At 42.2% G+C, this 116891-nt stretch overlaps 6 protein-coding genes across 13 annotated transcripts; 4 read left to right on the top strand and 2 right to left on the bottom strand.

Moving 5' to 3' along the window:
• The first annotated feature begins 12647 nt into the window (after positions 1 to 12647).
• LOC117491507 lies at positions 12648 to 34681 on the top strand. The gene is made up of 9 exons (XM_034141521.1): positions 12648 to 12918; positions 13082 to 14041; positions 22383 to 24131; positions 24176 to 24323; positions 24417 to 24561; positions 27304 to 27469; positions 27625 to 27875; positions 33183 to 33354; positions 33489 to 34681. The coding sequence occupies exons 1-9, from the start codon at positions 12753 to 12755 to the stop codon at positions 34376 to 34378; spliced, it is 4647 nt and encodes a 1548-aa protein (XP_033997412.1). The 5' UTR covers positions 12648 to 12752; the 3' UTR covers positions 34379 to 34681.
• Positions 34682 to 38509: 3828 nt separating this feature from the next.
• Positions 38510 to 40153, top strand: LOC117491808 (zinc finger protein OZF-like). Its single transcript, XM_034141905.1, has 2 exons — positions 38510 to 38747; positions 38893 to 40153. Exons 1-2 carry the CDS (start codon positions 38582 to 38584, stop codon positions 40116 to 40118), a joined length of 1392 nt encoding a protein of 463 aa, XP_033997796.1. The 5' UTR covers positions 38510 to 38581; the 3' UTR covers positions 40119 to 40153.
• A 1033-nt stretch (positions 40154 to 41186) lies between these two features.
• On the top strand, positions 41187 to 47043 carry rad52 (RAD52 homolog, DNA repair protein). Of its 3 annotated transcripts, none has more exons than XM_034141907.1 (12): positions 41187 to 41266; positions 42731 to 42803; positions 43638 to 43739; positions 44305 to 44398; positions 44487 to 44554; positions 44714 to 44832; positions 44939 to 45014; positions 45087 to 45310; positions 45415 to 45602; positions 46119 to 46196; positions 46279 to 46482; positions 46805 to 47043. In XM_034141907.1, the coding sequence occupies exons 1-12, from the start codon at positions 41202 to 41204 to the stop codon at positions 46864 to 46866; spliced, it is 1353 nt and encodes a 450-aa protein (XP_033997798.1). In that variant the 5' UTR covers positions 41187 to 41201; the 3' UTR covers positions 46867 to 47043. The 3 variants fall into 3 exon arrangements, with proteins under 3 accessions (XP_033997798.1, XP_033997797.1, XP_033997799.1); XM_034141906.1 differs by having other exon boundaries at positions 45415 to 45608; XM_034141908.1 differs by lacking the exon at positions 41187 to 41266 and adding an exon at positions 42328 to 42464 and having other exon boundaries at positions 45415 to 45608.
• A 198-nt stretch (positions 47044 to 47241) lies between these two features.
• On the bottom strand, positions 47242 to 76847 carry LOC117491801 (serine/threonine-protein kinase WNK1-like). 3 transcript variants are annotated; one of them, XM_034141895.1, is made up of 28 exons: positions 76635 to 76847; positions 73701 to 74935; positions 63904 to 64076; positions 63377 to 63597; positions 61728 to 61885; positions 59525 to 59613; positions 59221 to 59440; positions 59012 to 59113; positions 58520 to 58886; positions 58245 to 58408; positions 57938 to 58021; positions 57532 to 57567; positions 56937 to 57065; positions 55702 to 55775; positions 55455 to 55617; positions 55250 to 55366; positions 54869 to 54982; positions 54710 to 54758; positions 54479 to 54616; positions 53369 to 54267; positions 53194 to 53268; positions 52958 to 53077; positions 52549 to 52855; positions 51678 to 51825; positions 51345 to 51538; positions 51051 to 51221; positions 50736 to 50965; positions 47242 to 50284 (listed from the first exon to the last, which is right to left on the bottom strand). In XM_034141895.1, the coding sequence occupies exons 2-28, from the start codon at positions 74484 to 74486 to the stop codon at positions 49898 to 49900; spliced, it is 5715 nt and encodes a 1904-aa protein (XP_033997786.1). In that variant the 5' UTR covers positions 74487 to 74935; positions 76635 to 76847; the 3' UTR covers positions 47242 to 49897. The 3 variants fall into 3 exon arrangements, with proteins under 3 accessions (XP_033997786.1, XP_033997787.1, XP_033997788.1); XM_034141896.1 differs by lacking the exon at positions 76635 to 76847 and adding an exon at positions 75856 to 75943; XM_034141897.1 differs by lacking the exon at positions 57532 to 57567.
• A 1115-nt stretch (positions 76848 to 77962) lies between these two features.
• LOC117491798 (ELKS/Rab6-interacting/CAST family member 1-like) lies at positions 77963 to 97495 on the top strand. Of its 4 annotated transcripts, none has more exons than XM_034141891.1 (21): positions 77963 to 78128; positions 79461 to 80244; positions 80355 to 80543; positions 82936 to 83227; positions 83984 to 84111; positions 84250 to 84324; positions 84425 to 84580; positions 84751 to 84918; positions 85146 to 85313; positions 85408 to 85545; positions 85668 to 85808; positions 86041 to 86181; positions 86309 to 86502; positions 87079 to 87090; positions 88058 to 88193; positions 88733 to 88864; positions 89797 to 89957; positions 90232 to 90379; positions 92753 to 92848; positions 93861 to 94046; positions 94630 to 97495. In XM_034141891.1, exons 2-21 carry the CDS (start codon positions 79699 to 79701, stop codon positions 94765 to 94767), a joined length of 3345 nt encoding a protein of 1114 aa, XP_033997782.1. In that variant the 5' UTR covers positions 77963 to 78128; positions 79461 to 79698; the 3' UTR covers positions 94768 to 97495. The 4 variants fall into 4 exon arrangements, 3 of the variants coding, with proteins under 3 accessions (XP_033997782.1, XP_033997783.1, XP_033997784.1); XR_004556794.1 differs by lacking the exon at positions 77963 to 78128 and adding an exon at positions 93078 to 93157 and having other exon boundaries at positions 79699 to 80244; positions 94630 to 94656; XM_034141892.1 differs by lacking the exon at positions 77963 to 78128 and having other exon boundaries at positions 79699 to 80244; positions 88058 to 88187.
• A 376-nt stretch (positions 97496 to 97871) lies between these two features.
• On the bottom strand, positions 97872 to 100497 carry LOC117491799 (F-box/LRR-repeat protein 14-like). Its single transcript, XM_034141894.1, has one exon. It carries the CDS (start codon positions 99879 to 99881, stop codon positions 98670 to 98672), a length of 1212 nt encoding a protein of 403 aa, XP_033997785.1. The 5' UTR covers positions 99882 to 100497; the 3' UTR covers positions 97872 to 98669.
• Between the last annotated feature and the right edge of the window lie 16394 nt (positions 100498 to 116891).

Genomic DNA, 116891 nt, shown 5'->3' with positions numbered 1-116891 from the left:
CTCAATCATTCACATGTATTATTACTTTATAAATTAAAAGTACTAGGGGTCTATTACAAAACCTTTGAAGGAATCGCCTCAATTAAAATAAATGTATGGCAAGTATGATCAAATTAACATAATGTCAAGATATAGCCAATAGACAATCAACATGCTTTGAATATAAAGGAAGAAGAACAATAAACAGATGAACATTTAGGTTTTATGTGTAAATTGTGAACAAACCATCTTAATACATCTGGCAGTCTAAGACAGCAAACTAAGCTTCTTTAACTGCTGCTAGAACACAGTTTTACCATGGGGTATTTCTAACAAGACCAAAAAGATATACAAGGCTTCCAAAACAGAAGAAACCAACTCAATACAGTATTTTAATTTCCTTCAAAACGACAAAAGCACTAATAAAAACCAAATAACAATAACATAAAGGAAAAGTAATTGAAGTGGTTGCCTGTTGTAAATACCTTGGTATCTGGCTTGATGATTGTCTCTTCTCTTGCGTTCGGTCCCCTTCCCATACTATTATCGGTCAAAATTGGCCGGTGTGTTTTGCACAGTGATATCTCTGGAACCCCTTATCCCATTTTGATGGTTGACATCTCATTTGAACAGTCAAAGCCAGAATGACAGCAGGGGTGAATTTCATTTTATAATTTTGCAATAAGTCAAAGATATGTTTACTGTATATTATAAAAATACTTGTCATGTAGGCATACTGGAGATGGGAAGGCTTTAGTCAGTGTTGTAGCTGAGATTCTTACCGTTCCAATGATGTATTAATAATAACTTGGATTTATATAGCGACTTTCATGAGACCCAAGGTCGCTTTAAAAAGAACAGGAGTAGAAACAAACATAACAAAAGGCAGTCAGACGAACAGTTAGACAGACAAAACAAATAGATTTGGGGCCAAAGACCTTGGCAGACTTGAGGGCCCTTTTGAAGGCGTCAAGCGTGGGGATGTTGCAGATCTCCGCAGGGAGAGCGTTCCAGAGAGTGGGGGCTGCCATACTGAAGGCTCTGTCCCCGAAGGATCGCAGGTTGTTGCGGGGGGCCAGAGTCTGAAGACCGCAGGTTCCGGGGTAGGGCATGTGGGAATTGTATTGATTTGATACAAGCAAGCCAGTGTTTCATTGTGTACTTTCAACTACAGTATATGGTCCGGCAAGTTCAGCATTCACTGTGATGAATATACAATAAGACACTGATACCGTTTTCCTCAATGAACATTTATTGAACAGAACATCATGTGAAAAATGTTCCTTTTTAGTTGTAGGCTACAAAACAACATGTTGTGGTTTTGCGCTTTGACATCAAAATGTTGGGGGCTGTGGAAATATTGTGCCATGTTGCTGCAGCAGCCGGAGCCATCACTGGAGCGGCCGTCGGAGCCATCACTGGAGCGGCCGTCTGGGCCACCACTGGAGCGGTCGTCGGGGCCATCACTGGAGCGGCCGTCTGAGCCATCACTGGAGCGGCCGTCTGAGCCATCACTGGAGCGGTCGTCGGAGCCATCACTGGAGCGGCCGTCGGAGCGATCACTGGAGCGGCCGTCTGAGCCATCACTGGAGCGGCCGTCGGAGCCATCACTGGAGCGGCCGTCTGGGCCATCACTGGAGCGGTCGTTGTGGTTGCTGGGGCCGCCCCCAACGTAGTTGGATGTTCAGTGCAGCAGTTTTTAAAGTGACTAATAAACATCTCCTTTCTCCCAATGATTCTTGGGCAAAAGCCACAGTGATAATGGCTGCTGGCCACACATTTGAGATGGCATTTATAAACATTATAACCTAAAAAGAGACAGAAAGTGGTTTAGAGGATTCTAGAAACAAACCAACATGAATTTCTTGTAAATATGCAATTTGAAACAAGGTGTTTGTGCGAGAGCAATAAATAATCATGTCACCAACAATAATATTTTTGCCTATTTGCAGATTGAATGTGTGATTATGCTTATATTGTGCCTACCCCAAATAAGGATACTTTTCCAGCATTATTAACACTTCATAACCTGAATATAAATCTAATTTTTAATGTTCAATTTATAATTCAAAATTAATTTACACCAAGGATGTCCTGGGGCACAGAAATAACACATGTATCCATAATGTGTGAGGCATTAAACACATCTAACAAGTAACATGTAATGTAATGTGATGAAGTATACAATGATCATATAGAATTATAGATGTACTTACCTCCATATTTCACAAGTGCCCTCTGGTGGCTCTGCAAATGAGCCATCAGACCAGGGTATGACCCGGTCCTTTCACAAAATGTACACTGGAAGGTGTCCGAGTCCAATTTGTTGAGCTCTGGGTGTGCTCCATCACGGAGTGTTGTGTTGTTTGTCTATAGGTGAATAAAATAGAATACAATTTCAGTGACTTTAATATTGGAAATAGTTAACTCCTTAAACAAGCAGCAATGGACTGGCCTGTATAATCCTATGGGACAAAGCTGGTCATACTTCCTCACTTTCAGAAGGTAACCCTTTAACTGCCAGCACCACCATTTGGTAGAGCACATTTTGTGTCTTGATATCTTGTTGAAAAAAAAAAAGTTTAACTCCATCTGATTCAGCCAGCTCTACCCTTTTGGTTGACATGTTATGCACAAAACAACCTCTAGATGTCACTGTGGTTCGAACAGAAAGCCCTTCAGCTAGTTTAAATCTTTATATATACAGTCTATGGTTTAAATGTCAGGCCTACAGCATGGCCACAAACCCCATCTAAAAACAGAGGCCTGATTGCATCGACCTGGGTTACTTGGCTCTACCCAATAACTATATATCATTTAACTTTAAACCACACATAAAATAATAATATAATTATACATATGTGCATGTCAGTATAGCAGCTAATACATTTTTTTTTTTTTTTAAACATTCAAATGTGAAAGACACCTTCAATGAATATTTAAAACTTACACAAAATCAGATTCTTGTAAAAATGCGAGTACATGCATTGTTCCATCTGTCAAGCTAAAATATATACATATATCTTAGCTCTTAACTTGACATGCTAACTGAACGAGCATGTTCAGTTAGCATATATGCTAACTGAACATCGAGCATGTGTGGTGGCTCTACTCTTCAGCCACCTCCCTTGTGAGTGTGTGTTCCCTTTCCCTGTCTGTGTGGGCGTGGTGGCTGTCACTCCTGGCTCCCGGCTCAATCTCCACCTGCTGCAAATCTCCACCTGGTGCAATCAGCTTTACACACCTGATTCCCATTCAGCCATTTACTAATGGTATATCAGCGGAGGCTCCACAACATGTCAGCGCCAGATCGTTGTTTAAACCCCAGTGGTAACTCTCAGCCTTCTTAGCCGATTTAAAACTATTTCTCTGTACACGGAATACTTTTCTCATCTGTTTCTCTTATGCTCCAGGATCACTATCCAGCCGCCTTGTTACCATCACCTGCCGCCACCAGTCATCATTCCAACCGGATTACTCTCCACGCTCCTCCACCTCACAATAAACCTTTTTCCAACACTCTGCCGTGTCCTGCGTTTGGGTCCTATCGGATATCGTAACAGAACGATCTGGCCAGTATGGACTCAGCGGACACAGGCCACCAGTCCAAGACTGCGGACGAACTCAGCCAAGCCCTGGCCAATCAAGGTGCTCTCGTGGGGCATCACGACGTGGTTCTCCGTGAGGTTGTGGAGACTCTCCGGAACCTCTCCACTAACGTGCAAAGGATCGGCACACAAGTGGAACTGCTCACCTCCCAGTTTTCTCCCCCGCAGCCCGCTGCACAGCCGACAGCTCCTCCCCCCGCTCCTGCCGCACCTCTCCATCAGCTACGAGAGGCTGTTATTCCTACACCGGAGCGATACGCTGGAGATTTGGGTATTTGTAGAGCCTTTTTGTTCCAGTGTTCGTTAGTCTTTGAGCAGCAGCCTAGTACTTATCACACAGATGGGGCTAGGGTAGCATATGTAATGAGTCTGTTGAGGGGGAGTGCTCTAGATTGGGCTACAGCCGTTAGGGAGAGCCAGCCACACATTTGCTCATCATTTGATACTTTCATTTCCGAAATGAAAAAAGTTTTTGATCACCCGGTACGGGGGAGGGACGCTTCTAGGCGCCTTCTTTCTCTCCGGCAGGGCTCCCGTAGTGTAGCCGAATTTTCAGTTGAGTTTAGAACAGTTGCTGCTGACTCAGGCTGGAATAACGAGTCATTGCAAGATGTTTTTCTTCAAGGGCTGAACGAAGCAATTAAAGACGAGCTAGCTGCTAGGGATGATCCAGTTAGCTTGGATAATTTAATTGCCACAGCTATCAAGATTGATAATCGCCTCAGAGAGAGACGCAGGGATAGGAATAGCCGTCACCCCAATCCCAGCTACTCCTCACTTGATCCCCGAATTGGCACTGCCACTGCCCCAATCTCCAGATCCTTTCCGACTCCTTTCTCGGTTTCACCCCCCGAAGATGAGCCCATGCAAGTGGGAAGGGCCCCACCTCTCACCATCTGAGCGGGCTAGAAGGATCCAGGCTGGGGAATGTGTTTATTGCAGCCAAACCAGTCATCTAGTTTCCTCCTGTCCTAATCTGCCAAAAGGTCAGGCTCGTCAGTAGCTGTGGGGATTCTGGCGAGCCCTTCCTCCTCTCTCAACCCCCGACCCAGAACGCAGCTAGAAGCCGTTCTTTGCTGCAACCAACAGTCACTACCCCTGCTCGCCTTAGTGGACTCGGGGGCAGACGAGAATTTTTTGGACATTGACATCGCAGCTCAGGCAGGAATTCCCTGCGAAGTGTTGGATTCACCTCTTAATGCCAATGCTCTTAATGGACAATTCCTGGCCCAAGTCACTCACCGCACCAAGCCAGTAAACCTCATTCTGTCTGGAAACCATCGTGAGTTTATTCAGTTTCACCTTATTTCCTCACCTCATGCTCCCATAGTGTTGGGTCATCCCTGGTTAAGAACACACAACCCCCAGATTGATTGGATAACTGGCAAAATCATTAGTTGGAGTTGTTTTTGTTTATCCTCATGCCTGCAGTCTGCCCTACCGCCAGCAGAGGCCGCCGCTCCACCACCCAAGATCGAGCCGCCTGACCTGTTATCTGTCCCCATGGAATATCATAGCCTAGGAGAGGTGTTCAGTAAACAGCGAGCTCTTTCTCTTCCTCCTCATCGACCCTACGACTGTCCCATTGACCTCCTTCCCGGGGCCCCTCTGCCTTCCTCACGTCTGTTCAACCTGTCTCGCCCTGAGAGAAAATCCATGGAGAGTTACATCCATGACTCCCTGGCTGCTGGTGTCATCCGCCCATCCTCCTCCCCGGTCGGTGCTGGGTTCTTCTTCGTGTCCAAGAAGGACCGCTCACTGCGGCCCTGCATTGATTACAGGGGTCTCAATGCCATCACTATAAAAAACAAATATCCATTACCCCTCATTAACTCCGCCTTTGAACCCCTCCAGGAAGCCACCATCTTTTCCAAACTGGACCTCCGCAATGCCTACCACCTCGTCAGAATCCGTGAAGGGGACGAGTGGAAGACTGCCTTTAACACACCACTCGGTCACTTTGAGTATCTGGTGATGCCTTTTTGGACTGACGAATGCCCCAGCAGTTTTTCAGTCAATGGTGAACGATGTACTCCGTGACCTCCTCAACCGGTCAGTCTTTGTCTACTTGGATGACATTCTCATTTTCTCCCGTAACAAGGAGGAGCACATTATCCATGTCAGGCAGGTGCTGCAGAGACTCCTTGAAAACAGACTCTTTGTGAAGGCGGAGAAATGCGAATTCCATGTCAACACAGTCTCATTCCTGGGCTACATCGTTGAGGAAGGAAAGATTAGGACCGACCCTGAGAAGATCCAAGCGGTGGCGGGGTGGCCCAAACCAACCTCAGTTAAACTGCTTCAACAGTTTCTTGGTTTCGCCAATTTTTATCGGCGCTTCATCAGAGACTACAGCAGAGTGGCGGGCCCTTTAACCAGACTCACTTCCCCTACAACTGGTTTTTTCTGGACTCCAGAGTGCGATGCAGCCTTCTCGGAGCTAAAGAGACTTTTCACCACTGCCCCTGTGCTCATCCACCCTGATTCCTCTCGCCAGTTTGTGGTGGAGGTCGATGCCTCCAACACCGGGGTAGGGGCAGTTCTTTCCCAGCGCTCGGAACGAGACCAAAAATTACATCCATGTGCATTTTTTCTCTCGCCGCCTCACTCCAGCTGAGAAGAACTATGACGTGGGTAACAGAGAGCTGCTGGCTGTCAAACTTGCCCTAGAGGAGTGGAGGCACTGGCTGGAGGGAGCCGAGCTCCCTTTTATTGTATGGACAGACCACAAAAACTTGGCGTACATCCAATCTGCCAAGCGCCTTAACTCTCGTCAGGCTCGATGGGCCCTGTATTTCGGCCGCTTCTCATTCACCCTTACCTACCGTCCAGGGTCACGGAACCTCAAGCCGGACGCTCTCTCTCGCCAGTTCGCTTCCGAAGGACCAGCTGCCAATCCAGACACTATCCTGCCTGCCTCCTGCGTGGTGGCGGCTGTTACCTGGGAGATTGAGTCATTGGTTAAGGAGGCTCAGCGGGCGCAACCTAACCCAGGTAACTGCCCAGCTAATAGTCTTTTTGTGCATACCCCTGTTCGCTCCAAGGTCCTGCAGTGGGCACACGCCTCCCGTCTCTCCTGTCATCCTGGTGTCCATCGCACACTGTTTATTCTAAAACAACGGTTCTGGTGGCCTTCCATGGCTCAAAACACCAGGGCCTTTGTTGCTGCCTGTACAGTATGTGCCCGCGCCAAGTCCTCCCACCAATCTCCCTCTGGCCTGCTTCGGCCGCTGCCGGTACCTAGGCGTCCTTGGTCGCATGTGGCCTTGGATTTTGTCACTGGACTTCCACTGTCACAAGGAAATACCATCATCCTAACTATTGTGGACAGATTTTCCAAGATGGTACACTTTGTTGCTCTTCCCAAGCTTCCCACAGCCCGAGAGACTGCAGATCTTCTGGTCAATCATGTTGTTCGACTCCATGGGATTCCCACCGACATCGTCTCTGACCGGGGTCCCCAGTTCATTTCCCACGTTTGGAAAGCCTTCTGTCAGGCTCTGGGAGCATCAGTGAGCCTGTCATCTGGATATCATCCTCAGACAAACGGGCAAACGGAACGGGCCAACCAGGATCTGGGGGCGGCTCTTCGCTGTGTGGCTTTCAGGAACCCTTCGTCATGGTGCCCACATCTGCCATGGATCGAATATGCCCACAACTCCCTGCCAAATGCAGCCACAGGTATTTCACCCTTTCATTGTGCCATGGGTTTTCCAACCACCCCTGTTTCCATCCCAGGAAGAGGAGGTTGCTGTTCCTTCCGTTCAGACCCACCTTCGTCGCTGTCATAAGGTGTGGAGGGATACCCGAGCCGCCCTGCTCCGCTCCGCTGCCCGCAACTGCCTCATCGCAGACCGCCACAGGACCCCGGCTCCCAACTACTTGCCAGGTCAGAGTGTTTGGCTTTCCTCCAAAGATCTCCCACTCAAGACAGAGTCGAAGAAACTCACGCCACGTTATGTCGGCCCCTTCATCATCGACTCAGTTATCAACCCATCTGCAGTAAAACTCAAGCTTCCCCCACACATGAAGGTTCATCCGACATTTCATGTTTCTCTGTTAAAACCTGTTGCCAGCAGCCCCTTGTCTCCTCCAGTGAGTGTTCCCCCACCCCCCCGCATCATCAATGATCACCCAACCTACACCGTCAGGCGATTGTTGGACGTTCGTCGCCGTGGAAGGGGATTCCAATATTTTGTGGATTGGGAGGGCTATGGTCCAGAGGAGAGGTCTTGGGTTCCCCGGCGAAACATCGTGGGCGCGTCCCTGGTTCGGGACTTCCACCGGGATAACCCTGGTAGACCTGGTAGACCTGGTAGACCGCCTGGAGGCGTCCCTTAAGAGGGGGGTACTGTGGTGGCTCTACTCTTCAGCCACCTCCACCTCCCTTGTGAGTGTGTGTTCCCTTTCCCTGTCTGTGTGGGCGTGGTGGCTGTCACTCCTGGCTCCCGGCTCAATCTCCACCTGCTGCAAATCTCCACCTGGTGCAATCAGCTTTACACACCTGATTCCCATTCAGCCATTTACTAATGGTATATCAGCGGAGGCTCCACAACATGTCAGCGCCAGATCGTTGTTTTAACCCCAGTGGTAACTCTCAGCCTTCTTAGCCGATTTAAAACTATTTCTCTGTACACGGAATACTTTTCTCATCTGTTTCTCTTATGCTCCAGGATCACTATCCAGCCGCCTTGTTACCATCACCTGCCGCCACCAGTCATCATTCCAACCGGATTACTCTCCACGCTCCTCCACCTCACAATAAACCTTTTTCCAACACTCTGCCGTGTCCTGCGTTTGGGTCCTATCGGATATCGTAACAGCATGTCAAGCTAAGAGCTAAGATATATATATATATATATATTCATTCCATTCCTTTACATTTAATATTTAAAATACAAATTAGCAAAATAAACACAATTACACTGCGCTAAACAGCCACATCGACAAACAAACGAGAACCTAAATAAATAGTATGTAATTATATCTAAAACCACAATACGTTAATTACCTGTACTCGGTGCGCCATATTGTTTGTCTGTTCTCTGTAAACCTCATGTCTCCTTAAATATCCTTGCGTCAGTCAGCGTCAGTGTCGTCAATTCGCTTTTAATCTGCCATGTACGGTAATGTCTCTCAGCCACCGTAGTGTCGTGTCAGGTGGGCGTGTCGTGTCGTGTAGTGTACTGGCCGCGGCCGCAGCTAGACCCTTCTCTTTCTTTTCGCCGTACAAGCGTTTTTGCGCGCGCCTTTCCATTCATTTCAATGGAGACGCACGCAACTGTCAGGTCAGCAATCTTCCCCATGATTGTGTTGCCTACTGAACCAGATTGAGAGAACATTTGAAGGCTCAGGATACCTTTGGACAGTAGCGGAGCCAGGACATTTTCAGTGGGGTGGCCAGGATGGAACCAGTGATCATTTGGGGTGGCATTGAAATCACTATTATATGAACATAAAAATACATCTCACTATAAAATAAGGTGTTATTTAATGCACCTACAACACACCTCTACATTATTTGGGATTAAGCTAGCGGTGGAATAGATCAAATAATATTCAGTATATCTAACTATTTTTTTCTTATTCCCGCAGGCAAAGTAACAACGAAGCTTACATTATACAAATGTAATGCAATATACAGACTGTTTAGCTTATGGTGATCAGCAGCCCTATGAGCTCATTCTCTCAGTGTATCATCAGGAATACAGAGACACATCATTTAAATAAGAGTTTTTAAATTAAATTATTGGTTAACAATAAACAATAGCCCTTAACCCTGTAAGGCCCCCGGTTGTAATTTTACAACATTACTTTAAGGTATCCAAAAAAGTCAGTAAATGTTTTTGTTTTTTAAAAGACTACATTTACATAGTCAAAAAAAAAGGTCCTCCTTGTTCAGCCTCACAATGCTATTGGGTAGTAAATGTGTTTATAGGTCCTGCCCTCTGGCCATACATATAAGACTAACATTCCTGACAATAGATCTCAATAGTCATCTTTTATGGTGTAAACGCCTTTTTAATAATAACGTTTTTGAATGGAACATTCTCAACATGAATGCATAAATCCAAATAAATATGGAAAATACTGTATTTGAAATGTATAATTGAAATGAGATGTTAGCTTTTTGTTTTGATATATATATATATATATATTGTATTCCAGTCTCCCTTCAGATATGTTAAGTGGCATGTAATTCAACACAATGCTGCTCACCTCCTTCAGTTGGGAGACAAGCTGGTTCAGGTTCAGCATTATGGGGGGACAGGGCTGCTAGAGATGGATCTGTTGGTCCTGGCACCAGGGGGAGAGGGACAACTGATTTAGTATGAATAGCTGCTAAAAATCTACCTGCATTTGTTAAATGTCAGCTAAAAGAGCAGTGAAATTAAAAACCTCTGCATTTTCTTTATAGATATTAACAGTACTTAATGTCAGCTTAGTAAAAAAAACAACATAAAAATTATTATTTACAATGGACTACGCTTAGCTAACAGACTAATTTCCACCACTCATGGACCACACCCACCTTTTCTTTGAAAAACTGGGTGACATACTGTCGCCCTTTAGTCCCTCTCTCTTGTCTTTCTCTCCTTTCTTTTCTTTTTGAAAGCCTGACTTTGTGAGTCGTTGAGACATGGCACCCTTTATATATACAGTCTATGCATGGCACACATGTAAGTACTAGCATCCCTACTCACATGCTCTCACTCTCTGCTAGAAAGTGCCGTTTGGAGGCGGAGGCGGGACCAAACCATTACATGTAAATAGAAGGGGGTGTACAGAGGCTTTGGATAATTAACTTTTGGAAGAAAATAAGTTAAATGAATTGTAAGTTTAGTGAGTAGCCTACATTATCAATATAACGTTATATTAATGTTAATTATTGATGAATGATGAAAGGTTACTTAAATTTTTTTTTCTTAATGTTCTAAAATTGTTTGGGCCCCCGTGGTGAGGGTGTTTGGGTTGGCCAATAGGGTGGCCAGGATTCAGCTGGGGGTGGCCACGGGCACCCCCAGCCACCCCCCAGCTCCGCCACTGCCTTTGGAGTTTTTTTTTTTTTATAGTTAATAGAGTGGCGAAGTCCCTCCCCTTCCGGTGGACCTCCATGGGACCTTATTTCGGAAAAATGATGTATTGAAGTCAATGGAGAGAGAAAGATTATCTTTCGATCCCGTTTGAATTGTGCCACGAATTACACATATGATGTTTGTCAATTTAAAAGATAATTTTGCAAGTCAAAAAAAATAAAATGTGGCGTAAAACTGTGAAGTAACACATTTGTTTGTGTGAAACGCTCAATGAACTACATCTCTGGTCAACAACACACGTCACCAAGATGGCCGTCACTACTGTCTTGTCAACAAAACGATTGACTACCCTCACTATCACCACAATGAAACACGTCCAGAAGAATGTCATGCAAAGCTGCCTGCCTGCCTTCCTTTGATTCTCTCTGAACTGCCTGGTCTTTTTAATTTCAACCATTTGTGCAGATAGCATGAAGTAGAAAAGATCGCCGATCGCCGATGCTAGCGTTAGCGTTAGCATTTTTCCCACGGGCTTAAATTGTGTATAGAATGATCACACCGGTGACAGTACTCTTCAAAGGGTTCACGAAATATGACTACTACTCTTACTGTTTAACATTTTGGGTTACTTAATGTTACTTCATGTTAAGGCTAATAAAAATGACAAGGCTGTAATGCTAACTAATGTGCTAGCTACTAGCTAGGTAGCTAACTTGATCAAGCCACTCCTGGTCCTTTCATCAGACGGGAAGCAAAAGAACGAGCAAGACCCATTGCTAGTATGATAACAACCTGGTACTAAGCACATAGGCATCTTGTTAAAGTTATCTTATCTTAGCCAGCGCCATATAGATAGATTCTATCTATATGGCGCTGATCTTAGCTATCTCTTAGTGGAGGAAAACAATTGTGACATCACTTACGCGACTCTGGGATTTGTAGTCTTTCTAGTTGCGTATTTTTCATAGTCTTATATTTCAACAGTTTTACGACAAACTGTGACTTTTTTGACATGGAAATTATTTTTTAAGATTGACAAACATCATATGTGTAATTCATGGCACAATTCAAACGGGATCGAAAGATAAGTTTTCTCTCTCCATTGACTTCAATACATTATTTTTCCGAAATAAGGTCCCATGGACCGGAAGTAGATGGGCGTGACTTCGCCACTCAGCTGATTAGAGTGTGACACTGTGAGTCTACAATATTTAACTTTTTTCAATATTCTAATTTTCTGAAATACTGAATTTTGAGTTTTCATTAGCTGTAAGCTAACAATTGAAATAATTCGCTTCACTAAATCTATATAATATATGAAAATAGAATTACTGAAATTAATCAACTTTTCCAATATATTCTAATCTATTGAGATGCACAAACAGTGACCACAGCTCCTCTCTCACAACTCTCAAGTAGCTGAGAGGCAAGATCAGAAAGTTGGCAAACATGGAGACTCAGGATCAACTCATGCAGAATAGAATAATGTACCTCAATACAAATCTTCGTGTGTTCCCCATCCCACATAATCACCCCCTGCCATAATAACACAAGCACACTCAACCTATGCCATATTTTCCAGCATTCTTTGCACTTCGCCAGGAGAGGACGCTGTAACTGAAGCTTTGGGGAATGAACCCATTTTTGAAACAATTGTCTCAAGTGGTTCAGTGCTTCACAAAAGCTTAATTTGCCCATCACTAATCCTTGATGTGGTTTGGAACATAATATGGCATTTAATCACGGCTATACTATACTATACCTATAATATATGACTACAAATAGTATCATATGAGATATTTAATAGTAAAATAGGTCCGTGTGAAGTGAAGCGAAGCAGATGTACATCCTAGCTGCTGAAGTTAAAAATATGAGTGGCGTCTTGGAAACTATGTCAATATATTTGTTAAGTTACGTGTTTCATAAACACAGACGTTTTTAATCAAATGCCATCAGTTAAAGCGGAAAGAAAAGCTACCGCACCGCTTCCCGTCGGATCTCCACAATGGGACACACACCGGAAGTAAACAGCGCAAGCTCTTTAAATACGTCGAAGTTTGAATTAGCTCAAACGGACATGTTGTAGTCGTACTACTGACATTGTTTAGGTTGCAGCTAAACCCTAATAATGTCTAAAGTTCATTGCTTGAGAGAATTTGTCAACAAGAGACTGACTGCTGCTGCTGAAGAAATATTAGGAGTTTTTGAAAGAACTATCGTTGAGTACGAGGAAGAGATTGATCGTCAGCGCAGACTGTTGAACATCTTACCCACAATAAAGTCACACAGGATAGGTGAGTACGCGTATTCCCCCCCCCCCCCCCCCCTAAATATCACGACACTGATGTTGTCGCTTAATAACATTACTGTTCAAATATATACCAGAACTTAGTGGGTCCCATTTGTTTCCTAATGTTTACAGTAGTGTCGTATTTACTCTTGTCTCTCTCCTTCCAGAGCTCCCTCAGCAACATGTCTGTAAGGAGGAGGAGGTTCTCTCTGAGCAGCAGCTCTGCATTCAGGAGAAAAACTACAGTGTGAACCAAGAGGACCCAGAGCCTCCACAGATTAAAGAGGAGCTGTGCAGCAGTGAGGAGCAGCTTGTACTGAAGCAGGAGACTGATGACTTTATGTTGACTCCGACTTATATGGAAAGTGATCACAGTGAAGATCAGACTCTGAACCTGAGCATCAGTGACACTCAGAGTCAAGGCGAGGAAAATCCTCCTGGGCAGTTTCCACTTCAATGCTATGAAGCATCAGAAGAAGGGATTGTATACACAAACAGGGACCACCAGCTCCTCTCTCACAACTCTCCACTAGCTGAGAGCCAAGATCAGAAAGTTAGCAAGCATGGAGACTCAGGATCAACTCACGCAGAGCCAGAAGTAAACCAGAGAGATAACATTATTCAAAGTCCAAGCTACAATGTTAACAGCACTACTAAGTCAACATTTCATAAATTAAAATGTGAGATATGTGACAAAGGTTTTAAGTGCAAGTCTAAATTGCAGAGTCACATGAGAATCCACACAGGTGAGAAGCCCTATTCTTGCGAAATATGTGGGAAAGACTTCAGACGTAATGGTCACTTAACCCTCCACCTGAGAGTCCACTCAGGTGAGAAGCCATATTCTTGCAAAATATGTGGGAAAGACTTCATACGTCAATATAACTTAACCCTCCACCTGAGAGTCCACTCAGGTGAGAAGCCGTACCTTTGCAATACTTGCGGAAATAGATTTAGTGACAGTTCAACGCTGAAAAAGCATTTAAGAATCCACACGGATGAGAAGTCGTGTATTTGCACAACATGTGGGAGTGCTTTCAGACACAGCAGTGGTTTATTAAGACACAATAAAAAAGTCCACACTCTACTCACACCTGAGGATCAATATACACAGGAGAAACCATCGAGCTAAAACTGCTGTGGGAAAATGTTCACAAACTCCATTAATTCACTTTGCAGAAGCGACATCTCTTTAACCCAATCAACAAAAGGTTTTAAATGAAAGATATTTAATACTTTGTATTAAATGTTCCCTTTGAGATAACTGTTTTGTTGTTTGAATGGAGGTTTTTTTTAAATGGAAAAAACCTGAAGTTTGGTCAAGTTGAAAAGGTACCGAGGCTTAATTCCATTGTTTCTAAAGGACGTATTAAAGAAACCTGACTCCAGATGCCGGTAGCCTTGTGTTTTCTGAACAGATGTAAGAAATTGGACTGTCACTTCCTGTGATGAGTTTCAACAAATGTTTTTACAATATCTCCTCTGACAAGTCTTCTCCTCCTCCTCATGTCAAAGTGTACAATAGTTAAAATGTCATGAAAGAAAATGTTTTAGCATTGTATCGGACATGTACTTAAAAGGTAAAATACCATTGAACAGATTATAACGTTTGAAGGTAAAAGCTTTTAATTTAAGATAATGTTTTAATTTAAGGTTAATGCAATATGTGTGTGTGACCGGGACTCAAGGGGGTAAATGCATGGATGTCATCCAACCTGAGGGTCAGTGGTTCAACATGCTCTATTGTTTTGCTATTTTACCTCACTCAGCTGCCGGGGAGGAACTGGTAAACTCCATTGCATATCTTATGGAAATAAAGATGCTGTGGTAATTGAAGTGAAATAAATAAAAAATAAAAACTGAAATTCTGTAAAGTTAGAAAGAAACTGAGGCTTAAGTCCAGTTCTTTCTAAATTACTTATTCAGGAAACACGGCTCCACACTTCCTGGTATAGCCTTGTGTTTTTCTGGAACAGATGTGAAAAATGAATGGTTACTTCTGGCGATGAGTTCAAACAAAAGTTAATTAACAATATCTTTGTCTCGCCTTGTAACCCTAATACAAGTAGAAGCCAATCTGGAAAATGTTGACAGGAATATGTACTGGTGTCTTTGGCTGAAGGGGTAAATGGATGCCTAACATGCTGGTGGTTCGCCTCCTCGCATGGCAAAGTGAAGTGTGGTGGGAGGCAAGATGGCATGCGTGTGTGGGTGAAATGGTCAAGGGCGGTCAAGGGTGCTCAACACGAGTAGAGAGTAGCTTTACTGGAGGCCAGCCTTAGGTAGACGCCCCCCCCTACACCTCCGGGGGCGCAAACATTGGTTTATTGGTGACAGTAAAACAATTATTAATAAATAATAAATATTACATTGTAAATAAAAATGGGTAACAATAAAAATATGCTTAAAACAAATGTAATAAATAAATTAAAATGTAATAAATAATATTAAATAAAAACATTAAATAAAAAAAATCATGGTACAAACATAAAAAAGACATACAATAAAGTATGATAAAAAATTAAATAAATAACAAAGAATAATAATTTAATAAATACTTAAAAAGTAATATAATAAGGAAAAAAATACTAAAATAATAATACTATATTTAAATTATAATATTGAAAAAAATCAATAAAATACGTAGGTGTGGTCTGCCTGGGTAAAATAATGGTAGTAATAATAAACCTCCGAAGGACGCCCCACCACCTCTGAAATATTCAGTAATACAGATCTAATGAGCATACAATTGTACGGCTCAGTGGTTACGGCAGGCAGACCGCAACCAACGTCACTTTGGGTATGAGGGTTCAAATCCAGAGTATGGCAATATATTTCAAATTTGTACCCATCCATCAACACTGTCATTTTGGTGGGAATGTGGGTTGGAGAAATGTCTTGTATACAAAGATAAATAATTAAACCAGCCTATGGGGGACGCCCATACATGATTAATATTGGTAAAATAATAATAATACTTAAATAAATAATAATAAAAACAATAATAATAAAATAATTCAAAACTAATAACAGAGGGAGATGCCCCCAACACCTCCGGGGGACGTGAACAAAATGTAATTGTAATTATAATAATTAAAATAATCAAATACAATAAAATTATAATAAAATAATAATATAATAGATAATACAATCATAAAAACTAACTTGAAAAAAAAGATTAAAAGATATTTAATATGGAAAAAAAATGTTTGACTAATACTAAACAAATAAAGTAATGAAAATAGAATTAAATAGAATTAAAAAAAAAATCCTTGATGCAAAAACCTTTATACCTTAAACAGATGTTATTAGGGTAGTAAAACCACCAGGGGAAGTGTTAGGAGATGTGTGAAGTGATTTTTTTTTCTTTGAACATGCTTCAGACTGAGGTTAGGACCGCCCTCATTAGCATACGGAGACAGAAATACATGAATGTAAGTGAACGTAAATGTAGAAATATATTAAAGGGCCCATGTCATGGCCATTTCCACTGATCATAATTACATTGTTGAGGTATACTAAAATAGATTTATACTGTGCAATTTTCCAAACTCACATTGGTTTCGCATACAGCATCTCTGTCAAGCATGTGTATTCAGCAGTATTCACTTTCTCCACTAAACGACTCGTTGGAGCTCTTGCCCCCCCCTCCCTGTGAGCCTAGTGTGCTCCGATTGGTCAGCTCGGCCACTTGTTCTGATTAGTCAACCACCAGAGAGGCTGCGCCCATGTCAGTGCTTTTCCCGGCTGCTCTCAGCGTAACATCAGTCTTATCATGGCGTCGGTACAGCGGTATATTTTATATACATATATATTTTAACTGTTGTTATAGAAGAGTGTGACGGCCCCAGGGCCTTTGTCTTACGATGGGGTGGAGCTGAAGAAGCTAATCAGCACGATCACGGACACCTCCGGACACTACGGCCCCAGTCTCTCTCCAAAGCGGCTGCAGGAAGACTAACTCTGCGATCCTCTCAACCACCTATCTTTGCATTTACCACAATAAATGTGCCGTGGTTTTGTAAACTCGTGTATGTCTCCTTGTCTTTCCGTTGTGGCCTACGAGCTACTCTCATAACAAAGAGTAAGTTATTTTTACCCGTTATAAACTACTACTGTTTGATGAGAAATCAAATCATGGTTTGCTATATATGAATTCAGGGAAGAAAGGATAGGCCTACTAAGTATTTCCATTAAACTTTATTTTTAGAAATGTACAAAATGAACATAAATATACATATATACACGGTATATCATCCATTCCTCCTCCTCTTGCCTGCGCACAGCCGGTGCGGTGCGGTGCCTTTTAGCACGAGGCCTCAGTAGTAGTAGAATCCCTTCCCCGTCATGGATTGTCCGCCAGGATCTGGCTGGACGAAATCAAATGCAAATCACAAAATATTAGAGAAACTTAGTTGTTTTAGATTCGTTAGTAGTAGTTGTGTAATGAACAGCTTGCCTGCTAATATGCTAACCTAGCTTTGTTTACCTTGGTAGCTAACACGATATGAACGTTAGCTTGGAGGAAAGGCAACTATAATGCAGTGTAATAAAACTACTATGAACAAAAGCTAGTGGTTCATATTAGGCTAGCAATAACGTGTTTATAATTGCAATCGTATACGGGTATTCTGCTACCATACAATGTAACTTGCATGAATACATTGTTTTGCGCTAGCATACAGCTAGCCTCGTTAGCTACATGCAGTATATGTACGGTCACAATGTACGGTAAACCGGAGTATACTGTATGAGTATTCCGTGTGTGTGACTGCAGACATTCTCCTGCCATGACAAACATGTAAGGCCATCTGCTGACATTGTAGTTGATATATTTAAACGCTAGCAACGTAGCATCACAAAAATGTTTTTTCTGACCAAAACTAGCTCAAGCTCCGTGTGTTAGATCGCTACGCCAGCTATAATGTAATTACGTTTCGCGACTGACCGGCAAATCACCCGCAGTATACTGTCAATAGGTATTTTGTGTGTGAATGCAGACATTCTCCTGCTATGAGATACATGTATGCAAGGCCATCTGCTGATATTAGAGTTGATATATGGAAACTCTAGCAACTTAGTTAGCACAGTTAGCACTGTGTCAATGGCTTAGCAGTCCAACACAGTTTACACATTTAAACAGTCTTGTTTGATAAATACACAAATAACAATGCAAACTTACAGGTTGTATACCCAGATCTTCCCCTGCTCCAAACGGTCCAAACAAGCTGTGCATATCCGGCCTCAAACTGGGCAATGTTTTTGGAAGCTTTCGTCTGTGAAATGCCGGTTCTTCGAACCTCTGGAGGAGGAACACGCCGCTGCTGGTGTGGCCATAGCTCTTCGGGATTGGTCCATTTCGTTCCGGGTACCGCATGACATCAGGCGGTACCCGGAACTAAATGGAAGACTCAAATGGGCAGTGACGTATCTCCAACGAGGCGTTTTGGGGAGGTATTTTCTGTGTTAGAGTTTTACTCGCTACAGGGTGTACTTTGAGGGTTTTGACTCTGCACACCGTTTACATGCATAAAAACCTTCATAACACACAAGGGGACGGGTAATAACCGGAAAAGCATGACATGGGAGCTTTAAAGATTTATAATAATGTGTGTTCTGTTTCATTCTCAACTTGTATTTATTTATACATTCATACATTTTTTTCCATATTTATTTATGCAATATTTTATTTATTTATTCATGTATTTATTTCCACATTAATTTTTTTCTACATTTATTTATTCATTTATTCCTGTAATTGCTCATTTATTTATTTATTGCCGTATTTATTCATTTATTTATACATAGGCTAATATGTATTATGTCATGTTCCCTCCTCCATAGCCCCGGGTACAGTGGTAATATGAGTGTGGTAAAACTGTAAAGCAGGGACGTGCACATTATGGCGCAGTTCCACTGCAGCGCGGAGCTCGCTTTAAGCGTGCCGTGTCGTGCCGTCCCCTTTTTTGGTTGTGCTTCCACTAGGCCAATTACCGGCGCGGCACGGCGCGGGGCCACTTTTTCACCTCTTTTCTGGCCCTAGAAAATTGTGGTTCTATCGGGGCCAACAAACAGGGCTGAGTCGGGCTGAGTATGCTAAACTAGAGAGAGGAGCGCTGGCAAGAGGGCTAGAACTACAACAAGATGGACATATTTGACCGTGATTTAATTGTAATACACGTTTCAAAATGATGCCGAAGTAACAACATACTGATACCGGTTAGTAAAAACCATGAATTAATGCTTTGTCAAGTCTGCAGACAGACGGCAGGCGAAAAACCTTTTAAAATTCGTGTTTTTCTAGATGGAGATTGGCTAAGCTAACGCAGTATATGCCCCGACCGTCCACACTCACAACAACGGCCTATACAGACATAAATAAAGCAGCGACTGTATTCACCATGACACAGGCAGTCTGTGGTGTGTACTTGTTTAACTTTTGTCGAGTTTCTGAACATATATAAGGAGCTGTGAGCTCTGAGTGCTAACAGCTAACGGCTGTGTTGTGTTTCTGGATTTCTCATTGAAGATGACGTCACGGCTCCGCCTACACTGCGTTACTATAGTAACTACCCCAGTTCCTAAACTGTAATGGAAGCGCAGCATGAAGTGAGTCGGCCCTGTTAAGGCCCAACGCGGCCAAGCCGTACCGAGCCGTACCGAGTGTGGCCGAGGCCGACCGTGTAGTGGAAATGCGCCATTAGTGATGGGAATTATGGCTCTTTGAAGGGAGCCGGATCTTATGGCTCCGTTCCTTTCAAAGAGCCGTTCAAAAGAGCCGTTCAAAAGAGCCGTTTTTTTAAGGTTACTAGGTTTATCTGCAAAATAATCACCAGGATAATGATTGCCAGACCTAATGTCAATAATCGGCATTGTAAACATGACACAAGGTGGCGCCATATCCATGTTATTCATGTCAGTGAATGTACTTTGAATTTACCCTCTGTATGTGTTAAGTAAATAAAGTTGCCTTGCCTTGAATGAAATTCATGCAACTCTTAATATTAGATACTGTGTTTTTAAGTGGCGATGGAGATTATTTGTTGACCCTGCTTTAAAGGATATTTTGCCTTTACAAATGGTGCGCTTTATCACTGCCTGGGTTTTGGTTGAAGTGCATCCAAATGCTGCTGCGTTTTCGCGTTTGGCTCATTTTCCATCCGAAAAACACGTCGTCTACCTGTCCTGTACCACTTGTTATGACTTCTCTCTCGCGCGTATTCCGTTAAGACCCACCCCATCTCACTCCTCGTGCTGAAACCTACCAATCAGAGTAGTGGCGGGTCTTCACAGAATACGTTTGGGGAACAAAATCAAGCTTTTTAAAAGGCGAGTGGATTTTGGCAGGCAGTGAGTGCGGACCGTGCGGACCAACGATTGAACGATAACAAGAACGGCTCTCACCAAGTAGGACTCGGTTCCCCTCGTTCGTACCAAAGAGCCGTTCAAAAGAATCGGCTCGTTCGCGACCGACACATCACTAGTGCACATACATTCTGGGGGGCGGGATCTCAAGTGACTGTCTGTACCGACGCTGGCGTGTTTTTCGCCGCTCTTCATGCCGACGCTTACTTCTCGTGTCTACCACTCCCTGCCGTCAATCTATTTAATTCCCATACACAGCGAAAAGATTGTTCTCCTCTCTGGTTTTGTGTGTCTGCCTTCTCCGTTGCTCAGCCGATTATGTTTGGCTGCTGTTTAGCTCCTAGCCTCTGCCGTCCTGCCATTAGCAAAACAAGCTCACCGTCGTGCTCTGCTATCCGCGTAGTCCCCGTTCCGGAATTCTCCGACTGGGCTCCTCTCTGCCACACTCCCAGGACTATCCATGAACCCTCCCTCAGTCCTGCCATCCCAACTGGGCTGTTTTCCATCACCGCTGCTGAGGTTCGAGGTCCGGTTTCTGCAGGGCTAATGGTGCTAGCTGCTAGCTGGCTCGCCGCTCTTCTCATGTAGAGATGGCAAATCCGGATCCTTTTACGGACTCAGGGTCTTCTGAGTCAGTCATTGAAGAGATCCGGATCATACGAGTCATTTGAGTCATATGAGTCAGCATCACCAAGACCGTAGAAATCCTATCGGTGAAACCGAAAAGTTGTTGCATTTCACGAGCATATTATTATTCCATATATTTTGAATATATATATATATTTGTATATATATATATATATAATATCTGCATGTATATTTTCTATTTCGACATGTATATTTTATATTTTATTTTATTTTTATTTCTATTCTTGTATATTTTGTAGTTTTGTTTTATTGTAAAATGCCTTTTATGCTGCTGTAACAACAACAATTTCCCAATTTGGGATCAATAAAGTACTATCTATCTATCTATCTATCTATTAAACTGACGTTATATTAACCTCCGCTACACAGTGTATTTTGCTTTAATAAAAACTGTTGATCACAAAAAAAAGGGTTATTTTGCGATTTGGCAAATCTGAGTCTGCTGTTGACTCGTGCATGAGGACGAGTCTGCTGGATCTGCTGCTATATACGGCTCCGAGTCCGCACGAGTCTGCTCTGCTGTGTGTTGCACAGTGAGTCAGGATTTGCGAATCTGAGTCTGCTGTTGACTCGTGCATGACGACGAGTCTGCTGGATCTCTGGATCTGCTGCTATATGGTTACGGCTCCGAGTCCGCACGAGTCTGCTCTGCTGTGTGTTGCAGCGAGTCAGGATTTGCGAATCTGCGAATCTGCGAGTCTACTGTTGACTCGTGCATAATATAGCGCGGGAGCCGGGTGCTGGAGGAGGGGCTATGCTCGTGCACATGGCGAGTATGGATCGCTGGATCTGTTATGCTATTACGGTTAGGAGCCGTCGGCTCCTCTGAGTCCCCACGAGTCTGCAGGAAGTTTCACTGATCCGCGTCCCCTCCCCTGAGCCAAACGATAACTTCTGGCAGGCAGCTATCCTGTATACTTGCTAAAGGGTAGGCAGATGGACTGGGGTACGTTGTAATGTGATTTTACATGTTATAAAGAGAGTAGCAAGTGACGCAATTTATAGTTTTAATTTGTACGTCACACCAAGTGTGGGACTCAAGGACTCGGGTTAATGGAGAGGGGAGACTCGTCACGACCAGCTCATTTCTAGGATCCGGGTTAATGATCCGGATGAATCAGGACTCGCCCATCTCTATTCTCATGATGCTCCTCCAATACTCCCCGCTGGAACTTCGTAACTTTTTCTGCCACACTATCCCCGACTGCCTTGCAGTTATCAAATCCCTTGGGCTTCTGCGTCGTCCCCGCTACATACACCGGGCATCCAGATGCAAGTTTTTCTACTCCGAAACTCCTATCCCCGCAGTTGTTTCTGACAGACGGTCTGTCGCACGGCGATGTCGTCATCACAACAAACGACGTCATCCGACCAAACCTCCCGTTCGCTCTATCTACCTGAGGTCCCTGGCCTGTGCTGACAGTGTGCTGGTTTCTACCTCCTTGTTCCCCCCAGCATCTATGAACAACTATGTGACATTTATGCTGCTGAATACCCGCTCCCTCAACAACAAAGCACTACTCATCCACGACATTATAACTGACAGAAGCATTGACATCCTATGCTTAACAGAGACATGGCAAAATCAGCAGGACTTTGTGACACTCAATCAAGCTACACCCCCAGGCTATCTGTACATCCAGAAGCCCCGCTCCCTGGGTCGTGGCGGTGGATTGGCTGTTATCCACCGAGCTGGCATCCTGGTTAAAGAACTCCCAGTACCTACTACCACCTCATTTGAGTGTGTTGTCTTCAAACTGGCTGGGTCTGCTCCGCTCCAGGTTGCCCTCATTTACCGCCCACCCAAAGCTTCCACTACCTTCCTGTCTGAGCTGTCTGAGTTACTCACCTCTCTCTGCTCTATGTCTCCATCAACTCTCCTGCTCGGTGATTTTAACATTCACGTGGACTCCAGTAACTGCACATTCGCTGCTGAATTCCTCTCACTTCTGGACTGCTTCAGCATCAAGCAACATGTCCAGGGCCCCACCCACATCAAAGGCCACACGCTGGACCTGGTGTGCTCTACCGGCTCTCCGCCCCCCGACCTACAGCGCCTCGACCTGGCTGTATCTGACCATCACGCCATCCTCTTCACTGTTCCGGTCTCCCTGCCCAGGCAGCATCCTAAACGCACCATTATGTTTAGGAACATCAATACTGTGAGTGCACCGGCCCTATCCGACCTGATAGCTACCCACATGGCCTCGCGTCCTTCCGACTCCACCGTGGACGGCCTGGTAGCCCACTACAACACTGCCCTATCCCTCAGTCTCAACTCTCTCTCCCCCAATAAAACCCGGACTGTTTCCTTCACCCGCCCTGCCCCCTGGTTCACCACCGAACTCCACCACTTGAAGGCCTCTGGTCGCCAGCTGGAGAGGCTCTCCAAAAAAACTGGCCTCACGGTCCACCTCCTGGCCTTTCGTGACCATGTCAAAACATATAAGGAAGCTCTCTCCCACGCCAAGACTCACTACTACTCCCGTCTCATCGGTGCCCAGCAAAGCAACCCCAGAACACTGTTCTCCACCATCAACCGCCTACTCCGCCCCCCTGACGCCCCCCAGCCCTCAGGGGCTCCCGATCTGTGCTCCAAATTCCTCGACTTCTTCCAGGCGCAAGTCGAGGCCATCCATCAGCAGCTCCTGGCGACTGGCCCTCCCCCCCTACCTGCATCTCAGCCACCTGGTAACGCACCCCCAGCGCCGCGCCTCTCCCACTCCAACCTCTCCTCCTTCTCCCTTGTGGATGCTCTCCAAGTGGCCAAACTGGTCAGCTCGGCCAAGACCTCCGCCTGCTCCCTGGACCCCATGCCCACAGCCCTGGTCAAGGACTGCCTACCCACCCTCTGTCCTTACATGGTGGTCATCATCAACGCCTCTCTGGCTCCTGGTATAGTCCCCACCAGCTTCAAAATGGCCTCAGTCACCCCCATACTCAAAAAACCTGGCCTGGACCCCGACGACCTCCAGAACCACCGGCCGATCTCCAACCTTCCCTTCCTAAGCAAAACTCTGGAAAGAGTGGCCACCGGCCAACTCCATCTGTACATGTCCAACCATGAGCTCTATGAGCCCTTCCAATCCGGCTTCAGACAGCAACACAGCACTGAAGCGCCCTCATCAAGATCACCAACGATCTCCTCATTGCTGCTGACTCTGGCCGCCTCAGCATCCTCATCCTCCTGGACCTCTCTGCAGCGTTTGACACCATCTCTCACAACATCCTCCTCACCCGCCTCTCAGACCTCCTAGGTGTCACTGGCACAGCGCTGTCCTGGTTCACATCCTACCTCCATAACAGGAAACAGTTTGTCTCCATCAATGGCTCAAATTCACCCCCGGCCCCAGTCCACCACGGTGTACCCCAGGGCTCTGTGCTTGGCCCCCTCCTGTTCACCATTTACATGCTCCCCCTCGGCCAGATCATCCGACATCATGGACTCAATTTCCACTGTTACGCTGATGATACCCAACTGTATCTCAGCACCACTCCATCCTCCCAGCTCCCCCCTCAGTCTCTCATCAACTGCCTGCATGACATCAAAGCATGGATGTCTTCCAACTACCTCAAACTAAACAGCAAGAAAACAGAGCTCATGGTTGTGGCACCCAAAGCGCTGCTCCAGAAGGTTGGTGACTTCATCCTCGAGGTCGACAGCTGCTCCATCTCCCCATCTCCTGAAGCCCGCAACCTGGGTGTCATCCTAGACTCCACCTTTTCCTTCCACTCCCACGTCAAGTCTGTGACCAAATCGGCCTTTTTCCACCTAAGGAACATTGCCAGACTCCGACCGTCACTCTCGGAGTCGGTTGCCGAAACCCTAGTTCATACGTTTGTCACCTCCCGCTTGGACTACTGCAATGGTGTCCTGTTTGGGGTTCCCAACAAAACCCTGGACAGGCTCCAGTATGTCCAAAACTGTGCTGCTAGGGTACTCACAAATACAAAGCCGTGGCAGCACATCACTCCCACCCACCTCCACTGGTTGCCGGTCAAATCCCGCATATCATACAAAATCCTCCTCCTTAAGTCCCTCCATGCCCATGCCCCCCAGTACCTATCGGACATCCTCCACCCACATGCCCCACCCCGGAACCTGCGGTCTTCAGACTCTGGCCTGCTTACCAACCCCCGCACCAAACTGCGAACCTTCGGGGACAGAGCCTTCAGTGTGGCAGCCCCCACCCTCTGGAACGCTGTCCCTGCGGAGATCCGCAACGTCCCCACACTTGACGCCTTCAAAAGGGCCCTCAAGACCCATCTGTTTACTAAGGCCTTTGGCCCCTAAATCTATCTTTGTTTTGTTATGTTTGTTTCTGCCCTATTCTTCTTTGTTAAGCGACCATGCGTCCCATGAAAGGCGCTATATATATCCTGTTATGAACTGAGACACAGGACACAGGACCCAAAAGCAGGACTCGGAGACAGTTGTCCAAAAATAGAATGTAGTTTAATAACAAAAACTAAGTCGTACTTCAAAACAAAACTTCAAGAAATATTTCTCAAAGTAAAGTTTCAGGAGTCAAAAGGCCCAGGTTCTCACGGCATGAAACATAACGAACTGACAAGGGAACAAAGAAACACAAGGGCTATTTATAGGTGAGGAGGATGGGCACAGGTGAAAAGGGCGGGAAACACACATGTGGGATCTGGAATGAGAGGGAAGGATTACTTTCAAAATAAAAACAGGAAGTGACAAGATCAAAACACAAGAGTAAAAAACATAACTTAACCTAACATAACTGTCGAGTCACAACAAATCCAAGCTATTATTATTATTATTAAGTGAGAAAAAGGGCACTTCCCATAACAATTGATAAAAAAATGTTTTAAAACCAAAAGTTAAATATAGTTGCACATCTCTGACTTACTGACCAATTTATTTTAATACCCTCACAGTCACGCAATTGTTTAATACTCAACAGAATTCTACAAAATAATCAGCTAACACAGAGACAATGGTCTTCTTTAGTATTCACTTATACGCACAAGAGCAGACAACAAACTAGTACAATTAATAGTTATTAAATGAGCAGCCAACAATCAAAATTATGAAGTTACTGTTTAAGGCAGGACATTACAGGAAAAAATATCGTTTTTTCATGTACTTGTACATTTAGTTATTTTGGTCTATTTTGCTTCCATGTTTTCTTTCACTCTAATGGAAAGAAAACTTCCAAAAAACACATATAAATGGTGTTCGTTTAACTACCATGTCTGAATTCATCTATAGATTTAAAGCTAATCTGCATATTTAAACATAACATTTCAGGGGAAAATACTGACTTGACGCAAGTAACTACCGGGGGAAGTTGTGAGGTGATATGTTTTTTTGTTTGTTTTTTGTTTTATCCTTTTCACCTGCAATGCCTTGGTAATTAACTGCATGCAAATTAGTGCATTTGAATTAAGATAAGAGATAAGATAGTAGGCTACTTTATTACTAATAGGCTATAGTTAAAGCCTAATTTGCATATCAATGTGGCGATTGTGATGACGTTATTAGATACACATTTTACTGTATTCACCTTTAGTGTCTCCCCTTAAGTACAGTGCATTATCCTGTATGCCCATGATAAATGTTTTTGTCTTTTGGCTAATTAGCTGTAAACTCGAGGCACTGGCAGTTTAGTCATTTGTTCATCACCAGTCACCACTCACCGGCTTCAAACAAGCCAAGAAAAGCCCGCATAACATGGGATGGGACAGTAAAGTGGGAGGTACTGCACCTGTCTGTCTGAAGTGACTGCTGATGTCCGCTCCGCTGTGCAGGAGACGTGGAGGGAGGGAGGGAGCATCGGAACTTCACTCTAATCTAATCTCCCGACCTGATATTTTTATTTTGTATTCAATCAATACATTTTTGGAAAGGGAAACTGTGCGCAAACATTAGTAGATATATATTCATTTATGTAAAAAAAAAAAAAGGGGGGGGGGGGGGGGGGGGGGAAAGGGCACTTTCTCTGGAAGAAGAAAAAGGGCAGGGGCTCAAGCCCACTTTGATGTCTATGTGACTGAGTGTGCACGTACCTGCTGTGAAGTGTCAGTGCCACTGAGCGGTTCAACCGGTTGAACCACTGAACCGGTTGAACCACTGAACCGGTTGAACCGATCTGAAGCACCATCAGTTAGGTGGTATCGACGGGCAGCGGGGTTTCGTTTGTCATCGTCACTGGCCTAAATCGATACTGCCTCGATACCATAGAGTAGGCTATAATAAAAACGCTCGATACACGCTTCACCAACAACTTCCTGGATTACTCGAATCACGCTCTTTAAACTTAAGCCACGTCGAAGTTTGAATTTGCTCAAACAAACGCATATATTGTAGTCGTACTGACATTTTTTCGGTTGCAGCTAAACCCTTATAATGTCTAAAGTTCAGTGCTTGAGAGAGTTTGTCAACGAGAGACTGACTGCTGCTGCTGAAGAAATATTAGGAGTTTTTGAAAGAACTATCGTCGAGTACGAGGAAGAGATTGATCGTCAGCGCAGACTGTTGAACATCTTACCCACAATAAGGTTACACAGGATAGGTGAGTACGCGTATTTGTCCCCCCATATCACAACACTGATGTTGTGATATGGGGGGACACATCTGTTAAAATAGGCCTACCAGAACTAATGGGGTCGCATTTGTTTCCTAACGTTTACAGTAGTGTGTGTCTTATTTACTCTTGTCTCCTTCCAGAGCTCCCTCAGCAACATGTCTGTAAGGAGGAGGAGGTTCTCTCTGAGCAGCAGCTCTGTATTCAGGAGAAAAACTACAGTGTGAACCAAGAGGACCCAGAGCCTCCACAGATTAAAGAGGAACAAGAGGAGCTGTGCAGCAGTGAGGAGCAGCTTGTACTGAAGCAGGAGACTGATGACTTTATGTTGACTCCGACTTATATGGAAAGTGATCACAGTGAAGATCAGTCCCAGGGTGTTTCTCAATCGCGAGTACGCTTGCTTGGTAGCACTTGTCTGCCGAGCATCTTGCTTCAGAAGCGAGTCAAGAATACTTCCTGGCATTCGGAAAACGAAGTGTGGAACATGCTAGCAAGTGTGTAGGTGTGCGTCATATGAGAGGTCCCGCCTTACATCTTCCGCCACAGATTTGGGGAAATTGGTCCGTGCGCAAAGCATTGTGGGGATTTTAAGACCGCGAAGTCTACTCATGTGCAGCCTCGATATTTCTCCAAACGGAGTACGCCGGGCTCGGTAGATTTCCAAGTATGCTGGAGATTGGAACAGTACTTCGGCGGCACTCGATGACGTAGTATGCTTGAAATAGTGGCTCTGGAGCAGCTTTACTCGCGATTGAGAAACACCCTCTGAACCTGAGCATCAGTGACACTCAGAGTCAAGGTGAGGAAAAGCCTCCAGGCCAGTTTCCACTTCAATGCTATGAAGCATCAGAAGAAGGGATTGTATACACAAACAGGGACCACCAGCTCCTCGCTCACAACTCTCCAGCTGAGAGCCAAGATCAGAAAGTTAGCAAGCATGGAGACTCAGGATCAACTCACGCAGAGCCAGAAGTAAACCAGAGAGATAACATTATTCAAAGTCAAAGCTACAATGTTAACAGCACTACTAAGTCAACATTTCATAAATTAAAATGTGAGATGTGTGAAAAAGGTTTTAAGTGCAAGTCTAAATTGCAGAGTCACATGAGAATCCACTCAGGTGAGAAGCCCTATTCTTGCAAAATATGTGGGAAAGACTTCAGACGTAATAGTCACTTAACCCTCCACCTGAGAGTCCACTCAGGTGAGAAGCCGTACTTTTGCAATACTTGCGGAAATAGATTTAGTGACAGTTCAACGCTGAAAAAGCATTTAAGAATCCACACAGATGAGAAGTCGTGTATTTGCACAACATGTGGGAGTGCTTTCAGACACAGCAGTGGTTTATTAAGACACAATAAAAAAGTCCACACTGGACACACACCTGAGGATCAATATACACAGGAGAAACCATTGAGCTAAAACTGCTGTGGGAAAATGTTCACAAACTCCATTAATCCACTTTGCAGAAGCGACATCTCTTTAACCCAATCAACAAAAGGTTTTAAATTAAAGATGTTTAATACTTTGTTTTAAATGTTCCCTTCATTTGACTGTTCTTTTTACTATATATATTACTTTAAAACTATTTCCATAATCGAGATAGCTGGCTCTGTCATTGGCATCAAACATTCCTGCCTACTGCCATAACTCTATATTAGGGATGGGAACGATTAATCGAATATTCGAATATTCTTATATTCTTATGATCTCTCTCTCGCGTCCCGTTATACTTCACTCGCGCTTATGTCCAAATCCATCAGATCTAGTTCTAGCTAATGATATGGCTGCTGCCCCTCCCTACACGCAGATCACGCAGACTCAAACCTCATCTTATGCCCAAATTCCAGCTGAGAGGGTCTTCTCTACAGCTGGCCTGATTGTGAATCGCCTCCGCACCCGCCTCTCCCCTAAGCATGTAGACATGCTCATATTCTTAAACAAGAATGAGTATTGAATAGCTGCATTCTGTGCATAGGCCCTGTTATAGGTTGTTGGTCTCTGTTGTAATAGGGTTACGTTACCCTAACCCGTTATGTTGTTCGTGTATGATCCCTCTTTAATTTAAAAACCAAGTTATGTTTTAAGCATGAAAGCTGTAGGCCTATAGCTGTCAACGGTTCAAACTGTGATCACCAGTTCAATACATTTGACAAATTCGACTTGGTTTCTATACTTATTTGAACAAAATTACATTTTTTTAAAGTTTTTTTTTGTTGTAATTTTGTTTACCACATTTTTTTTTTATAGGATATGTACCTTTTGGTTAATCGGTTAACCGTTTTTTGGGGGGGTCGAATATTCGAATATACATTTGCTTTCAAATTCCCATCCCTACTCTATATAACAAATGACCTCTGGCTGGCAGAGAACTCTCTGCTCCATAGCTTCTCTTGGATAACTGGACTTAAACTCACTATGTACATTTTACATTTATATTCAATTAATATTCCTTACACACTTAATGTATATATAATATTCTGTTTTATATTTTGTTTACTGTAAATTTGTATTTCAACATGTATATTTTCTTCTTTTTTAATGCTATTTTATTTATATTTCAGAAATATTTTGGATTGTTTATTTCTAGGGTTTTAATTTCTCTTATGAACATTGCCTTGTCTTTTTTTGCTGCTGCAATGCAAACATTCCCCAAATTCGGATCAATAAAGTACATCTTATCTTATCTTTATCTTGTCTTATCTTATAAATGTTAGTTCTACAGTGAGTTCACAGTAGTGACTGTAGAAGCAATGGTGTGATCTTGATGGATGCTGGTTTTGTCTGAATGTTTTTTGATGAAGCAGCTTTGAATATTTTTTTATAAAAGTGCAACAAGGACTTAAAACCTATTTCTGTCAAACAAAAAATCACATGAAAAGTAATGCATTTGTAATGCCATCAACTGCTAGTTTTTTGAAAGTGGTTGTGGTAGGATTGACTATATGCTCCTCTTGGATTTTCAATAAAAGTTTTGAGTCAGGTTTGCCGTGTTTTGATAGTAATTGTACAGACACATTTTTTTTTGTTGCATCTTAAATGTAGAGTTTGTCTTTAAAGAAATACAAAGGTTTGGAGCAGAAAACGTGTCTTATTGTCTGATGTGGGTCGGTTGCAACGTTAAAGGTCCCATGTCAAGGCCATTTCTACTGATCATAATTCCATTGTTGAGGTATACTAAAATAGATTTATATTGTGCAATTTTCCAAACTCATATTGGTTTCTCATACAGCATCTCTGTATAGTATGTGTATTCACTCTGTCCTAAACGGCTTGTTGGAGCTCCTGCCCCCCGCTCCCTGTGAGCCCAGTGGCCGTCTGCGAGACAGCGAGACACAGCGAAACCCAGCCCGAGCATACACACACACCCGCAGCCTGGCTGGGAGTTTGTGTGTGTGCTCACACACAGACTCACAGCCTCGCCGCTTCCCGCCGTCTCAGGGAGGAGAAATCGGCGGAGCTGCAGCTGAGAAAAGATTGAGTGTGTGTGTGTGAGGAAGTCCGCGGATTGGTCCATTTGGACCAATCCACGGACTTAACGTAACGGCTCCGCGGATTGGTCCATTTAGACCAATGGGTCCATTTGGGTAAGGGCACGTCACCATACCCAGGAAGAAAAAGTGAAATCTCCAACGAGGCGTTCTGGGGCAGCATAGACAGGTCTTTTCTGTGTTAGAGTTTTACTCAACAATTTCCCAATTTGGGATCAATAAAGTACTATCTATCTATCTATCTATCTATCTACTCGCTACAGGGTGTACTTTGAGGGTTTGTGACTTTGCAGACCGGGTTTGTGACTTTGCAGACCGTTTACATGCATAAAAACCTTCATAACACACAAGGGGACGGGTAATAACCGGAAAAGCATGACATGGGACCTTTAAGCCTTTAATGAAGTAATCTTAAAAGCCTATAGCTCAGTGACCATCAACTGGCGGCCCGCAGGCCAAATCTGGCACGCCAGACATTCTCATCCGGCACGCACTGTGGCGCTGGAGGAGTGGTTAGTGCTTTCCCCCCCCACTCATTTTTTTTTTACAACGTCTCGTGAGTAATGTGCAGTGTCCAACAGAGAGGCAGCAGCTGCGGGACAGTAGCCTGCGTACTGCGTAGCCTTCCCTGCCCTGAAGAAGAAGTGATCCTTCGTTAGTGTGAAGAGTCTGCTTTATGCGCTCCGTAGTAGCCCCCACTGCGAGGCTCCGGCGAGTTGACAGTACATGAGCGTGCTCCACCAGCACCCACCCCCCAAACAGAGTCCAACAGAGAGGCAGCAGCTGCGGGACCGTAGCCTTCCCTGCCGTGAAGAAAAAGTGATCCTTCGTTAGCGTGAAGAGTCTGCTTTATGCGCTCCGCAGTAGCCCCCGCTACGAGGCTCTGGCGACTTGACAGTACATGAGCGTGCTCCACTAGCACCCCCACAGGGCTGGAATAGAGGGGTATGAGGCATGGCTACAATGGGTGATCTGTTTGGTATTTTAAGCAAAGAACTTCACAGACATGTTTTGTATAGGTATGGCCCCACAATATATTTGTCAAATATAGCATAATAGGTCCCCTTTAAGCTACGTAAAAGTTTGAATTAGCTCAAACGTTACAGCGTTACAGGTTGAAATGGGGGAAATGCCTCTTGAAAAAAGGATGCAAATAGCAATAACTTACTGGGCAAATATAAAAGGACATAATAATAATCATCCAGTGCATAACGTAGCCTACTAAAGATTTATCAAGAGTGGGAAAAGCGGCAAATTAAAAGTTTTGGTTGGACTATAGGAAATAGGGTGCATGAGCTAGGAGTAGCTAACGCAGAGATAAATCCAACAGTGCCCCTCCCAGTCATACCGCCTTGGACGTTGCAGGAGACATGTGGATTTCAGATTATTAGATGAGGCAAAAGGAAGTTCAACAAACAAAGTACAGGTCAATAAACATTTAGAATATAAGTACCCGGATATTACAAAAGTATATACTGACGCGTCCAAAACAGACAATAATAAAGTGGGGATAGCATTTATCATTATAGAATCTGAGGTTATGAAAAGCGAAAGAGTTAGCGATGGTCTGGCTGTGTATACTGGGGAGCTTCTGGCTATTCTTCTAGCTCTGAATTGGGTGGAAGGAGGTCGTATGAAGAAGTTGTTAATAGGATTTGACTCCAGCAGTGCATTGAAAAGCATTCAACAACTGAATTCAGAGGCAAGACTAGATATAATCCTGGAAATAGCAATAACATTACAAAGAATATCAAGAGCAGGAAAAATAATTTACTTCATATGGGTCCCTGCACACATTGGGGTGGAGGAGAATGAGTTAGCAGACAAGTATGCAAAGTTGGCAGCAAGGAAAATACAAAGTAGTATGAATGTGAAATATAGTAGCCTAGGCCTACTTAAGGCTGAAATCAAAAGCAACATAAAATCCCAACTCAAAAAGAAATGACAGGAAGAATGGGACAGAGGAGTTAAGGGCAGACATCTTTATAGTATTCAAAAGAAAGTTGGAGAAACAACAGAAGTAAACAGGAAATATAGTTAGAATTTAGATTAAAACCGTGCTGATCCACACTCCATTCCAGAAGGTGGCGGTAAATGTACCTGATAGCTGTTTGCCAACCGCCATTAAACCAGAAGAAGAAGAAGAATTAGCTCAAACGCATATATTGTAGTCGTATTACTGAAATGTTTTCGGTTGAAGCTAAACAACAATAATGTCTGCAGTTCCGAGTTTGAGAGAGTTTGTCAACGAGAGACTGACTGCTGCTGCTGAAGAAATATTAGGAGTTTTTGAAAGAACTATCGTCAAGTACGAGGAAGAGATTGATCGTCAGCGCAGACTGTTGAACATCTTACCCACAATAAATGTACACAGGATAGGTGAGTAAACGCCCCCATAAATGTCACAACACTGATGTTCTCGGTGTATAACATAACTGTTAAAATATATACCAGAACTAATGGGGTCGCCCCGTTTACAGAAGTGTTATTTAGTATTTTGTCTCTTCTTCCAGAGCTCCCTCAGCAACATGTCTGTAAGGAGGAGGAGGTTCTCTCTGAGCAGCAGCTCTGTATTCAGGAGAAAAACTACAGTGTGAACCAAGAGGACCCAGAGCCTCCACAGATTAAAGAGGAACAAGAGGAGCTGTGCAGCAGTGAGGAGCAGCTTGTACTGAAGCAGGAGACTGATGACTTTATGTTGACTCCGACTTATATGGAAAGGGATCACAGTGAAGATCAGACTCTGAACCTGAGCATCAGTGACACTCAGAGTCAAGGTGAGGAAAATCCTCCTGGGCAGTTTCCACTTCAATGCTATGTACCATCAGAAGAAGGGATTGTATACACAAACAGGGACCACCAGCTCCTCTCTCACAACTCTCCACTAGCTGAGAGCCAAGATCAGAAAGTTAGCAAGCATGGAGACTCAGGATCAACTCACGCAGAGCCAGAAGTAAACCAGAGAGATAACATTATTCAAAGTCAAAGCTACAATGTTAACAGCACTACTAAGTCAATATTTCATAAATTAAAATGTGAGATGTGTGAAAAAGGTTTTAAGTGCAAGTCTAAATTGCAGAGTCACATGAGAATCCACTCAGGTGAGAAGCCCTATTCTTGCAAAATATGTGGGAAAGACTTCAGACGTAATAGTCACTTAACCCTCCACCTGAGAATCCACACAGGTGAGAAGCCGTACCTTTGCAATACTTGCGGAAATAGATTTAGTGACAGTTCAACGCTGAAAAAGCATTTAAGAATCCACACAGATGAGAAGTCGTGTATTTGCACAACATGTGGGAGTGCTTTCAGACACAGCAGTGGTTTATTAAGACACAATAAAAAAGTCCACACTGGACACACACCTGAGGATCAATATACACAGGAGAAACCATTGAGCTAAAACTGCTGTGGGAAAATGTTCACAAACTCCATTAATCCACTTTGCAGAAGCGACATCTCTTTAACCCAATCAACAAAAGGTTTTAAATTAAAGATGTTTAATACTTTGTTTTAAATGTTCCCTTCATTTGACTGTTCTTTTTACTATATATATTACTTTAAAACTATTTCCATAATCGAGATAGCTGGCTCTGTCATTGGCATCAAACATTCCTGCCTACTGCCATAACTCTATATTAGGGATGGGAACGATTAATCGAATATTCGAATATTCTTATATTCTTATGATCTCTCTCTCGCGTCCCGTTATACTTCACTCGCGCTTATGTCCAAATCCATCAGATCTAGTTCTAGCTAATGATATGGCTGCTGCCCCTCCCTACACGCAGATCACGCAGACTCAAACCTCATCTTATGCCCAAATTCCAGCTGAGAGGGTCTTCTCTACAGCTGGCCTGATTGTGAATCGCCTCCGCACCCGCCTCTCCCCTAAGCATGTAGACATGCTCATATTCTTAAACAAGAATGAGTATTGAATAGCAGCATTCTGTGCATAGGCCCTGTTATAGGTTGTTGGTCTCTGTTGTAATAGGGTTACGTTACCCTAACCCGTTATGTTGTTCGTGTATGATCCCTCTTTAATTTAAAAACCAAGTTATGTTTTAAGCATGAAAGCTGTAGGCCTATAGCTGTCAACGGTTCAAACTGTGATCACCAGTTCAATACATTTGACAAATTCGACTTGGTTTCTATACTTATTTGAACAAAATTACATTTTTTTAAAGTTTTTTTTTTGTTGTAATTTTGTTTACCACATTTTTTTTTTATAGGATATGTACCTTTTGGTTAATCGGTTAACCGTTTTTTGGGGGGTCGAATATTCGAATATACATTTGCTTTCAAATTCCCATCCCTACTCTATATAACAAATGACCTCTGGCGAGAACTCTCTGCTCCATAGCTTCTCTTGGATAACTGGACTTAAACTCACTATGTACATTTTACATTTATATTCAATTAATATTCCTTACACACTTAATGTATATATAATATTCTGTTTTATATTTTGTTTACTGTAAATTTGTATTTCAACATGTATATTTTCTTCTTTTTTAATGCTATTTTATTTATATTTCAGAAATATTTTGGATTGTTTATTTCTAGGGTTTTAATTTCTCTTATGAACATTGCCTTGTCTTTTTTTGCTGCTGCAATGCAAACATTCCCCAAATTGGGATCAATAAAGTACATCTTATCTTATCTTTATCTTGTCTTATCTTATAAATGTTAGTTCTACAGTGAGTTCACAGTAGTGACTGTAGAAGCAATGGTGTGATCTTGATGGATGCTGGTTTTGTCTGAATGTTTTTTGATGAAGCAGCTTTGAATATTTTTTTATAAAAGTGCAACAAGGACTTAAAACCTATTTCTGTCAAACAAAAAATCACATGAAAAGTAATGCATTTGTAATGCCATCAACTGCTAGTTTTTTGAAAGTGGTTGTGGTAGGATTGACTATATGCTCCTCTTGGATTTTCAATAAAAGTTTTGAGTCAGGTTTGCCGTGTTTTGATAGTAATTGTACAGACACATTTTTTTTTGTTGCATCTTAAATGTAGAGTTTGTCTTTAAAGAAATACAAAGGTTTGGAGCAGAAAACGTGTCTTATTGTCTGATGTGGGTCGGTTGCAACGTTAAAGGTCCCATGTCATGGCCATTTCTACTGATCATAATTCCATTGTTGAGGTATACTAAAATAGATTTATATTGTGCAATTTTCCAAACTCATTGGTTTCTCATACAGCATCTCTGTATAGTATGTGTATTCACTCTGTCCTAAACGGCTTGTTGGAGCTCCTGCCCCCCGCTCCCTGTGAGCCCAGTGGCCGTCTGCGAGACAGCGAGACACAGCGAAACCCAGCCCGAGCATACACACACACCCGCAGCCTGGCTGGGAGTTTGTGTGTGTGCTCACACACAGACTCACAGCCTCGCCGCGTCCCGCCGTCTCAGGGAGGAGAAATCGGCGGAGCTGCAGCTGAGAAAAGATTGAGTGTGTGTGTGTGAGGAAGTCCGCGGATTGGTCCATTTGGACTAATCCACGGACTTAACGTAACGGCTCCGCGGATTGGTCCATTTAGACCAATGGGTCCATTTGGGTAAGGGCACGTCACCATACCCAGGAAGAAAAAGAGAAATCTCCAACGAGGCGTTCTGGGGCAGCATAGACAGGTCTTTTCTGTGTTAGAGTTTTACCCGCTACAGGGCGTACTTTGAGGGTTTGTGACTTTGCAGACCGGGTTTGTGACTTTGCAGACCGTTTACATGCATAAAAACCTTCATAACACACAAGGGGACGGGTAATAACCGGAAAAGCATGACATGGGACCTTTAAGCCTTTAATGAAGTAATCTTAAAAGCCTATAGCTCAGTGACCATCAACTGGCGGCCCGCAGGCCAAATCTGGCACGCCAGACATTCTCATCCGGCACGCGCTGTGGTGCTGGCGGAGTGGTTAGTGCGTTCGCCCCCCACTCGTTTTTTTTACAACGTCTCGTGAGTAATGTGCAGTGTCCAACAGAGAGGCAGCAGCTGCGGGACAGTAGCCTGCGTACTGCGTAGCCTTCCCTGCCCTGAAGAAGAAGTGGTCCTTCGTTAGTGTGAAGAGTCTGCTTTATGCGCTCCATAGTAGCCCCCACTGCGAGGCTCCGGCGAGTTGACAGTACATGAGCGTGCTCCACTAGCACCCACCCCCCAAACAGAGTCCAACAGAGTGGCAGCAGCTGCGGGACCGTAGCCTTCCCTGCCGTGAAGAAAAAGTGATCCTTCGTTAGCGTGAAGAGTCTGCTTTATGCGCTCCGCAGTAGCCCCCGCTACGAGGCTCCGGCGACTTGACAGTACATGAGCGTGCTCCACTAGCACCCCCACAGGGCTGGAATAGAGGGGTATGAGGCATGGCTACAATGGGTGATCTGTTTGGTATTTTAAGCAAAGAACTTCACAGACATGTTTTGTATAGGTATGGCCCCACAATATATTTGTCAAATATAGCATAATAGGTCCCCTTTAAGCTACGTCAAAGTTTGAATTAGCTCAAACGTTACAGCGTTACAGGTTGAAATGGGGGAAATGCCTCTTGAAAAAAGGATGCAAATAGCAATAACTTACTGGGCAAATATAAAAGGACATAATAATAATCACCCAGTGCGTAGCGTAGCCTACTAAAGATTTATCAAGAGTGGGAAAAGCGGCAAATTAAAAGTTTTGGTTGGACTATAGGAAATAGGGTGCATGAGCTAGGAGTAGCTAACGCAGAGATAAGTCCAACAGTGCCCCTCCCAGTCATACCGCCTTGGACGTTGCAGGAGACATATGTGGATTTCAGATTATTAGATGAGGCAAAAGGAAGTTCAACAAACAAAGTACAGGTCAATAATCATTTAGAATATAAGTACCCGGATTTTACAAAAGTATATACTGACGCGTCCAAAACAGACAATAATAAAGTGGGGATAGCATTTATCATTATAGAATCTGAGGTTATGAAAAGCGAAAGAGTTAGCGATGGTCTGGCTGTGTATACTGGGGAGCTTCTGGCTATTCTTCTAGCTCTGAATTGGGTGGAAGGAGGTCGTATGAAGAAGTTGTTAATAGGATTTGACTCCAGCAGTGCATTGAAAAGCATTCAACAACTGCATTCAGAGGCAAGACTAGATATAATCCTGGAAATAGCAATAACATTACAAAGAATATCAAGAGCAGGAAAAATAATTTACTTCATATGGATCCCTGCACACATTGGGGTGGAGGGGAATGAGTTAGCAGACAAGTATGCAAAGTTGGCAGCAAGGAAAATACAAAGTAGTATGAATGTGAAATATAGTAGGCCTAAGGCTGAAATCAAAAGCAACATAAAATCCCAATTTAAAAAGAAATGGCAGGAAGAATGGGACAGAGGAGTTGGGCAGACATCTTTATAGTATTCAAAAGAAAGTTGGAGAAACAACAGAAGTAAACAGGAAATATAGTTAGAATTTAGATTAAAACCGTGCTGATCCACACTCCATTCCAGAAGGTGGCGTTAAATGTACCTGATAGCTGTTTGCCAACCGCCATTAAACCAGAAGAAGAAGAAGAATCAGCTCAAACGCATATATTGTAGTCGTATTACTGAAATGTTTTCGGTTGAAGCTAAACAACAATAATGTCTGCAGTTCCGAGTTTGAGAGAGTTTGTCAACGAGAGACTGACTGCTGCTGCTGAAGAAATATTAGGAGTTTTTGAAAGAACTATCGTCGAGTACGAGGAAGAGATTGATCGTCAGCGCAGACTGTTGAACATCTTACCCACAATAAATGTACACAGGATAGGTGAGTAAACGCCCCCATAAATGTCACAACACTGATGTTCTCGGTGTATAACATAACTGTTAAAATATATACCAGAACTAATGGGGTCGCCTTTGTTTCCTAACGTTTACAGAAGTGTTATTTAGTATTTTGTCTCTTCTTCCAGAGCTCCCTCAGCAACATGTCTGTAAGGAGGAGGAGGTTCTCTCTGAGCAGCAGCTCTGTATTCAGGAGAAAAACTACAGTGTGAACCAAGAGGACCCAGAGCCTCCACAGATTAAAGAGGAACAAGAGGAGCTGTGCAGCAGTGAGGAGCAGCTTGTACTGAAGCAGGAGACTGATGACTTTATGTTGACTCCGACTTATATGGAAAGGGATCACAGTGAAGATCAGACTCTGAACCTGAGCATCAGTGACACTCAGAGTCAAGGCGAGGAAAAGCCTCCTGGGCAGTTTCCACTTCAATGCTATGTACCATCAGAAGAAGGGATTGTATACACAAACAGGGACCACCAGCTCCTCTCTCACAACTCTCCACTAGCTGAGAGCCAAGATCAGAAAGTTAGCAAGCATGGAGACTCAGGATCAACTCACGCAGAGCCAGAAGTAAACCAGAGAGATAACATTATTCAAAGTCAAAGCTACAATGTTAACAGCACTACTAAGTCAATATTTCATAAATTAAAATGTGAGATATGTGACAAAAGTTTTAAGTACAAGTCTAAATTGCAGAGTCACATGAGAGTCCACACAGGTGAGAAGCCCTATTCTTGCAAAATGTGTGGGAAAGACTTCAGAGGTAGATGTGACTTAACCGTCCACCTGAGAGTCCACACAGGTGAGAAGCCATATTCTTGCAAAATATGTGGGAAAGACTTCAGACGTAAATGTAACTTAACCCTCCACCTGAGAGTCCACTCAGGTGAGAAGCCTTACGATTGCAAGACCTGTGGGAGAGGATTCAGTGATATATCCGCATTGAAGAGTCATCTAAGAATCCACACAGGAGAAAAGCCATTTTCTTGCCAAACATGTGGAAAACAATTCAGTCACTTAACATCCTTTACGATTCACAGTAGAACCCACACCGGTGAGAAGCCATATTCCTGTGAAACATGTGGCAAAGGATTCAAATGTAGTAGTGAGTTAAAAGTCCACATAAGAAGCCACACAGGTGAGAAGCCATTTACTTGCCAAACATGTGGGAAAAGATTTAGTTACTGTTCAACAATGACAAGGCATTCAAGAATCCACACAGATGAGAAGCCGTTAATCTGCACAACATGTGGGAGAGTATTCAGACACAACAGTGGTCTGTTAAAACACATGAAAAAAGTCCACACTGGACACACACCTGAGGATCAATATACACAGCAGAAACCATCGAGCTAAAACTGCTGTGGGAAAATGTTCACAAACTTCATTACATCCACTTGGCAGAAGTTACATCTCTCAAATGAAAAAAGTGAGATTTGCATACTTTTTCTTTCAATGTTCTCTTCATTTGACTGTACTACTTATATTTCTGTTTGTAAACAATATAACTTTTAAATTAGTTTTGCAGTGAGTTCACAGTAGTGACTGTCAAAGCAATGGATGATCTTCAAGGATGTTGGTTTTGCAAGAAGGTTTATTTATGAAGCAGATTTGAATCATTTTTTTAAAGGGCAACCAGGACTTGTGCAACAAAGAAATAGAGGGGTTTACACTAACACAATTATAAAAAACAATGGATTACATATTGTCTTTACAGGTTGGACTGAAAGATGAAAAGTTATGCATTTGTAATGTAATTGCTAGTGTTTTTAAAGTGGTTGTGGTGGGATTGACAATATTTCCTCTTGCATTTTGAATCAAAAAGATTTGAGTCAGGTTTGCCGTGTTTTGATAGTAATTGTACATCGACATTGTTTTGCATTTTGAAATGTAGTAATTTTTGGTTTAGAGCAGAGAATTCATTGTTTATCTTATTGTGTAGATGGGTTGCAACGTTAACATTTTACATGAAATAATCTAAATAGCCTATAGCAGAACACAAAAAAAGTGTAAAATCGAATAGACTAAATAATAAATTAGAAAAACATTAAAAAAAACACAAGCAGATTGAACACATTTTATAGAACAGAACAGCTGCATTGAATATGTGCAGGGCTCCTCCAATCCGTCCTCTGTACAGACCATACAGACACTTTGCTCTGGCAGCTGTGGAGGGACAGATATCAAAGGATTAGGATACTGGGATTGTAAAGACAAAGTGCAGTACCATTACATAGTGAGACAATTTGGATTTTGTTCTTGTGTGTTTTTTACATGAACTGATACTAATTCGTAGAAGTCCAAATAGCATGAAATTGAAAGCAGAAAGTGACCTTTCTATGGACATATACACATTTGATTGGTGTGAATTTGGCAAAACAGGAATAAAGATGGTAAACAGGAAGAGGCTGGACAGTTCTGAGACACAAACAATGTCTCATGTGGCTTGGGAGAAGGACTCTCTCAATCGTGTACAACCTGTTGTGCCTTGGAAGCCTTTACTTGTGAGTTTATCACCTTTTTTCTTTGTTTAGAATGACTTTACATGTTAAACTTATGTTTGAAATAAATAGCAAACTGTTTAAGTGCTAAAGTTAACATGGAAATCAATCATGTGCGTAGAAGCTACTGTGAGCAGTTAAGATGTATTTGTGCTTTATACTTGAAGCAAATTGTAAAACATTGTATTTGTCATTATTGTTCAGTTTTACAAAAAATATATGGAATGGATGGAAAGACAAAACTAAGATTTCAGTAAACTGTCTAAACCAAACTCTCGTGACTCTCCTTCTGCCATATTTGTTATGCTATCTGCCAACATTTGTGTAGACAGAACATGCATCAGGGACAGAACACAAGTGCTTTATCTCTCAAAGAAGTGTGTACAAATAAAACATAACATCATATTAGCAAAACTGAATCAGACTGACAGTAGGTAGCATTGGCCCCAAATGTGACGACCAAACAGCAGTGTTATAAAGTAACTGCTGTAACTGAGTACATTTACTCAGGCACTGTACTTGAGTACAATTTTGAGGGACTTGTACTTCACTTGAGTATTTCTATATTAAGCTACTTTATACTTTACTTCACTATATTTTGTAAGCCATTTTTTTTTACAAATATTGTTTATAGCTACTTAGCAGGGATGGATTTACAATACAGAATATAAATAAACCAATACATCATGATGTATTATCTTAGGTTAAGCTACCCAGCAGTGAGTCATTTAAATACTCCCCACCTTTACCAAGTGCAACATTGACATGAATTCATTAAAAGTAATTATACGAAAATGGGCCATACTGGAAAATAAGTATTTTTACTTCTTGCACTAGAAGGTATATTTTAATGCCATTACTTTTTTTTAAATTACTTTTACTTGACTACAATTTTGAATGCAGGACTTGTAACAGTATTTTTTCAATGTAGTATTGCTACTTAACTAAAGTAATTTATCAGAGTACTTCTTACACATCTGCCAAAGAGTGGAATTCTCGTTGAGAAAATGAATACAAAAGCGTAATTTCGATCATTTTCGTTACATTTACATTCTCCGACAGTACGCGAAGGCATCATAAACCCCTCCTCTTGGTGTCCGGGCGGGAAGTTCAGATGTGTTTTGATTCAATGTAGCACACATCCAGACGCTCTGGTTAGCTTATTCTACCACAAATATCACTTTTAACGGAATTTTAACTGGTAAGTGTGGGTTTATATGAATGGGATATCTAATTTACGACGGAATAAGACCATGGTTTATGTAATATGTAAACTAAAGCCAGCTGAAATGTACGAGTTGTTAATTGTTAAACTACGTTTTTCAGATCTTTGATGTTAGCTGTAGGTTCATTTCAGCGTTTAAGTGACATTATAGATGAGTAACTTACTCAGAGTAAGGCGTTATATGAGATGACAGCAGTTATCATTGAGCTACATTAACCTGTTTCCATTTCTCTTTATTTCAGTGACTACAGGACAGCAGTCATGAGCAGTAACGCCGGGGAGAGGAGCAGCTCTGCTCCCAGGTGCTTCGGACAGGTGCGTAGCTGCAGGGGCGGATCATGGGCACAGACATCTCACTGACAACCTTTTATAGTTTTTTTGTCACTTTGTAGTTTCTTTGGTATTTTTGTAGTCATTTTGTGCCTCTGTCATTATTTTGCCACTTTTTTAGTATTCGCCGTGAGCAGAGGTGGGAAGTAACTAAGTACATTTACTCAAGTACTTGGGTACCATTTTCAGATACTTGCCCTTTACTTGAGTATTTAAATATGATGTTACTTTGTACTCTACTTCACTACAATTCAGACATAAATATGGTAATTTTACTCCACTACATGTATTTAATATCTTTAGTTGCTTTGCAGATTAGGATTAATGATATTAAATATCATCAACACTTAAATAAGACTTTAGTTACACACCTGGAGTAATTTCACAAGCTACCCTGCAGTATACAAAGTAAATAACTAGCTGCACCTTTATCAGCTTTGATAACACATTAATACATAAATAATTATAATCAAAACAGTTAATATATATTATTCTGAAATGGACCAATCTGCAGAAGGAGTACTTCTTCAGTTCTCTTCTAGGAAGTTTAAAGGTTTGTTTGGATTTGAACAGCTATTGACCTTAAAAACTGGTTGTGAGAAACGTACCCCATTTTGTAACACACTGCTCCAAACCATTTCCAAAATATTGTTAAATGTATCAGCTCAATAGATGAAATCAATTTTAATGCAGTTTAACGACATTTGGTCAGGGTTTTAATCAATCATTAATAATCATCAATAAGGGTAGAGGGCCCACCCTTTTATGAAGTCATGGTGTGTATGATTGTGTTCTTTGTTTGTGTTTGTGTGTTGTCAGTTGACCTACACAGCTGAGGAGCACCAGGCGGTGGACAGAGCTCTGCGGCAGAAGCTGGGCCCCGAGTACATCAGCTCCAGGATGGCTGGAGGAGGACAGAAGGCGAGTGTCTGTTCTCTGCACAGCTGTGAAGCCAATTGAAGTTAAATGTCAGGCTGGGTTATGAATAACATGATTATCGCTCAAATGCGTTGTTATTGCTAATATCTTTTACATTACATGTTACTTGTTAGACGCTTTTATCCAAAGCGACACAATACTGTGGGCAATCCCCACAGGAGCAATTTGGGTTGAAGTGTCTTTCCCAGGGACACAACGACATGCTGACTGCAGTGGGGTTTGAACCTGTGACCCCCTGATCCGAACACCAACGCACAAGCCACTGCGCCATACACCTCCTTTTATGTTTTCTTAACAAGGATATGATTTTCTAAAGTGGAAACGAATTTGAGGATATGTTATCTTTTTCCATAACACACTTGGCTTTATCGAAAGTTTTTCTATGACATACTATGCTATGATATGTTTGTGACATATTACATTTCTATGACATAATATACAATGACTTTTTTAAATGAAATTCTCCAAAGTTATTTACCAGAAAAAAACGAATAAATAAAACCCTTCTCTCTCTCTCTCTCTCTCTCTCTCTGGACGGGACCTCCAGGTTTGCTACATTGAAGGGCACCGTGTGATCGGCCTGGCCAATGAGATGTTTGGATACAACGGGTGGTCTCACTCCATCTCTCAGCAGAATGTCGGTACGCCGCAGGGAGCTTCTGCTCTCAGCAGAGGATGCTTTAAACCATTTCCACACGGTCAAACTAATGAAACACTTCTGATTTACAGACTTTATAGACATCATCAACGGGAAGTTTTACGTCGGAGTCAGTGCTTTTATCAAGGTGATGCTGAAGGTTAGAGAAGGAACCTTTTACTAAATATATTTGAATTGTTTTACTTTTCCATAATAGATTGTCTGATCCAGATAGTTGTATTTACATTTCACATTATGTTTACTTTCTTCCTGCATGCTGTCCAGAAAAGTTTAAGTGTGTACACATGTTTTCCTCCAGGACGGTGCGTTTCATGAAGATGTGGGGTATGGAGTCAGTGAAGGTCTGAAGTCCAAAGCTCTGTCGCTGGAAAAGGCCAGGAAGGAAGCTGTCACGGATGGCCTGAAGAGAGCACTGAAGTACTGCCACTTCTCCTTTTCTAAATGATAATAAAAAATAATTTAGAACATTTTATCTGTCTGAATTTCTTTAACTTATTTGTGTTTTTGTTGGGTTCATGTTTAGATGCTTTGGTAATGCTCTTGGAAACTGCATCCTGAATAAAGAATACCTCATGGCCATTAACAAGATCCCCAAAAAGGTCAGATATCATCTGAGCATTTTTCTTTTTTCTCTTCAAAAAGTGCTGAATGTTTGTTTCCTCTGCTTAAAGCCTCCTCCTCCTCTAGACCCGGCCAAGACCAAGCGCATCGAGGGGGAGCCCTCTGTGGAGAAAGCCCGCTTCTCCAGTCTGGTGTGGGAGGAAAAGATTGCATCTGCGACGAGCAACGGCAGAACGGTGCTGGAGCCCAAAGTCCTCAACCAGAACCAGAACTACTCAGAGGCCCACACCCCGACTGCCCCTGCTGGCAGGAGGAGTGAGGACATGGACGCCAGGTAACAGCAGTGGGTCTAGTTTCAGTTTTTATTTTCACTGCTCCTATTGGTGTGCATCCAAATGTGCGTCCCATCCAATCTGTCTCCTCCGTTTGTTTTCTAAGACCTTCCATGGACTCGATGGACGGTGGCGGGTCAGAATCGCACACAGACCCCAAACAGCTGAGAAAGCTCCGACAGCAGCAGCTTCAAGAGAAGTTCAAGAGAGAGATGGAGAAGAAGCTGCAGCTGAAACCAGATCAAGCTAAGTTTGAGGATTCAGAGCTCGCTATTGGACGGGGACCCAGCACAGGTGAAGGTTTGATGATTACTGATTTAATTCTACTTTAAGCAGCGGCCTCACACTCAAATTCAAATGGATTTTATTCCATTGCTAAAAACGCCTAAAGAAAAGGTTGTTTTTTTCATCCCAGCAATAAAATGACTCCATTGTACCTACGGTAATGTTCTGTCAGATGTTTTACCTGAAAACAGCAGGATTCTACTTGCAGATGGAAGAGGAAGCTGTCACAGTTTAATAAACATAAAAATAATTAAATATCAAACTGTCTTGAAACTTCTGCAATGAGCTTCATGTGACTTAAATACTTACATTTGTATGCTCTGATTTGGAAGCCATGCTGGTACAGTAAATGAAGATAAAAACATAATAATTTGCAGTGCAGTTGCATCATCGATTCTTAAACATGTGGGTGGCATTATGACATCATTTCAGGTTTAAGACGGCTGGTTAAAAATATTTAAATTCTTAACTCTAAGGATTATAAGTGTTGTTGGTGTTTTTATTGAATAGTATCCATCCTTCCAGGTCACCATGGTGTTCCAGCCTTCAGTGAGACCTCAGCAGGACTCATGAAGCCTGGCGGTGGGGGGGAACATCTAGCAGGTGCAGTGCTCCACCACCAGAGGGCGCACCATGCTCACAGTGTGGGAAGGGGGTCTCACTACAGCTGTTTGTCCTCCCACAGATGATCCTGCGCTCTGGGACTTCACTCTGGATGCCATCGATGGACTGGATGTCCCTGCAGACGACCCTCATCCCAAAGGTCTCCGGCCCACCACGCCCTCAAATCACAAGATGCACACCCGCAGTAAGACCCCTCAGAGGGCCCCGGACAGGGCCCCTTCGTACAGCGGAGCACAGGACCCGGCTCAGTGTCAGGCGGGACCAGGTGAGGCTTCATGAGACGAGTCTACTGCTGAATGTCCCAGAACCGAGCATGGAGATGCATTTAGTCTTTTAGCTTTGTAGATCTAAAATACACTTGGAGGTCTGTCCCAACACTGAGTTTTTTATATTGGGGTTAAACACTTTTGCCAAGGTCATTTTAAGACTCAAGTCTTCTTCCGCACTTGCATGTTCATTTAACTAGCTTCTCTTTTACAAATAGTTGTATTGTTTTGTATTGTTAATGCTTATGTAAATAATACTTTGGATTGCCTTTGTGTCTGAAGTGTTAAATAAATCAACTGAACTTAATTTGAAACTTACAGGTGAAGCCCTCAGTCCATACAGACAGGGACAGTACATGAAGAAACGCCGACTCGACACCTGACATGTTCTGATGCTCCGGTGATCTTCATCACCACTTGTAAAATGTATTTTCCTCTTTTTTGTTTTAATATTTATTTCAGTGTTTTCATTGAATTTTAATTTTACAATGAATTGCAGCTATTTCTGATATTTGGATATATGTTATCTGGTTTTGTAAGAAAATAAAAAAATAACCACAGAAGTAAATTAACTGAATTTAATTGATATTTATAGATATAAACCAAACAAGCCCACATTTCGTAGCGTTGTCTTTGAATGCTTAGTTTATCATACATATTTATAGAGAAGTGTTATATTATAAATGTGATTTTCTTTTTTATATAAAAAAAGTGACCACGGTTTAGAAACATTATTCCATAGCATGACAAGTTTTTAATTGATAGTATTTTTATTTGTTTTTACATTTTGTACAATGTGAAAAACATACACAAAACAAACACTGAATCACAGGAAGTCAGTTGGAGGGATCAGAAATAAAGACAGATATGACTGCGTGCCAGTACCTTAGAGGTGGGATAATTACTGATCGTAGCAGAGGGACTACAAGAGCTTTGTTGTGACCTAGTGCTGTACAGTTGTAAGTCAGTTGTAAGATGAAACACCAGTGAAGCCGGCATGCAGAAATCATTTAGCGATAGTTTGATATTAAAGGTGTGCCTGTGATATTGGTGAATGGCAATCGGACAGATCGACTCAGGAAGGCAAAGAATAATAATAAAAAAAAGATCTCTAATATTCCAATATCAAAAACATTGAAGTCGGTAACAACCCCTCATCAGCATGCAAATGTTTCCATTACCCCTCAGTCCCTTTAAACATTGCATATTCTGCATTGCAGTAACTTATTTTTTCTCTAGAGAAGTTTAACTATTCATCCAATCTACGAGCAGGAGAAAGGGTCACAATGACAGCATGGCACTCGTGAGGTGCGGAGACAAAAGTTTAGCCAGCATGAAAACGTTTAAACCTTTATACAGCTCGCCCGCCGACTGAACAAGTACGTCTATGAAACAGTTTAATGATAAACCCACAAAAACAAATGTCAGCCAAATCCATGTACGCATGAGCCAAATATAAATACACAGCTGATCACACAACACAAAGGGAAGTGTAGCCGGAGCAGAAACGCTTCCACATGACTCTGCTCTTTGTTCTGCAGTCCTGTGTGGGGTCTACACTTTCAGAGTGTTACATCCTCTGACAGGCTGTGTGCAGGAGCCACCTGTGGTGTTTACATCGTGTACAGGTTAACTGTTTCTCTGCCGTCCAATCACAGCTACAGCAATCGATGAATCTGGAACTTGTCATTAGTGAGGATGCAAGGCACTAAAGTGTTCCTCATGTTTACAGGTAATAGAGCATGTACATGTAGAGTGGGTCACCACAAGCATGCTCTACGTGAAAGCATTTCCCTCACATTAACATATGTACAATAAAATAGGAAAAAAAAGGGATGGGGGGGGGGCAGGGCAGTCATAGAGAGAAGAGCTTAATAAACGACAGGATTACTCCTGCGTGATGAGTAGGATACCAATGACAACAACCCTGCAATTGCACTTTTTATATTCCTTTAACTACATGTTGTTTAACAACCTTTAATAATAATTACAGTGAAACATCAAAATCTGATGGCTGAATACAGGTCCATAAAGAACATTTGTTTTTATTAAATATACGCATACAAAAACAGACCACAGAAAGAGAGAACCCCAGACAATTGTGATTTGAGACGTGACGGCTAAATGTTATGAGCAGACATATTTAATGCAGCATGACTTCATCGATGCGCTGTGCACCATCTGTGTAAACAACTGGGAGAGACTAAAACCTTCCACAAATACTTTTGAAATCAACCAAAATTATTTATTTTCTACAATATATATGATAAGCAGATAATGAACTGCTCCTATCTGCCAAACTAATGCTGTTTAATGTGTCATCTTGGATTCTAATTTCCTTCTTGTGTAAAACAAGACAAAAAAAAAAAAAACACCCTGCAAACGACCTCAACCCGATTGTGATTTTCAGCAGCATCACCTCTCAAGTTTCACACTGCGAATGGTGCTCAACACCAGGACAATGCCTTTAGTAGTGGACGATCCACTGCTTATATGTCAGACGTGAAGAATAAACTGGTATAATAAATCTGAATGGATGACAACTCGTATCACAATGTCACCAGACTCACAGGAACATAAATATGCTAAATGTGGAATCATAACCCAGTGAAGAAATATCTATGTACAAAGTCAATGTCTAAATGTGTTTGGGGATTAAGGCCACAGTTACAAGGGACAGTTCATCTACTCTTTGCCATTATTGCATTTGACTTAATAGTTCATAGGGATGTATTCAAACTGCAACCCTATCCTTTACACTCCTGCCTCACTTTCCAGAACTTTCTCCTCCCAACTCAACCAGTCACACTTTGCTAATCCATCTGGAACAAACTGTCCCACTGTTATCTCCCACTTTCTGTACACTCCCCCCTATAGCTCTCTGAAACAACTTAACATGTTATCACAAGTCTGTCAACTAGGGTTCATATTTAGTCCGGTGTGTGTCTGTACGTGTGTCTAAGTGTTGTTTTACTGTCTTCAGCCCCAGTGCGGCTTTAAGTCAGGACCAGTAGGACGTGACCCACAATCACTCCTTCCTCCTCCTCCTCTTCCTCCTCTTCACAGGAATGAAAACATTGCAACGTCTGCTCTCAAAAGACATCTTTGGCTGCAGTTGGTTTCATCACCAGACACAAACCAACGGCTCGTCACAGCTCAGTTCCACAGCTGATGGCAGGCTAGGTGTGAGACTGCTGTGGATGTGTATTGCACTCTTCCTCTGAATCTAAAGACAGATTTTGCTCTGCCTGAGAGGACATGAACCACACAGGTCCACTCTATTACAGAAAAAAAAACAATAAAAGTTGAAATAAAAATAAAAAGCACAATATCCAGCCGGCCAACCAGCCTACTACACAAAGAGCTAGTGGTTCTCGTTCACGACTGTCTGCCCTGTGGGGGGCTTCCACTGGGCTACGTGGGCCTCAGGTTGGACCCTCCGGGGCCCACTGGGTTCTGGGGGGCTGCGGTCGTTCCCATGTGGTATCCTGGGTGCAGGGACACCGAGGCTGTGGTGGGCGGCTGGTACTGCGTGAGTGGCTGTGCGGGGTTAAGCATGCTGACCTGGGACGTGCCTGTGGGTCCTGCCCACTGAGCGGCACTGTATGGGGCCGAGGTGTATCCAAAGCCCTGCGCGCTGGGGCCCAGAGAGCCTTTCCGAGGGGCCATGGGGACAGAGGGAACGGCTGGGTTGGGGAGGTGAGTGGACGCGGTGGTCGTGGTGGTAGAAGGTGTGGGAAGCGTTGGGCACAGGTAGCCTGGAGCGGAGAATTTACGGCCCTGGTTGACCGGAGGGATGATCTGTAATAGTGAGAAAAGTCTGTGTTACCTATTTTATCTCAGCAACAACATAACATGGGTCCAACATCTTCTAAAGTATCACATTCAAGGACTTTCCAGGCCAAACACTGCAGTGTGAGAGAACCCAATTTAGGCTTAATTACTATGACAACACTGAGACTTTTTATGATGACAACCAGCATGTGACCATAGCACTCTAGAAGCCGGTCACGAGTGAAACACAACTACAGGATACACATAAGTAGACATCCTAAAGTAGACTATTTCCTAACTTACTTTAAGTAAAAAATATATATAAAGAACTTTTTGTTTTCGAACATTTCTCTGCTTTTCTTTCAATGACCAATGTCCTTTATGTGAACCCCCAAAGACCCATATGAACCATGACATCATATCTTATCAGAGCTCCAATGATGGATTGAAACATTATAATAAAGTAGTGAATGCCTACATCGTGTCCCAGAGGTGCCGCTGCTCCAGCTTTAGGACCTCTCTTGCACTGAGACAGGCTGATGGCGTCCCTCGCCCAGTTATCCACCAGCTGGTGCAGGTCATCCGTGAAGGTGCCCTTGCCCTTCTGAGTTTGAGAGGAAGAGGAAGAGGATCCGACCGTCTGGGTCAGAGAAGCAGAGTGGTTTTGGCAGGGGCCTGAACCATTTGTTGAGCCGCTCCCACTTGATCCTGGTAAACAAGAAGAGAGGTGAGATTTAATCTAGAAAATCAATTCAAGTAGCTCTCTGTGAACACACTAAGTGCTTTCACTTACCTGTGGAGCAACTGCTGAGGCTGGGCATGGATGGAGAGGTTCTGAGCTGCTTTATGGACACCGCCGCGTTAGCTGCTTGAGAGGCCTCTGCTGCCGTCTCCGAGGCCTCTGTTGCCGAGGCTGAACTTTGCTTCGGAGGGGACCCTGAACTGTGATGACTCGGAGCGGAGGCTGTTTACAAACATGATACACAGAGGCATGTCAATATTTACCCAGGAATAGAGCAGTTTAACAGCTTCAGTGACTGATTGCTGGACAGACATCAAAGTGAGTATAACAGTTCACTGTCCTGACCTGAGTGCACGGGGCTGGGCTGTCCACTACCGCGAGACGATTTGTGGCTTCTGCTCTTGAGCCGCCGTCGACCTCCAGCCATGGCCACAGCAGGGGAGAAGACTGAAGAAGGAGCAGGTTTTCCCATCTTTGTGAACAGGGCTTCCACCTCCTCTTTCTGACGACTCTGCAATATCTGGATCTCCGTCATGTGTCTGTGAGCCAAAGAAGACATAGTCATGTTCAAATATTTGTATTGAGCTGTGAAAAACTCAAATACAGACAGACTTCTGCAATAAGTGTGTAAGAGGAAATAAAGGTAGTTTGAAGTATCATTGTGTACATGTGACATACTTTTCTCTGAGACGGCTTATTTCTTTGTGCAGAGCTTCATCCTCTTTCTCAGAGTCATCATCATTGTCACTGCTGTAGTGGGTGTGTGAGTTTTGAGGATCAGACGTTGACGATGAGGGACCGTTCTGCAGACTGGAGCCATGGGTGACTGGGAGAAAACAAACACATAACACATTTAAAAAAAGGTAGAATATGTTGACCTGGGAGCTCACATGATTTAAAAATGAACCCTAAACATCTGTAATCTGTGCACAGGAAGAACATTTGTTTTGTTAAATGTTCATCCACATACAAGGATTATCATCTGATGTTGTTTAAACATAATGGATGTTTAAATTCAGTAGCTGGATAAGTCTACTGAGCTTGCAAATGCTATCAAAGCTCTAAATAGTCATTCCCACTGCGTCCTCCGCCAATAGCATACGTTTAAAAATACTGAATGAGGCAGAGTGCTTTGCTTTTTATAAAGACATCTCAGAGGACATCACACAACTTATATCATATTCAATGATCAAAGGGGACTAAAGGACAGCTGTGATAATAGGATGATCCATTTTTAAAACCCTTATTATGGTTCATCAAGCTAGCTCAGGGGAAGTGTTAGCATTGAGATGGACTTTTCAGAACGTATGAAGCATCAGTTTTGTACTTATTCAAGTATCATATAGAAGGACACTGTTTGATATAAATCCTGTGCAAGGAGGGAATTACAATAATCCAGGGGTCTCCAACCTTTTTTAGGATGAGAGCTACTTAAAAAAAATAAAACAAGTCGGGGGCTACTTTTACTCCTCTTACGACTCACGTTGCCCCTGCGGACCGTGTTGGCTACCCTGTATCAAAGCTAGCTGAATTTGAACCTGGTATGTACCTGTGACTGAAAAACGTCCCACTTTGGAGCCAGTGGTTGTCCCAGTCGTGGCGTTGGTGCTTGTAGACACCTGGAAGCGGCCAATGGTAGTGGGCTGACTGGCAGCATCAGCGGAGAGAGGAGAGGCTCGATTTCCAGAGTCAGTTTCACAAACCCCTCTGGACAGAGCGGATGACCGGTGGAGGGTATTTTCTGGACTAGAGGGGGAGGAAGAGGAGGAAGAGGAAGAAGAAGAGGAAGAGGTAGAGGACGGCGTGAGGGAAGAAGAGGAAACGATGCTGGACGAACCATCAGTAGCAACAGACACCTGGAGAAGAGGAGAGGGAAACATTTGAGTATACCGAGCACAAGGTTTAGCTGTTTTAAACTGAACTGACCGGATACTTTTAAAGCCGTGACTGAAACGTACCTGGAAGCGCCCCAGAGTGAAAGCTGCTGCTGGAGACTGCGCTCTGCTGCCTCCCTGAACGGTCTCCGGGCTCAGAGCTCTCCTCAACTGGGCGTCTAAATTACCCAGGGGTTTCTGAGACTGTGGAGACAAACAAACGGGGTATAAGGGACCATCTAAGTATTGCATATGTACATCTACACGACAAAAGCCTGATAGTAGAACAGGTAGTGTAAATGAAACAAATTTAACTTCACCTGATTTGGTCCAGGAAATGGAGGTACAAGTTCAGATGGAGGTGTAGCAGCTTGGTCAAAACCAGTAGGTAAAGTCTTTAAAATAAAACAAAAAAGGAAATTAGTCAAACAGTTTTTTGTTGTTGCAATAAGCAGCATTTTAGATACATTCTTGTATGCTGCAGTTTTCACTTACATGTGCCCTTGACTTAGTTGAAGGGGTCTGTCCTGCTGGGGTAATACCCGGGGTGGTGGTCAGGCCCAGGACACTCTGCCCTCCAGAGGAGAGGGGGAGGTTTGAAGGGGGCACCAGGGCGGCTCCGGGGGGAGGGGAAGCAGTCCCAGTGGGAGGAGAAGAGGTGCCGGTGTTCTGATCCACTGACGCAGAGCTCTGATCTTTGAAGAGGGACCGGAGCTTTTTATCCAGCGCCTGGATATCATCTCTGCCAGCCGTTTTGTTCTGGAGATCAGCTCCCTCTGGCTCCACGGGCTGAGCAGAAACGGGGACGGGCTGAGACTGTGATGCAGGGATGGACGAATTCACAGGCTGGGAGGACGATGCAGCGCCGTTAAAAGGCTGCTGCTCTGAAGCAGGGACAGAGACAGGACTACTGGATGAAACACTGGCGATAGACGGGACCGAGGCGCTGCTCGGGGGCCCGGGGCCTGCAGGGACGGAGGTCTGCACTGATGGAGGGGAGACGCTGGAAGGTGTGGGGGGGATATTGGCAGCTGGTGGAAGCTGTGGGGGGGCTGCTTCATGGGCTGACTGAGCAGGGGGACTGGGATCACTGGTGACGGGGGCGGGGCTTTGGGACTGAGTGACTGCAGGTGGAGGGGAAACCCTCCCAGTTGGGGGGGATGGTGAGGATGTTGCAGTGGATGTCAGAGGCAGAGCTACAGCCTCTGAAGGAGCGAGGCTAGTGTTAGAGTGGGGGCCGGGTCCTGCCTCAGGGGCCGGGACAGGGCCTGCTTCCTGCTCAGAGGGATCCAGGGTGCTGCCTCTCTCCAGACGAACCTGCTTCATTATACTGAAAGCCTGCTGCAAAGTCCCAGATGGAGCGGACAGAGACAGGCCCAGTGGCAGAGAGGGAGCTAGAAAAGAAATGTCAAGTATATTCATATTTTTCAAAAAACATGTATCTGCCAAGGTTTTGTTTTCAGTTAGGGTATAACACCAACAGCGCCTTGACACTTTTTCTTTTTTACTTTTAATCAGTATTTTCATGCAGTGTCAAACATTTTTTATAGTTAAAACCAAACAGTGGGGACAGTTTGATTCTACAGAGAATGAACTTTCTCTCACCTGGTTCATCTCCAAAGGAGGTATTAGACGAAGTACCGCCAAAAAACTGTTCTCTAAGACGAGACTCGGGCACTGGGCTGACTATGAACCTCCGACCTGCCGAATGCACCACCTGCGCTGTAGTCATGGGGGAAATGCCTGAGAGTAATTTAAAGAGAGGAAGATTGTAAGACAGGAGTTGGACTTCATTAAAATAAATAATTACAGTATTTCTGGCTCAATGGAGTTTACCTGGCAGCATAGGAATAGACAGCTCAGGCAGTTTTTGGAGATCAATCATCTGCAAAGAGATAAAAGCATACATTTCAATTGTCAGGTTCAGCAGGATTACATTTTAAATTCCTCAAAATGTATATTTGGCTAACAAGGTGATGTGAAGTAAAGAAATACCTGAGGGAAGCCTTCCTTCATGCCCTCTCCTTTCTCATCGGCCATTTCTATGACTTCACGGACCTGCTCAACGAAGGACTCCCGCTCATTCTCCAAAATAAATTCACTCTCAACCTGAAACAAAAAGCAAAAGAAGTTAAACTAAAATGACCAAAACTACATATACGGAGAGAACATTTCAAAAATTGGTGTAAAATGTGTTGGTTGATGCAGTAAATATTTAACATTAGTTGTACGTGTCCTTTTTCACTAGCTTTCTGTTCAGTGGATTTTCTTCCTCAGTTACAAATTCAAGGGATACTCTATCTAATGGGTATTACAATTTTAAATAATATATTTATTGTAACAAACACAATCTGAAAGTTAAAATGTTTTGTCTACCATGATCTGTGCAATCTCCTCCGGGTTATCACCATCAAGGTCGAATTTAAAGGTCACCATCTTCCTGTTGTGTGTTTCCAGCTGGCACTCAGCTACTCTGTCTCCCACATTTGAGATCTGCAAAACATTTGTCCAGGTTAAAACAGTTTGAATGACAAAGACCATAAGACAGGATTTAAATGAACTCATCAGTTCAGATACATACACTGAGAACATTGAGCTTGGCCTTCCCAGTCTTCTCATGGCGGGAGCGGCTGCGTACTGATCGCCGCTGGTGACGCTTCAGTGAGCGGCCCTCATGGCGGCCTCCTGATGTAGAGCCTCCCTCATTGCCGTCACTAAGACCTGAAGCTGCATCCGAAAGGCAACTGAAAGAGAAATGGATCTGTTAGAGAGAGAACAGACACAATGTGCGGTGCTAGTGAAACCTTTGACAATAACATTCTCCTCACCTTTCTACAGATGGAGGCACCAGAGCAGAGGATCCTGGCTCCACTGGGGCTGGCTGAGCAACACTCACAGGGGCCTGAAACACAGAAGACTGTTATTAATCAAACACTTCATGTCAAAAGCAAATATCAACACAAGTCCCATTGCTTGTGCATTACTCTATTTTAGGACCATAAACCCATGATCCTTTTTATATAATTTAAATTCATTCCATTGTTATTTTGGTCATTTATGGTGATAAACTATCCACATGAAAGGGATTATGGAAACCAGACCATCCACGAGGTGGAGCAGTTGAACCGGATGAAACGTGTCTGGGTACAACAAGCGACGCCATTATTCAGCTCTCAGGCACTGTGTAAATATTGCTGTGTAATGGAGTTTTCATTTCCTTCAGAATGTGGCCATTTTTCTCTGCTGTGCTTATATGGACATTAATAACGTCTAAACAAGGTACTGCTGTTCTATTAATTACTACTCCAGCCCTGTAGGTAATTAAAATACTGCGCTTTCTGTGATACAATGTCTAATATTTATTACAGGCAGACACATCTACTGGGGTTACTGATTTCATGGAGGATTTATAGCTTAAAAAAAAAGCTGTTTTTAGAACAGAATGATGTGAAAATGTTTTTGCGAATTCCCAACACTATTCTATGTTTTTCACTTTTGAGTAGAAATTGTGGTCTGGGGTCTTGTAGATGTGGGTTGAAAAAACATATAGAAATTACGTTAATCATATGTTGGTTCTCTATAATAAAAGTGACAAGGATTATGTGTTTTTTTTTTATATTATTAAATTCTATGTAGTCTTTTGAAGGATAAATGTACACATTTTACAGAACAGGAACCAAATACTTCACACCTGACCCACATACACCCACCCACACAACTTCTGTTGTTTTGCTCTGTAGAGTACCTGCAGAACAGAGAGGCAAGAGGCCTGATAGAGGAAGTAAAGGTGCTCTGCGTTGAGTGGAGGTGACAGGATAGGACTTGGATCATTGACCCAAGACTAAAAGTCATGCAGGAATGAGCAGCATGCAGAGGGGAAGAGTGGAAGAAAAAAGGGGACACCCATGGTAATGAGAGTTGAGTGTCCAGAGAAAAGAAAAAAAAAGATTTAGAAAAAATGCAAACATAAAAATGGGTAGCATGAAATCCATACTTTGGTATGGCAAAGCGATATGTCAGGGTATGATAAATGCTTAGCCTGAGCATGGGAGGTGTGTTTCACCTGTAGCTGCTGAACTCCAGCCTGTGGTAGAGTGGAGCTCAAGAGAGTAGCGCTGCTTTCTGGCTGCTGCTGCTGTTGGGGTGAGGATGTCTGAGAAGATGGGGGTATCACCACTTGTTGGGTCGGAATCTATGAGAGTAAAAAGGGAAAAGATGTCAGAAACAAGAATATAATCAAAGTGTCCTGATGTTGTGATAAAAGCTGACCCACTTTCATTGTAGAAAACTCTGGCACTAAACCTGAACCTTTTACAGAGGTTGACTTTGGCTCTATTCCAAACCCACACTTACCTGTTTGTCAACATAGCTGCAGAACATTGATCTATTTGACAGTGTGGCCTGTCAAGATATTCATCAGTGAACATTGTGAACTCTCCCGTGTTTATAGAAGCATGTACATGACCACCATGTTCCACATTTTGTTAGCTAAGATAACATTTGTGTTTGGATACTGAATTCTGTTTGGAAATGCCTACTACAAGTAAGTCAAAACTAACCAGCACCTGTGAAAATATAGAAAATATGTTTTTTTTATTTCCCTCAGATAGGCTTTGGGTGTATTACCAAGGAACAGAAAAATGGGACATTTTATCTACCTGAGGGGGAAGCGATGGTTGGTAGTAAACTCCGTACTATAAGAAACAAAACATAACACAGGGTAAGAGTGGAAAACTGGAGAATAAAAAGAAAACTACGGGGGAAAAAAACATGAGAGTCTGGACAACCGGGGATTCAGAACAGACCTGCTTTCAATAAAAAAAACTGAGAATATAAGCTTTAAAAGGTCTAAACAGCCTCTGAAGTGCTTTGCTGACCTTGAGAGGTTGAAGTGCACCGGCTGCAGTGATATACAAGTGTACTCAGGGAGCGTTCAGTACAGCCTGACATGTACAATACGTTTGTTGTTAGTTGCAACAGATTTGAAACTTTTAGCTAGCGGTCAGTAAAACAAAGCTTGTTGGCGTGAAGTTACACTTTAAAGACATGCAGTTCAACATTTACCTGCTGAGGAGCCACGGGAACCGACTGGCTGCCGGGAACTACAGGAACAACTTCAGGGTGGACCACTGGCATCTGGGTTTGAACCTGAAGTCACACAGAGAAAACAACGTGGTAAAGATAAATAAGCAAAATCCAAGACGAAAAACGTGTAGCTGGAGGGGAAAATGTAAGCTCAGAAGTATAAATATAAAGAGCCCATTAGGTTAGACACAGGATTAGAATGTATACTTAATTCTGAGAGGCACATTATCTAATTCTCTTCAACAGACAAACATGATGTCCTATTTTTTTCCTTAACTAGACTCACCACTGACAATGGCTGCTGAAGCGTTTGGTCATTTTGTGTCTGTTGGTGTGACACCTGGGGCTGAAGATGCTGACTGGGAGGGCTGCTGTAGGATATTCCAGACTGAGGGGGCTGGATCTCAGGGGGGACGGTGGAACCGGACAGTCTGTCTCCCATGTGAATGGCTGTGAGAGGTGGACAAGAAGGTTAATTTATGAAAATATTCACTAACCTTTAAAAATGAAAACGTTTTATTATTGTGGCTTCAGGATTATCTGATCATCTTTGAGACTCACCTCCTCCAGTGTGCTGTTGTTGATGGTGTTGGTCCGCCTCAGGCTCCTCTGACTCCGGCTGGATGGAGGTCACACTCTGAACATGAACTGGGACTTGTCCCGTTGACTGGGGGATGAAAGGGACACCCTGCGCCATGCCGGCCAGTTGGGTGGATTGAGGAGTGTTATAGTTGGAGCTCTGAAGGCTCTGCTGAGATGCAGGTTGGGGGGCCATCAGTGGGTTTGGTTGTGGAGAGACATAGGGAGCGGGCTGGGGCACGGGCTGGGACTGAGGCACCTCTGTTGGCAGTTGGGCTGGTGGCTGAGCAGGGGGTAACTGACCCTGCTGCTCTTCCTCTATCCTTCTCTTCTCCTGATTTTCTCTGACCTGCAAGACAGTCAGTGGCAAATGTTTTAAAACGCCTTAAGAGAACACCAATTGACAACATGTAAACAGGATAAAATATACATAATTAACATTTTAAATGCACTATATAGTGAGCATTTACACACCTGCTGCCGCTGTGCTCTCTTGCGACTGATTAGAGACGACCTGTCCTTTATGGCCTTCGCAATGGTCTTGTGGTCACCTTCGCACACATAACCAGACTCAACCTACATCACAAAGACATGACATACAATTAGGCATTAAACATTTAAACAAATTATATTAAAACCCCATTTTTAAAAGACTGATTATACTTTTTAAAAGTTAAATTCACCATTTCTTGAGCCACATCCTCTGGGACGTCTTTGAGGAGGTCGAAAGAAAACTCAATGGCCTCGTTATCTTTGTACTTCCCCTTGAGTTTCTTTACATCCTCAATTCTTAGCCACAGCTTTATAAGCTCCATCTCTCCATCATCTTCTTCTGCCAATTCCACACGCACACCTGTGTCCTCCTGGAAGAAGGCATGGTTCAGGAGGTCCTTGATTGAATACCTTAATAGAGGGAGACAAACCGTGAGCAAAGATATGTTTTCCTGGAGAGCTAGACTTCCTGTTACATGCTCTGAAGATACAGACCTCTCGTCCTTGTTCTGGCGAATGCATCCCTCGATGATCTCCTTCACTTCAGGAATGGCCACCTTGTCGAAGCTGCCTGGCTTCACCCCCTACAGGAAACACAGAAGCCTGAATGAGAATGGTTCTTCTTCTCATATGATCTTTTTCTTATGACCTTTATCTCCTTTACAGCTCAGAGGCTCTATATAATTAGCACACAAGTATTTATCATCTCCAAGAGGACTGGGAATTATAAACCTTCTTTTCTTATAAAACGTGTAACTTATAAATGAATGTCAAAAGGCCATTGAATGAAGTGGAAGGGGTTGCTTTAAAAAAAACTTATGTCATATAATGTGTTAAGGATGGCATGCTTTCTATAGGGTGGTATTAAATTAGGGCCGTCAGTCGATTAAAATATTTAATCGCATGATTGTCCATAGTTAATCGCGATTAATCGCAAAATAATCGCACATTTTGTATCTGTTCTAAATGTACCTTAGAGGGATATTTTTCAAGTTTTTAATACTCTTATCAACATACGAGTGGACAAATATGCTCTATATGTTTATTATCATTTGAACAATGACAAATATTCTCATGAATATTAAACACAACAACCTCTGAACATTACAAATATTCGCCTCAATTCAACCTGGAACCTCTCTCATACAATAATACTGTGTGTGTGTGTGTGTGTGTGTGTGTGTCTCAAGGCATATATGCTCGAACGTGTGCTGCCTGGACGCTGCAATCATGTAGCGCGTACTATCCGTGCCGAGTGCGCTGACTTTTCGTACAATGTCCCACTGTCTGGCTACCTGCATAAAGTCAAGTGCTCGGCGCAGTTGTCGGCGAAATGTCATTGAAACAGCTCCTTATATCCGTTAGCGCAGCTAGCTAGCACCAGATGCTAACAACAACACGTAAGGTGTGCCTCGCTCGCGCGAGTCGCGCCACACATACACACTCCCTCCCGGTCCTCCCGATGGCCAGTCCGGGCCTGCCAGTGAGCGTGGAAGTGTGGTCTGCCACAAGCGGGCAGCAGGAGCGGGCTGTCAGCATCAGCTTGTAGATGGTATTTTAAACTCGATGCGCTCTGAAACTACGGGGCGGCCGAGGACAAAAAATACACATGCGTTAATCGCGTTAAAATAATTAGTGGCGTTAATTTTTTTTTGCGTTAACGCGTTATTAACGCGTTAACTTGACAGCCCTATATTAAATACATTCAGATTGTGTGGGGAAAGGATGGCATAACTCATAAAAGGACAGTCAATGAGAGGTGATGTATTGAACCAATAGCAACAGGAAACTACATGGTGCTACAGGAAAATGGAGGACTGGCTGAACAGATGAGCTTAATATCAAAACAGGAAAAACAGGAGCTCATGTCCCCAAGGAATACTACTGTAAAGCTAGAGCATGTGACACTACCCAAATGTAGGCTCAACACCACAAGAGCTCTTTGTTTCTCATCTGAGTCAACCGTGTTGGATGCTCTGCAATACGAGCAATTTATGGCTCATCAAAAGAGCAGAAGAACTCAATCGTTTTCAGTGGGGAAAATAGAAAAAGGTCCTTTGTAGGTTCATGTGGCAATAACTTCAGTATATATACTTTCAGTTAATGATAAACTAAAGGTATGGGTATGGATTTCAAGGACCATTTTGTACACAAACTTGGAACAGGTTAAACTTTTTTTATCTGTGAGGCACTAGTTATTGAGTATGAATCATATTAGTGACTTGTCAGTGACTACGTCAGTATGAAGTGTATGAATAAGACCAAAAAGCATGTTTGTTTTGAGATTTGCTGCCCCTCTGTCATCATAACAAGACTGAACCATTAACTGTTAGCAGGAATTATGCTGGTTCAGCCTTTAATCAATCATCTACGTCTCAGTCTACGTGCTTAACCAGCATACACCATGATTCAGTAAAAGGACAAAGAAAGATTAGTTGAAACAGTTTTCTCATAGAGGTTTTCAAAGTTTGTGGGTTCTTTAGATAAGATATTAAGAAATAAACTATCATATACAAGAACAAACTGAATTTAAGGAATGAAAAACAATTGTAGAGGATATAAATGTAATGTAAGCTTGATAAAGAGGTGTCTGTGGTCATTTAAAATCATTCCAAATGGGACATTAGCCTTCTCGACACAAAGGGAGAAGTGAGGGCAGGGCAGAGGGGTGACATGGAGGGTTGAAAAGAAGACTTACGCTGGTAACTCTGCGGTAGATCTGTGCTGCGTTCTGGCACTCTGAGTAAGGGTACTCTGAGGTGGCCATCTCCAGCATGCACATTCCAAAGGCATACACATCCACTGACTCGTCGTACTTCTCCTCATACATCTCAGGCGCCATGAACTCAGGGGTACCTTAAATCAAAACAACTATTCAGAACTCTCGAACTCCCTTACTGATTGAGTGGGCTTCTCACAACCCATTGCCACTCTGCTCCCCTAACCCGTGAGGGGTTGAGGAAGAGCAGGATGAGAGGAGTGACCATCCTGTTGATATCTCATGGAGTAGAACCTGTGAGATGAAAGTTGGAAGAGAAAAAATAAAATAAAAAGGGGGAGGAAAGCAAAAAAGAGAAAGAAAACAAAAAAGGAGGGAGAGGCTGGGCTCAGTTAGACTGCAGAGAAGAAAGCACGTGTTTGTCTGTGTAAGACCATAACATGTTGGGATGTAAGAATGTGACTGAGGTCGCCAATGTGCGGAACACACGAGTTAGCCAAAATTAATGTTGTTTGCAATGTCCAAAAGAACAATACCTAGGACAAAATACTGTGTAATTTATTCAATGGAATGCCAATGATCTCTGTAAGAGAAATATGACTAGCTGTGGAAATAACTTTTGTCAAGACCTTACCTTACAACCACATGTTCCTTTTACATTACACTCACCTTTCGAAGTCTGACTTACCGTCTCTTCCTCACCTGCAGGAGGAAACTGTTATGGTGAAGGTTGAGAGAAGCAAATCCCATAGCTAGTTACGATGCTCAGCAGTGTGTCTTTGCACATTGGCCTTGTTTTATTAATAGATCCTTTTACATTTAAATCAGGTCTTACACAGAAAAACGGTTTATTTAAATGTAATAGTTTTGATATTGATGTGTGTTACAGCACACTGTCACACTTACCAGCGCACAAAAGTTCATACTTACTCAATGACCAGCAGTACCCTATTCCAAACAGCAGAATGGGGCACAGCTGAGGCTAGAGCCTACATTTTAAGAACATACCCAAGAATGTGAAAGAAAAATAAAATAAAAAATATATAGACAAAAGGCTGACAGAGAGAAAGTAGGGAGAGTTCCCTGGACACAAAGAAGGATCAAAAAGATTCTGCTGCCCTGCAATAATTTTAAAAGACAGTAAGAGACAAACACTAGAAAAAAAAACCTGTTGGGGCAAAGCCATAGAAAGAGAAGTTAAACATTATAAGGTATAACTGGCAAACAGACCACATATTTCCAAACCACAGAACAAAGACCAGTCTAGACAGAAGCAAAGGCCATACCTTTAGCCTTGGCCAGGTTACATTCAGTAGGTGCCTGGAAAAAAAACTCTCTTTTTTTGGAGAAACATAGAACAGATATATTCTGTACATGACCAAACTTGATAGTCACTGTTTGAGTTTCAAGAGAGAAAGCCTTTTGAGTTTGGCCTCCATTTGAGCTGTGGTTTGAGAGGCAGCTGAAACCTTGTGGTCTGTTTTTGAACCACATCGTCAGGAAAACAAGACACAGGGAAATACCCATTTTAAACATCATTTTCAATACAAACATTATATCAACTTAGAAAAGGTACTGTCCCACAACAGGACAGGTACCAGAGTAAATAAATTACTTTGTATTCGTACCTATAACACTCTTAGCAAATGATGCACGCTTTAGAGTGGCCAGCCCCAAGTCTCCAATCTTGACGGATCCTGTTGGGCCTGTGATGAAAATATTGTCGCACTTGAGGTCCCTGTGGATGATGGGGGGAGCCCGAGTATGAAGGAAGTGGAGGCCCTTGAGGATTTGTCTACACCAGCTCCGCAGCACTTTAATTTTCATCACCTTGAACCGCTTCAGATATCTACAAGGGAATAGATCATAACTTTCATAAATCCTCTGAGGAGAACAGAACTTATAAAGCTAGCAAATGTAGTATTTTCTGTAACATTCTTTCAAAAAAGCACTACATTAGATATTGATTGACATCTTATAAAACGATAATAGATTACTGTAAAATATTTGGTTTTCTAACATATTAGACAAATGGTCAGAATATTTATAATAGTCAAGATGATCATTTGTATAAAAATGGAAAAGCACTAATGTTTAATGTATATACGAGGTCTGTATTAATGTGTTTGCTGGCTCCAGCTACTCTGAGACTCACGTTTTGAGTGTGCCAGAAGTCATGAGTTCAGTGACCAGTACAATGCACTTCCTGCCTTTCGAGGGTCCCTCCCAGGAGTCGTAAAAACGGACAATGTTGGGATGCTGTAGTCCCTTCAACATCCCCGCTTCCTCCTTAAAGCGCTGCCTCTCCGTCTTTGAAAGCTTACGATCCTGCAGGAGACAAAAATAATAACTATAAGATAAAGACATTACTTACTGATGTCTGACTGATGTCACTTTAACAAATGCATTAATGACAAAAACATTTATGTGCAAATGTCATGGCACGATGAAGACTATCAATACAATACAATATTTCTGTTTAACTAAGGTAGCATCAGAATGTGCTTGTTCATGAGAAATCATTTAAAAATCTAGATCAACTTGATGTTTCAGGTTTGAACATCTAAAGGAAATCTATAGGCCTCAAAGTAAATAAAAGGCCTTTACAAATCTAACCTGTGGTGGTGCCATTAAGATTTCCTTCTACACCCACAAAACTGCAGAAGTAGAAAATCATATAGTTGGGGGTGTAGGGAAGTGGTCCTGTTTCTCTAGCAGACTACGTTGAACCAAATTAATTGTGTCTAGCTTTGTCCTGAACACCAAGATAACCAAAATGATAAAAAGAGCTACAGCATGACTGAGAATGAAAGAAGGTTAAAACAGTACAGGTCATAATCCGAAACAATAAACCAGGCCTGTTGAACCAAAACTCTGCTCATTAAAAATGGTTTTACTATTCAACACAAGCTACACTCATCTCGATGGGTTTACATCAATCCGAAGTAGGTTTACATAGGTTACTTGGTATAATACATGACAAATAAAGAATCATTCTAATCAGAAGAAAATCACCCTATACATTAAAATTGCGTTATTGTGGTAAGATGTGGAAAACCACCAGCTTGAATTTTTACAGGAAATATTCATCACAGCATTATAATACAAGTAAACTGATGAATGATTGTGAGGTCATTTCTGGCTTGGTCTGACTGTTAATTTAGACAGAACTGTGATTCATTATTCATTATTAAGTACGAATGACTACAATCAATCTTTTCATTGATATAAGGCCCAGCCCTTTAGATACCAACTGTATCACTATCTAGTATGAGGCTAATGGTGCGCTCACAGCCTGTATTATAAACAAAGCTATACATGATGAGTCAACAAATGTCTGGCAGCTGGCGGGTTTGTCAATGAATCATGGCATAAAATATGCAACGCTGATAGTGTTGTTGCCCAACAGAATTGATCATACCATAAACTGACCTATGCATAGATAAGGTGGGCGATAATGCATTTGAAAGGCTCTGCATATTAACAAAACTTTCTGGAATGTGTACAACCGCCCTTCTCAACTTGCATTAGTAATTCCTGGCATGGCCTACACTAACAGCATGCATGACTATAGAGCAGCAAGGCCAGGCCAGTTATACAGGCCTAGTGAAACCAAATACCTCCTTTTAAACCCTCAGGGATCTGGCCATAGGCCAGGCTGTCCAGGAAATCAGCCCGTACTGTATGTGAGTGGGCAGTGAGGATTAGACTTTGTGTGTCAGCAAAAGATAGAACTGAAACAGCTACAGCCTCTGTGGAAGGTATTTTGGAGATTTGAGGTTTGATTATTTTCAATGTCTCGTGGCAGCATAGAGCAGAAACAATAAGAAAGGGTTAACTCTTAGGAGCAGAGGGAGGACACTGAAACGGACTAATGCCAGGAAAGAGCTGGTGAGGGACAACACATTGTCACGCTTAACTGACACCTAATTTAGCTTCTGCAAATAGAATAAAAACAGATGTTTCATTCACACTGCCTATCTAACATGTTTCCGTTCATTACTTAGCATAATGCAGGACAAACTAGTTACAAAGCTCTCTTACAACATGAAAGTATGCATGACCAAGGGCCTGTAAAAACTCTCCAGGAATGTATGATCTTGCTATCATAAGACACACATCACACTCCTTGACTGTCACTTGAAAAATGTGGCCAGTACCATGTCCTGCTTTTAATGTCACTCATGGCGCATTTCCATTGCAGCGCGTAGCTCGCTTTAAGCGTGCCGTGTCGTGCCGTCCCCTTTTTTGGTTGTGCTTCCACTAGGCCTCGTTCCGGCGCGGCACGGCGCGGGGCCACTTTTTCCCCTCTTTTCTGGCCCTAGAAAATTGTGGTTCTATCGGGGCCACCAAACAGGGCTGAGTCGGGCTGAGTATGCTAAACTAGAGAGAGGAGCGCTGGCAAGAGGGCTAGAACTACAACAAGATGGACATATTTGACCGTGATTTAATTGTAATACACGTTTCAAAATGATGCCGAAGTAACAACATACTGATACCGGTTAGTAAAAACCATGAATTAATGCTTTGTCAAGTCTGCAGACAGACGGCAGGCGAAAAACCTTTTAAAATTCGTGTTTTTCTAGATGGAGATTGGCTAAGCTAACGCAGTATATGCCCCGACCGTCCACACTCACAACAACGGCCTATACAGACATAAATAAAGCAGTGACTGTATTCACCATGACACAGGCAGTCTGTGGTGTGTACTTGTTTAACTTTTGTCGAGTTTCTGAACATATATAAGGAGCTGTGAGCTCTGAGTGCTAACAGCTAACGGTTGTGTTGTGTTTCTGGATTTCTCATTGAAGATGACGTCACGGCTCCGCCTACACTGCGTTACTATAGTAACTACCCCAGTTCCTAAACTGTAATGGAAGCGCAGCATGAAGTGAGTCGGCCCTGTTAAGGCCCAACGCGGCCAAGCCGTACCGAGCCGTACCGAGTGTGGCCGAGGCCGACCGTGTAGTGGAAATGCGCCATAACTGTGCACGGTAGACTCAGGCCCAGGCTCCACGGGAACGCATACGGCAAAACGCATAGGATTAACACAAACGCCAAAAAGCTTCCGTCCACACGCAATATACACCGGATTGTGTCTTGCTACACGAGACAGCTCCGTTTACATCCAACCGCTGGAAAAGCTGCAGTACATATGCCGAGCCTGTACGTGGCGCTGTAACTTCCTCCACAAAAGCAGCAACTTCCTCCACAAAAGCAGCGAAGAAGAATGGTTGTCATGGCTGCACTTCTGTTTATTCTCCGCGGTGGGGGCCGAGGGAACTGGGCAGAGTTTTTCGCCGGTCAACGTGTGTTAAAGTTTAAATCTTCCGGACAAAATTATAAAAGTGCCGGTCAAAGGTCTTCTTTGTTATTTATTGAGCTTTAAAACAAATGAATAACGACGATATAATGATATATAATAATAAAATACACAGAGCCTGTCTCTTTTTCCTCTCTTCTGACAGCGTCAGTGTCTGTCTCATGCAGCAGCTGATCCAGTAATGATGACTCGACAGTAAATACAAACATATTTATAACTAGTTTAGGTAGTTTGAGAGGTAATTAAAATAGCTAAGGGTGATGATCTGACTTGAAGTGTGTTTTGCTCCCGCTGCATCACAGCGGGAGGAGCTGCGTGTCTCCGTCCTGTCAGATTAGACTTCACTCGCGTTTATGTCCATATCGAGATAAAGATAAATAATCTGAATTCAGTGTGCAGTGTACTTTTGCAGGGGTGAGCAGCAGAGGCGGGGAGAGGCGGGGCTATTGCGTCGTCATTATCAGAAACGGATGACCGTATAGGCGACCACACGGCCCCGTTGGACCCCCCAGAGCGCTCCGTTCCCAGATCTATCCACCTTTGGACCCGTTGTCGTTTGCAGGGTCCGTTTCTACCGTTCCGTTACGGCGTCGTGTAGCTTAAAGGGCTATACGCAAGAGAAATATGCGGATACAACCCGTTTTCGTTCCCGTGGAGCCTAGGCCTCAGGTACATCCACAGACCTGTTCTGAAAAGCCAAATATCCACCAGACTTTTTTTTACTTTAAAATTACTTTTGGTAGAACCACAGATACTGAAATGTAAGATAAGTATGTGTGTCTTGTTGGACTGTTGCAGTTTAGATTGCAGCTTTTGTTGTTGTTCGGCAAGAGAACTTTGATGCATACATGTATCATGCCATCTCTTCCTTCATGATCAATTAGGCTCTATCAGATGTCCAATAAAGCAATGGGCATAATAATGTTTGGGCTACGTTTTCCTGACTGACAGGAGTCTGACAATTAGCTGAAAACCCAACAATTGGCCTTAAAGAATTACTTTAAAACCTTTAAGGTGCTTTCACAGATTTGTTATCCATATTTTCCAACAGTGGACAGTGTCCTCATATTCTACATACCATTTTGAGGGAGAGGCTTTAAATGTCTATATATTAGGAAACCTAACCTGGCCGGCACTCAGAGGACACTAGCAGCTGCAGTTGAATCAGAGTGGGCATGAGTCAGCTCACTAAATAGCTGTGTTACCACCACTGCCTGAATATCATAACTCACAGCTGTGAAATACTGCCCTTGTGGCGTCTTTGAAAAGCCAGAGGAAGAGGGAATAGAAACGATATCATTGCGCAAATGTGTGTGTAAATTATACACGGTCACAAAAGTAACATGAGTGTGAAAATGATGCAGAATTACTTTTCAAACACTTAAAATTTGAAAAAGAAGAATCTTCTTAATCCAACTAGTCAACACTTTGTTTTCAACCATCTATGCAGAGTCAGCAGAACACTTATCTAAATTCAGTTCAGCAATAAATCAACTTTGATGTATTGCCCTGCCCGAGTTAAGGTCCAACTATATGGCACAGAATAACACCTAGGGAAGGGCCATAGTGCAATATGGTGTTTTGTGAAGATATAAGCATTCTCTTAATAAACAATTCTGAGTACATTTGAATAACAACAAACAAAATAATTAACTTCCTTTTTTTGTTTGACCTTTTGTTTAGTGTTTTTCTCTGAAGTAATGCATTACAGTGGAAGATAGTTCATTCATCAGACTTAAAACATAATTAAACAATCATAATTGCCAACCCTATTTCTGAACAACTCAACAACCTGCACATATCCAGCCAACGTGAAACACATCCAATGCCAGATAACTACAGTATAACCAATGCACAGCAGAACATACTGCTTCCAGGCAAAGGCCTTCATAAATAACCCAGCAATCCTAAAATAGACAGTGAAAAAAAGTCTGTGATCATGCCACGGGTTGGCTCTGTCAGGTCTCTGCTCTGAAGTCTGCTTTGAGGTTTATGCTGAGGGCTACATGAAGCTCTTTGGGTAACATCAGCTGAAATCATGGTAAAGGCTGATGGGCCTGAAAGCCATGAAGCTATGTTAAACAGTCCCACCCTAAATGTGAGTTACTTATCACATAATGCGCAGTATGACTGTGGACAGACGTTCCCAGTGTTCCCATGACACACACAATACAATAAGATCAGAGATCACCGTGACTGTCAGTCAAACTGTCAGCAGATGATGGATCCAGGCCATTTCACAATCTGCCAGTATGACTCCTCATCTGATTTGACTGTGACAGAAAATAAAACAAGTTATCCATTTAAAATAAAAATAAAAATAAAAATAAAAATAAAAATAAAGGTTATGTGTGATTTTGGTGATTTGTGGTAATCAGACGCTGCAATAAATGCATACTTTTTTTTCAAGCAAGGTGCTTCAGACTGTGTTTGTCTGGCGAAAATGCACACTAGTACATGTATAGATCATGAATATGTGGAATATAATCAAATATGTATAGAACATTAGATTTCTCAAATGTGTTTCTATAAATAAACAATTAATATTCCATAGTTTATGGTAAACTTTAGATTTCTAACCATGTTGCGTTATCACAAAAAGAGTCACTATTTTAAATAACATCTATAAAGCGTGTCACTCTTAGCGGATGCCATCCGTCCCCTCCCATAGCTTCTAAAGGATGCCTGCATTTTTACCATATCATTCTGCGTTTGGCTTTAGCCAGTATTGGGGGGGGAGGAGGTTGGGAGGCAGCCAGTGGAAGATGACATGGTTGAAAATGGATGAGTGAGCAAGAAAGGGGAGGCTCTTAAATGAATTCCTTTTTTCCCTCGACTTCCTCTCTGTGGTGACCTACTTATTGTTCAGACATGCCTGCAACGTGAGATTTGAAAAAACTGTGTGGGTTCATGGGTGGGTGAGAAGGGTTGACGCCTAAGACAATTGTGGACAGATGGCCTTCAAGACTGAATAGGCCAGGGCCATTTTATTCAAACTTTACACAGTAGAGCTTTAAGCTATGATTGAGGCATAGCTTTAGGGAAGGCAAAGTGGGTTCATTGGTAAATCAGTCCAACACTTTTATGGTTAAATATTGTTTTACTACTGAAGCTCTTGTGACACTGATGACATTTGGTACCTCATTTCCACTTATGGTTATATATTGAGAATAGAGAGTAAACAACTGGAACAACTTTTTGAACCACAGTCCATGTTGAATTTTGCAGGAAGAGAGCTAGTGAACTTTGGCTTTTCACAGCTGGTGGGCACCGCAATGCTTTTTGGTAAATAACTAAGATAACAGTGTATTTAACCATTGCATGGTTGCATTGAGTTTCATAATGATGCATCAAGCTATATTCTATTATTTGCATACTGTTGTTTTTGGTGATAGCTTGAATAAATACAGTTGTTTCAAGATCTTTTTACAGCAATGTGGGTATCGAGAATCGTGGTGTGACGACCCCTGCTTTGTTATCTCTTGTGTGTGTGTGTTCCTTTAAGGTTCTCCCTTTGGTCTATCAGCTGGGATTGAGGACACCTGGCGGCCGGTACCAGAGGGTTAAAGGGCCTGAGTGAGACCCGCAATCTCTCTCCCGGCAGAGGACCTGATCTCGGAGCAGCCACGTCGCTTAGTCTTTTTGCTTTGTCTTTATGTTAGTTTTGGTTCCCGTTTAGTTTTGGTTAAACATATTTTCTTGTCCTTTCCACACTTTTTGTTATGGCCAAGAGCCAGGCCATGCCAGAGGCATATTTATTTTGTAGGCCCCCATGGTTCCTGAAAACTAATTAATTAAAATGAACAACTGTAAAACTAGGGATGACAATGGAGTTAGAGTGTCCTATGAAGGAAAACCTGTTAGACTTGGACCATTAGCATAGAAGCAAAGGTGCTGCTGTTGCTTCCAGCTGACACTGAATTCCCAGTGAACAAATAGATGTAAGGCCTATAATGCTGATTACTTTCTGCCTCCCTGATTCTGGCATCAACACGAAATATATAAGTAAATAAACCATATTAGCCCTTACTTCTTTCTTAAACAGTGGAATCTTATAATGTAATGATTGCATTGTTCACGCACCAATCTAGAAGAGTAGAAAATAGCTATATATTTATATTTCTTTCAAAAGTTCCTAAATGAAAATGGCTCTAATGATATGCATGTTTGTAAAGGCAACATCAGTATATAGCTAAACTGAAACTGTATGAAAAAACATGTATTTTAATATCGCCTTACTCAATATTGCCTCGAGATGAATCTGGAATGCAACAGTAACACTTGAGTGATCATGGGACCGCTTTAACAACCATGTGAGAGGGGATTTCAGCTTCTCATGTGCAGCTCAACTGTTTCTAGCCTCGAAAGTCTTGAGTTGACAGATGAACGTTACGGAGAAACAGGTTATAGTTTCATCTTTCAGGATTGACCTCTATGTGCATAAAACAAAGTTATTTCCCACAAATCACCTCTTTGCATTGGATAAGTCCCCCGATAAAAGTGGTTTCCGACACTGCTAAGTCCCACACAAAATGTAGGTAAGCCTCCAAAGACAAACAAATATATATAAAAAGGTAAATATTTTTCATACAAACCACACATATTAGGGGGGAGATCATTTCAATTTCCCAGGACGTCAAGGGGACGAAGTCTATTTTTCTTTCCCCTAACATAACAATTAGTCCCACAAGGTTGAGTCAATCTACTGATCCACAGCTTTATCAACAGAAAAACCTAAACACCTTTAGTAATCTAGCACTTGTGACATTCATATCATTAGATAACGACTTAATAATAAAGAAATCAAATGCAATAAGGTCCAACATCCATCTCAAATCTACCTCAAATATAACAATTTACTCGCTTGCCATCAAAGTCAAATGTATACTGAAATAGCAACTATAGAAGTTTCAAAAAGTGTTCATAGTCCTTCTTGTTGGAAAATTACATTGTTGCTTTGAGTGAAATAGACAAAAAGATGATACTGTAAAATAAGTTGACCAAAAATATGTTTAAATGTTTCAACATAAAGTATAATAATAACTAATGGAGGTTAAAAGGAATAGGTATAGTTACTGAGTTTTGCTTTATAGGGGTTACAAATCAGAAACACCGGAAAGTGTGAGGAAGTTAAAAGGGCGGGGGTGGACAGACACTCTAGGAGCAAGCCTTGGCAGGCCGGCCTGCTGCACTTCACACAGGAGATTCCTCTTTCAGGAATGTGACCCACATAACATTAACAAGCATTCAGAGCAGGAATGCACTGAGCATGCGTGTCATTTGGTCTGTGTGAGGGGGGAGGGGCGTGCGTCTGTAATCTTCACATTGTTCTGAAACCAGTGTGCCTGTGTAGCTATGGCTGAATGTTCTGCCGTGTAAGGCCTATGCGTCTCATGACAGGGTGAAAGCGTGACAGCAAAAGCAAACATGCACGTGGTGAATGAGGTCAAACTTTTCTATGGGCCATGTCGCTGATCTAACTGGACAGACACAAGGGCTACATTTTTTCCCCCAGGCTATTTTAAGAAAATCACAAACTATTGATCAGAGAGATGAAAAAGCTAATGATGGAAAAATGTGTATTTAAAGATATTATTCATTATCAATAATGAAACAAGTTTGATAATTAACTAAAGTATATAGTCCCACAGATATCTTTTAAAGATAAGATAACAATACTTCCATGTTCAAAAAATAATAATTTAAGTCAATTATTTCTACTGTTCTACATTAAGTACTGGAAATTGGAAATGTTAAACACTAAATGTCATCGTTATTTGTTTGACGTTTTACATTTTTGATGTCTGATGATCAGATATTTTACTTCTTCAAAAGGTGTAATACTGATATTTAAATCTCACCTTATGCTGACAATAATATGCTTAGTTAACTTTTACCCTTCTGTTATGGTTATTTTGCAGCTCTGGAAGACTTTAATTCAATCATAATTTTTGTGTTAAAAAATTAACACAAACATTTTAAATTTTAAAATCTGTTAATGGGAAATTGTTATGATGACTTAATAAACTCTAAACACTTCTAGTGCCATGAGACAAAGTCTAACCTTGAATATAGTCCAGGGCAATTTCCTGTGATAAAAGTGTTATGTATCACTTGGTCATATTGTTAAAAACATAAATGTTACAAGCCCTGATAAGTTTTGTAACTTTTTAACATAAGAAGTTATATCATAATAAGTACAATCATGTCATTAAATATGGACGGCGCTGCACCAAAAAGCACATTTGGGAAAGTGAGAAGTAGTTTAGTTATCCTTTGATGACAAAAGCCATGCGAAACAATCAAAAAGGAAATGCTAGCCATGTGTCTCACAGCGGAAATGACAGAAGCTGTAGCTCAGGTAACAGTGTGAAAGGAAATTGTTTTGGCTCTACGCCACTTATGCTTAAGCTTGATGAATGTAAACAGCCTAAATAAAAAGGAGACGATAATAATTGCAGTAGAAATGCAATACTAAAAGTGACCAAATCAAAAAACATTCACAAATGAGAGCAACTGAAAGCAGTAGCCATAAGGGTATGAAGTAAAAATTATTAATAAAATAAATGATTATTATTATTATTGTTATTACTACTATATTACTAACTAAAGTTATACAATTGTCTTACCTGCAGCTCACACCAAGCAACCTCCACCGTGGTCTCAGTGTCCAAGCCCTTGTAGACAGTCTTGAAGGAGCCCCGTCCAATTTCTATATCAAACTTTAAGAAGCGTCCATCTGGTGATGTTCCCACTGCTTTGGTCTCTGCCTCTTCAATGTCATCCTGCACTTTCTTCTCAGCTTCTCTCTGCTCTGCCTCTGCTCGTGCCTTGGCAGTTTCCTTGTCTTCTTCCTCCCCTTCTTCTTCAGGTGGTACCTTCACCTCACTGGTGCTTTCAGGTTCTATTTGTCTGGGCAATTCTGATCCTAAGCATGGTGCGGAGCGGGCTGCTACCACCACCTCTCCATCACAGGTATCTTGTACAATGACAGGCTCCAAAGGCACTACATCCACCTTGGTTATTTCTTTTTCTTGTACTCCTTCTCTTCCACGAACAGCAGTTTCCTCATTTTGAGCTGGACTTGGTTCAGCATGCAGTAAATGAGCAGCAACAGCTGCCAGTTGCCGCTGTGGGGGGATTTCTCGTAGCTGAACCCGTTGAGGTGCAGGGATGGGGATCTTGCTAGGTAAAGGGAGAGCTAATGCTGTAGCATTGGAATCACTGATGACACTTCGGCGCAGAAAACGGTGTTCGGGGTTACAACGATCACGCTCCATGGTGTGATGCCGGCGTCTCACTTCTGTTGGCCGGCCCTCACTCACCATCGAATCTGAACCAGAACTGGGGCCATTTCCACTCTTCTGAGGGGGAACCAGGAACTTCACCATTTTGTCGTCTAGCTTTCCCGACATCCCACCACCCACACTATAAGTAAGGGGGTACACTAACGGAATAATTAAAATAAGGATACTTCCATTTCCGCCATATAGGCCTATATAAGCAGTATCGGTCTGAGCTTTAAAAAGAAAAAAGATAGAAAGTCTTACAACTTCTACCTTCAGCTGTCTTTTTTTATTGACGGTCTTTATAAATATAGTGCAGAGATTGGGGGTATAGGATGGGAGGTGTCCTCTTGTAAATGGTAAAAGATTGAACACCACAGAAAAACACAGAGTGCTGATGTTGATACACAAGTCTCTTTAAGTCCACACCATCCATCCTGTAAGGGTGCAGCTTCTATCAAGCATAAGGAATCACTGGTGAGGAACAAACATGCACAGCCCACAACAGGCCCCAAACTTCCTACTGTAGCCAAAGGAAGGAAGGCCAGACCCTCGGAATACGTTCCAGTTCAGTATCACTGCAAGAGAAAAAAAGAAAACAAAATGTTGCCTGAAATATTTCACAAAGTAACCAACATTATGTCAAATGACAACATGACCTGTAAAAGATAAGCAACTGTATTCACAAGAAGAATTTACTGTAAACATAAAGTTTAATAACACTGCTTTCATCAAAAGAACAGCTGACAGACACTACAAAGTTCAGTGCAAAGAATAATTTAGTGAATTGCTTTTGGTTCATAGATATATTTGTCTATAGGTTTTCCACCTTGGATAAGATTTGCTGCCTTGCCCAAGGACATAGGAACATGCCTGCATTCACAGGGGCAATTTCAATGTATTTTACAGCTGTGCCCAATTGTTATATGCACTAATTTATTTAGTAAGCCATTACGTGTTGTATTGAGTATACAATTTAAAGAAGCACGTATAAGTATTTAATGTGGCACGCATCCCAAATGCATCCAACAGCCCTTTAGAATGACACACTAAATGCCAATGTTATACATATTAAAGAGTTGACAACCCGTCTCCAGTAGGCCTACTAAAAAAGAAAGTACCGCTACTCACGGGGTCATTGAATATTGTCTGAATAACTTATAAGTGCATCGTTAAAGTCGTTAACGTGAAGCAGTACTTTAAATCAGCACAAATATATAAACATACCATCATCTAAACTGCAAATGCAAAAGGCTTGCGCATGTAGCATGACTATTTTGTAATGCGTCAATAATGGTCCTTTAAAGATGCAGGTGTGCATTGGCAATCCAATTGCTTAGTCACCTATAACCTGCCTTGGTTGAGGCCATTACCAGCACCTGGTGTCAGAACCAACCCTAGTAATGTTAGCAGCATTAACATCCTGATACCTGTTAAAAATGACGTTAACACTTAATTAAATGGGTAAATTAATTTACGTAAACCTCGTCTTACGTACCCATCTCTTCGCCGTCTTATAAGTGACACCAATCCACTTGAAATGGCAACATCGAGCATACAAAGCAAGGAGGAGCAACGGCTCTTTGTTAGCTTGCTAATAAGCATAGCTAGCATAGAGCTAGTTAGCTGTATTAAGCTAATCTTTAACCAGCGAAACTTTAACCAAGCATGAATGATTTTCACGTCAAGTGTTTTAAAAATATTTAACGCCCCGCTGTTAGCAATTTGGCCTGCCACTACAGTCATTTCACATATCAGATGTTGCCATTAACATAACCGTTAGCAATTAAGAATAGCGTTTACTCTATATTGACTTATTTACCATATCCAGGGCCGGTTTCCATTCCTGAGTGGTTAACATTACAAGATAACATTTCGTATACATAAGACGCCGGTTGGAAATTGAACAGGCATTGACAAATAGCGCCATTGCTAGCCAGTCAGCTAACGTTAGCTAGAGTGGCCTTGCCGATGGCCTAAAAAGCCAGACGCACCTCCTGGCTGCCCCCATTCAATTTCATGTTAGCATATGAAGCTACAAACGCTAACGCTTCGTTTGTTGTCATGAGACTACGCACTTTAAAATGATACTCTCCCTGACTGGGTCATTGTAACTATTCGTATAAGAGGAGCACACCATATGTATATCACGTTAAATTCGTTTTAAATACATAGTGATATGTGCTGTTCGTTGGGGGTCTGGCTTTGCTAGCAGTTAGCATTGGCCCTTAACGATACAGCTAACAGAGCGGTGCCGGGTGGCAGACAGCGACCTACCTCAGTATCGTATCCACAACACAACTGACGGTCATCGGCGTTGAAATGGTCTTCACAGCGTTAATCCGTCTTTGTATATGTACAGGGGAATACAAGTCAAATGTCCTTAAGTGTCAGGTAGATCAATTACCCAGTTAGTGAATATCAAAGTTACGATTTGTGAGGCTCTCTTACAAACAAGCGGCGCAGTTGCTACATATTGAGAAGAAACGGGTTTTTCCGAAAGCGCCTGCGCCAGTGGAGAATGACCTCATAACCATAACATACATACATGCAGAAATCCCTTTGAAGCACCTTCATCCTTCATGATATACATTTTGTATCCGAATACCTTATGATGTATTACAATCAAATGCAATGAAGGTTAAAACCAATTATAAGTAATATCTGCTATCCCTTTTTCTAAATGCTATGAAAATCATATACAGAAATAACAAGTACGTTTTTAATATTTAGGGTCTTTTTCATGTTAGATATGAATTGGAATAAAATGTGTATTTTATAATAGAATACTGTATTTAGTATACCCCCCCCCCCAAAAAAAACGTAGTCAGTTTGCAGGTGACATTTACACAGCATTATTTACACAAGTAAGAGCTGTCACGTATGTGTCACAATTTCACAATGTATTGAATGTAAATACGCTTACTTATTTTTTAGTTCTTGTTTTTTCTAACCCTGACCCTTTTTGAAGACAAAATACCCTTGTGAACTTCATTTAATACACAGAACACATGTAATTAAATGCTATGTGATAATACATAAATAAAAACAATTAATCTATTTTTCTTAGTCCAATCTGCCTTTATGTTTTGATTCATATTATGTATTTTCATTAATGTATTTTATGTAGTGAAGATTTTTACATTTGTAGCAACCATTTCGAAAATACAATTTTCTTACAAGTGAGCATTGCCCCCTGCCGGTGTTTGTTGACTATACATGTCATGTCTATTTTATATTTTTTCACAGAAAATCCTAAACTAACTGCTGTAGACAGTATAATACCCCTCTCTATTTATTATTTAATTGTTAATATGACATATTCTAAATTGTGCTTAACAGCATTCCAATCGTTGCCTAAATAATAAACGATTGTTTAAAGCACTCCAGATTTGACAAATAGATGTTTCGATGACCACATCTTTACTTTTTTTTCCAGTTGAATTTAAGGCAATGCATTTATTTGTCAAAATGTTGGTACGTCTGCGTTCTGTTGCTGTCTATATTCATCCACCATAAACCTCGTGACCGCGCGTTTAAAATTTAAGCGTGGCGAGAAAGTCTGTCGTGGACGCGCACAGGAGTCTTGACGTCACTGAGGCGCCCTGGCTCTCCTGAGCCGCGAGTACTGCTGGCAAAACGATGTAAAAATCAAATAGACATCTATCGAATAATTAACATATAATGACGGGGCTTGCAACCGATTTCCGATTGTCAGAGGATTCACTATTGGCGCTGACTTGAGCTACACCACACCGGACAACGAGAAAGGTAGTTTGTTTGTAGAGGTTTTCACCGCTGGCTATTGTGTTAGCGAGAAAAAAACAGAGGTTCTGGTTGACCATAGATTAGATGGACTAGCCTTCATATGTCATGACGAGCTAGTGTAAAACGTACATGCATTTTATATGTTTCCTAGCTGATTAAATATCAAGGAGCGAGATAAGTTATTCGCAGTTCTGAATGGAGAAACACGAAGCCGCTGAGTAGATGTGGAGCAAAATGGATATGGTTTGATGTGGGTGTCTCCAAAGCAGACCCTGTACCGTGTCGTTAGGATTGTGCCACATTTCCTTAATTCATGATTAATGTTCACAATTTGACACCGTATCTAATGAACTTATCACGTCAGGTTTCTAGCTTTCTATTTGGCAGACCATTTTTTTACGTTTGCATTTAGTTTTATGAGCAGGAAGATTTTCCCCTTACTATGTCCACCATGGACAATCCCCTTTTCCCTCCCTAGCTTGTATTAATCCACAGCGTCAGCACATTGGAAACATGATTCGTAGCTTCAAGATTTACTCTTCCGACAACATATACGCACCTATTTGCTCTTACTAAACAAAGGAACAAAATTAAAGGGATACATAGGAGTTAACGGTACCGATGTCAGCCTCTCCTGTTAGCCGGTATGTTAACGTGTCGCTAGCTGCTAGCAAGGCCACGCAGACTGCCCAGTTAAATGTCTGTAGCAAAAATTAATTTTAAAATATGAAACCGAGCAAACGGCAGAGTAGTCGGAGACATTTCCGTACACAATCCTGCTTTATGTGTTGTTGTGTTATCTTCTAGCATTTTGATTGAATAGTCCAACAAGGCTGACAAAAGGGTTATGGTTATGACTTACCAATAGCTATAACGTCATTAAACGTACACTTTGTTAAGGATACACCTAAAATCAGAGGCTCCCAAACCGTCCCACATCATGTCATGTACTGTATAGAATAGGTCGATTAGCAAATACACCTGAAATAACTTGTTCTTAGACATGACTGTAAACAGTTACATAACTGTCTGTACTCCAGGAGGGGATCTAGTGAAACCTAAGCACACAGTGGCCATCTGTACTTACTCTCAATTTGCTGAATTTGTTCTATTCCACATTTTGCTGGAGATTGTAGAGACCCCTTTAATAATACCTGCAAATCAAACCCAGGCTTGTTTGATTAAGGGGCCAATAATTTGACGCTGGCTGGTTTTGTTGGGACTTTGATAACTTTGTCAATTTAACAAACATTTTTGTCTTATTAATTGAAAACAAATGCTTTATGTATGCTATTGCCATGTAATTCATAGGGAACAACTGTGTTTTCTTCACAGATCGGTGTCATAATTTGAAACACTGGACAGCTCCTGGTGGATGAGGAAAGAGTAAAGAGCTTCAGACCTCTAGTTTAGGATGAATATTGTGCCCACCGCCTCCAGCTGAAGCAGAATCACCACTTCGATTCAGACAACTGGTTAAAGCCCCCAATCACACAATTGGCAAGAATAAATACAGTCACTGGAGGTCAAATTTCCATTTCTCTGTGAGCTCCATTCTTCTATTTAGCAGAAGATGTACGGTAGTGCCCGCTCTGTTGGCAGAGGGGACACCAACCATAGTGGAGGAAGAGATGGAGGTGGTACTGGTAATCAGGGATCTGGCCGTTCCCCTCGCCTTCCCCGTTCCCCTCGGATGGGACACCGTCGCACCAACAGCACCGGGGGCAGTGGAGGGGGTCCTGGAGGGGCAGGAGGGAAGACGCTTTCCATGGAGAACATCCAGTCCCTCAACGCTGCGTATGCAACCTCAGGACCAATGTACCTGAGTGACAATGAGGTTGCCTTGGCAAGTGATCACATTCCAAAAAGTGGTGGGACAATGACGACCATGGGGAGACAGAGGGTGACATATGGGTCAAGGAGCAGCAACAGTGGAGTTGTGGCCGCTAGCACCCCCAACATCTCCACCTCAGTGCCTGGCGGTGTTCTGCTGCCATCAGGCATGATGGCAGGGGATGCTCTAGCTTTTGGGGACCACCACATGGCCTCTACCGTGCCCCACTCTCTAAGGCAGGCTAGAGATAACACCATACTGGACCTGCAGGCCCAACTGAAGGAAGTGCGTTTGCAGATTTTTTCAATCAATGATTTGTACATTTGATAAGATTGATTTGCTCTGTTTGACAGACCACATTTACAATCTGCTTCTCCATTATCCTGCTTTTTCAGATTCTGCGTGAGAATGAGATGCTGCGGCGAGAAGTGGAAGTTAAGGAGAGCAAGCTTAGCTCCTCCATGAATTCTATAAAGACCTTCTGGAGCCCAGAATTAAAAAAGGAGCGAGCTCTCAGGAAAGATGAGGTTTCTAAAATCACTGTGTGGAAAGAACAGTACCGTGTGATTCAAGATGAAGCACAGGTCAGTGTTACCTTGCATTTATTTGAATATATATATATATATATATATATATATATATAGATACTGATATGTTTGTCTCAAAACTCTTGTTGCTCTTTTCATCAAGTCATTTTCTATCAATCTTAATAGTATCATTACTTTGTCTGGGTGAAACATGTTTGACTGGAAGAATGCTATTCATTCAGACTGTCATCTTTAGTGAAAGTGTGTTTTTCTCTGTCTTCTCTCTCTACATGAGCTAGAGGCAGGATTTTTACATCTAGTTAATCCTCTTATATATTATGCAGCTATATGCTCATGCTTAATAGATGAAAGTGGCCGTAGGTCTAATGGCCGCATTAGCATTTCTGTATGTTTTAGAAATGGCTGGATCTAGTGAACAGGATGAAAATGTGGTGAAAGTGCAAATATAAAGCCACGCATATGTATAGTAGTAACCACTGTATAGTTTAACCACTGCAGCAAATAAGAAACAAAGCAGTAAAAATAACCTTTTGTTGTCCGCTCCTTTTTACTGCTTTGTTGTTTGATATTCAATAACTATCACAATCAATTATTTTATTGTTGTCTTTCAAAAAAAGATTAATATCCTGTGGAAAAGTAGCATTCTTAAATACCCTATATAGATATATATTTATTTATAGGGTATATAAGAATATATATATATATATATATATATATATATATATATATATATATATTTTCAGTAAAAAAAGGAATCCTCATCATATAGTTTCAGTTGTTGTGTTCAGCAGCCTGTACACACATATTTATACTGTATTAACACATGTAATTTGATTTAAAAAACAAAATAACATTAAGTGATATAGGCAGAGGCTTTATTTTGAAGCCCTACAGTTTGTTTTGGGAACTGTGCAAATTAAGTGTAATTAATGAAGAGAAATAGCCTTTGTTTCATTGTGATTCCTAATGGTTGGGCAGATCTGTATAATTTGCTGTTTTCACTCCTGCCGAGTCACAGAATCACAGTGTGGACTAATTCCCAGTAATGCCCGACTAGCGCAGAGCTAATCAGTGGGTGCTGTAATTTAAAGATGTTTGCTTTCATATGTCGGCCTCCACCTCCCACACTGGCACACATGCAGCAGAAAGCACAGACTCAAACGCATTTGGCTAATTACAGCTTCAGTTAAACTGCATGCCCTCATTTAATCCAGGTCCAACTGACCGTGCATACATCTGCAACTGTAGGCTCAAGTGTGTCATTTTGTGTTCTGATTGCTATGTTTATGTGTGTGCATGTCAAAGCTATCCCCAAATCCCTGCTAAATAACACGTATGCCCATTATCTAGTATATAGTAGTGTTTTCAACTTTTTTTATAAGAAAGTCAGGTATTCACAAAAAAAATCACTTATCTCATGGGTGAATACAATTATATTTATTATAGGAGGTTGATGGTTTCATCAGTGGTAAAACAGTAAGACACATGTTATTGGAACAGATAAGAAAGGGATGATGAGCATCTTAGCAATCTGCCTTGTAAACAGTTTCCCAGTGCTGTGCCTGTGTGCACTCTGCCCTTACGAGTGGTGACTTAGTGTTTGGATCAGTTTAGTTGGTGCATCACTTCTCCCATCCTTTGTGCTCCCTCAAACGCCTGACAGTTATATCTGCTCAGGCAGAGGGAGTGAGAATATGGGAGCTGAGAAAGAGAGAAGGTGTGTGTGTGTGAGATTCCGTGTGTCGGTGCATGTGTCTGCCTGTGTGTATGTGGGGGGTGGATCGGTGCAGTCACAGCAGTGAGTCAGCCTTAGTCACGGGGTGGAGAAGGTGATGGAAAGGGAGGGTTGGTGAGAGGAGAGGTGAGAGTATTTGAGGGAAGAGATAGGGCGAGGTAAGATAGATGAAAAGTGTGTGAGGAGGAGAATGACAAAGAAAGGAAAGGGAGGGGGCTGGTGGAGGAGGACTGAGAGAAACGAAGGCAGACACTGACTTCTCTCTTTGTTCTGTCGCCTGAAAACGCTCGCAGCTGGTTCAGACCAGAGTACCACAGCTTTGTGTCCCTGTCTCACAGCAGCTCTGCCAAGTCTCTGGCGTCAGATGCCACAAACAATGCAACACTATACTACTAGGCTGATTGTGTTTCACCACTTGTATTTCTCCGGGCATGAAACATAACACTGTCCACAATGCCTGGCTGTTGGGGGTGCATCTGTCAGGCCACTGCATGATTTGCAGTCATCATTAGAGGCTGATTTTTAAAATGCTGTAACACAATATTCTGCCAGGATCCATTTCCATACGCTGGGACGAGAGCAGCCACTGTGTTTTTCAAATAATTAATAGATTTACCTTATATACCCATGTGATAATACAGAAGATAAGAGAAATGTAAACAAATAAATATGTGTCTCTTGTTTGTTTCCCAGCACCTCCAGATGACTGTTCAGGCCCTTCAGGACGAGATGAGGATCCAGAGGGACCTGAACCAGCTGCTCCAGCAGGACCCCTCCATCCAAGGCCGGGACCTGGCTCTGTCATCCGAACCCACGGAGGAGAACTACCGGCGGCTACAGGCAGAATACGAGAGGCAGGCCAAAGAGCTCTTCCTCCTTAGAAAGACCCTGGAGGAGATGGAGCTGAGGATTGACACACAGAAGCAAACCCTGGGGGCCAGAGACGAGTCCATCAAGAAACTTCTGGAGATGCTGCAGAGCAAAGGTCAGTTTGAGTTGGGGGGAAAAGTTTAAAACGAACTGAGCCTTGATAAAGTATCAAAGTATGAATACTTTGGCTTGATTTTGAAGCCAGTTCAGAGTCCTTTTTCAGTTTTTGATTTTTTTCTACAAAACAGTATTTAAGTCAACAGGAATACTAGCAACTCTTAAAACTACTAAGTCAATGGGATTTTCCAAGAGCCTTTTGGGTCTCATAAGGTTTTGGTCTGAGGCTATCACTTAAAGCCACGATGGTTGATACTTGTTTCTCCTCAGCTCCACCCAAGCGCTCTCCCCTGCTGGCCAAGTATGGGTTTCTGCTCCATAACTAACCACAGTGCATGGTTTCAACTCAAGCATGCTTCTGAGACTAGAAATATCTGAGGGCTGAATGCAAAGATCTGTGCATGGATGAATCCCCAAATATTTAAATGTGATGGTTCTTGGTGGCACAAGGTATCAGAGATATCACATTTGAAAAGCTAGGTGCAAAACCAAGAGGACATCCAAAGAAAGCCCCAGAGAATTTCCTATTTATTGTAAATGTTTTTTAATTTCATTTTAATGTTGGCTGTGGAGTTGTGAATGCTACAAAGATGAGGTACAGTTTGAAAAGTAAAAGGAAACTTCAGCTCCTGTGTAAGCCTCTGAAGGTTTACCACGTGGCCTATGATGTTCATTCTTGCTGTTAAAAAGACTTTGTGCAATGTTTGTCATGTACTTCATCATTGTAACCAAGGTGTTATGTAATTGGTCACAGGGCCCTCTGCAAAGGCATCCGAGGAGGACCAGGAGCGGACCAGGAGACTGGCGGATGCAGAGATGCACAGGCATCACCTTGAGAGTTTACTGGACCAGAGAGACAGAGAGATTAATGCACTAAGAGAGGTAATGTCCAGTCCAACCATGGCAGATAAAACACTACATCTAATTAGTCTACATTATCAAATGTTATACTCTGAAATAAAACTGCACATAGATGGTTTATACCCACATGTAACAACTTCCTCTTTTTCTGACCAAAAGGAGCTGCACCGTCGATACGAAGGAACCCCCGAGTCCACCAAAACAAAGGCTCTACAGACTGTCATCGACATGAAGGTGAGGGATTAAATGATTAACTGTGTATGGGTATTTCTTTGTTAGATTTGGCTAAAAAATATTCATTCTATGCTTGTGAACCTCTCGTCATCAACCCCAGGATGCAAAAATTAATTCAATGGAGCGGGGCCTCAGGGACATGGAGGAGGAGTTGCTGATGCTAAAATCCAATGGACTTCTGAGCTGTGAGGAGCGCCAGGAGGAGATGAAGCAGATGGAGGTCTACCGTAGCCACACAAAATTCATGAAGAACAAGGTATGACCCAACACGAGCTGGAGTTTAGTTTGACTGTTGTAATAAGCCTTTCATTTAGATGGAGCCTTTTTCTTTGCATTTTTCCAGCCTTGAATTTAACCAAAACTGCTTTGCCATTGCTAATTTATTTCCCTCCCCTTTTCTTTCTCCCATGGCTTCATCTTTTTTAGATGGAGCAGGTGAAACAGGACCTCTCAAGGAAGGACACAGAGATGCTTGGTTTGCAGACCAAGCTGGAGACCCTCGCCAACCAGTTCTCAGACAGCAAGCAGCACATTGAAGTCCTCAAGGAGTCCCTCACTGCCAAAGAGCAGCGGGCTGCCATCCTACAGACTGAGGTACACCAGATCCTTACCAATACACTCTTGCCAAACGGAATAGTTGTAAAGCAAGACCACTTTAAGAGTGCATATGTTGTCCGGGGAGAAAAAATACATGTTCCTTTTACTTATGACTGATAAAATCATAAACAAAAGCTCAGAAGATTCAATATGTTTTTTAGCTTCTTGACTACTTGTCACGATTATGGTCAGTGTTTGTAAGCTGTCTGCCTCGGCTTGACTAGGTGGATGCCTTGCGCCTGCGCTTGGAAGAGAAAGAGGCAACTCTTAATAAGAAGAGCAAGCAGATACAAGAAATGTCAGAAGAGAAGGGCACTCTCAACGGGGAGATCCACGACCTGAAGGACATGCTGGAGGTTAAAGAGCGCAAAGTTAATGTGCTTCAGAAGAAGGTGAGGCCTTGTGTTGAAACCACCACATGCAGTTATCATGCTTCAATGTACGTCCTGTGGCTAATGTTTAATGTGATGGTGTCTTGCTCTGCAGATTGAAAACCTGCAGGAGCAGCTGAGGGACAAGGAGAAGCAGATGAGCAGTCTGAAGGAGAGAGTCAAGTCTTTGCAGGCAGACACCTCCAACACTGACACCGCTCTCACCACTCTGGAGGAGTCTCTTGCAGAAAAGGTGACTTTTGAAATTGTAGGAATGGTAATTATTTCATGACATGTCAATTTGTAGCAATGTGTGTGTTGATTATATTTGCAAATGTAGCATGAGCTTTTTTTTCTTCCTCTACCTCCTCATAGGAGCGCATCATTGAGCGCCTAAAAGAGCAGCGAGACAGAGACGACCGGGAAAAGACGGAGGAGATCGACTCTAACAAGAAGGAGCTGAAAGAGTTGAGGGAGAAGCTGAGCTTACTGCAGGGAGACCTGTCAGACAGAGAGGTGAGAAAAACATCCAGATAAGCTCACACACACAGGCAAACTCTTGTTTACTGTGATTCTATAAATACACTGAAACATAACAACGTTCTTTTCCATTAGTCTCACTTGCGATGAGTCAGGGATGCCTGTATTATATCTATAACTATCTAATGTATTCGCAATCTCCTTAGTTCTGTGCTCTGTGCCTTCAATAAGCTGGAACAGGTTAATTTATACTTCTGTGTACGTGCAGACGTCTCTGTTGGACCTGAAGGAGCATGCATCATCTCTGGCCTCCTCTGGGCTAAAGAAAGACTCCAAACTCAAGAGTATGGAAATTGCCTTTGAGCATAAGAGGGAGGAGTTGCTCAAAGTGGAGAATCATCTCAAGAGAGTGAGTTTCTCAGCTCGACATGATGCTACTAAATGTTTACCTACTGTGATAAACACATGGTCTGTTATCTAACATTTACCTGTAGTGAATACAACTGCTTTCTAACCGGCTTCCCGTCTGTTGTCAGGCTCAAAACGCAACGCTGGAGGCTAAGGCCAACACTGAGCTAGCCGAGCGCATTAAGAACCTCGAACAGGAAGTGGCTCGCCACAAAGAGGATTCTGGGAAGGCCCAAGCTGAGGTGGACCGCCTGCTGGACATCCTTCGGGAAATGGAGAATGAGAAGAACGACAAGGACAAAAAGATAAATGAGCTGGAGGGGTAGGTGGAAACCTGCATCCTTAAAAAAAGGGCGACTGAAAATCCTTAGCTGCACAGTATTTAATAAATGTGTGTGTTTAATGTGCATACGGTGTTTGATTGTTTGCCCTGGAGTCAATAATTTTGTCTTTTTAAGTGCTAATTTTTGTTCGGCATCTATGCGGTGCTTTTTGCTGTGGGCTTTCATCCCTGATTGGACTTGTGCCCACTGTTCCTCATGACTGATGCAAACAGTTTGTCAATGACATTATGTCACTCATGAGATGATTGCCCCCAGCACATCAAATCAAAATCATTGGCCATGTTCCATTTTTGCATCTTGCTGATGTGATGAATGTTATTAACAGACCTGATCTAAAGCTAGTAGGTACAGCTATAGTAGTTGGCATACAAAAGTCCTCCTTCTGCAATTGTTGTCTTGTTCTCGTGACACTGGACCCCTCACAGAATGCTAGAGCTGATGTGTATTAGGGTCCCCGTCCTTCTTTCTCTTTTCCTTATTGACTCCTCTTCCTGGTCTGTTTTTCTCTTTTAATGCTTTCTTGTCTTTAAACCGGAAATCTCTCACTCCACCAGTGTCGCCTCCAGGTTAGTATTTGCTCTTTTCTCTCTTCCCTGACCCTGGCATCCTTTTTTATTTTGGTTTCTTTCCATGTTTTCCTCCCTTGTTTCTCTCCACCTCATGTGATGCTTCAAGCAACAGCCTTGTCTTGAGATATCAAACTTTAGTTTTTTCCTTCTTTCTGTTCAGGCTCTCATCCACCATTTTATTGTTCTGTCTTTCACCCTTTTTGACTTTTTGCAAGGCTGTCTCAAATCTAGCCACAACAAGTCTGTAAAGCAATACACGTGATGCATGCACATGATTTTAGGGCGTTTTTAAAAAGGGTAGCTTTTCATTGCATCACATGTCTTCACATATGATTTATAAATGCCTTTTTATTTGCATCCTGAAATTGCGTTAACTAACATCATTACTGATTTATAAAGGCTACATGGATGATCATTAATGTGGCAATGTATAAGAGTCAGCAAAATATCAATTAAGCTGTCTTTACTTAGTTTGGAAATTGTTATAAGTAAAAGAAAGCTTTCCTTTTATTTACTTGGTACATATATTTGACATGTAGGGATGCTCCTATCCATCATTTTCAGTCCCAATACCTGGCCCTTCGATATTCGCCAATATTAATTACAGATTTTCTGCCAGTGTAAATACATAGATAAACATGTAATGTATTGTATTTACGTAATAAATAATGCACCGGCATCTAGGTAGCAACATTAACAGGAATAATTAAAGTACAGAGCTTATCAAGGCAGCAACAAATTGATCAAAACATAAACAAAAATGAATACTACAGTGCAAAACAATTGACATAATTAAAAAGAGTTAAATAGATTGGCCCCTCTGTCCCCAGATATCTGTACTAAGTATAACTAATTTGCACTTCAATTCACCATCTTTATTCAGTTAGAATCATACATTACATGTATTCCATTTACTTGTACATAACATGTAACCTCTCGCATGTATCCCGTGGTGTCCCTGTAGGCAGATGAAGGACCAGACGAAGAAGGTGGCGTCTCTGAAGCACAAGGAGCAGGTGGAGAAGAGCAGGAACGCTCGGCTGGAGGATGAGGCCAGGAAGAGGGAGGACAACATGTCCGAGAGCTCCCAGCAGGTGAAGGTGAGGCACCTGTGCGGTGCGCTTGTATGAACTTTGCCTTAGAACAATCAGGGTCCTTTGCCGGTCCTGAACGTTTTTAAATTCAAGCCTGAAATTAGCTTAAATAGGATTTCTATTTTGATCCGCAATGGGAAAGTGCAAATATAGCCAGATGTGGTTTGAGAATACTGTGTTAAATATGTGGTTGAAGCCTAAGGGAAGTCCTTGAGAAGGCCAATGCTTTGTTTTGAAGACATTCAAATTGGGATGGAATAAAAGCTTTAAAATTGTACAAGAAATGTCAAAAGAATTGAGCTGCAATGAAATGACACTTTGGTCTAACCCAGATTACTATTGTAGTGTTCAAACATGTCAAAATGCTTGTACTTAAAGTAATTTGAAGACATCTGCCAGTATGCATACATATGGGTTATACATTTTGATATATTTTTCTTAAAAAGTCAAATATAAGTTGGTGAGAGTTGAGCTGTTGTTAGTCTTGCACTGAGTTCAGAGACCAACAAACCGTAATCTGATCTCTCCCTACTCGTGTTGTGTAGGACACTCTGCGTCAGAAGTCGGATCGCATCGAGGAGCTGGAGGAGGCGCTGAGAGAGAGCGTTCAGATCACCGCAGAGCGAGAGATGGTGCTGGCTCAGGAGGAGTCTGCCAGGTCGCTCCAGGAGAGACAGGTACACAACTCGCCCTGAACACACACAACACAAAGCAATTTTAATCAACCCAAAGAAACACATTCATAAAGCATAAACAAATGTATATTCAGATAAAAGAATCACCTTCATATACTGAGGTTCTTTCTCCTCATCCTTTGTGCTGCCATTGTGGTGTTTCTGGTCCTCTCTCCACCTCCTTCCTCTCCTCTGGCCTCCGTCTCTTTCTCAGTTCTTTTATCTTTGCTTGTGGTTTTCTCGTTTTCTCTCTGCTACACACCGCCTCTCAGAAGCACTTACTCAATCCAATGCATGAGTCCAACCTCGCCCACATTAAGTTGTCTAAGGTATGAGCCCAGTATGTGTGACCTCCCATCAGTGAGCAACAACACTTCCAGGGGTGGACACAATAACAGCAACACCTCTACAATTCTCTGACCCTGCAATACGTGTCTGTGGAGTTTGACCATTTTTGAAGGAATTTGACTTTTTGTCGTTGGATTGGTGTTGCTGTTTCCAGCCCATGTAATTTAAATGTTATTTTGTTTACCTGCTGTTGCTTATTAAACCTAGCTATGCTGAATAATTAATTGGCATTGGCAATAAAATCAGGAAGCTAATAGACTTGATCATTTGGGGATACACCTTTTCAATCAGTCAATTGTAATTAAAATATTACTGATATGAAACAAGGGTGCTTTTGGGCCCTTTTTTAAATGAACAACAGGTAAATGAAATGTCATGCTGTAGTTTAATGATATAAGTGTTAAAGTTGTAAGTCCCTACCCTTGAAGCCCACATGAATTCTGCTGCCTCTTATTAAAGCACTTCATACTGGAAAGTCACCCAAAGAGCATTGTTTTTTTAATAAAGAACCCTGTGCTTTCAGTGATTTATGTAGGGAATCTGATTAAATCTATTCATGATTTAATTGTTGTTGTTTGTGTTTCCAGATGGAAGAGCTGCTGGGGGCCATGGAGAAAGTGAAGCAGGAGCTGGAGTCCATGAGGGCCAAGCTGTCCTCCACGCAGCAGTCTCTGTGTGAGAAAGAGACCCACCTCTCAACCCTGCGTGCTGAGCGCAGGAAACACCTGGAGGAGGTGCTGGAGATGAAGTAAGACGCGTACGCACGCACACACACACACACACACACACACACACACACACACACACACACACACACACACACACACACACACACACACACACACACAGTAGGGTGGAGAAGACTCTGGAGTATCGATTGTTGCCTTCATCTTGTAAAATGCCATCTTATTCTGACCTTCCCCTGCTGGCAGCATGATTTTCTGCATTGAATAATAAATTATAATTGAGCTATTTACTCTTGTGGTTAAAGGCCATCATGTTGTTTGGTTCCCTCCTCGCAGGCAGGAGGCGCTGCTGGCTGCCATCAGCGAGAAGGACGCTAACATCGCCCTGCTGGAGCTGTCCTCCTCTAAGAAGAAGAAGACTCAGGATGAGGTGGCTCTGCTGAAGAGAGAGAAGGACAGACTGGTGCAACAGCTCAAACAGCAGGTACACACATGAATGTTATCTCCAGTTATCTCTCCTACATGTCTCTAAAGCAGAATATGTCCAACAGTAGGAATAGAGCGCAGGGACTTGGTGTCTCACTGGAATTACTTTAGAAGGCTTAAATACAGGATGTCAGGGACAGTTTTTCAGCAACAATGAATTGTGTTACAGGGCTCAATGCTAACTTTTTAAAGTGGTTGCCAGGCTGGCAACCAGGCATCAGCTTTTGGTTGCCAAAACTGAAAATACGGTTGCCATTTTTAGTCACCTTATATTTTAAATAATTAAGATACTATACAGTTATACATCAACTTAATAATGAACATGTGACACAAAAGAATGTTCAAATGCTTTATTACAATAAGTAATTAACACAATTATTTGAAACTAAAGTGGTAGTAAACTTGTCTACCCTCAATTGCTGGTATCCAAAATACCAGTAGTGCAGCTGCTGTCATGTTCTTCACAGATCCCTCAAAGATGAATTGAGCAAGTCACTAGTTTCTTAGTCATCCGTTGTCTCCCTTTCACATTTGGGTTTTCTTGACCTTTGTGCTGATCCCCACCATAGATCCATTGGCCCTTCAGCATTGAAGTCTTAATTGTGGTTCTGTCATTGGCCAGACTATTACATTTCTAATGTTAAATAAATGAAAACCATTCACAGTTAAGAATTAGATATGAATTATTAATGCTGTAAATTACCTTTAATATGTCTAACTATATTTAAAATGTGTTACCTTTTTATAGAAGTGATTATTTGTATGCCAATATTTTCCTATGGTAAAGTTTTCGTTTTGCACTTTTATTTTGGTAGTAATAAGATCGGGACTCTTATTTTGAAGGAACCTTTACCGGAAGTGAATGGACAACGGAGCAGAATGTACTTAACTTATTTCTTCTTAGAATAAGTGAGAAATTGATTTAACTTCTGTTTACAGCTATCATACTGGAGAAATAAGAAACTGTAATTGAATGCAATCATTTATGGCATTAATAATTAATATCTAATTCTTAACTGTGAATGGTTTTCATTTATTTAACATTAGAAATGTATTAGTCTGGCCAAACTTGATGGCAACCTAAAATCCCTCTGTATCTCAGATATAGAAGATATTATTGGAGACGCACATTTGTGGCACATTTGTAACGTTGTGCCAATTTGAGCAAGCCCGCAGGCAAACCTGAGCGCGCACAGGGTGGAGAGGTTGAGCGAGGGAGAGAGAGGGAGAGGGAGGGAGAGCGTGTGCAGGAGTTTGTGAGAGGGCTTGAGAGTCAATATCTCTTCAAAATATAATTGATATATCAATTGCGCGCTCAATAACATAACAATAACATTTTCTATGCTCAAAATGTTTCATTGCGTGCTCAGGATAGAGGCACACAATAACGCCATATATTTCGCCTCCCAAGACTTTACCCATGTCCTCTTTGCTTTTCGTTCGGGTTTATCTTGCGCTTTATCAGTTGAATCACTTTGAACATTCGTTTGAGATGTTGACGGGTTGGCCGAACTCTTTACCCCACAGTCAAACAACTTAATTTGCTTCGCCAATTTTTGTAAAACAGAGGGGGACCGCGAGTAAACGTGCATCGCTTTCTGGCTCCGTAATCACACCAATGCACCTGCAACTTAAGTATCAGGTTCTGACTGGTCACAACAATAATTAAATATCACTCTTAATACAACAAATAATTAACATTGATCTATTTTGGGGTGCACATTTTGCTGTTTGCTGTCCTTATTTCTTCATGTTAAAAACTGGTTGCCACTGATGGCAACCAAAGGCCAAAAAGTGGTTGACATTTTTTCTGAATGGTTCCCAATGGCAACCTGGCAACCGTTACTGTCGAGCCCTGTGTTATAGTAAGGCACACTGTGGAAGATACAGGCCAAATAGCATTAAATGATGTCCCTTGGTAATTATTTGAGACACTAGGGAGCAACGCTTTTTACCAACAGTATTTAAAGTCCCTTAATGTAGATCAACACACAGTCTCTTTCTCTCACTCTTAACAGCAGGCCAATGGAAAAGTAAACTAAAACAGTGACTCGGCATCAAACTCGTCCTTTTTGGTTCTTTGTAGCTTGCGCATCACAAATCAGAATGTCAACATTTGTCTTCTAAATCTTGGTTTGAAGTCATCATTATTTGCATGTGCCCACGATTGTGGGTATCGCTGGACTTGATTCCAGTATGTAGCCATGCCCACAGACCTTTTATAATAATGTTTTTGAATTAAAATATTAATATAGGTTAATGCCAGGACTGCTTATATACAAGTACATGTTCCATTCCGGCTTTTCCTTATATGACATGGTTCTTCTGCTCTTCATCATATCACTCAATTGTCTTTCTATTTAATCTACAGACTCAGAACAGAATGAAACTGATGGCAGATAACTACGAGGATGACCATCTGAAGACTGCTCCTGACCAGACAAATCACAAACCCTCTCCAGATCAGGTAACCTTAACCACCATCTGTATCCTGAACAGCTTTCCCCGAGTTTCTCTGAATCATTTGTTGAAAATGTGTTGTCTCTTTGTTAAGAAGGTTGAAGTGATGCCTTCTATCTGAACGGAACTATGAACTTAAAATGTATGTTTTCTTCTGTCTTAACTACTCTGTCGATATACGCACTAACCAAATGTTCCTTTGTAATGCTGCGATTGGCCTACCTTGTGGCTAACAGGATGATGAGGAGGGTATTTGGGCGTAGCCAACCTTTTACCCTCCCCCTCTCTCTCTCTCTCAGACATTTTATTCAGAAGGGTGAGCTTGTACGTAAAGCCAGACGTGTCACACCTCTCTTCATCGTTGATCCGTGGCATGTTCACTTCATCACTTGTCTTGTACTCATTATTTTTCTTTTGCTGTTTGCCATTCCTCTCGTAATGATTTTTTTTGTATCATTGCTTTGTCTTTCTGTGAGAGCACATTTTACCGCGCATCCCGTGCCTTTAACCCTGGTGAATCATTGTTTTTTTGTGGCTTATGGGATTGGGATCAGTGGTTTGTGTTTGTTGACATGCAAAAGCTAAGAGGATGAGATGATTTTGATCCTGGCTCAGTCTCAAACTAAAGCATCTTAGCTTTGCATGCCATTGCTCTTCACATTTTGACCCACACAAACAGGTGTTGCATTGGAACACGTTTTTAACCCTTCATGTAATCAATGATTTGCGCTAAACCTACACATATAATGATCCAGAATACTTTTATGATGCACCCAATAACGTTGGCTCTAATGTGAAATAGTTTTTGGTTCATAAGCATGCATGCAATGATTTATTTTTGTACTCATTCATTTATTTTGTGGTCTTGTGCCTTGGTCTTTCCTCCTGTTCAATCATAAAAATCAAAGCATAACTCCTTTGTAAAGCTCTAATGTGTAGCCTAAATGTATTTATCTTTTACTCTTTTTATTTTAATTTCCACACTGCCTCACACTCTTCCCTTTGGTCCCTCCCTGCAGATGATACCCCCTCTCCTAGCCCTGTCCCAGAACCGCAGTAAGCTGAAGCTCTACATCGCTCACCTGACGGACCTGTGCCATGACCGGGACCCCAGCATCCTCAGCCAGCTCACGCCGCCCTCTCACTATCACCATAGCGACCCCGAAGATTGGGAGGAGGAGCTCCAGAAGATGAGTGTGGAACAGGTAGTCGAGGAACTCCTTTGCTCTCCTCTGTTCATGTATACATTGTCATTTTCTTAAATATACATATATCAAGATTTTAATTCAGTGAAAAACATCAGCATGTGTTTAACTTCTGAATTGATCATGATTGAAATGTATAGGCCAACAAACACATTTAGAGTGAACAAATCAAAATCAAGGAAATGAAATGACCGTAGGGATAATGTATCTTTTTAAAGGCACAGAATAACTGACATGTTTTGTAAGCTTGATTGAAAAGGGGCATATTTAGGACACATTTAAAACGGATTGATTTTAATTTGTTTCACTCGTATTACTTATTCCTCACGTTATAACTTGGTTATAGTTATATCTACATATGTGGGAGTCTTAGTAAGCTCCATTACTGTTTTTATTTGCATGATGCAGTTATTTTTGTAAATAATTGTATTAGAGATAAAGCCTTTATTAGATTGAAAAAAGGATTTCCTCCCTATCGCTAGATTCATTACATGTCATGTTCATTAAGCTCTTTTTTTTGTTTCATCCGTTTGTTGATTGAAAGTCAGGTTTCAAGAAACTAACCCATGCTTTTTCCCTCTAGTTGGAGCGTGAGCTGGAGGTGTGTGAGAAGGAGAGCGGAGATCTTCAGGAGTACGCCAACTCTGTCCTGCAACAGATCGCAGACTACTGCCCCGACATCCTGGAGCAGGTGGTCAATGCCCTGGAGGAGTCATGCTGACCACTCTCACCTCAGGCACCAGCCGGCTGACCCCTGCTCTCCACGTAATCTGTAGCTGAGCCCAGGTGCCCCTACCTCCCCTCAACCAGGCTCCTGGAAGGATGAGAAAAAAGCTGGGGCATTATCTGAGCTTTCCTTCCTCGCTCCCCTCGTCCACCCTGGAACAAACTTTCACAACTACAAAGTGCTTTCCTGTCTCATGTGTCCCTCTAATGTCAGGCCTGTACAATCAAATGAGTGATGTTCACAAAATGTTGTCAAATATGGCACTTTGAGCAAATATCAGATTACACACTGCAAACGGAGGGCTTTTTGATGATGACTGCTGTGTCAGGAGGTGGGAAAGACACTACAGACCTCATTCTATATCAGGCATCACAGCATATTCTAGGTTTGTAAAAAAGGTTAAAAGCTCACTGTATGCATTTGTGAACTCACCAAATTTGATTTTCACTTGTAGTATAATAAGAAAAGTATTGCACACCTGTTAGTCTGGGACAGGTGCGTTGGGAGAGAAGGATATCCGATGAAAGAAGCAAACCTCCGCACAAAGTCTCGGAGCATACTGCCAACCTTCCTCTCCCTAGACGTCGTCATTCACAGCAGGAACTGCTAGATAAAGCACAGTTACCTCACCCACTGCTATCTCAGTCTTTCACCCTTTAAATTCCTCTTGCATATTTGTAGGTAAGAGTATTCCTTACATGGGACAGGAAAGCACTTTTTGTCTCAGAAACAGGGAGCTGCTACATCGAGAGGGGAGCAGCGAGGAGCTCAGTTCAGGGGGTGGATAATGGAGCCATGTAGATGCTTAGTTTGTATTGCAGTCAGTGTTCCCTAACTAGTAGGTTGGAGCCACTAGTTAAAGATACAGCTACTGGTGGCTGAACATCTCAACACTTAGGAAATGCCACTTTTTAACCAAATATAAATGCAGCATGTTCTCCAAATGTTTCCTCTCCCAGCTTGGAGCTGCGGGTGAGTTCTTGTAGCCGGGATTAAGAGGTAGGTACGTTTTACTGTGTAGGCTGTGGCTGGGTCACTGGCATGAGAGGGGGATTAAGCCGGACCTTTGACACAGATCAAAGGCCAGCTTTTAGTTACACTATGTTCTCAAATACTAATGAGAGAGGGAAAGAGAGAAGGGGGAAACAAAAAAAAAAGCTTTTACTCTCAGAGACTTATTAATTTTTAGATGGTTTTGCACACAACGTCCACTTGTTTATGAGGTATGCAATGTTTCTTTTGAGAACGTTCTAGTGGCCTTGGAGCATGCACAGAGATCATTACTGGACCTAATGCAGGGATAATAGTCCTCTGTAATATTGGTGCTAAGGCATGATGTAAGAACTTGTGATCTGATCCACTGATCATTCAGTCTCATCCAAAGGTTCTATAGATGTTACTTAAAGCCCACCTGTTCTTTAGTTTGTAGACTGAACACTGAAGAATACAAGCAATGCCCTTTTTACTTGTATTTTTCAGATCACTTTCAAATGCAAGTGATGCCTCCTTTTATTGTATTTTTTGAAATCTTCAGGGCCGGAGTTTTTAATTACTAAGTGCATCTACATTTACAGGAAATAAAAGTCACTTTTCAGCATATTTTGACTTTTTAGATCAGTTTGTAAATAACGTGATATTTAACACGTACAGTAACTGAATAAAGGTAATTAAGTGGAAGGTGTTGTGCATTCTTTAAAAAACAATCTAAAAAGTTAAAAGCAGTGCAGTTGTCTTTTTGTCTAATTTTGTCTTCAGGACAAAATGTGTGCGTGTGCGTGTGTGACAGTACTGCCATAACTTGCGGAAAGTCATGTTCTATAGAGATATATATATATATATATAAATATAATACATCTATATAAAAATATTTACTGTATGGATATGCATTGAATGTTTGCACAGAATCTTGAGAGCGAGCTGCTCTGAACAAAATGACCGTCGAGTTAGTGTCCTCAGCAGAGACTGAGGAATGAAGTGTCAAAAAATCTTGTGTCAAATGTGTGAACTAAAAATGTTTTCAAACCGTGACTGTGTGATGGGAGAGTACTTTTCTTGCATTTATTTCTAACTGTCATTTTTATATATTTTCACCATACGATGTAAATGTACTACCCTGAGATTCCAGTGTTGTCTTTTCTTCTTACCTGTTATGTCAGCAGTTTGTGTTGGTTGATGTCATAGGCAGACTGCGCCTGATGGTCTCCAACCATCATGGCCCTCCTGCTGTTTAAGCATAAACATAATATTGCAAAACAAAACCGCATCTGGAAGCTTACTACCAAACTTCCTGTGTATGTTGGATTTAAAGATGCATTTGGTTGGACTAACTGGGTTTTTACTTAAAAACAGCTGTTGCTTTTGGAGGATGTTAGTTGGATCCTTGTTTTTGTACTTTTCGTCCGTTAAACCTCTGAGTACATTTAACCCCTCACCTTTCACCACTGGGTTCAGTTTGTGTTTAATTCCCCTTATTTTGGCCTGTGTGTCCCTGCCCTTGCCTTAATGTCTTGTCATCTCTTTTTCTCGACTCTTTATTGAGGAACACAGAGCTGATTAAGGGGCTTCTGTCAACTTCATGGTATTTGTTTCTTTTGCATTTGTATAAGAAATGTACTGCCTTCTGTTTGTATTAAGAATCAAACTGTAAAAAGAAAGCAAAACAGACATGTTTGTGAGTTATTTGGATTTTGTATGTATGTAAATAAATAAATTATAAGCCTTGGTTTCTTGCAAACGTGTTTTTCAATGATGGGCACCACTGTTTATATATTACATGTACTTTGTTATCCCATTCAGGTGTGAATATTATTTAACCCTTAAAAACAAGCTCTTGTAAATGTACAGCTCTTGAAATAATTAAGATAATCATCTTTATCACATATTTTACTGTTGATTGTGTCTACTGGTAGCCCTTTTGCAAAACAAATACTAAGGCATTCTTTGGTTAATCTTGTGCATTACAAATGTAAAGAACCTGGCTATTAAGATGTATTAGAAGCAATAAAAGTGAAGCCCTAAACTGCACAAACCTTAGATCTATGGTCATAACTATAAATCACATGAATGTTAAAACTGTTAAATGAATTAAAACACACAAATTAAACATATTTGCCATCTTTATTCATAAATATCACTACTGTATGAATATAAAACAATCTTAAATTACTGCTTTTTTTTAAACAAATACTCTGACACTATCGTTGGAAGCTCCTCAGGAGAAAACCACTGATAACAGTTTTTAGGTATTGCATATAGCCTTGGCAGCTGTTAATTACTACGCCTTACTGTAGTTGTGTTGATGAACCTTTGACAGAGTAGCATACTGGAACATCTAGTATATACTTATTTCCTCAGGAATATGAAACATAGCCAACTATACACAGGTAAACAAAGAGACAGGGAGTGATCCATCCACTTCAATTTGAAGTACAATTTTGTCAACAGTCACTCAATAGAAAAAATATTGGTTACACAAGTAAAAAATACATCAGCCAAAAAACAATTCTATCAAAATGTGCCTTTCTGTTAAGAGTTAAAATGCCTAGCTATTTTTCTGCAATGAGATCTTTTAAAATATCTGAATCTTCATTGGAAGGTGAGTCACAAAAATATGCAATTTAATCTATTATTCAGCAATATTAGGCACTCCTGTGTTTGATGGGTGAGGTAGCTAGATATTAGGAACTGTACACAGGCTGAGATTAAACAATGCACATTAGAGGAGAGTGCCAGGCTGAAACTAAGAGCGGAGTATTGCAGGAATGTGAACAATATTCCAGTGATCAATGCAGAGCCCCTCTCCTTGTTTTTACTCACAGTATTTAAGAATGGAGTCCCTCTCAGTACATAACTGAGCACTATACACAATGAAACATGTATACTGAATGAGAGAGATTTCACCTCACTCTCTCACTCTCAGTCATCTGCCACAGTCCCAGGTTTAACACTTTAAGGCACGGGAGTTGTGTTATCCTCTCCAGACCCCTCTTAGTAATCTTTGTACACCCGTACAGATCAATCCCTGTCAGCTGGGTGAGGTGGTCAGCTATCAACTCCAACCCTTTGTCTGTGATCCTCACACACTGTCCAATGTTGAGAGTCTTGAGTTCATGCATCTGGCGTACCATCCTGTTAATGCCATCATCACTGATGTGGCAGGAGCACAGGGAGAGGGACTTGAGCTGATACAAGCCCTGGGCGATGTAAGCCATGCTCTGGTCTCCAATCTTGTCACAAAAGGAGACATCAAGTCCAGAGAGCCGGAGGGAGCCCATGGCCAGATGCATTATCCCCGTGTCACTGATATTATCACACGACCGCAGGTTCAGGCTGCACAAGTGGGTCATGTGTGACAGGTGGATCATCCCTGCGTCTGATATCCCTCCGCAGAAGCTGAGGTTGAGCACTTTGAGTTTGTTCAGACCCTTTGAGACATGTTTGAGAGAAAGGTCAGTCAGCTTCTGGCAGTCCTGCAAGGTTAGCTTCTCCAGGGACAGGCAGCCCTCTGCCGCGCTGCGGGTCATGCCGGACAGGTGACCGATGCCCACATCCGACACATGCCTGCAGCTGCGCAGGTTAAGGCTATTGAGTCTGTGCAAGCCCCAGGCAATGAGCAACAGGCCGGTGTTTGTGATATTGCTGCATCCCCCGAGTTCAAGCACCTCCAGGTTTTTGAGGTACTGGGCAATCCTACCCAGGCTGGAGTCAGTGATCTGTTTACAAAGGCTGAGGTTCAGCACCCGCAGGGATGGGATGTCCTGCACAAAGGCATGTCCGAGTCCGTTGTCTGTGAGGTTAAAACACCCACACAGGTTAAGGCTTTCAATGTGCGGCATCCCTTGAATCACGTAGCTCAGACTTCGCCTTAAGCTGAGAATTTGAACTTTTTTGATCCCCCTGGTCTGCAGGCTGGGGAACAGAGAAGGGTTAGCTCTCCGCAGATGGAGCTTGGCTTCCACCCCTCTCCACACCGACTTGTGGTAGGACGCGTCCCTCCAGGCCGCGCACACTTGGGCTACTCTCCCTTTGTCTTTAACGTCCAGATAACTGAAAATAATGGCCAGGATCTCCGGGAAAAGGCACGATATATGGGTCTCCATTTCAAACATGACTGCAGGATGGCTGCGTTTAGCAGCAGAGGTTGACTCTGGCCGACAATACTGTCGTGGTTAGCTCGCCGAAACTCTCCTGCCGAAGTTGCTGGCTCGCTCGGCGGTGTTAGCTAATGTCAGCTAGCATACAGGCTAACTATAGCCAGTTAGCTTTGTGTGTAACGTAACAGAAGCAACCCATCTTGTAGGGGCGAACCTTACTATTATGACTTGCTATTAAATAAACGATGGTGTAAAATTAACACAATAGACACAGTTATTGTTGTGATAACTTGGATGCGGGAAACTCCGAAAGGCAGTCGTAATATTTACTTAGCAGGCTAGGCTAAGGCTGCTAGGCTAACGCTGTTGCGCTAACATTAGCAAACGTCGGCGTAGCGTTAGCTGTGTAAACTTGTGAAAAGCCGAGCAACATCCCCGTTCAAGCCGTTCAAAGCAAGTTATTGGCTACTCCCGTTCCTCGCAAAGCATATCCAATAACTTTTTAGTCTTCAGAAACTTTCATCCCCAAAGCTTTTTCTCCTCGTACAAAGGTAACTGCCAGGCTCCTTTAACGTCTGAGGCATTTCCAGCAGCGTCGGAGCATCCCGGATCGCTACAATGAATAACCAGCTCTGTGTCCGCTCTCAGCGGCTCAGACTCTGCCAGCGGCTCCTAGTGGAGGGGACGAGTAGCACTACTGCTTAATGTTACGAGCAACATTATTATACGATGCATCAAAGACAAGACAGTGGTGGAAGAAATATTCAGATGCTTTACTTGAGTAAAAGTACTAATACATTATTGTCAAAATACTCAATACAAAACTATTAGAAGTAAAATGTACTTAAAAAGTAAGTAGGCCTAAAGTAATCATTGTGCAGAAAATAATTGCCTTAATGTGTGTATATATAATTATATTTATATATGTGACAAAGTTCTGGTTGACCTTTTGTAAAGTATTGAAATAATTTGACTTTTTGGTAATTTAATGAGTAAGTCCACTAGTTACATTTTAGAGATGCATTTAGTTAAAAGTAGCTAAAGCTGTTTATTAAATGTAGTGGAGTAGAAGTATAAAGTAGCATTAAATAGAAATACTCAAGTAAAGTACACATACCTCAACATTTTACTTAAGCACACGTACCCACCTATGATCAAAGATACTATTGCGTCCTTCAGCAAGAAGAAAAAACATAACTATACAGAAGTAGAAAATTAGAACAATATGTGTTATGTTTGTTCAAACAGTTTTAGTTTCAAAAACTAGAAAGAAGTGACACATGCATAATTAATATACCTTGGAGGGTTTTAAGTGTTGCTTATTGTTTGTAGAGTTTATTTGCCAAGAATTCACTTTATATACATACAGATAAGAACCTTGGGACAAACAAACACAAGGTCAAATGTTTCTATTGGAATTTAATTTATAATGCATGGGAATACCTGAGTACCAAAACGTAATTTAAATATTTAAGAAAAGTAAATGGGGACAGAGTGTGTGACATGTTTTTACCTCTTTCAAGTGGGATAACATTGACACAACACAAATAACGTTATTCGTCTGTTTTACACCTTGGCACTGATTTGTATACCATTGATTTAATATGGTTTTGCTATTATCAATTGAATTAATTGATTGACAGTTAAATAATTGCCAAATATTTGTATAATGTAATATCCCTTGGCAGAGCTGTTTCATGGGATATCATAACACTACTGCATGTGTGCAAACAATAGTAACTCACTCACAAAAAACATGTAGTAATTGTGTAAGTAAATTGGCCAATGCCACCAAAATGAAAGTTTGTAATTGCGTCAGTTGTAGTGCTTTACATTTTTTTATGTTTTTTCCCCATGTTATGGCGCATTTCCACTACACGGTCGGCCTCGGCCACACTCGGTACGGCTCGGTACGGCTTGGCCGCGTTGGGCCTTAACAGGGCCGACTCACTTCATGCTGCGCTTCCATTACAGTTTAGGAACTGGGGTAGTTACTATAGTAACGCAGTGTAGGCGGAGCCGTGACGTCATCTTCAATGAGAACTCCAGAAACACAACACAGCCGTTAGCTGTTAGCACTCAGAGCTCACAGCTCCTTATATATGTTCAGAAACTCGACAAAACTTAAACAAGTACACACCACAGACTGCCTGTGTCATGGTGAATACAGTCGCTGCTTTATTTATGTCTGTATAGGCCGTTGTTGTGAGTGTGGACGGTCAGAGCATATACTGCGTTAGCTTAGCCAATCTCCATCTAGAAAAACACGCATTTTAAAAGGTTTTTCGCCTGCCGTCTGTCTGCAGACTTGACAAAGCATTAATTCATGGTTTTTACTAACCGGTATCAGTATGTTGTTACTTCGGCATCATTTTGAAACGTGTATTACAATTAAATCACGGTCAAATATGTCCATCTTGTTGTAGTTCTAGCCCTCTTGCCAGCGCTCCTCTCTCTAGTTTAGCATACTCAGCCCGACTCAGCCCTGTTTGTTGGCCCCGATAGAACCACAATTTTGTCGGGCCAGAAAAGAGGTGAAAAAGTGGCCCCGGGCCGGGCCGGGTCGGGCCGTAACTAGGCCTAGTAGAAGCGCAACCAAAAACGGGTACGGCACGACACGGCACGCTTAAAGCGAGCTCCGCGCTGTAGTGGAACTGCGGCATTAGTCAACTCTAGAAATCTTCACACAAATTCACACATCACCAAGTATTGGGTTTTGTTCTGTCCGTTTTGTGTAGCCGAATGCTATTGTGTTTCACAATTTGCATTTTATATTCAGATTTTTCAACAGTAGGTGAAGGTTTACTGGGAAAAGTTAATACTGCAGTACACAGAAAAAAGGATATGCACTGTAGACAGTTCAGCAATGTGTTACAGTTACAAATTCACCTTTGATATTCCACATAGTCATGCCAAAGAAACCAACAAAACCTACAACAACAAAAAAAACAACACTAGTTCAGTTAAAAACAGCAAACTGTACCTCTTCCCTGTTTGTAACACTATGTCAGAGATAATGGCTGAAATGGGAAAGAATGTTTAGAAGTTGTGTAGAGTTTGGCGATTTAACTGAGAACCAACTCATTGGTTTTAATCAGCAAGCCATTTGTAAACTTTCATGTATTTGTGTAGCAATACCAGCAATGAGAAGTTTCCGTAGTTCAAGTCACCTTTAAACCTTCAGAGTCACCTTTGACCTTCAGGGGCACAGCTAGAAATCCTGGGCCCCCTGACATCAGCTCACCAGGGGCACTGAAACAATAAATACCTACAATTCCTGGAATTTTCCAAGGCTCCAGTCTAGCTATGGACTCCTGAATCTTTCAACACAACAGCTATTTAGTTCAGTCAGACAGCCTGAGACCTCTCAGAACAAAAAACAATAACAAAGCCAGAAAGCTTCTTATATCTTAGTAGAAATATTGTACCCAACAGAAAAAAAAAGTTAAAATGCAGAGTGTTCTCCAGTTCTCAAAGGACAATATTTCATTAAAATACAAAGGAAAAGACCATTGGAAGTGAATAAATTATATTTCATTTGTAATATTTAAAAAGTTTAGGCCTTATATCGTTTTTCGGAATTCCAGGTATCTTATTATGTAACACCATTACACATAATTTGTTGCATTGGTCTTGACAAAGTGCTCGAATGAAGCCAAAAAAAACCACTCAGAAATGTTAATGCTTCTAATACAGTTTTTCTCGATTGCTAACACACTAAAATTATACATAAAGCACAATTATTTTAACTGACACTCAAAGAGCAAAACATCAGCTCAAATCTCCAAAACACTAAACACGTTTTCAGCTTTTCACACAATTTGCAAATCAACATGGCACTTTTTGTTTTACGATGAGAGAGGCTGGACAGAGGGTTCAGCCTAATCTAAGCCGATTTACTGTTGCCTCTGTAATCCGAAAACAGGTTACCTGTTTTTAGCTCTGCATAATTCATGATATATCATTGCTTATATCTGTTTTGTGAAACGTATTTACTTCATTACTGTAATTGAATTGTTGGCATGTTGCATACTATAACTGTACACAAATCCTGCACAATTTACTGTGGTAAACTTACTTTTATGCAACACAGACACTGACCAACCACTATATCTTTGTTGTTTATCTGAAGGACTGAGAAAAAAAGAGGTGCAGGTGGAAAGCTAAGAATTTTCAATGAGGCACAGGTAGCAGCAGTTACAAACTGGGTTTTGGCAAACAATGCATCACACTTAGAGAGATCCGGAGCATCGTAACTATGTGCTGAGATGCATGTTGCACAATGTTATTTTTGAATAAAATATGATCTATTTCAACAACTCAGTATTTCTTCATTTACTGTATTTCTGTATAAGCAAGCAATCTTTCTCTGCAGAAACCTCTATGTACAGAGCATAGCCCATAACAGATGAAAGTGCTTTAGATTATGCTCAGCAGTGTGTAGTTGGGTGGTCAAACAATCTAGTATTATGAATGAAGTGTGTTATATTTGGTGCAAAAGTTTGCATTTGGTAAGTGTTTATGTAGTTTGAGAGCAGTTCTTCATTTAGCAGGAGAAATGAGGTGTTTTGCACTTTGGGTGTGGGGTTTTGTGAATTGTATTTAGTGTTCTGAGAAACTGAGCAATTAAAAAAAAATGTGTGTTAGCAATCGAAACTGTAAACAAAAAGTACTGCGGTGGTATAGGACCTGGCAGGAAAATACAAACACTGCAGTGAGTGGTTGAAAAAAAACAAATGAAGCTTAACCGTCTTTACTCTTCATTTTCTATTTCTATGTTACTACTCTCTCTCCTCTCATTAAGTGATCGGGGGCATCACTCCCCAGCTTAACCAATCACTTTGCTCTATTCCCACAAGCCTATCATAGCGCTCTGCTAAACCTTTTAAATCTGCTCTCCCCCCTCTGACAGCTGTCATTTCAGGTGACTCAACGCAACCCTCCTCCACCCCTTTTCACCTCCTGTCCCTCTGAATTTAGGGTCAAGCTAAGCCACTCCTCTTCAGACCGACCCAACTATCCATTCACCACCACCAGTGTCTAGACCCCGGGGGGGGTTTCATCGGATCGGTTCTCCCCTCCCGAATGATACTCCTGCACAACGGGGCCTAATCGCCAAAATCACCATTACATTCATATGTGTATCCCTGGCAATAAATATGTATTCTTACATCAAAACCGTCTCTCCTGATTGAACTATTGTTGATTCACATCAGGAACCATGACTATCCCAATCCCTTGTATTTCACCTTAGACCTTTCAGATATAAAAACACATTATTTTACTGTAATCTCTGTAAATTATTGTATAGAAGACCACACGGCGATGGAGAGGTTCCTCAACTCTCAGGACTCTGCTGACTGTGATGATTATCTCTAGCACTGGGAAAACTGATGTCATCAATTCAAAAACAGCCAATAGTGCATATTCACTTTCATACTTAAAGTTTTCTGCAGTTCTGACTGATACAGAGACAGACATCTCGATCATCTGTCCCACCTCCATGATCATGCCGAGATTTAATGGTCTTCATCTCAAATGGAGTTAATGACCCAATGTTATTTTACATTAACAAAAGTACAATTTTACTTTAAATACATTAAAGGTAGGGTAGGTAAGTTTGAGAAACCGGCTCGAGATACACTTTTTGTTATATTCCATGGAATGCTCTTAACATCCCGATAGCAATGAATATCTTAAGTGCTTTGACAAAAAATCCATAAAAAAATGTCATCTGTGGAAGCCGTAGTACTGTAAAAAGCACGACCAATTATTTTAGCCGGCCCGGCTAAAATAACTGGATGGCCTACCTGCCTGTCAGCCTTCCATCTGTGCACAAACTTATCTCGTGCCCTCATTGGTCATGTGCGCGTTCGTGTGTGTTGGAGGAGGGGCTCTATAAGGAAGTGGCAGATTTTCTCCGGTTGTGTATTTTCAAATTCTAGCGATCTCGAGCCGGTTTCTCAAACCCACCCTACCTTTAACGTTGATTTAATATCCTCTCCTTCCTCATTCAGATTCATACGCCTCTCTCAATCATTTCAGACATTCGCATGTACAAATGATTTATAAGTCAATAGTGCAGAGATATAAATGATATATGGAGAAAGAGAGGTGGCACGACACACAACATAGGTCCGATGACAAAGTTGAATATTATATTGATTCTAAAAGGTCACTGCATTTGTGATGGTCAAGCATGTAATTGTAAAGTAATCATATACTTGTGCATTTAATCAACGTTTGGGTTTGTTTAGGGTTTTAATGCAGTGTTAATAGTATTATTGGAATACATAGTCTCTCTTTAGCAGAAGATCAGGACCAAAACCACCAGACTCAGGGTAAATTTCATCCCACACGCCATAAGACTATTTAACACCTGAGCTTGCACTATTTCATTTTTATTGTTGTTTTTTTATATTTATTTTTGTATGTCTTGTAAATTGCACTGTTGAAGAACCTGCAATCTAAGTTTTTCATACATTACATCGTAGTTTTTTTATATGTCATGACAATAAAACCTTTGAATCTGAACTTGAGATTCCCTCTCCAGAGGACAGGAAAATATCTACTCATCTCCTTTCATCTCTTTTATCTCTGCTCAGCACTGTGATCTCAGGCCACATCTGACCAACAGAGGGCAGTGCTGATCTGACAAAACAAAAAATATGAAGAAAAGGATCACTCCACACCTACACCCAGTAAGATCATCACCACTCCTAACAATCTTTTGCATATAATCAGAATCTTAACGTCAAAAAAAGAATTTAAATATATTTTTTGTTTTACAAATTCACACAGCAGGAAAAAAAATGTGATGAATGAGGATTAAACCGATAAGAAGACACAGAGATGGAGAAAAGAGACGGTTTGGTAGTCAGGAAGGAGGAGAAAAAGAGAAACTAAAGACAGAAGCAGGGAAAGTGAGGGATGGCGATTCCCCTCTCGGCCTCCCCTGTGGCTGGACTTGTCTCTGCTAATGACCCTGTCTGCTGGCTCACACAGACAGATGGTGAATTAACTCCAATTAGCCCACTCTCACCAGATATCCTCTGACAGCTCTCACACACACACACACACACACACACACACACACACACACACACACACACACACACACACACACACACACACACACACACACACACACACACACACACACACACACAAATATTCAGAAAAACCTGAAGCAGCTACATGTTCTCAACTTAGATTTTGTCAGAAAGTGTTGCATAAAAATGAAGGCTGTTTTATTCACAATGTATTTGATATTTAAAATTGAATTTAGCTCATATGGGATTTGATCATTGTGTGTTATATGATCAAAGTATATTTAAAGAAGAAGTTGCTGTAGGATAGAAACTTGTGAGTCACATTTTGTCATCGTGGTTAACACATGCACTGTTTTACACACTTTCTCAGACACACACAAAAACCATAGACTGGAGACAGTTACCAGTGTGTGACTGTGACCTCCTGTCATTGTGTTCAGAGTTAGTGAGGTGTGACCGGTCATCGTTCATACGGTGCACATTGTGTGACTGGTGACTGACTGAACCCACATGACATGTCAAACAGAGCGTAGTGTGTGTGTGTGTGTGTGTGTGTGTGTGTGTGTGTGTGTGTGTGTGTGTGTGTGTGTGTGTGTGTGTGTGTGTGTGTGTGTGTGTGTGTGTGTGTGTGTGTGTGTGTGTGTGTGTGTGTGTGTGTGTGTGTGTGTGTGTGTGTGTGTGTGTGTGTGTGTGTGTGTGTGTGTGTGTGTGTGTGTGTGTGTGTGTGTGTGTGTGTGTGTGTCTCCACAGAGCTGTTTGTCAATATGATTGTCACTCACAGGACACGTATGCTTTTCGATTCATCACACTGAGGAGAACATGTCTCTTCCAGGAAACTGTCTTGGTGTTAACAGGTGTTGTCCCTGCTGCTAAAAGGGCTCCATCTGGGGGTGTGATTGGGCGGCCCCCGGCGACCTCTGACCTCTTCTGTAAACCGGGTCGGCAGGAGCTGAGCGCAGGGCAAAAGGTCAGCAGGTCAGCCACATACGCAGCCGGACACAATAACATTATCGAACACCGCTGCAATACAAACACTCTCATATTGCAGCAACATGACAGGCCATAAGCTTTTCCATCTATAGGAAGTGTACGTACACGCTACCTGTGCATGTGAGTGAAAGTGTGTGTGAGTGTGTGTTTGAGCAGAGTGGAGTAATCCCTTTAAATCTCTTTAGCTGTTCTGATCTATACTTCAGAGCATGGGGACAGTGTGGACAGCAGCTGCCTGCGAAGGATGTGTGTGACCTCAAGGGCAGAGGGAGTCGTAACACTGAGCGACCTCTGACCCCCGCTCACACACACTGTTTACTGTAGAGCATCGACTCAAGTGGACCTCCTATTACTCTGTACAATCATCCCAACTCTCTGCTGTGAAATGTGTGGTAGTGTGTGGGTTTGTGTGTGTGCTCCTCTTGTCAGCATGACACTGAAGTGAAAAGACAAGTGTCATTGAATCATTATGTCAAGAGAGAGGGAGCCAGAGAGAGAGAGAAAGAGGAGGAGAGATGAGAGGAAAGTGGGTTTAGGTGTAGAAATGTTGACGTGTGTGTCAGTGACTTAAAAGATAACCAAAAGAGAAAGGGAAGATGAAGATGAAGGCACAAAGGCTGAAGGAGGGAACAATTAAGGAGATAGGAAAGGGGCTGAAAGGAGGGAGACATCCTTATCTAAGATGAAGGTTTGGACTTGCAGGAGACACATTTTTCATAGCTTCATTTCTGTTGCCGGTCATATCATTTTACTCACAAAGAGCTGAGATCTGCAAATGTGGTAAGATAGCCACTACAGCGGTGATGAAGCAAAAACCACAGCCGTTAAATGAAAACAAGGCAATATTTTATCTAATCTATTATTTAAAGTAGGGGTTCCCTGCGTGCTCGGTTTAATTATCTTAACTCTCTTTTGATCCTACAAAACACAAATAAACCTTGATACAAGATCTGAAAAGGCAGAGGGTTCACCGGTAATGACTTAAATCAAGTTAATCCATCTGTGAAAGTGTCATTTTCATTTCTACAGATTGCCTTAATTTTCTTTTTTAAATCCACTAACCAGTGTGTTTGTGTCAGACCTTAATGCATCCGATTGATTGTGTTCCTTCCCCATCTGACTTCCTTTTAAGTGCATCTAGATCTCAGCAATTAACTTGGTAGCTATTTTGTTACTGACAGCAGCGAATGGCAAAACTATCGAAATAAGTTGTGTTTAGAAAGACTTTTAAAACAATAACGCTTGTCTGTATTTGCTTTGTTAGTTCAATATCTACAACCTGGGTCAGTGTCTCCCAGTTTACTGTGGAGCAATGGCTGCCAGTGGGATGGAAAGCTTTTCAATGTCCTGTACTGCAGCTCAGTAGTGTGCTGCTGTCATTCAGACATACAGAAAGAATGGGCCTGAAGACATGCAGTGACACATATGCAAATACACACACACATACACACACACTCTCAGTCATCATGTCTCCTTTTCTCTCCTCCCTCGGCGTGTTGCTCAGTGTGTGAACTCTCAGTTACAACACAGAGCCGTGTTTTTATGCTGCATAAATTGATGCATTCTTGTGTTTTTCTTTCTTTTTAATACAGCTCTGCTCCACTTGTGTGTATTTTACCAGCACGGCACTGTTGTTGTGTGCCTCATAAGTGCTAAGCTTTCCCCCTCTCCTCCTCTCTCTTCATTTGCTTCCCTCCAGGGCTGATGTGATTTAAGGCTGTGCTTGAAGACTGAGGACTGGGCCGTTATCTGCCTGTTATTGATGCGAGCTGTAACTCTCACTGTCCACACTCTGCAGGCAGCGGGAGAGAGAGACAGCGGACTGCTGCTCTAAAGGATGGGTGGAAGGAAGAAAACAGTGGAGAGATAATGCCGGCAGATTGATGGCTTTCTACAGACTGTGTGGCGTTTTTCATGGATTTATGTAAAAAAATGTTATGTTAAAGAAATGTAGAGATTTCTTCCAGCCTTCAGTTCTTCCCCATTATTTTATTCCAAACCTCCCTCTTCTTCCCTTCCTATTTCCTCTGCTTTCACGCCCTCCCTGGCATACCCCCCCCCCCCCCCCCTTCTCTCCCTCTGTACATTATGTAGGTGTCAATAATTTAGCACAAGATTCAAGAATTCAGTACTTAACAACAGGTTATGATCTTTGCTATAAAAGCCATAAAATATGCGTTTGTGAATAAAATATGACTCTGTCTCTTTCAAAGCAGCTGAAACCTGTCAAGATTGCCATTTGTTTTCTGACAGTATCGCGGTGAAGTGACAGTTCAAAAGCGGGGGTTTGTCTTTATCTTGGCAGGTTTTCAATCTTTGCTCTATTTCTGCACACCGCAGAGCATTATTTTGTATCTATTGTTTTGTAGACCGTCTTTCATCTCCGGGGCTTTGTTGTTTTTCTCTCCCTTGCCGTCTCTCGCTCCTCTCCCCCTCTTACATCCTGACTTCTTTCTTTTCTTACTTTTTTACAGTTTCATCATGTGTTGTACAGTTACAGTAGTGGGATTGATGCACATAAACAGCTAACACATCCCATTCTAACTACCCCTCCATCCTCCATTCACCTGCCTCATACAAACCACTTGGCATTAAATGTACTGACACTTCCTTCTCCTCTCTCCTACCATCCTTCCTCCCTTTGCTTTTCCTCCCCTCCTTCTCATAGCATGCCTCTCCTCCTCCCCCCTCTACCCCACAGGCCTGGAGATCGTTCCTTTGTTCCTGACATCTGTTTTGTTGGGTGATTAATTGAGATGAGCATGTGGGGTGAAGGCCTGTAGAGGGGGAGCTCAGACCCCCCAGGTAATGTGGATGTGTGTGTGTGTGTGTGTGTGTGTGTGTGTGTGTGTGTGTGTGTGTGTGTGTGTGTGTGTGTGTGTGTGTGTGTGTGTGTGTGTGTGTGTGTGTGTGTGTGTGTGTGTGTGTGTGTGTGTGTGTGTGTGTGTGTGTGTGTGTGTGTGTGTGTGTGTGTGTGTGTGTGTGTGTGTGTGTCTTTGGATGTGTGTTTGAAGGTGTGCATGTCTGTGTTGGCAGCAGAGCTAGAATAGTCCTTGATCTGGTTAGTTAGTGCAGACTGCCAGGATTTCCCACAAGAGCCATGGAATATGAAACATCTGAATATCTGTTATCTTAATAAAATATTTTTGAATAGCTGCTTTCCTTCGTTATAAAATCTCCTCAGTCTTTCCTTAGTGTTTTAATTCAGCAGTGCAAGATGTTAAGTGACAGCTGACTGACAACTGACAGCACCAGCATGTCAGATATCCTAGAAGGCAGAGCTGTGATATTCAGAAAATAATGATACAGTTTAGCGACCATAATGCATCACATTACATACATTTGCGCCCTTTTCTGGGTTTACATTTACAGTAAATTAGAAACATGCAGGTAAGTATGGTGACCTTCAAAGCGAATTCTCAGCAAAAAAGTGGTCTACAAAACACTCTAGAGATAGACATGTCTTCAGAATTATATTTAAAAAAAAATATATGTGAAAATCATGCATTAGAAAAACACATTATCTGGATGACACACATTTGCCACCAACAATATTAACCCTTAATGCATCAGTACATCTCCTGGCTGGCTACATACTTTGTGTACTGTTGTCTTTGTTAAATAATTTTGACAGGAATATATTATATTCAGTTGGTTGTTTAAAGAGAAATTAAAAATGAGCATTGCAAAGCCAAGATTGATCTTTATTCTTATGTTGTAGGTCCAGATGCATCAGTAGATGCATGTTTACAACAGACAATTCCCTTCCTGTAATTGATCCTAAAAAGACAGATGTGTAAAATGTATTTAGAAAGTCATTTAGAAAAAATCTCCTGAGGTAGATTTATGAGGCTTTGAGGTCAGAAAGCATCTGAAGGGACAGACGAAGGTTTAGAGGTTTAGATGCCGGGTCAGAGGACAGAGGTCAGGCCAGGGCAGGGACATGTGCTGAGAGAAGTTCAAATCCCTCCTGTGGAGCTCTGCCCCTGTGATTCTGGTTGTGGAGGGGTATTTTGTATCCCGAGTAAGGGTATGGTAAGCGATGCGGTGCCCAGGATGGTGGAACTGTTAAGGTGGGACAGGACTGACCCAGAATGGCTGCAGGATGGAGGAGCAGATACATACAGAGATAATCACAAGATATCACCAACTGGGTAGACAGAGCGGGGCCAATCAAAGCCACACACACACACACACACACACACACACACACACACACACACACACACACACACACACACACACACACACACACACACACACACACACACACACACACACACACACACACACACACACACAATGAAGACCAATGTCACGGCAGCAGGCTAATTTCCCACTCAGTGTGTGTGTGTCATTGTGTCTGTCATACTTGCAAATGGACAGATGGACAAGACACACAGACAGATAGATACGAATGGGGAACAAATTAAAGGGGCACTCCACCGATTTAAAACATCAAGCTAATTTTACTTGTCACAGCCTTCTGGAAACGGTTGTACAATGTATTCTGTGGCTCTAGAGGGACCTCTTTAAGGTCTAAAAACGAATCAACCCTGATGATGTCATTGCAATTATTATCATATATTATTCATCAGACAGGCAACACTGGGAGTTTGAAAAACAAGAAGGGTCTGTTTTCAGGGGAGAGATTGGCAGGAAACATGCAGGGAGAAAAAGGAGTATGACATGCAACAGAGGTATCAAACTAGGAACGTCAGTAAAAGCGGAACTAAAAAACCTCATTCAAAATGTCTATGACATTTGCAACAACACTGATGACTAAAAAATCAACTAGACCTTTTAAACAATTTGTTGTCTGAATAGTTCCATGTGTCTAGATAAGAAAACTACATTTTTTTTAAAGATATTATAATATTTAAAAAATCTGTCTTCCTAGGAATAGAAAATTAGAAAGCAGAGATTGCAGCTAAACAGTTGGAAAATGTGACTTTACAAGAGAGCTTTTGTCATAGGCCTATGGGCATATCCAATTCTCAGCGACACAAGTACAATTCTATGGCACAAACATTTTCTAAATCATGAACTTGCTGTAGCTCATGCTGATTTTTCCTAGAAAATGGAAAGCAAACCACAAGAACATCATTTATTTTAGAAAAGACTTCCAGATCAAACAAAAACACACCTTATCTCAGAGCAGAAGTCCAAATTCCCATCCAGTATGTGTGTCACTGTGCTCTGCTCATACTGTACTTGCAAACGGACAGATGGACAGAGGAGGGAGATAGAGAGAGAGATTTTGAATGGGTGGAGAAGTACAGCGAAGCCCTGTGGCTCAGACCCATTAACAGTCTTAATTTATGCTGCCCTGCATGCTGTGGTGGGTCAACGTAATGTGTGTGTGTGTGTGTGTGTGTGTGTGTGTGTGTGTGTGTGTGTGTGTGTGTGTGTGTGTGTGTGTGTGTGTGTGTGTGTGGTGCGTGTGTGCTGTGTGTGTGTGTGTGTGTTGTGGTGTGTGTGTGTGTGTGTGTGTGTGTGTGTGTGTGTGTGTGTGTGTGTGTGTGTGCTGATTCAGGGCTCCAGCAGGCCACACTCTGGTTATACATGTCTAAGTGAGCATGTACTGCATGAATGTCGTGTTTAAGATAGTTTTGTGGGCGGACAGGCACCAGACAGCCTGAGTCAAGAGTTTAGCTAAGGGGCTGAAACAGCATACTTCTATCCCATTTCATCCTCAATTGCTTGCACACACATTGAGGCTGACACCATCTCACACATACAGTATGCACCACACAGGCAAAGACACACAGCAAAAGCCAAGCCAAGTTACTCTCTAAACCTCAATAACACTGCAGTTTAGGGTCTTATTGCTAGTTTGGAGGACTGTGGATCGTTTGTAAGTGTTTCTATAACTAACGCTGATGGTGTTGTGGATTCAGTTTCATGTCCCAACAGTTCCTGTCCCAGAGATTTGTACTTATTTTTCCTATCCCTCTTGAGGTCACAGTGAACCCATCAGTGTCCAATTAAATCCCCGGAGGGATGGAAGACACCGAGAGGCTGATAAAGAGGAGAGGAGAAATGATGAGAAGGATCAGTTGAAAGAAGCGTCCTCGGGTTTCTCTATACAATATGTGCATAATGACTTCCACTGACAATTATCTTTGATCCAACACAAGCCCCCCCCATACCCCTCCACCCTCTCCACATCCCAGCATCCATCCCCTCATCTCCCCGTCACTTTATCCTCCGCTCTACCCGTCGTCGATGCACCATCTTTTAATCTTTCCCTGCCTCTCTTGCGATGGCGCCCGTCCTCTGTCGTTTCTTTTAACGTCTTTACTCAAAGTGACTTCAGGAATGACAAATATATTTACAATGTGTCTCGTCAACACACACTCATGTACACACACACATTTAAAGACACCCCCCTCCCCTTTTATGTGAGTGGATACAGAGTGACTGGGTAATGAGGCTCACTCACTCGGGGTCAGCGACCTCACCAGCACTGAGATGAGGAGGGGAGAGGGTGACAAGAACAGAGGGGAAGCAGGAATACTAGCAAGATGGTGAGGGCTTTTTCAGTTCTTTTTCATCATTTCTCTCCCTTTATTTGTCATCTTTCCTGTGTTCCCTGTCAGCAGCCAGAGTGCTGCATGGACGCAGGGGAGAGAAGGGGGAAGGAGCAGAGAGAGAACATGTTTAAGTGCTGATGGCAGCCCCTGGTTGCTGCAGGGACCGGGGTGTCAGCTTTTAGTCTGCCACAGCCTGCATCTGACAGGCAAATGATAGAGAAAGAGCGAGGCAGAAGGAGAGGAGAGGGGAGGAGAGGAGCTTTTTTTATTCAGTAGAGTAGTTCATGTTCAAAAAGTATATATGCTTTTTCTTGTGAAGAAAACATGTTATTCTTGGATTTGGATCAACGCTTTGGCAATACTGTATGTCACTATGGTCGTGCTAATAAAGCTATTTGAATTGAATTAAGAAGAGGAAAGGAGAGAATGGTAGGGTCTTGTGTCTGTGATGATGTCGGTTTTAAACAAAGAACAAGAGCCCCCATAAGGAGAAGGAGGCCTGTGGGTTAGGTGAGGCTGGTATTTCATTGACCACCTCTCTTTTTCTCCCCCGTCACTGTGTGGTGATAGATAGAGTCATACTGCTCCCTCGGTGACAGGCATTCCCACACGTTTCCACGGCAATGAGGTCAGAGGTGGACACTCGTTATTGGCTGTTGTGTGTAATCATCGCATATCGTGCTGTGTGTTTGTTGGCCCTCCTCCTCCTCCTCCTCCTCTCTTGACCCTGACGACCCAGTTCCGTGCAGCAGAGCGTGACCCCCGGGGGCCAAAGGGTCCCGTCTGTCTCGACCCCAGAGGTCAGGGGTGTTTGCAGAGTGTTGGTGGACGTATTTCTGTGAGTGTGAGTGTGTGTATGTGTGTTATGCTTAGGATGACCATATATAAATTAAGACATACACATTTTAAGATTTAGACATTGAAATTAAATACAGATTTTCTGCCACACAGACACAGACAAACAGACACAAACACACACACACAAACACACACACACACACACACACACACACACACACACACACACACACACACACACACACACACACACAAACCCAGAGAGTTTGGCAGGAAACCCAGAAAAGGGCGCAAAGGCATGCAAACCCACACAGTCAAAGACACACACACACACCCACACACACACACCCACACCCACACCCACACCCACACCCACCCCACACCCCCCCACACACACACACACACACACACACACACACACACACACACACACACACACACACACACACACACACACACACACACACACACACACAACACACACACCACACACACACACACACACACACACACACACACCACACACACACACACACTGCCACCACCTCTCCATCCTCTTTGCTGTTTCCTCAGTATACTTTATCTCGCCCTCTCCAGTCTGCCCTCACTGTCAGTTTGTGGTTCGCTGATGTTTCACAACTGCTCCCACAGCTGTTGATCAGTCTGTGTGTGTGTGTGTGTGTGTGTGTGTGTGTGTGTGTGTGTGTGTGTGTGTGTATGTATGTGTGTGTGTGCACCCTTCTGCAAGTTTACACATGTGTTTATCCGTGTGTGTGTTTATATGTTGTGTAGACAGTGTGTCCTGCTGCAGTCTCTCTTCATTGATTCGACGGTGACAGACGGGGTTATAGATAGCTCTTTGAAACCCTCACAATCAATCTTATCACGAGCACACTTCCTCTTCAACTCAGAGAGAATAGCGAGAGAGGGTAAGAGAAGAAAAAGAGAAGAAATGTAAAGATGTTGGGGGATTTCAAAATAATGAAGAGGAGGAAGAATGGAAATATGGAGGAACAGGGAAGAGAGGGAAATGGAACTGAAATGGATCTAGATTTGGACAACAGGTTTTTGTCCATCTACATTCTTACACTTGAATATGGGTGCACATGCAATGAAACAGACACAGTGCGGCTGCATGAACCATATGTGTGAGAGAGGAAGTGACAGAGAGAAATGAGCGCTGCTGTGTGGAGATGGAGAAAGTGATAGAGCGGCCAGGTTCCTCCAGGCTGCCATGGACAGAGAGACACAAACCACGAGAGGCAGAAAGACGCCCCAAAACTGCTACAGTGACATTACACCACAAACCAGAAGAACACCACGGGACCACCTCAAATAATTGCTCCTAATGGCATATCATTCCCCTGTGATGCAGCTCGGTTTGATGCTGTGTGTGTGTGTGTGTGTGTGTGTGTGTGTGTGTGTGTGTGTGTGTGTGTGTGTGTGTGTGTGTGTGTGTGTGTGTGTGTGTGTGTGTGTGTGTGTGTGTGTGTGTGTGTGGGCAGCGGGTCTGATAGAATTGGGTCTCATAGTGACAGTAGACGGGGTGCTAGCTGGCCAAGAGAGGACAGTAATTGATGGAAAGCCTGGCTAACGTGATGTGTCAGACATATGAGGCCTGTCTAATCAATGGGAGCATGTGAACTGTT

Source organism: Trematomus bernacchii, unplaced genomic scaffold (genome assembly GCF_902827165.1).
Source record: "Trematomus bernacchii unplaced genomic scaffold, fTreBer1.1, whole genome shotgun sequence".
Classification (NCBI taxonomy): Eukaryota; Metazoa; Chordata; class Actinopteri; order Perciformes; family Nototheniidae; genus Trematomus; species Trematomus bernacchii.
This window is presented reverse-complemented; position numbering and strand designations above follow the sequence as displayed.

Excerpts from the sequence above, each read along its gene's own strand:
- LOC117491507 (XM_034141521.1), top strand. The coding sequence starts at position 12,753 with ATGTCTAAAGTTCATTGCTTGAGAGAATTTGTCAACAAGAGACTGACT. Across the intron at positions 12,919-13,081 it reads AATAAAGTCACACAGGATAG|AGCTCCCTCAGCAACATGTC; the intron begins GTGAGTACGCGT and ends CTCTCCTTCCAG. Across the intron at positions 24,562-27,303 it reads CCAAAGCGCTGCTCCAGAAG|ATGTCTAAAGTTCAGTGCTT; the intron begins GTTGGTGACTTC and ends TAAACCCTTATA.
- LOC117491808 (XM_034141905.1), top strand. The coding sequence starts at position 38,582 with ATGTCTGCAGTTCCGAGTTTGAGAGAGTTTGTCAACGAGAGACTGACT. Across the intron at positions 38,748-38,892 it reads AATAAATGTACACAGGATAG|AGCTCCCTCAGCAACATGTC; the intron begins GTGAGTAAACGC and ends CTCTTCTTCCAG.
- rad52 (XM_034141906.1), top strand. The coding sequence starts at position 41,202 with ATGTGGCTTGGGAGAAGGACTCTCTCAATCGTGTACAACCTGTTGTGC. Across the intron at positions 45,609-46,118 it reads GGGACCCAGCACAGGTGAAG|GTCACCATGGTGTTCCAGCC; the intron begins GTTTGATGATTA and ends CCATCCTTCCAG. Across the intron at positions 46,197-46,278 it reads TGGGGGGGAACATCTAGCAG|ATGATCCTGCGCTCTGGGAC; the intron begins GTGCAGTGCTCC and ends GTCCTCCCACAG.
- LOC117491801 (XM_034141895.1), bottom strand. The coding sequence starts at position 74,486 with ATGTCGGGAAAGCTAGACGACAAAATGGTGAAGTTCCTGGTTCCCCCT. Across the intron at positions 59,441-59,524 it reads CGCCAGAACAAGGACGAGAG|GTATTCAATCAAGGACCTCC; the intron begins GTCTGTATCTTC and ends CCCTCTATTAAG. Across the intron at positions 52,856-52,957 it reads TCACTCTGGGGCGCTTCCAG|GTGTCTGTTGCTACTGATGG; the intron begins GTACGTTTCAGT and ends CCTCTTCTCCAG.
- LOC117491798 (XM_034141891.1), top strand. The coding sequence starts at position 79,699 with ATGTACGGTAGTGCCCGCTCTGTTGGCAGAGGGGACACCAACCATAGT. Across the intron at positions 84,325-84,424 it reads AGACTGTCATCGACATGAAG|GATGCAAAAATTAATTCAAT; the intron begins GTGAGGGATTAA and ends CATCAACCCCAG. Across the intron at positions 84,919-85,145 it reads CTGCCATCCTACAGACTGAG|GTGGATGCCTTGCGCCTGCG; the intron begins GTACACCAGATC and ends CGGCTTGACTAG.
- LOC117491799 (XM_034141894.1), bottom strand. The coding sequence starts at position 99,881 with ATGTTTGAAATGGAGACCCATATATCGTGCCTTTTCCCGGAGATCCTG.